Genomic DNA, 121,896 nt, shown 5'->3' with positions numbered 1-121,896 from the left:
ATTCTTCATTCTACATACATTATGAGGCAAAAACAAAATAGTAACGCACAGGCACTAGGGAAACTAACTTTAATCGGATTACTGGCTTGGAAAAATGAACGCGTTAGATTACTCGTTACTGAGGAAAGTAGTCAGATTACAGTAGTAACGCGTTACTGACAACACTAGTTTTGAATAATGTTGGAAAGGCAAAGTCAGTGTTCTGAATGTTTACTTTCCATTCTTTTGCACTAGTAAATGCTATCAGCATTTAACCTCATTGATTATTTGTGGTTAATTATTGTTATTTACATGATTATTTGTACTTTATTAGAGAATTTAAGTGTTCCAAAATAGTTGTGTGAATTAATAAGCGTCAACAAAAATTTCATGGCGAAATTTGTAAAAAAAAAAAAAAATATATATATATATATTATTAGATTAGTCGACTAATCGTAAAACTAGTCAGCTGGCTAATCAGGAGAAAATTAGTCGTTTAGGACAGCCCTAGTGGACTGGAGCATATTTCCTTCACACCCTTCTCACCTTTTTAACCGCTGACCCATGAAGAGGGCCCCTGGATATATTCGCCTTAGGCCCCAAAATTGTCAAGTCCGCTACTGATACTTAGCCCAAAGTTTCGAAACATTGCTTTTATTTAGGAAAAAACTACAATGGATACGCAGCCAGTGCCCGAGGAATCAATATTGAAGTGTATCGTTATGAAATTCCTCTGGTATTATCGATTATTTGGCCCATATATTTGAGAACCCCCTAATCATGGGTCTTGTAATGAGATGAAGATCCAATCCCAGCCTCTACTTCCACACAAGCCTCGTTCAATGACGCAGTGTGTGAGTGACACCAGCCTTCATAAACTCCCGACTCCACACTCCAAAGTCAATCACAAGTCACACACACATAGTGTGAACACAGCAGAAAGGGAGAACATGCTTATGAAGGAGAAGCGGCGCACAGCATCCAGCAGCAGCTGCAGCAGTTTGACGACAGTTGGCCGAGGATGCGTGAGTCCATTCGGTGTGGCTGGCGTTTGTCTCGTCGCTATTCTGGTCCTGGACTCAGTTCCACTTATACACAGTAAGATGGAATTTTAAACCGTAACTTTCCTTCAAAATTTGTGCTTTTACTTACTTTTTTCTATGAAATTTGTTTAGAATGTCTAATTTTATGTATTTGTAAAAATGTTCTTAAAATATTGTCCTTTTTCTGTTATTTTCCAGCTATATTTGTTTACATTTAATATAAACGTGATGCAAATAATTTTGTATTGTAGGCAATTAATTTGCTATACAAAAGTAAACTTTGCATTTATTGCAGTTATTCTGTTAAATTTATTTTTCTAATGAAATTAAATAATTGCCCATTTTCATATACTGTACTGTATTTAGATTTTTTTTTTTTTTTTTTTTTTAACAATTAGGAATTAGTAGTTTAAAAACACAAAAGAATGAGACTTGGTGCAAGATGTTTGATTTGTTATGGAATGTTTTTGAAAGGGAGAACTATAGTAAGATGTTTTAATGAGTCAATCCACTTTACCATTATTTTCATTGTAAACATTTATAATTTTTTTGAAATGTGTGCATTTAAAAACAATCAGATACAGAAACCTTTAATAAATAATGACATGGTCAGTGAGTGATTTTGGGTATGTTATGAAATTTTTGTGAAAGTGGAACACCCTGAAGTGGTTACCAGCCAATCTTAGGGCACATGCAGACAAATAACCATTGACACTAATAATCACACCTATGCGGAATTTAGAGTTATAATCGGGCTACCATGTATATTTTTGGGATGTGGGACCAAAAAACAAAAAAATGATATTAATTACATATACAGTATATAAAACTTTAGGTACTTCACTGTTATTTTATTATAAGCACAACTGGCCTCAGATTGATGGGATTTATAGGAAGTTTATTTATCTTTTGGCTTGATAACACAATCCATTCATTTGCCCAAAACATTCGTTAACTATCCTATAGATTAAACACAAATGGTCATCCATCCATCTCTGATCAAACACATTCTCTCTGGCTCCTCAAATTGCATTGACTGTAGGCTAATTTGCTCAATGCCATGTTTGGATTCAGCAGAATTTTGGCCAATGAAATATCTCCACCCACGATGAGTAAACTAATCCTACGTCAATACAATAAGTGCGCGTGTTCTAAAGAAGAGCTTTTCCGCAACTAATGGACAGCGATGGCAATCATGGATGATAATCTGCAAAACACGGGAGAGCTTTTACACGATCATTACGCATCTTCTCTTAACGTAAATGGCAGGCTGTTTAGTTTCAAGATGTTAACTGTTTGTGGTGTTTTCTCACAAAAGATGCGCCAGTAGAACCTTGGCGAGAGACAGCCGACCAGAGGCAACTTCTGAGCCAGGTAAGCTTGGCCATTTCGAATTCCTGCATTTTTTTCCCTGATTACCTGCTGTTCCGCAGATCGCCGCGGCCTGCTCCTCGTTCTTCTCTGCTGACTTTCAGGTGCTGTTACTGTACAATCAACAATCCAACAGAGAGCACTAGCCACTCATCCGTCCGTCTCAACATCTGCCAGTACATCCTTCCATCCAATCATCTAACCATGCATCCCTGAGCAGTATCCATTTATTTACCGTAACCATAACTGGTCATCCATTCATTCAGTAGAGAACGCTGTCAAAATGTTATCCATACATTGATCCATCCATCAGCCCATCTATCAATCCCTCCATAACAACTATTACCCATTCACCCATTCGTCAGACCATCCATCCATATATCTGTCAATCTGTTAATCAAAAAGTCTGTCCGTCCGTCCGTACATCCATCCATCTGTCCGCCCATCCAGCCATCGAGTAGAGAGAATGATCCAGCCATTCAACAAATCGTTGATCCATCCAACCAATCGTCTGTCATCCATCCATCCATCCGAGTAGAGAATAATCCATCCATCCAACCAGTTGTCTATCATCCATCCATCCATCCATCCATCCATCCATCCATCCATCCATCCATCCATCCATCCATCCATCCATCCATCCACCCATCCACCCATCCATCCATCCATCCATCAAATCGTCTCTCCATCCAACCAATTGTCCATCCATCCATCCATCCATCCATCCATCCATCCATCCATCCATCCATCCATCCATCCATCCATCCATCCATCCATCCATCCATCCATCCATCCATCCATCCAGAGAATGATCCAGCCATTCAACAAATCGTCTATCAATCCAACCAGTTGTTTATCATCCATCCATCGAATGATCCAGCCATTCAACAAATCGTCCATCCATCCATCCATCCATCCATCCATAGAATGATCCAGCCATTCAACAAATCGTCCATCCATCCATCCATCCATCCATCCATCCATCCATCCATCCATCCATCCATCCATCCATCCATCCATCCATCCATCCATCCATCCATCCATAGAATGATCCAGCCATTCAACAAATCGTCTATCAATCCAACCAGTTGTTTATCATCCATCCATAGAATGATCCAGCCATTCAACAAATCGTCTATCCATCCATCCATCCATCCATAGAATGATCCAGCCATTCAACAAATCGTCCATCCATCCATCCATCCATCCATCCATCCATCCATCCATCCATCCATCCATCCATCCATCCATCCATCCATCCATCCATCCATCCATCCATCCATCCATCCATCCATCCATCCATCCATCCATCCATCCATCCATCCATCCAGAGAATGATCCAGCCATTCAACAAATCGTCTATCAATCCAACCAGTTGTTTATCATCCATCCATAGAATGATCCAGCCATTCAACAAATCGTCTATCCATCCATCCATAGAATGATCCATCCATCCATCCATCCATCCATCCATCCATCCATCCATCCATCCATCCATCCATCCATCCATCCATCCATCCATCCATCCATCCATCCATCCATCCATCCATCCATCCGAGTAGAGAATAATCCATCCAGCCAACCAGTTGTCTATCATCCATCCATCCATCCATCCATCCATCCATCCATCCATCCATCCATCCATCCATCCATCCATCCATCCATCCATCCATCCATCCATCCATCCATCCATCCATCCATCCATCCAGAGAATGATCCAGCCATTCAACAAATCGTCTATCCATCCAACCAGTTGTTTATCATCCATCCATCCATCCATAGAATGATCCAGCCATTCAACAAATCGTCCGTCCGTCCGTCCGTCCGTCCGTCCGTCCGTCCGTCCGTCCGTCCGTCCATCCATCCATCCATCCATCCATCCACCCATCCAGAGAATGATCCAGCCATTCAACAAATCGTCTATCCATCTGTCCATCCATCCGTCCGTCCATCCATCCATCCATCGAATAGAAAGCACGATCCAGCCATTCAACCAATCGTCCGTCACCATCCGCCATCGTTTAACTCAACCAACCAATCACTAGCTTTAAACTAGCTTTTAACTTATAATTATTTTCTTTGTTTTGTTCTGTTCACGTTGTCTGCTGTTTCTGTTCCTCCTGTAAAGCGTCTTTGAGCATTGGTAAAAGCGCTCTACAAATAAAATGTATTATTATTATTATTATGTATTACTATCCATTCACTGCTTAGCATGACTGTCCATCCGACCCATCGATTTAATAGTACCTTGTACACTACCTTGTACACTTGGGGCTCTACTTTTGTAGATGGCACGATTATGGTTAAGCATAAATAAATGGCACATCCTGATTATTGCAAGAGTGCAGACATATTTAAATTGCTCAGCGGTTATCACTCCCTAATTTCACATATAAAATTTCATAGAAAAAATATTAAAATGTAATTAAAAAGAAAGATTTTTAATACAAATAAATGTGTTTGATTGGCTGACAAATATTCAGGGTGTACCCCACTTCATGCCCATAGTTAGCTTTGATGGCTCTAGCACCAGTCTAGGAAATGAATGAATAAATGAATAAAAAATTCAATATTATTATTATTTTTTTTAAATACAAAAATGATTAAAAAGGAGGAATTAAAATATATCGTCTATGAAATTTGTTTTTTATTTTAATCCATTTTTAAAGAAGTTTAATTATTAGTTTATTTTTAATTGATTTCCTGTATTTACTTTTATTTCCTATTACTATTATTTTTAAAATATACTTTATTTTAGGATTTGTTTAATTTTAGCTGTTATTTCAATTTCATTTTATATATTTGGTGTTTCTCTATTAATACTTATACATTAATAATTTTGTGTACTTGATGTATTCCTCCAATGCTTTACAGTATGTATATTTGTTAAATGCAATCAGACATCAAGTGATTAATTAAAGGGAATGAGAGGAATCACTTCGACTGACAGCGAATGGATTTGGCACTTCCATGTCCGCAGCAGTGCAAACTGCTCTACTGCACGTCTGCAAAATTATCATCACTGTTCTAAAATACATCCTCAAAATAGAAATCCTCAAAAGTAGAGTCCCAAATCTTGAACAATAATTTCAAAAGCAAAGCAAAGTATCTCATTTTCCAGGCACCCGACGTCTTGGGGGAAATTTGCTTCTTGATGCTCATCCAAAAGTCCAAGGTACAGTCTGCCAAAAAACATACTAAACAGTATATCAAGTTGGAAAAAACAACACCTTTTTTTTCAACTGTTTTTGCTGTCCACAAGGTTGCTTTAACATTGTTTTTGTGTCGACCAGAGCCCCACATTGCATCCCCTCCTGCAACTGGTGCCCAACCTGCACACCCGACTAGAGAGAGGACTTAGAATGCAAGTAAGTACAGAAAAGACAGCATACTGATCCAGACACTTGATACAAAACCTAATACAACCGTTACCTATTATTAACAAAAAACTTATAATAATTTTAAAAATTGGATTTTTGCATTTTTACGTACTTTTGTTTTGCTACAGGCCGAACTGGAGGGACCCGGTGGAATCCAAAGCAGAGGCTACTTCCTTTATCGGGTAAGTCAAAGAAATCCATCCAACAAAAAAAATAATACAGTGATGTTTGTTTTTTTGTAGCCTAGAAATGGAAGAAGAGCAATAGAAAATGAATAGCAGCACTTGAGCACTACCCCACAGCTGCTGCACTGGACTAGACCAACGACTCAACAACATACTTTACTTATATATATATACAATAAAAAGAAAACATTATAATCCTTTGATTAGATTTTATTTTGTGATTTGATATGTATATACATATATAGGATGCCCTTTGCATTAAAAGTGCTATCAGACTTGGTTGTGTTAATTTTTAATGTTGTATTATGCAAAGTGTTTTTTTTTTTTGTTTTTTTTTAAATCAATGAATAAATGCATGCACAGAATGTACCTTTGCCCTTTGAAAACAGGCATAATCATAATGGTACAGTATATTTCAAAATAAAACCATTCAATTTTAATTCTTTATATTTAATGTACTTTTTGTTTTATAAACAAAATTTGCATTCTTTTTGCGCTTTATTTTATATATGATCACCCAAATTTACATGGACGTACCAACTCATGCCTACTTCTACCTCTAAGAACATCATAACCTTTGCCCCAATCTAAAAAAAAAAAAAAAAAAAAAAAAAGAGAAAATACAATACCTGCATGAAATGCGGGTTACCTGATAAAGCTTAAAAATATACTATGCAGATGGATATAATGCATTTCATTTTATGAGCATGCATATCATAATATTGAGAGCGTGTGATACACAGGTACATAGAAAAAATTATTATGAACAGTCATTTTAGGGGGTCATAATATAGAAAATTGCACATTACAATTGAGTTTAAAGTTACAATATCAATTAAAAAAAATGATGTGCTTGTTTAAATTTTGTTTACGGTTTCCCATAATTCTGCTCATCTGTAAAAGTTGAACATACTGGACTCGTCATGTTTGGTGAATTTTTTTTGTTTAGTTAGGCTTGCAACAACATTCAGGTACGACTCAGATAAATTGTTATTAAGATATTTTGTTAATATTTTGAAACATATAGTATCTTTTAATATTTACGGGTATTGTAAAATAATAACCAACATTTCTTATTTATGAAAACTATTAAAATTATACTTATTTTTTAAATATATATATATCAAAAGAGGAATTTATTACTGAAAAAACTATTAATTATCAATAATCTGAATTACCGAATTTTCACGACCATAAGGCGCACCTAAAAGTCAAAAATTTTCTCCAAAATGGGCGGGGCGCCTAATAATGCGGTGCGCCCAATGTGTGTACCGAAGGCGGACGGGAGTGAAAGCAGCATGAGAACCATTAGAGGTGTGAATGGTGCTCGTCATAGGGGGCGGGCCGCCATTAGGTGCAGTGTAAAATTGAGTTACATGCGTTGGGCAAATCAAGTTCTGTTTGAATCAAGACCCCCGAAAATGGCAACTCTGACAAAAAGACACGCTTACGAAGCCCAGTTCAAGCGCCAAGCTATCAGCTAAGCGAAGCAACATGGAAATCGAGCCGCGGCGAGACAATTCAGCATCAAGGAGTCAATGGTTTGCAAGTGGAGAAAGCTGGAAAACGAGCTAAGCAAAGTCAAGAAAACAAAGCTGAGTTTCCACGGAAATAAAGCGAAGTGGCCTCACCTGGAAGACGAACTCGAGGGGTGGATTCACAGCCGGGAGAAGCGTCTCGACAGTCATCATGCGATTGAAGGCACACACGCTGGCGCATGAGATGAAAATTGAACATTTTCGAGGAGGTCCGTCGTGGTGCTTTCGATTCATGAAACGGCGTTATCTTTCCATCCGGACAAGAACTACATTGGCGCAGCAACTTCCACCTGATTACAAGGAAAAGCTGACTATCTTCCGCTCCTACTGCAGCAAAAAGATTGCCGACAAACGTATCCAGCTGAAGCATATCACGAACATGGACGAGGTGCCACTCACTTTCGACGTCCCGGTTAGCGACAGCGGGGAGAAGAAAGGAGCTAGCACGGTAGCGATACGCACAACGGGGCATGAGACGTCATCTTTTACTGTTGTGCTTAGCGGCCATGCTAATGGACAGAAACTGCCACCGCTGGTGATTTTCAAAAGGAAGACGTTGCCGAAAGAAAAGTTTCCTGCCGGAGTCGTCGTGAAAGCCAATCAAAAGGGCTGGATGGACGTAGAGAAAATGAGAGAGTGGCTGAGGGAGGTTTACGTGAAGCGACCGGTGGTTTTTTCCGTGTTTCACCGTCCAAGTCAAGGTGCGTGCGGCGTGGGAGTAATGGATGACGAATGGCGAACACAGTTTTACAAAGACTGGAAGGCAACACCGGGCGAGTTCCGATAACATTTGCGAATGGATTGTGGATGCTTGGGCTAATGTGTCGGCTTGCACTGTTGTTCGAGCTTTCGCCAAAGCCGGCATTATTTCCGAGGAGGAGCCTCATGGCAACGAGACTGACTCGGACAACGAAGAGGGGGAACCTGGCGTGTTTGATGGAGACCTAGCCCAGCTATTCATGTCAGATACAGAAGATGAGGATTTGGATGGCTTTGTGGATTGACAAAAAATGTGAGTACTTATTAAAATTCTTTAATAAAGTACAATCAAACTCAGTTTTGCGTCCACAGCCTTTTTTTTTTTAATACGTTCGTGTGTTTGCTAGCGTGCAAGCTAGCGTGAATGCTACTGTATGTTTTAGCGTGAGTGCATGCATGTACGCCCACGCGCCCAATAATCCGGTGCGCCCTATGTGTGTGTTAAATACAAAAATAGCACACAAGAATTAGTTTAAAACTTTAATACGGTGCGCCGTATGGTCGTGAAAATACGGTATAATAAATATTGAAAATTAATAAAAATAAAAAACCTTCCATGTGTTTTATTTAATTATTTAGACAAAATATATCTACACAAATTAACATAAAATGTCTAAATTTATCATTAAATGAGCGCTGTAATGTCAGGGAAGTCTAAAATTAAAACCACTTGTTCTGACTGCTACGTGTTGCTATAATCCAGCAACTACATTCAAAGCAACACAAAGGCAACAACTACAGCGGTATGAAAAACTATCTGAATCTTTTGTAATTTCTCACATTTCTGCATTAAATCACCATCAAATGTGATCTGATCTTTGTCAAAATCCCACACTTGAAAAAAACAATGCTTTAACTAAAACCACCCAAACATTGATAGGTTTTCATATTTTAATGAGGATAGTATGCAAACAATAACAGAAGAGGGAAAAATAAGTAAGTGAACCGTAACATTAAATATTTTGTGGCCCCCCTTTGGCACCAATAATTCAATCAGACGCTTTCTGTAGCTGCAGATCAGTCTGGCACATCAATCAAGACTAATCTTGGCCCATTCTTCTCTACAAAACTGCTGTAGTTCAGTCAGATTCCTGGGATGTCTGGCAAGAATCGCTGTCTTTAGGTAATGCCACAGCATCTCAATGGGGTTTAAGTCTGGGCTTTGACTTGGCCACTCCAGAATGTGTATTTTGTTCTTCTGAAACCATTCCGAAGTCGATTTACTTCTTTGTTTTGGATCATTGTCTTGTTGGTGTTGGTGTTATACTTTGCAGCATCCATCCTCTTTGTAGCTTCAACTGTCTGACAGACGGCCTCAGGTTTTCCTGCAAAACAGCCTGATAAACTTTTGAATTCATTCTTCCATTAATGATTGCAAGCTGTCCAGGCCCGGAGGAAGCATAACAGCCCCAAATCATGATGCTCCCTCCACCATGCTTCACGGTGGGGATGAGGTGTTGACGTTGATGAGCTGTCCCATTTTTCCTCCACACATGACGTTGTATGTTACTCCCAAACAATTCAACTTTGGTTTCATCAGTCCACAAAATATTTTGCCAAAACGTCTGTGGAGTGTCCGAGTGCGTTTTTGCGAACATGAAACGAGCAACAATGTCTTTTTAGACAGCAGTGGCTTCCTCTGTGGAGTCCTCCCATGAACACCATTCTTGGCCATGGTTTTACATATAGTTGATATGTGCACAGGGATATTGGACTGTGCCAGTAATTACTGTAAGTCTTTAGCAGACACTTTAGGGTTCTTTTTTTTTACCTCTTTGAGTATTCTGCGCTGAACTCTTGGCGTCATCTTTGGTAGCCGGCCACTCCTTGGGAGAGAAGCAACAGTGCCAAACTCTCTCCATTTGTAGACGTCTCTGACTGTCGATTGATGAACATCCGACTTTTAGAGATGGTTTTGTATGCTTTCCCAGCTTTATAGAAATGAACAATCCTTGATCGCAGGTCTTCAGACAGCTTTTTTGACCGAGTCGTGACGCACATCAGACAATGCTTCCCATCAAGACATTTCTTACCAGGTGTGTGTTTTATAGTGGGCAGGGCAGCCTTAACCACTCATCAGTGTTTGGGCACACACCTGACTTTGGTAAAAACTGGTTTCATTTGCTCTTTAAGTCTCCTCAGGCAGAGGGTTCACGTACTTATTGTATTTTTACCCATTCTCTCATTGATTCTCTCATTAAAATATGAAAACCTATAAATGTTTGGCTGGTTTTAGTTTAAGCAGAAAGTGTATTTTCATTTGTGTGATTTTGACAAATTTTTTTCCAAAAGGTTCAGATATTTTCATACCACTGTAGGTACAATTAATGATCGTGTTTCATTATGTTCATTTGTTGCCATCCTTTACAGTTTAAATTGGTTTTGACGATTATTGCCGTCAATGGCAGTGAATTGTTGATAAGGAATCATTGCTGAAACAATTTTGCATTTCTGCATCTTTTGAGTGACACGGTAACTTTATTGGAAGCATTATGGAGAAGCTGTTTGAACACTACACATATGTATACTTTTTTTGGAGCATTAGTGCAAATGTTTTTACTTTACCAGCAGTAGCACACATTGGACATGGTTAAAAAAAGGAGCTCGCCAATAAGAGGCTTGCTATTGTTTTTTTTTTTTTTTTTTTTTTTTAAAAAAAACCCTGTAACACAATTCACAACACATTTGAATACACTTTGGCAAATTTTGTAAATGATTGTCATCAGTGTAATTGTCTTCTTACAACACTGAAAAAAAGAGCATATTCACTCTCATGCGCCATAAAAATAGTACTTGTACCCTCTTTTTCTATATATTTACATTATATATAATACAGATGAGTTTCAATACAGTTTAAATCCCAATTTAGAGTACATTCTTGTCATAAAAATAGGGCAGGCAAGTAGTCCGTGAGCGATTTTGCATAAAACCGAACAAGGTTCCCCAAACTGTATATTATTGGCGTTGTGTCCATTTTTATTAGGTCAGATATTGGGATGTAATTATTGTAATAAATTTCAAAGAAAGCATACACCACTCACAAAATGTTGAATGCTTGTGAAACAGTGACTCGTCGTCCTCGGTTCAAATGGATTGGATGTCTATTACCGTCAGTGGTAGTCAGTGAGTTAAATTTACCTGTAAAAGCGGAAGCATATTCAGGTTAATTAAAAAATGTCACCTGAAAGCCCATTGTTTTGTGACACTCTCAGATTGTAGTGAAACAGTTTGGGAAAACCCTTGCTTAAAGTGACTCAACGTCCAGTGCAAACAGGGATCCTCAAGAGGTTGCAGCAGTTGAGCAGTTAGTTAAGTGTCAGTCCTGTGTTGCTGTTGCTTCTGCTGGTTGGTAGGAGAGGCGAACGCTCCTGCCTGCTGCAACGGAAATGCCCCCGCCGGCAGGATCAGCTGACTTCCTTGAAGCATCCGCAGACCCTTGACAGTTAACACAGATGTTGCGATTACTCAAAATGGTCTTACATGTATGTGTGATACATCATTGGAAAGCTTAAAATCTCAATTTTCTCGCGGTGGAAAATTTTTTAACAGGAGGGCATTTATTTATTTATTTATTTTTTATTTTTTTTAAAAACCTGTCCTGTTCAGCTGTTTGACACAGAGAATGGAAGTCTAAGTGCCCGGATTCTGAACAGTTTTAATGTTTCACATGGAGAGTCTGACATACTCCCATTGTGATCATTCAAAATACCTTTTTATTATGACAAAGCAGCGAACAGGAAGGGATTATGGGGGGACAGAAGAAAAGAAATACAAGAGAAGAAAGAAAAGAAACACATACACAAACAACAACAAGAAATACATTGAACATCTAAACTAGTTACTAATATGCTGGTGCTATCGTCAGCGAGATGTATTTCCGGTTTACACCATGTGGGGGCCAATTGGCCAGTGAAAGAGGAGAATGGGGGTGGGGGTGTCTATAAGACTATAAGCTAAGTGATTGAAAGGGGTAGAGTGTACACAAATCAGTTCTGTGATCTAGAACCCAGTAATCGTGTGAATCTCTTATGAGTGTAAGCCCGTTGGCGACCAACCCTACGCCGCCGCATCGCCAATCCCGGCACCGGAACCCCCAACCCGAGCATGCCCTACCACATCCAGCAGCACGCAAGCCCCACCGGGCGCGCGACAGCCACGCAGACGGGCGGAGAAACCGCGCGGGCGCCAACCCAGGGCCACGGCCCCCACCCAGCCAGCCCGGGGAGGGAGGGCGGGCGTGTTTGGGGGCCATGCGCAGCCCATCCCTCCTCCCGCCGCCCAGCAAAGGAGCCACCGTCCCCCCCCCGGGACCCAGGGTGGTCCCCCGGGCCACCCGCGTGCCCATCAACCGGCCTTCAGGGATGGCAGGAGGGGACGCATCACCAACCCCACGCCTACACCCACCCCCGCCCGCCCACCCGGGCCACGAGCCACAGCCACAGCCACAGCCCCCCAACCGGCACGGCACGCCACGGGACCCCCAGCGGCCCACCAAGCCCCAGGCAAGGCAGGGTCCCCCGCCGGTGCAGGCGACACCCCGCTGATACACCGGCGCCCAACAGGAGGGCATTTAAAAAAACAGCAAAACCCTAACTGGAGGTGAGAGCATGAGAGATCATAATTAAAGACGCCATGATTTTCATGAGATATTATCACGTACTTAACTCTTTTCGATCCAAAAACTCCATGTAGCATGGATCACCGAGTGTCAAGACACAGCTGTGAATGGCAAGAGCCGGATTTTTGGGGGATTTTATGGGTGAAACATGGTAATATAACAAGGGTCGCGAATCAGAAATCGCAGACATCAAGGAGTGGTCGAGATTTTCATTTTCATATATTTACCCTTTTAAACGTTCTTTCAATTTTGCTTTGTTTGGCTCGATTATTTATTTATTATTATTTATTGGGGAAAATAAGACGGTAACGAAAAAATACAATTAAGCGATAATTATGAGGTAGATATCCATGACTTTTTTACAGACGCTAATTTTTTCATTGTGATGTAATTTGTTTAAAAGTTTAAAATATGCGAGTGAATAATTTTTTAAAGTCTTTATTTTTTTTTAAACTAAATATTAGACATCAATTAATGATTCTAAGCTAAAAATGACAGACATTTCGAATACTAAATACGTTTACTTACCTTCTTTTTATGGCAACGTTGAAACAAAAGCGGTTGCCCGACGTCTGTAAACGAGGGTTTCCAGGGTAAAACGGACAAATTAAAAATAGTTTGTGGGCTTAATGCGCCGTGAATGTGCTAGAGCAGCATATAAACATATTGTTCTATCAAAAACAACAGTTCTTTTGGCTTAAAATACTACAGTTTATTTTAAAGAGGGGTGCAAGAGCAGAAACTGTTTTTTCGACCTTGTCTGATTTTTCCGCCATACATACACAGTGATCCCTCGCTACTTTGCGCTTCAAACTTTGCGCCCTCAGACCATCACGGATTTTTTTTCAATTAAAAAATGAATAAATACAGATGAACTGTCCCGACGTAAAATTTGTTTCTACATCAGACGACATGCTTGAAATACGCTGATTTTTGACAGCGCCGCAGTTTCTTTGTTTTGCCGGAAAACGGAGGCACGGCTGATTTTCTTGTGAGATAAATCAATCAGAAATCATTTACTTTGCGCTTTCTCACTTATCACGGCGTGTTTTGGTCCCCATTAACCACGAGATTGTGACTATGTGTATCTGTATTTATTTCTTTATTTTTTTAATTGAAAAAAAAAATCTGCAATGGTCTGAGGCCGTGAAGTAGGTTGGAATTACTATGTGTATATATATTTATCCATACATATATATATTTATCTATACACACACACACACACACACACACACATATATATATATATATATATATATATATAGATATAGATATACAGTGCTGCTCAAAAGTTTGTGAACCCCACAGCGATGGTCAGATTTTTTGTAAAAAAAACTAAAATAACCTTATTAAATGTTAAGTTATACCCAAATCCACAATACTGACATTCCAAATAATGGACTGAAACAAAAGAAATAGTTATATTGTCACTCTTTATTTAACAAAAGTGGTTGATTTAAGAAAAACTCAGATATCATGTGTGCAAAAGTATGTGAACCCCTTCAGTTAATAGGATATTGCGCCTCCTTTTGCAGAGATTACCTCAACCAAACGGTTTCTGTAGTGACTAATCAGCCTCTCACATCTACTTTGGGGGATTTTTGCCCATTCTTCCTTGCAGAACGCAGTCAGTTGAGAGAGGTTTGATGGGCGTCTGGCATGAACTGCTCGCTTCAGGTCCCGCCACAGCATTTCAATGGGATTTAGGTCAGGACTTTGACTGGGCCAGTCCAGAACACGAATCTTCTTCTTTTTCAGCCATTCCTTGGTTGTATTGCTGGAATGCTTTGGATCATTATCATGTTGCATGATCCACCTTCTGCCAAGCTTTAACTTCAAAACAGATGGCGTCAGGTTATGTTCTAGGATTTGACAATATTCCTCAGAATTCATGATTCCCTGGACTATGTGGAGTTGTCCAGGTCCTGAGGATGAAAAGCAAGCCCAGATCTTGACATTCCCACCTCCATGCTTCACTGTTGGGAGAAGGTTCTTTTGGTGGTATGCAGTGTTGACTTTTCGCCAGACATGGCGGTTTTGGTTGTGACCAAACAGTTCAATTTTGCACCTACATCAGTTGATGAAAACTCTTTTTAATTTAGTCTCGACAACACAACTGTTAAAAAAACAAAAAAAAACTACTGAATTGATTGATTAGGAAATCAGGTTGAAATAATAGAAAATTCCAAAATGTTGAGGGGGTTCACAAACTTTTGAGCAGCACTGTAGATATATCTTTATATACTGTATATATAGTGTATAGTGTATATATAGATGTGGTCAAGAAATATATATATATATATATATATATATATATATATATATATATATATATATATACAGTTGTGGTCAAAAGTTTACATACACTTGTGAAGAACATAATGTCATGGCTCTCTTGAGTTTCCAGTTATTTCTACAACTCTGATTTTTCTCTGATAGAGTGATTGGAACAGATACTTCTTTGTCACAAAAGACATTCATGAAGTTTGGTTCTTTTATGACTTTATTATGGGTGAAAATATGGGTGAACAGAAAAAAGTGATCAAATCTGCTGGGTCAAAAATATACATACAGCAGCGCTAATATATGGTAACATGTCCCTTGGCCATTTTCATTTCAATTAGGCACTTTTGGTAGCCATCCACAAGCTTCTGGCAAGCTTCTGGTTGAATCTTTGACCACTCCTCTTCACAGAATTGGTGCAGTTCAGTTAAATTTGATGGCTTTCTGACATGGACCTGTTTCTTCAGCATTGCCCACAAGTTCTCAATGGGTTTAAGTCAGGACTTTGGGAAGGCCATTCGAAAACCTTAATTCTAGCCTGATTTAGCCATTCCATTAACACTTTTGATGTGTGTTTGGGGTAATTGTCCTGTTCGAACACCCAACTGTGCCCAAGACCCAATCTTCGGGCTGATGACGTTAGGTTATCTTGAAGAATTTGAAGGTAATCCTCCTTCTTCATTATCCCATTTACTCTCTGTAAAGCACCTGTTCCATTGGCAGCTAAACAGCCCCACAGCATAATACTACCACCACCGTGCTTGACGGTAGGCATGGTGTACTTGGGGTTAAAGGCCTCACCTTTTCTCCTCCAAACATATTGCTGGGCATTGTGGCCAAACAGCTCGATTTTTGTTTTGTCTGACCACAGAACTTTCCTCCAGAAGGTCTTATCTTTGTCCATGTGATCAGCAGCAAACTTCAGTCGAGCCTTAAGGTGCCGCTTTTGGAGCAAGGGCTTCCTTCTTGTACGGCAGCCTCTCAGTCCATGGAGATGCAAAACACGCTTGACTGTGGACACTGACACCTGTGTTCCAGCAGCTTCTAATTCTTGGCAGATCTGCTTTTTGGTGATTCTCGGTTGAATCTTCACCCTCCTGACCAATTTTCTCTCAGCAGCAGGTGATAGCTTGCGTTTTCTTCCTGATCGTGGCAGTGACAAAACAGTGCCATGCACTTTATACTTACAAACAATTGTTTGCACTGTTGCTCTTGGGACCTGCAGCTGCTTTGAAATGGCTCCAAGTGACTTTCCTGACTTGTTCAAGTCAATGATTCGCTTTTTCAGATCCATGTATGTATATTTTTGACCCAGCAGATTTGATCACTTTTTCTGTTCACCCATAATAAAGTCATAAAAGAACGAAACTTCATGAATGTTTTTTGTGACAAAGAAGTATCTGTTCCAATCACTCTATCGGAGAAAAATCAGAGTTGTAGAAATAACTGGAAACTCAAGAGAGCCATGACATTATGTTCTTCACAAGTGTATGTAAACTTTTGACCACAACTGTTTATATATATATATGTGTATATATATATATATATATATATATATATATATATATATATATATATATATATATATATATATATATTTAATAACAATATATATATGATTGTCACAATTTCTAGATTCATAAAAAAAAAAAATCTATGATTTGAAAAAAAAGTTTTTGTTTTTTGTTAGTATAAGGCCACAAAAACATACTTGAAATTGCTCATTAATACTAATAAAATTGTATGGATAATAAATATGAATAAAAATGATATAATCTAGTGATGTTGTCACTTCGAACACATGATTGGAAATCGGGCCGATCGGGCCATTGTTCAGAGGATCAGAAGCAGGTGAAACGAATTGGGTTTTTATTTTCAAATAATATCTATACTTTTGAATGTTTTAAGGGCTAAAAGGTAACAAAATAATCCAGAAATACAAAGGCATTGCCAAAAGAAACAAAAATATCTATTTTTTATACTGCGCAACACTCCCAGAAAAAGCAGAAGAGAAAGTATGTAACATGTTTGTTTAATCATAGTATATAAGCCGCACTGGACTAAAAGTCAGGTGTATATATAATAAAAGACATGCAGCCCATTAAACTGTAAAAATCTAAAAATAATCCGCCTTGGACTATACTGTAAATTGCAGGGTTCAAAGATGAGGGAAAAAGTAGCGGCTAATAGTTTGCAAATTACGATTATTGAGTAAACTGCAAATTTTCCAGTGGTTTTGTTATTCCTACTAATACATTACTTATCCATTGAATTACTAAGTGAAAAAACACACTGATCACAACTGAAACAATAAATAAACAAAAACCTAGTGCGAAAAGATGCCTTTATCCAATTGTGTACCTGCTGCTCCGGTTGCTGAGTGGGCTGCTGAGCGATGCTAATGGTTTGCGCGGGGGCCGCCTGGGGGGCAAACGCTGTCACCACTTGGCCCATGAACATGGTGGATGGCACCATGACAGCCCCGCATGCCATCTGGCCCGTCACCAACTTAGTGAGTAGCTGGCGGGCGGCCGGAAACCTGCAGCAAGGGACACATTTTTAAATACTGCTCTGTTTTCAACTAAAGCTCAGTTTTGCTTATCACTAGTATTCCATAGTAGGTGACATGTCCTTGAAACACCGTAAACCTTACCTAATTTGGGCGGTACGGTCCTGTGTGAAGGAGGCCAGCGTGGGCGTGTTTGACCCCGTATTGGACGGAAGGCTGCCAGCGATTTGCAGCACGTTGGCACTGTTTTGCTGTGGGATCATCACCGTGTTGTACAGAGATGCTGTTAGTGAAGGCTGCAAAGGGAACCAATGTTGAGATACAAAGTACTTGTGAATAATCAATCACCCACAACAAGGTTATGGTCCATTCCAGATTAGAGTATATTTTATGTCCTACACGTCAAATTTAATAATAATCCACACTACAACTGAATCATATAGATAATCATAAACTACTCAGACACTCGAAGGCGAAGGACGCATCTGCGTCCTATATGGTATACTGGGGATGGGTTTCAATAAGCTTCGGCTTCTCCTGTCAGCCCTTTTCTTTTCAGGTTGAATTTATTGTAAACACATATACAGTGGGGAGAACAAGTATTTGATACACTCACAATGGAAAAACCCATTGGCAGTGTATCAAATACTTGTTCTCCCCACTGTTAATGCTGTATGTTTGTTTGGATTTGTCATGCCTGAAGGGAAAATAAATAAATGAGTAAATATATTTTATGAGTTGATTTGTCCTGAGACCAAATATGTATGTATGTATGTATGTATATATATATATATATATATATATATATATATATATATATATATATATATATATATATATATATATATATATATATATATATATATATATATATATGTATATAAAGATTAGAGAGGCCTGTAATTGTCAACATGGGTAAACCTCAACCATGAGAGACAGAATGTGGAAAAAACCCAAAAATAACATTGTTTGAGTTTTAAATAATTTATTTCCAAATTAGAATGGAAAATAAGTATTTGGTCACCGACAAATAAGTAAGATTTCTGGCTGTCACCTGTTTGAACTCAATATTCGGGCCAATGAAAATGAGGGACTTCCGGCAACAATCTCGAGTTGAGAAAGAGGGCTCTGTGACGTGTACGGAGGAAGGAGTCCTCTTCACTATACAGCCGCACTGTTGTATGAGAAGGACTAAGGATTCAGCTGATTTTGAATATGTTTATTTTTCGCATCACGCCAGCCAAACGGCTGCAGAAAAATCTTGCTGTAGGAGGGAGAGGCGTGTGCGCCTTTTTGGGGTTTCAAAAGGTTCCCATTCACCAGTGGGTATTGGCCAAAACAAGCCCTACTACTGTGGGACCATTGGACTTACGAGGAAGTGAGTAAACATCGTGTTTTGTATGAATATGATGTCAAATACTGTGATCATTTTAATACGTTGGTGGCTTGCATTTTGTGACATGCACCTTGTCCCCTCGGCCGACGACCGGCGGCTTGTCGCACATCCCCCCGCCGGGAGAGCACTACTAGTATACACGGCTTATTCCCCTCTTCATTCAAGTGCCCAGTGTTCTGTCAAATTTTCCGACCGATCAGAAATTGCAACTTTGAGTTAAAAAATAGCCGCGAATACAGCGATTTCAAGGTAAACAGTACAAACTTTCTTAAATAAAGGGCTACTTACGTTTGATCATGGATTGGCATGTAAATGTTCACCGGTCATTGGCCAGTGTAAATTGCTCTCCGCCGGGCGGTTTGCCGATTGGCTGAGACAATCGACAACCCAGTCGTCATGTGAAATGACCTGGGCTAGTTATGTGTGATTTTCCGCTTCGAAGACTTTGAAACATCACTCGGTTCGGGTTAGCATGTCGGCTAGCTGTCACGCCTCTTGGTTTGTTTACATTCTCCGAAGCCGGGGAAGGGAAATGACATAAGCCCGATTTAGGTGGCATAAAATATCGTTCGGGAGGTGCGACAGTAAAGGTGAAGTCGACTCTTTTGACCATTATGGAGTAATTTTGCCATGTCGTCTTGAATACATTGATTTTTATTATTTCATATTCCATTTAGCACAAGACTGTTATTGTCATGACCATGCCATTTGTTTAGCTATTGGGGAAAAATACTTGGATAAAAAAATATTATCCTGTAAAAATATTGGAGTAGAGAGACTGAAACAATGACATTTTGCGGCTCTCTTCGTCGTGTTTTCCTCGTTATGAATAATTCCCCCTCAATGGGCTGCATACTAAATCAGATGAAATTGTGACTCCGCTGACGTTATTTACCTGTTGGGGACGCTAGAGCCCTATTATGGTAGGCATGGCTAACCAGCAGATTAAAAGACCAATTTCTCGTCATCTGCGCTTTGCTAAATTGTTGTATATAGTAGAATCGTCTCAAAATATGATTGTAATTCCCATAATATTCCTATTTAAGAATTCTCGTGTCGTACGCACTTTAAGAAATCATCTGATTAAGACTTTATACATTTGCAGTGTTTACAGGACAGGTTAAAAAGGGAGAAAAAAAAACGTTTCACCACTTGTTCTTCTATTTGCACATACTCCGACAGCCATTTCATCTTAAAAGAATCGTATTTCTTATTTACTTTGGCTTGATGAGTGTAATATCGCTGACCGTTCCTTCTGACATGATAAGGGGTTGGCATTTGGGTTCCACTGCACTGTTGTAAGCTAGCTAACTTGCACGGCGCCTATGAGCAGGGCAGATATGCACAACATGCTATGATTGGCTGTGCAGCGTAAGTGAATTGAACTGTATCGTATTATTGGCTAAATACCTGAATGGGAGCGTCGATTTGGCCTGAACGCATCAATAGGAGCATCAGCGTCGCTGTATCGAACGGACCAATAGGACTCAGGAGTGTCGCGCTGACACATCACTGCGGCGCTGACAGTGACACTGCAATACGTTTCTGTTTAAATTTTATTTTGTGCGCTGCATAGATTGTCTGGTGCGCTGAGTATGTGAAGGAACATTGGTTGCGACGTCTCATCAGTGAAAATGGTAGAGCTACTCTTGTCATCACTGACAAAAAACAATAATAAATCTAATATGTAGAAAAAGAGGAAAAATGTAATGACACCTGTCTAGCACAAAGTAGCGGAGTAAGAGTAGAGCTTTTTCTTCACAAATCTACTCAAGTAAAAGTAAAAAGTATGGCTTAGTAAAACTGCTCTTAGAAGTACATTTTTCTCAAAAAGGTTACTCAAGTAAGTATAACAGAGTACATATAATGTTCCACCTCTGGTAAAGGCTCATTTTCCCAGATTTCTGAACAAAATATCCGGCAATTGTGGAATGACCTATACACTGTCAAAAAAATACTTTCATACCTGCGCCAATGCTGTATTCTGTTGGGGCTGCACAGAATGTTGTTGTTGTAAGGTGGTTTGCAGAGGGCCAGCAGAGAGCATCGGGCTCTGCATGTTGTGGCCGGGGTTTCCCTGCGCCATCTGGGGGGCCACTTGCACTGTGGTCATATTCATGGCTCCTTTCTGCACCAGCATCTGCAGGCTTTGCTCCTGCACCCTCTGCAGTTCCTGCTGGATCTTCCACAGCTCGTCAAGTTGCCGCTGAATGTTGTTCTCGATGGCGTGGGTGCGCTGCTCCAGCTGCTTTTTCATGTTCTGCATGTTGTCCAGCTGGTCGCAGAACTGCAGCGACGAGGCCTGCCGTTCGGAAACACGAACACGAGGGGTCAGAATATTGCAGCCAATCAGAGCTCAAGAGAATGAATGCTTAAAGGCTCATTATTTTTTAAATACAGTGTTGAGAAAGTATAGTAAAGTAATCTATTCTTTCTAAATTTCCTATTTTTGTGCATAGTTTCCTCACTTTAATTATAAAGACCATCAAACAAATGTTAGATAAGTTCAAGTTAGTTTATTTGATTCTGATATTTACATATATTTAAAGATCTTATGCACAAAACTGAGGAAACTATGGAAAAAAAAGAACAGGATTATAATTTTTAACCGGTTCACTCAGATGTGAACGTTTTATCCCCGTATTATCACCACTCCACTGGCTTCCAGTTAATTTTAGAATTGATTTCAAACTTTTACTGTTTGTTTTTGATTTCATTATTGGCAAGGCTCCTTATTTGTTGGGAGATTTTAACCCTTCGTAACTCTGGCACGGCTCTTCGTTCTACCAGCCAACTTCTTCTGCAAGTTCCAAGGTCGAGACTTAAACAGTGGGGTGAGCGATCTTTTGCGGTTGCTGCCCCAAGGTTGTGGAATAGCCTGGCCCCTGGAATCGGCACCATTACCAATCTAGGCCTTTTTAAATCGCAGTTAAAGAGTCATACCCCTTTTTTAGACTCGCCTTTTCTCCAGACTAGGGTAGCCTGGTTATATTTCTAAGAGTTTTAATGTTTTCGGATTGTATCAGTTTTATTTGCGGTTTTGTTTTTTAGCACGATGCATTGTTTTTGTTTTTTCTCAATGTCATTGTATAATATTTCCCTTCCTTTTACCGTATTGGCCTGAATATAAGACGATGTTTTTTGCATTGAAATAAGACTGAAAAAGTGGGAGTCGTCTTATATTCGGGGTCTAGACATTATACCCATTCACGACGCTAGATGGCGCCAGATATCAATTAGGCGAATTCTGAACTTGAGGAGTAACGTTCTGTCATGACGGATCTCAGCTACTCTCAAGTTTAACCAGTTTGCAATATTTTATTGCAATGTTTTCCTTATTCAGATTTGTTTCAAGACTACAGTCACAGTTAGACCTCACTTTGATGGTTAATGCAGTTATTGCAATTTTGTTGTTTTATCACAATAGATTGGTTTATTTACATTTCAAAAACCAGAAGCCATTCATTTACGAATGTGATTGCTCTTTAGTTTACATATTTACATGTTCAGATATTAAGATTTAAATGAGGCAAAATAACATGCTTTTTCTCTCCAATATATTGTTATAATCATTTGTTTCAGATGTACTGTGATTATTTTATGTATAAAAATTAATTTGGTGTTCAAAAGTCTTTTTTCAAACTTGAGTCTTGAAAAAGAGGGGGTCGTCTTATAATCAGGGCCGTCTTATATTCGGGCCAATACGGTATTTATCATAAATTATATCATTGTTGTAAAGCACTTTGAGGACCTTTCGGCCTTTTGTAAAGGCCTATATAAATAAATTTGATTTGAAAAAAATAAGAATTACTTTACAGACATTATAGTTTGATTCCTATCGACTTTAATTTGACCATTCGAATGGATAACAATAAGCTAAATCTTACTTGGGGAACTTCTTGTGGTTGTTGTTGTGGATGGGAAACCAATGATGCCGTCTGTACTGTGCTTTGGGAGCTGACAGACTGATGAACATAATCATAAAAGACAATAATTGTTATCTCTGGTAAAGATTATATTAACTCATTGGCTACCATTGACGCCTTTAAACTTCTGATTCATTTGAACTGGGAGGATTGAGAGTGAATGCGAATGTTTCAGTGCCATTGACGCCGGAGGGACTGGCGTGATCATTTGTTGATAGACTCTCCCAGTCAAAATGGATTGGACATCTAGCGTTGTCAATGGCAGCCAATGAGTTAAAAATATCATAAAGGTAAGATCATGAAAACCTAGACTCAGGTAATTGTATCATTTTGATCCAAACGACATAAAAATAGTATTTTAAGAACCATAATCATTTTTTTCAAAATATGATGATTCCACCAAACCTGACTACCGACTGATGATCTTCTTTGTGATACTGACTGATGACCCGGTGTGCTTTTCGCTCCTTGGAGCTTCACTCGGGACGCTGAACACACAACAAACATAATGAACCCATTTGATGCAACACAATACCCCAAACTCAGCAGAATCTTACTTACAGGAGGCTTCTGACAGAGGCGTGTAGGAAGATTTGCATGAACTGTGAGACGATGGTGACACTGTCCCGCTGTCACCGAAGCGCTCCAGCGCTTCTTTGAGGTTGGAGGCGTTGGGCTGTGATTCCAAGCCAGAGTCATGCGACTGTTGAAACGTAAGAGAGGATGTGTCGGAGGGGGAACAGAGTTCACCTAGATTTGGTGCTCACCTTGTCTGCTGGCGATTCTTTCAGCCCAAACTGTCTCCGCTGTTCTGATCTCACGTCACCGTAGCTGATTGACAATAAAATTATTGATAGGTTAATTGTTGGCAAAATCCCACTTCTACCAAGAAATTGTCAAGGAAATTGAAATGGTCTTTTCAAAGAGATATAACATTTTAACTGATTTTAAGTTAATTAATTTGAAGCCATTTCTTTCTGTACAAAACACTTGGCCAAAATATAGTTTCTCTTTCATCAGTCGGGACCAGTTAGTATCCTTGGTGATAGTGACATCTGGTGGTCGAAACAAAAAAAATTCTGTGTCTGAACTATTTTTTATTTTTTTTTTTAACTGTTTTTGAGGCCATTCGTTGCAATGCCGTTGTAGGCACACCATCCACTCGCCCTCGCTATCCCCTCGGGGGGCCTGTGCTTGACAGTGACGCAAGTGACGTTCGGTTATTCTCGCTACATGATTGGCCGAAGAGTCGAAATGCCCTCCCATAAAATGCCTGTTTAAAAATGAAACGTCGGTCACAACAACGCTTGCACGAACTGTTGGGTTCTTTCTTTTCTATAATCATGGTTGATTTATATGAGGAAATTTTCCACTACTTAAAGACAGGAGAATACAGCATCTCTCCTTAAAATGTCCCAAGGGCCAAAAGGCCCACATTCAAGAGAGACAGATGAGTGCGCACACGTTTGCTCTTTTATATAACTTTTATTTATTTATTTTTTTAACCTGTCCTGTTCAGCTGCTTGACACGGAGAATGGAGATGTGAGGGTCCGATTGATCTGAACAGTTCTAATGTGTCACATAGTAGTATGACATACATCCACTGCGATCATTCAACGTACCTCGTTTATTAAGACAAAGCAGCGAACAGGAAAGGGTTATGGGAGAACAAAAGAAAAGAAGGGGAGAGAGACAGAAAAAGCACAAACAACAACAAGAAATACATTAATCGCCTATGAATATGTTGGAGCTATCGTTAGCTGGTTGTATTTCCGGTTGACATCATGTGGGAGGCCTGGAAAGGGGGGGGGGCGGGCTTCTGAGAGGTAAGTGATTGGAAGTGGTAAATCATCCAAGGTGTCTAGATCTCAGTATTGTGCAAATCTCTTGCAAATGTGAGTATGTTGGCATCCAATTCTATGCGGTCTCTTCGCTAATCCTGATCCTGAGTTTTCCTACTTGAGTGTGTCTAATTTCACCTAGTCATGCGTGAGTCCCATCTAATATGTGATAGTCCCGCAGGCGAATGGAGATGCCGCGTAGGTGCCACCCCAGGGCCCCAGCCCTTCCCCAGCCCATCCTGAAGGGGGGGGGAGTAAGCGAGCCAGCGCAGCCCATCCCCCCTCCCGCAGCTCAGCAATGGGGCCATCACCACCCCTCAGGGATCCAGGGTGGTCCCCCGGGCCTTATAATACTTTAACATTTGTTAAAAATACTCTCTGTGTGTGATATCATCAATCGCTTTACATATGCATTTTTAAATAGGCACTTTTAAGCGAAAGCATTCAAGAACAACCGGTCAATTTTATAAGAGGCATGTTATGGGAGAGCATTTCGACTCTTCGGCCAATCCTATAGCGAGAATAACGAAACATCACTGTCAAGCGCAGGCCCCCCGAGGGGATCGTGAGGGCGAGTGGATAGTCTACCCTCACCGTCACCAGGTGAGGCCCTCTGAAACATTTCTGGAGGTAGGGTTGCCACCTTTCAGAAATAGAAATAAGGGAACCTCCCTTGCGCCCAAAGCCTTACGAGCGAAAAAAAGGAGCATCCCCAAAACTCCTAAAATGCATAGAAATGTATCTTATTTTTAGATGAGAAAACTGTATTGTGCACTATGTGGGCATGGCAATTTCCTTGCAGCAGATTTTTTTTTTTTTTTCTGCAGGTTAGTGAAAACGAAGTTGTGAATATCGTAATTAACATTTGTGTTGTCGGCACTGAATCCGGTCATTGACAAGCCAAGTTTCTTAAGGGAATGTTCCAGGAAAGCTCCAATTCCAGCAGCTGACTCGTCTGCATTATCTATGAAGTCCAGCATTTTGTCGGTGAGCTCAGACTCTGGACTGAAGTACTGGACAGCAAGGGGAAGCATCTTCTTGCTCAATTTATTCGAGGCATCGGTCTGTATGGAGAATGGGATGGGCGACGTTAAGATCTTGAGCACATCACCCACTGCCCTTGGACCCAGGACTTGTTTCAACAGTGCCTCTTGCTTTGTTCTCCCCAAAGTCATTTTCTTCACCATTTTGGAATCACACAAAAATCTTCTGATTGAGCCTGTGTCCACAGTCAGCACTATTGTAGCTCTGGCTGGCTACGTTTTACTGTGTGGTATACCTATGTCACCTCAGCTGCAGTAATTTAGAGGGTAGGAGTGGGATGATGTCAAATTCACTATCAATCAATAAATAGATAGTATATATCCGCAGTAGGACTATTTATTCAGTGTTTATTTGCTGTTAATCTATTAGGAATGATTCCAAATGAGGAGCATTAGTTAGCGTAACAAAATATGATGTTCTTTATGGGTACATAAATTCATTCCATATTGATTGATAATAAACGCATGTTTAAAAAAAAAAAGAAAAGAAAATCAACCTTCCTGAAAATAATCAACCATAGTAGCAACTGAAATAGCCTAGCTATGCTCCTATGTATGATGTATGATGTATGAAGGTAAATATAAATATAGCCTATATGTTATCCATATACAAGAGCATAATAACATACCAAATCAAGCTCAGGGGATGTTTCAGGTACAAACAATAGTGACAAAGGCTCTTCTGGGATCTTATATTCGTTTGTGGAGGTCCCCTGCAGCATGCTGTTTTACACTTCCGTGAGACGCTGCAAAAACTTTCCTGCCTGCCTTGCAGTTCGCTTTATATTCATCATCAGTGACTCTATCGACCCACGGGTTCCCCTCTTCCCACTCCACTGTATTTTTTGGAGACGTTTCCCCTTTTGAGGATGAAGTGGGGTGTTCTGAGCTTCTGCTGCTGAAGAAGACATTTTTGTTTTGAAAACATGCAGGGCGGTGCTCTGAACAGAGCGAGCGAGGTAACAAGGCAACTAACCCGGAAGTGAAGCGCAGTGCAGGGCAGACAGCAGCGGGCAGGCAGATAGCTATCTTGCTGTCTTTATTATCTCCTGCCCTTTTTGTTCATTATTGGTGGCTCAGTGGCCACTCATGAGCGCAGGAGGTGTTTGTTTGTGTGTGACAGACGTGCATGGGCTGGGCGCACCGCCGCCCGCCACTCCCCGCCACCCGAGCCGCGGGTTGCACGGGGTCGCCCCATGGGACAATTGTGAAATACGGAATAAACTCTGTTCCGTATTGGTTCAATATGCAACTTTTAATTCCCAATTACGGAACAATTCCGTATTTCAAGGGACGGGTGGCAAGCCTATCTGGAGGCGACACTGATTTGTAGACCAATTGCTTAAAAAACATAAGCACCGTCCCACCAAGTCTGACCACAATGCGATTACTTGACAAACAAAATGATGAAAACACATTGCAGAAACAGTTTGATAGCATTTCCTGTACCTGACAACCGTGTGAGTGCAAACAATGAACTCTGGCCGGGAGTTCCACTGGTGGTACGTGATGTAGTAATGAGTCTGCAACCAAATCCACTGCTGCCCTTTGGTGAGAAATCTGTAGAAGCAGGATTTTCCTTTGCCGTACTGCATGACTGTAAACACATAAAGGTGAAAACAATAATAGTTGAAGATATAAAACACAACACTGTTCTGAATGTAGGCATACTCACGGTGCTCGTGACATTTAGCTAGCGTGTCCAGGTCATCTACATGGTAGTAGTCATAACCGGATGTACCCAGGACTTCAAACGGTAGGTAACCTATAATAGGCGGAGCTCTGGACACCCCCACATTCAAGAGTTACTTTGCATAGTGCTGAATCAATATCTCATAACAATATTTTCTGTAATATAAAGGCAGGATTGTTGATACAGGTGATCCTAATAAAGTAGTGAAGTGTACCTATGGTCCAAGAAAAGAAACTTCCACTCTAAACTGTGTCTGGAGGTGAACTCTTCATTAGGCTCCTCGACAGTGCACATTTCCTGCAAAGATACAGTACATGATTCCTTTTAACTCATTGGTTGCCATTGATAGCGATAGAAGTCCAATCCATTAGAAATGGGTGGGACTGTCAGCATCAAAGGCAATAATTAATGATTGTTAATGAAGTGAGAATGTATGTTTTACTATACAGACCTAATATTAAGTGTAACAAGTATGTATTTTGTGTGAGTGTGTACCTTGATAAATTTGGGTTTGACAAGCTTGACGGTGGCGATGAGACATAGCTGCTCCTCAAAGGTCGAGTGGAGCGTTTGCTGAATGACGGCCTTTGCGAATCCATTCTGAGGGCATTCAGGTACTAGGGCGTACAAGTCCCAGTTAGGATTCCAAGTTGACAAGTTTGTAATTCCTAGTCACTGGTCTTTACTATTATCATTTTTTAATTTGAAATGGCATTTTTGTTGTCTTCCATTCATGCAAAATGTATTAAAATACTGTAATTACTCACTGGGATTTAATATTATTAAATAATTTTACAATTTGTATTCTTAAAACCCTTTTTCCTCTTTTCTTTCTGTATGTAAAATATATGGGATCGCTGCAATTACAGTTAGTTAAAAATACTAAATTTGATTTTATGAAATAAAAAAAATATGTAATTTTTGTACAGCATTTTAAAATACTTGTTACTCCTCATTTTATATCAGATTTAATAAATGAAATTACCATATATTTAGTATTTTTTATGTTTCTAAAATATGTCATTTTGTACAAAAATTGTTTCATTTTGCTCATTTATTCATTCATGTTTAATACAATCTAGGCAATTACATCATGATTACTAAGACAACAAACATGATTTTATGATGCTAAACTTTTAAAAGCATACTTTTACAATTTTGTTCTTATTCAATCAAAGTACATGGAATCTGTTGTTTCATGTTCTTAGAATTTCACTCTTAAATACAATAATTTTTTATACTAAGTAATACATTGTTATTGTTATTATTATACATAGCTATTTGCTTTTTATTTGATACTCATTAAAAGTCAGTAAAGGCAATTATGCAAGTTACATTTTCTTCATTGTTAAAATAGATATTTTGTCATCAAAAGACGTTTTTGAATGCCATTTTAAAATTAATGGATTTAAAGTGCCTGTGACACGAAAAAGCATGTTTATTTCATAATACACGCGGTATTTTATGCTCCTGAATGATATGGACCGCTTGGATGTGTGTGGAAGCGATCGCTATATTTATTTAGTTTTTTGAATCCCGCGCCAGGAAAATGAGTGACTTCCGGCTTCGGTCTTGCACTGAGGAGGAGGGCGCTGTGACGTGTACGGTAGAAGACGTCCTCTTCACGCTACAGTGTACTGTTGTGTATGAGGACGAAGGATTCAGCGGATTTTGCGGATTAATACGTTTATTTTTCGCATCACGCCAGCCAAACGGCTGCGGAAAAATCATTCTGTATGAGGGAGAGGCGTATGCGCCTTTTTGGAGTTTCAAAAGGTTCCCATTCACCGTGGATATTTACTGTGGGACCATTGGACTTACGATGAAGTGAGTAAACATCTTGTTTTGTATTATGTCAAATACGAATACAGCGATTACAAAGTAAACACTACAAACTTCCTTTAAATGAAGGACTACTTACGTTTGATCATTGATAGGCATGTAAAAAGCTCTCCTAATGCATTAGCAGCAGCACGTTAGCTGCGTTAGCTCCAGCCACCCTCCTCCGGGGAACGAACTGTAAATTGAACTCCGCCGGGTGGTTTGCCGATCCGCTAAGACATTCGACAACCGGGTCGTCATGTCAAATAATCCAGGATAGCTATGTGTGATTTTCCGCTTTGAAGACTTTGAAACATCACTTGGTTCGGGTTAGCATGTCGGCTAGCTGTCACGCCTTCTGGTTTGTTTACATTCTCCGAAGCCAGGGAAGGGAAATGACATATGTCCGATTTAGGTGTCATAAAATATCGTTCGGGAGGTGCGACAGTAAAGGTGAAGTCGACAGTTTTGACCATTATGGAGTAATTTTGCCATGTCGTCCTGAATAAATGCATTTTTATTATTTCTTATTCCATTCAGCACAAGACTGTTATTTGTCATGACCATGCCATTTATTTAGCAATTGGGGAAAATACTTGGATAAAAAGAGTATCCTGTAAAAATATTGAAGTAAAGAGACAGAAACAATGACATTTTGCCGCTCTCTTCGTCACGTTTTCCTCGTTGTGAATAGTTCCCCCTCAATGGGCTGACTGGTCCTTCTCAAGCCATTTATATAGCTATTGGGGAAAAATACTTGGGTAAAAAGAATATCCTGTAAAAATATTGGAGTAGAGAGACTGAAACAATGACATTTTGCGGCTTTCTTCGTCGCGTTTTCCTCGTTCTGAATAATTTCCCCTCAATGGGCTGAATAGTAAAATCGATGAGCCAAGTCTACCGCTGACGTCATCCACCTGTTGGGGACGCTAAAGCCCTATAATGGTAGGCGTGGCTAACCGGCAGATTAAAAGACTGATTTCTCGTCATCTGTGCTTTGCTAAATTGTTGTATATAGTCGAATCGTCTCAAAATATGATTCTAATTCACATAATAATGACATTTTAGACTTTTTTTCTCGTGTCATATGCTCTTTAATGCTGCCATTTGTACATTATTTGGTAGCATTCCGCAGCTAAATAGTGCTCATGTATAAAGTTTTATGAGTATTTGCTGACTTTGTGATATACTGTATAATAGTTGCTCACCATTGTTGACAGACTTGAAGTTTCCAACAAACTTCACATGTTCGTACACGGGCGGCTCTTTGGGGTCCATCGTCCCTCGGAGCATATGGCAACAGAATTCCAGCTGGTTCTTGGCTACAATTAGGGTAAAATAAAAGGACATTATCAAATGTTAGCATAGAAAACACTCGTGACTTGACTCAAATTCAGTAAGTTGAAAAAAATTACTCTTCAAATATTCAGGCGTCAAAGTCTCCTCCTCAGCAACATGCGAGGACAGCAGCTTGTAGACATCCGAGTGCTCCTCCCTGGGCAGGAAGTTCAACAGGTTCTGATCCACGAGATCACACTGGAACACATTGCATGTCTTTTTAATATTAATTCTAGTACATTTAATGCACATTTGGAGAAAAAAAAAACTGACAGGGAGATGCTCCAGCAGCGACGTGACACTCTCTGAGGCGTAGATGATGTTCCCGTCCGTAGTGATGGCAAGGAAGAAGCCGTCCAATGCCTGAGGTCAAGCAGACTCTCAGTTTCCGTTACTTTTATAATTTCTCAACAATTGCCGCCTCACCTCCACCATCAGTCGAGTGAACTCTTCATTGCTGAGAAACGGTGGTTTCCAGTCTTGCCTGATCTCGGTGGACTCTGACTGAGCAGAGATTTCTGAACATGAGAAGGAAAACATTTATTTAAGACTCGACGGGTCACCCAATGTGTAGATTCATTCAAAGGAGGAGGATCATTTTGTAACCTTGTTGTTTCTGCAAGAAGTCAATGCTCTTCTGCAAAATGGTGGATTTGTCCATCTTGCGGGTGTTACCTGGCAACATGGTGCCGAGTTCTTTAATGAGAACGTTGAAGTGATCCCGCCGCTTCTTTTCTGACTTGTTGCGGGATACCCTGCACAGGCATTTGCTTTGGTCAAAACTATCGCTCACATAAACCTTAAAAAAACGACAGAACGGGTTTGTTTTCTCACCGTTTTGCTTTGTCCTTGTCATCGTCGTCCAATCCAAAGATGCTACCATCATCCCTGTAGGTCACCCAAAAAAAGATAAGACTGCAATTCTGGGGAAGTGTACCTCATGTTCCACCGGTCATAAACAAGTTTATTATTATTATTGTTAACAAAAACAAACTTTTCGAAATGAACAAAGCAAGAACTGAAGAAACATTTTAGCTAACTTTATAGTTAACTGACTAAATTGAACTAAAACAAATAAAAAAGCAATAAGTGACACTATTGTTTTCACAAAACTGAAACGTAGTGAAATTAAACTTATCTCTATGTACACACTTTAAAATGACAAATATATAATTTTAAATTGTACTATGTGCTGATTTGTATTTTTTCATTCTATTTGAACGCTACACATTACAAACAGATAACCCAAAGTATGAAAAACTCAAATCAATTCTAAAATAATAAAAAGCTAAACTAAATAAAGCCAATATAAGCTTGGTGCTAGTAGAGAAATGCTTCGATACGGTGTTCATGCGGTGTGTGACTCACTGATCGATACTTGTGGTCATTTTGATCCTTTTCAGGGTTAACATGTCAGATGGGGTCTTTCAATCGCGAGGAAGACATTTGTGAATCAAACTTCAGGAGAGAGAGAGAAAGGAAACCAAATAAGAATTACTCGATGAAAACTGGCAAAAACGAGCCATTCTCACCTTACGGACAGCCGAGCTGGTCCGGCGAGAGGAGAAGTAGGAGAATGGAGGAAGGTGGCATACAGGTGGACGCTGAAACCAGCGTCGTCGCGGATCAGCGCGTCGAGTGCTGTCGAAAGGTTTTGGTGTCGACTCGGAGTGAGAGCTTGACACATGGCAACGACATTGAAATCTACAGGATTAGGAAAAAACAGAGGTGTTTGACATGCCCCAAATCACCTTGTATAATCACGTGATGACCGTATGTTTTTATAAACTATAATTTAAAAGAGAGTTATTTTTGTAATATGAAAAACAGGCTGGAGCTTGACATTGGCTTTTATTTAAATGGGGAACATTAGTTTGTGATGTACAAGTACTGTATAGTCATAGAATGGATACCACCTGTAGTTCAAGGCACCGCTGTAATAATAGCCACTTTATAAAGCAATCATTCAACAATATGTTCTTACTTTGGTTGTCATTTGGAGTTATTCCTGAGGCAAGCGGGCCGTCACACAATGGACTGCCAAATTGTTATTGTTATTAAAAAAAGCCTGCCGGTGCTGGGTCTCTAGCTTAAACATTTGACCCATTTATTTCGTGAACCAATAACCAGCGGTACTTGTTTGGCTTTCGTCTCTGTTTTCCGTTTGGCTTAAATCCCTCCAAAATAACAAAATGTATCAAAATCATGTCCTTCTGCACATTGTTGCATGTAGTTAAGCAAAAAAATTAAAAGCCTTTCACACTATTGAGTAATAGGTACAATGATAAATGAAATAGCTAGTGCAATTTCAATTGTTTTATTGAACAAACTAATCATGTAACAAGCACATACATACACTAGCTCCAAGGCATTGATTCAAATTCTGATTGTATGATACCTTTGAGCAAAAATACTTTTGTATTTCCAGATAGCAGTATGCAATTACATCTTGAAAGGGCGCTATTTTGAAAAATTTGACGAAATATAAGTGCCATAATCAGTTTCAATCAACATAATCAATTGTAGTGCTGCAACGATTAATCGATTTAACTCGAGTATTAGATTGGAAAAAAATATTCGAATTAAATTTTGTCGCTTCGAGTATTCGCTTAATTAAAGTGGCGTTGTAATGGTTTATTTTGAAAGTGTTTGCATTCAGTTTTATCGATTAGGGTGGATACACTGCCCTTTGGTCTGCCTCTTTCCACATGTCTGAACAAATAAGCCAACTGCTCCCAGTTTAGACCTCAAAGTAAGCTAAGTTTTTGTTTGAGCTTAAGTTTTCTATTGCATTCATAATTTAGTTTATAGGTATATTTAACCGTTTTTTTTGTGGGAATATGTGTCTGAAAAATTTGTTAAGAGCATTGTAAAAAAACTTTAGCATTTTACAGCATTTAAGCTAGCGAACTTTTTCTATGTAAGTTAGCCAATTGTTTTTTTCTTGTACATAGATCCTCATTAAAAAAAAAAAAAACGTTTGAGGCTCAGCTAATGTATTTGAATTTTTCATGTTCCTTATCCGATTACTCGATTATTCGAACTAACTAGTCCATCGATTAATCGACTACTAAAATATTCGATAGCTGCAGCCCTAATCAATTGTATAATTTTAATAAGACAGACAACACTTTTATAATGTGCATCTCAACAGAATCTTATTTAAGAATGTGAAAAAACAATGCTAATAATGATTGTTTTTCATGCGACTATATCACTTGAATATGTACCTAATTAATTCCGTTTTGAGTAAAGTTATTATAATGTAAAAAAACCCACAAAAAACTACACATACAAAAAAAATACATTGCACACGTGACCTGGTAAGTGTCCAAAATTTAACATGGATTGTGCAGACAAAAAAGAGGAGACCGGATTCTAGCACAGCCCCAATTGCAGTACATCTCGCACAAACATGCGCGCCATGCCTGCGCTAAACAGAGGCTGCAGTTATGCTGTTGGGTGGAGTTGGCAGTCGCGAGTAAAAAAAAAAAAAAGCGACAAACTCCATAAAACACTTTTAAAGTGCCTGTGACACAAAAAAGCATGTTTATTTCATATTACACGCGGTACTTTATGCTCCTGAATGAAATGGACCACTTGGATGCGTGCGGAAGCAATCGATATATGGCGGAAAACACAGACAAGACTGAAAAAGCAGTTTCTGCTCTTGCACTCCTCTTTAAAGACCAAATGTGAAGTAAGGTTGGCCAACCATGTTTTTGAATAATATCAATGGCTAAACAATTATAAGCATATTTTCGTTTTTTTTTTTTTTTTAACGCAACCCTTCCAGATTCTTTGTTTAACCCATAGCAACGCCCTTGACAACGAAAATGCTTTTCTTCGACAATCTTCGGAAATTATGTCACACCGAGAACAGCGAGGGAAGTCCGCCATACACACAGTATTGTTGCATTGCTTCTCGGTAAGATGCCACGGCGGTGTGTGGCGATGTATTTTTCTAAATCTAAAGAAAAGTTGTATGAGTGGCTGAAGGACAGCAGGGCACGTAAATGGACATCTTTTGTTCGCACTAAGTGAATGAATTTCACGCCATCATCCAGTTGTGTTCTCTGCTACAAAGACTTCGAAGATGCCTGCTTCCTCAACCGGTCTGCTTATGATCAAGGATTTGCAAAAAAGTAAGTGTGATTTTTGGATAGATGACTGATGACTTGTCAAAGCAGAGCTGCCAACTGTTGTGGAACAGTGCTTAATTTGTAAATCATAAGTACATATGACAGCGCAGGGATGACGGCACGTGGACAGGTCCCGGAACATATTGTAATAGCCCGAATAGGGAAATAGAAAGGAGAGGAGTGAATGATGGCTTCCTTCACTTTATTGTGGCAACAGTTAAATAACAAATAACAAAAATAACAGCGGACTGCTGCAACATGCGACCGCCAACTTCGCTCTCACGCTGCACTCTTCTCCTCACTTCCCGCTACGTCACCACCCTGCTGTCCGATGGCCCCTTCATGGGACCGCACACAGTCACGGACATTACATTATGCAGGAAATGGTGCTGAAAGCAAAACGCAAATGCCCACGTGCCATGCCGTTGGACTTTCCTTTTTTTCTTTCTTTTCTTTGTGCTTTTCTGACTTGTTTTGAACCATCTTCCTTCTTTTTGAAAAAAGACAGTAAATGCAACAGTATTTTTGGCATGTTGAAATACCATTTCATCCTGGCTGCTTGCTCCCAAAAAGCCGCTAATTTCAAGTTTTTTTTTTTTTTTAAATGTCAGGAGTGTGATTTGTTGGTCCAGCTTCTCAGTGCACCAACAAATCTCCGACTCTTTCATATGACGTTAATTTTCATAAACTAGTGCAATTCTTGGGATTTGTTGTGTAAATGAATTTATGCATATTAATATTTTATACTGTAATGTCCTAACTGCGTGTAATATTCTGATATGTTTTTCGTGGCATCCTGAAGTGCACGCAACGTTACTCTTCTTCACGTGACGCGGGAGTGTGATAGAGAGGGACAGGCTCTATCTATCGCTCCGCACAGCCTGCCGAGAGCCCCAAGCTGTGTTCGTACTGTTAGCTCCAAGTGTTAATAAAGAAACAAAGTTGTCAGCACGTCATGTGTTCGATACCTAAACCTTTGTCAACAAAAAGCTCATAACAAGACACTATGCACGATCCGTTTAAGAGATTCTGGGACTGGAGAGCTGTGTGTAGTAGGAGGCGAGGGGGAGATGAGCGAGAAGCAAAACTTTGCGGCCGAATGTGGCGGCAGTCCACTATTATTTTGTTTTCTTATTGTTACCACAATAAAGTGGAGAAAGCCATCAACGACTCATCCCCTTCTTTCCCCCCAATGTTTTTATATTATTATTTTATATGCACGAGAGCTGCCGGATTTGCCAAAATGAACATGATGTCTGATTATTATTTTTTTTTAAACAATGTCATCAGATAGACAAAACCATAAAATTATGTGCAAATGCCTGCATCTTCAAATCATGAAAATAATAACAGCCTATATCTTACCAATCTTGTGATCTCGATGGGTCTTGTCTCCATTCCATGTCAGGTAGTCTAGGCACATTGTTTGCATCCTGATTAGCGTCTGGCTAATACATGTTAGGTCCAACATAAAATTCCAACCTCCTCCTCTTCCACCAACTCTTCAAAAACTTGGATCTCCTCCTTCGTGCTCGATCTATTGCTTATATCGCTGTTTGAATAATTGTTTGAAGGGCTTTGTATGGCGGCCGTATGGAGCGCTGCCATCGCTGTTCTCGATGTGACGTATCACTTCCGGGTTCGTCCCCTTTCAGGCTCGAACTTCGGAAACGCGATTATTTTGTCAAATATACAACATATAAATTTTTTTTTCATGCTTTATTTGTTGGACAATGTTTAATTACTGTAATTGTGACCCTATTTGGCATGTTATGAAATTACTTCACATTTGGTCTTTAAAAGAAACTGCTGTGTTTTAAGCCAAAACAACCACATTTGTGTTTGATAGAACAATATGTCTATATGCTGCCATAGCAGCTTCATGGCGCATTAAGCCCCCGAACAATTTTTAATTTGTCCGTTCTACCCTGAAAACCCCTGTTTACAGACGTCGCGCAACCGCTTTTATTTCAACCCAGCCATGAAACGAAGGTAATTATTTATATTTATTATTCAAATTTTTTTTTTTTTTTTTTTTTAAACCTGTCCTGTTCAGCTGTTTGACACGTTTCGATATATTTATCATTCAAAATGTCTCTCGTTTTTAGCTTAGAATCATTCATTGATGTCTCACATTTAATAAAAAAAAAAAAACGACTTTAAAAAATCATTCACTCACATATTTCAAACTTTTAAACAAATTATGTCACAATGAAAAAAATGGCGTCTGTAAAAAAGGCACGGATATCTACCTCATAACTATCGCTTAATTGTATTTTTTTTTGTTACTGTCGCATTTTCTCCGATTTGTTACATGATAAATAATTAATCCAAAAAAAAAAACATTTAAAAGGGTAAATATATGAAAAAGAAAATCTCGACCACTCCTTGATGTCTGCGATTTCTGCGTTGCGACCCTTCTTATATTACCATGTTTCACCCATAAAATCCCCCCAAAATCCAGCTGTGGCCATTCGCAGCTGTGACTTGACACTCAGTGATACATGCTAAATAGAATTTTTGGATCGAAACAAGGTAAGTACGCGATAATATCTCGTTAAAGTCATGGCGTCTGTAATTCTGCTCTCGCGTGCTCTCACCTCCAGATAGGGTTTTGCTGTTTAATAAACATTTAATAAAAAAAAGCCCTCCTGTTCAAAATTTTTCTTCCCCCAGAAAATTGACATTTTAAGCTTTCCAATGATGTACTGTATCCCACATGCATATCGGACAATTTTGAAAGTTGGATAAATTGGGGGTCTCAGAGCGGAACTTCAAGTCACCTGAGTGTTTTCCGCCATATTTATTATTATTTTTTAAATCCCGCACTATGAAAATGAGAAACTTTTGGCATAAGTCTCGGGTTGAGGAAGACAGCGGATGTGACGTCAAGCGGGAGCGCCCGTGCTTGGGCAGCCACTCGCTCTCATCTCCCGTTTTCAATTGTATCGAGACTTCAACCCACCACTTGCCTGGTACACCAGACTCACCGCTGTTCCAGCTATTGAGTCTGGCCACCATTCACTCGGATACAATTTCCAGGGCGGAGCAAGCCACAGCAAACAGACAGCGGAGTGGACCAATCAGCGACGGGCAGACGTGACGTTAGTAAAATGGCGACGGCAGGACGAGGGACCTGCGCGCGGAAGTAAACATACGAAGAGAGCGGAGTTTATTCAACATGGCTAGCGCGAGACAGACTGTTGTCAATGACTCGTGTCGATGTGTTTTTGGTCATTTAAAACTGATTTTACCGTGGACTGGAACATATTCTCGGCTCTGCCGTTCACCATCTGTGTTGTTGAAGAGACGACTTTCGACGCGCAAGAGTGACGTTGCTCGTGAAGAACACGTCACGCAAATAAACGAATCTGATTTGTCGATTGATTTTGTATCTGCTCGAAAAGGCCGTAAATGGGATGGTTTCCAGACTATTTCTCTCAGTGGAGAATAGTCTGGCAGAGCCAGGCAAACCCACCACTACCCTCTTCGCGCGTCCGCCTATGAAGTGCTATACTCGGCTTGGGCGCGGGGAGCCCCCCGCTCTCGTCTCCAGTTCTCGATTGTGTCGAGACTTCCACCCCCCGCTCTATAGTTGGCTTGGGCTCGGGCAGTCACACGCTCCGACGCTGGCCGGTTTGTCCACCGAAAGTGAGCCATTTTCGGCGTTCATTCTCCTGCTGCGTCACCGGTTACGAACACTGCCTGCCTGCCGGGGCCGCAGCAGGGCAACGAAGAGCCGAAACTTGCTCGCTGCCGGGGTCTGGCCGATCGGTGAAGGCAATCACCCCCGTCACCGTGTGTGACATTAGTTGGGGTAGTTTTGCATGATTTTTCGTGTTCGAAAGGCGAGAAAGAGACTTGGAAGACCCGCTCGGTTCGGGTTAGCATGTGGCCTAGCTCTTAGTCTCTGAGTCCCCGCAGCGAAATGACAAGAGCCGGACTGACTCAGGTGGCATAAAATATCATTCTGGAGGTTTAAGAAGTCGGCAGTTTTGACCATTATTCAGTAATTTAGCCCTGTCGTACTGAATACAGGTAAGTGCATTTTTAACATTTCATATTCCATTTAGCACAAGACTGTTATTTGTCATGACCACACAATTTATTTAGCAATTGGGAAATATTACGTAGATACAAAGAATACCCTAAAAATGTTGGAGAGATAAAAACGATGACATTTTGCACCTCATGTTTGTTGTCTCTGTCGTCTTATTCTTGTTCTGAATCTTCCTCCTCCTCCAAATAGGATTCAAACATACAGTATACGGCTGTATGTCACATACTTCCTCTGGATTGACAATATCATTCGAAAAATCCACACTTGAATGAGATTCGCTGAAAAATGCTTCCTCCCTCCTCAATGTTAAATCCGCTGAAATCACTCGTTCTCTAACGTCATCACCTAGATCGGTGGTCTCAAACATGGTCCGCAAAGGCCCGCTGTGGGTTGTGGTTTTTGTTCCTGCCGATCCAGCACAGATAGTTGAACCAATGAGGTTTCTGCTAAAACAAGCAGCACCTGACTGCAATCAACTAGTTGCACTTGTAAAACACCAGATTGGTGAAAAAGTATTGTCATTTGTCTGATTGTAATGAAATCCTGCACCCACAGCGGGCCTTTGAGGACCGGGTTGGACACTACTGACCTAGATGGAGGCGCCAGAGCTAAACGGCAGATTTAAAGACTCATTTGTCATCATCTGCGCTTTGCCAAAATGTTGTATGTAGTCGAATCGTCTCAAAGTATGATTTTAATTCCAATAATAATGCTATTTAGGTTTTTTTATGGTGTCACATGCACTTTATTTATCAAGAGAAATTGCAGAAATTTGCGATTTGCATGCTTTAATACTTTGGGCATCTGCCTTTCAGACCAAGGTAATTTACACTAAGTGTTTTCTGTCCTGTTAACAAAATACATAAAATTTGGTATAATATTATAGAACATTTTGGTATCTTAACAAACTTGTTTCAACAGGCGGCCGTGGCGAAATTGGTAGCTGGAGTTGTCCTGGGACCGAAGTGTCAGCGGTTCAACTCCTGGCTACGACTGCCCACTGTCGAGGTGCCCTTGGGCAAGGTACTGAACCCTAATTTGCCCTTAATGGGTTTATGGCGCCTTGCATTGCAGCAGCACCATTGGTGTGTGAATGTGTGCGTGAAAGGGTAAATGTGTGCTGATGTAAAGCGCTTTGGGCATTGTAACACTGTAGATCAATGCGCTGTATAAGTACTGTACTCTCCATTTACCATTTATGTAAGTTAAAATATCAAAATTCTTAGTAAAACACAATGTGCCATTACTGTTCACAATTATCAACTCGACACTCTCTCACCACCTTTTAAATTCATACACTATCAAAGTCACAGATAGAGCTGCCCCCCCTTTAAAAAAAAAAAAAAAATCTTGGTGTTTACACTGAACAGTGGAAAGCTTTCCTAGCTCCTATTCTATTCTATTCTATTCTATTCTATTCTATTCTATTCTAAGTGGATCAAAACAATAACAGCATTGCACCAGCATATATTGTCATGGTATTGTTACTGTGCTTAATTCATTAACTGCCATTGACGGTGACAGTTGTCCAATCCATTTGAAATTAAACATTTTTAGTCTGATTATACCTGATAATTGATAGAACAATGGTGATGACTTTGTAGTTACTAGTTAGTGTTGGGAGAGTCTTTGCTTTGCCTATCCGCCACCACTAATATTGACAGTGTCACGTGAGGACACATACTGTAGCAGTGTCATCATGACAGTGACTTTAGATATGCAGCGCAATTGGCCCATTCATTCCATGAGACTCGCGTGACTTGGGGTTAGGTTCCTCTTTCCTCCCCGGGGCTGTGCTTATTGTCAACAGTGACTGGTGGCGGCAACAGAAAGGCAGCAGTGGTATGTCATGTGCACTCCAGAAGGAAGGACAACTTCATACCATCAGCCTGGGAAAGCAAAAGCATTTTATAACCAGGAAATAAGAGATTGTGTAACTGTGATGTCAATGCCGCTTCACTGACCCGCTGGCCCAATGACCTAGTTTCATCCTCCTCCGCCTTCCAAACTTAATCACAGCACTGCGTGTATCACCAACCCACTCCTGCTAGCACCACCCTGTCAAATTCATTCCACCTTACAGAGGAAGTCCCTTTCAACACAGGCGAGTCCAGACGCTTGCAGTCACGCTATGCAAAAGGGCTTTCTTAGCAACAGAGCCAAACTAACATCAATGAATGTGTGCGTGTCAAGATGTAGGCCAGTGTTTCTCAAATTTTTTTTTACATAAGAAAAATCACCCCGCACTCTGACAACTATGATGTTAATTGTGAAATGTCTGTGGCCCCCCCCAAAAATCCTTTTTTTTCTCCTCCATATTTTTTGATCATGATTCTTTTCATGATTATTTTACAAACTTGTTTTTTATGCTGTTGATTTTTTAACTTGAGTTTTTATACATTTTTTTATACAGTCTACCATTGGATACTAACAGCATGCTAGCGGGTGCTCAAATAAGAATTTGTATTTTGTATGTGAATGAATGAATGAAGTGTACAATATGTGTAATTTTCTTTGTTATGTGTGTTTAGCTTTACAGTTCATCTCACCTGGAGTGGAATAAACCATCAACATTGGACTATTTTTAATGGACTGTTCAAAATCTGCGAGTCAATTTGAACTAGCAAATTAATGTAGTTGATTAAATATTACATGGCTGATAACTGATCTTTTTTTTTTTCAATCTTAAAATCGCCCAGTCCTTATGTACAGTTGTGGTCAAAAGTTTACATACACTTGTGAAGAACATAATGTCATGGCTCTCTTGAGTTTCCAGTTATTTCTACAACTCTGATTTTTCTCTGATAGAGTGATTGGAACAGATACTTCTTTGTCACAAAAAACATTCATGAAGTTTGGTTCTTTTATGACTTTATTATGGGTGAACAGAAAAAAGTGATCAAATCTGTTGGGTGAAAAATATACATACAGCAGCGCTAATATTTGGTAACATGTCCCTTGGCCATTTTCACTTCAATTAGGCGCTTTTGGTAGCCATCCACAAGCTTCTGGTTGAATCTTTGACCACTCCTCTTGACAGAATTGGTGCAGTTCAGTTAAATTTGATGGCTTTCTGACATGGACTTGTTTCTTCAGCATTGTCCACAAGTTCTAAATGGGGTTTAAGTCAGGACTTTCGGAAGGCCATTCGAAAACCTTAAATCTAGCCTGATTTAGCCATTCCATTACCACTTTTGATGTGTGTTTGGGGTCATTGTCCTGTTGGAACACCCAACTGCGCCCAAGACCCAATCTTCGGGCTGATGACGTTAGGTTATCTTGAAGAATTTGAAGGTAATCCTCCTTCTTCATTATCCCATTTACTCTCTGTAAAGCACCAGTTCCATTGGCAGCTAAACAGCCCCACAGCATAATACTACCACCACCGTGCTTGACGGTAGGCATGGTGTACTTGGGGTTAAAGGCCTCACCTTTTCTCCTCCAAACATATTGCTGGACATTGTGGCCAAACAGCTCGATTTTTGTTTTGTCTGACCACAGAACTTTCCTCCAGAAGGTCTTATCTTTGTCCATGTGATCAGCAGCAAACTTCAGTCGAGCCTTAAGGTGCCGCTTTTGGAGCAAGGGCTTCCTTCTTGCACGTCAGCCTCTCAGTCCATGGAGACGCAAAACACGCTTGCCTGTGGGCACTGACACCTGCAGCTTCTAATTCTTGGCAGATCTGCTTTTTGGTGATTCTCGGTTGAATCGTCACCCTCCTGACCAATTTTCTCTCAGCAGCAGGTGATAGCTTGCGTTTTCTTCCTGATCGTGGCAGTGACAAAACAGTGCCATGCACTTTACACTTACAAACAATTGTTTGCACTGTTGCTCTTGGGACCTGCAGCTGCTTTGAAATGGCTCCAAGTGACTTTCCTGACTTGTAAATGTCAATGATTCGCTTTTTCAGATCCATGTATGTATATTTTTGACCCAGCAGATTTGACCACTTTTTCTGTTAACCCATAAGTCATAAAAGAACCAAACTTCATGAATGTTTTTTGTGACAAAGAAGTATCTGTTCCAATCACTCTATCGGAGAAAAATCAGAGTTGTAGAAATAACTGGAAACTCAAGAGAGCCATGACATTATGTTCTTCACAAGTGTATGTAAACTTTTGACCACAACTGTATATTATTACTGTACATACGCAAAACATTTTGAAGTTCTGAAATCAGAAGCCAAGTAGCACAAATTCTAGCAATATCTTAATGTTTTTTAAAACAGTCAGGATACAATATTCAAGGTTGCTGTCTTTACAAGTCTTAAATGTACTAATATTTATCAAATGTCCTTAAAAAGCATTAAATTTATCTTGCAGTTCAGGTCTTAAAGCAACATGAGGTAAATTTTCAAACTTTATAAAATATTTTCAAAACATTTGTGATAATATGTCGATTGACAACCAGTTGAATGACACCTCTTTTATATCTTGACGGGGTCTGTCTCACTTTCACCGGCACTAAATAACTTTGAGGAGGGTGGCAGGAACCCTGTCACACACACAAAAAAACTACAAATTTGCTGACTGCTTTACGCACTAAATAACTTTAAGGAGGGTGGCAGGAACCATGCAAAAAAAAAAAAAAAAAAAATACAAATGTGCTGACTGTTTTACAGCATACATCACTTCCCCCTTTCCCAATTCATTATAAAGACGGAAGTCGATCGAACGCTTTCGCACGAATGTTGCAAAGATGGCAGAGCAACAAGAGACAAAAAGTTTTGTCGGAGGAGGAAAAAAAAAGAGGCTACCAGGATATACAGAATTAACACTGGCCCGGCTTTCACTCGCTGGTGTGAGGCCACCCCTGGGGTGGGGGGATTGGCGACACTAAGTCACACGGTTGCTAACCATCATAGATTCATTACCTTATTACTATTACTATTCATCCTTCACACAGCCTCTGGAAACAGAAATGTTGTTTAATCCATCTGCAGGCGACCGGGAAATTGATTTTTAATTCATTTATGTTTTTAGGACACTGTTCAGGTGTACGCTGGTTCTCATGCGAAACGCAGCGGTGGTCCTCATGGGAAACGCAGTCTTCCTCAAGGGAAACACTACCGCTTTTCGCCACCGGAATCGCTAAAATCGACCAAACTGAAAAGTTGCAAAGTGTTCCTTTAAACAACTTCACTTGCAAGAAAGTGTGCCTGAGAATTTTTCTGAAATTCTAGGAATTACGGATTCTTTGTGTGAGTCAGGTTGTCTGTGAAATTGCTCTAGAATTGGCATTAAATTACATTCTAAGAGGTTTTAAAAATGTCTTTAAAAGTCATTAATTTCACTTGATGAAACCTGTAGGAACTCTGGTTTTGTCATTTGAGCTTGAAAAATGAAGTCAATGCACATGATTTTTTTTCTATATGCAATATCTGGCCGTAGGACACCTGTGAATTAGTGTATCCCTTGGTATGGAGGCATAGAAACTTATGCTTTCCGCAAATTGTGAAAATTCCTGAGTAATCTACTGTACGCCCAGTTGAAAAAGTTGGTAATCACGTAGCGATGCCACAAGCTGGCAGTGAAACACTATTTTGCTATTAGACAAGATTACGGCTGAAAGACATTCGGCTGCCCCCACATGTTAAAATAATTATAATCTGTTCCTAGGCCATTTTTTTCTGACTTCAGACGTGAGCAAAAATTATAGATACATATCTAGCTGCAATCAATTCACATTGGTTTCATTGAAGTGGAAGGAGAATATCAGTTGGTGGCTGGAACACATCAACTCATTAACTGCTAGCCTAGGCATATTTATAGTCTTAACAGAGCTGTGGTAGTCAATGAACTTTATATCAAAAACACCCATTGACAGCAAATGACTTAATCCATTTTGATTGGGAGGTCTGCCAGCAGATCTGCTAATACATGTAGCAGAATTTTAGTACTGCAAAAATGCAAGAATTTACTGTCTTTTAAATATGAACATGCCGATGTAGGCCACCGAATCTCTGAGGATCTGACTCACTGCGAGGTGGCTATCCAGTGACGCGCCCACCACGCCTGAAGCTGGCAACGGCGCTGAACGGCGGTGTGCCATAGCAACCGTGCTGTGTAAAAATAGACCCTAAATCCAGCACTGTTACCGCGAGTCTTCCCTGAGAGTGATTTTCATGGTTGTCGTCAGGGGCTAGCCCATCACAAGCATGTGCTCCTGTTTTTAGGAGACTTTCACCAAGGAGATTATGTGCTCATCACTGCCATGTGGCTTTAGTTGCTGTTTGTGTGCAACGTCCTGGCTACAGATGCAGTTACAGATAGCTCATGCAGGATTAGAATGTTAATGGATAGGTAAGTAATGTTACTTATAGTTAGTGGTTTAAACTACAGTTTGGGTGACTGTTTTGGTCATGATTCAATTTCATCCCCCAAATCCAGCCAATTTATTAAATAACATTATAGCAGAAGCAACATTAGGAGGGTTGTTAATCTATTTCCTTAGTTTAGGTTTTTAAGTAGTAAACTGCCGAAGTTATTGAGTTGTCAATGTAAAAAAAAAGTTTTAGAGCAGGGCTGGTTCATCTACAACTGTCTATGACAGTCAACGAGTTAAGATGCTTAAATTGCTCCGTCCATTAGATCATCTCATAATATGCTGTGTATGTTGTTGTAATGATTTACTCACTGAAATGTTGAAGCCCTTGCGATTAATATGTATGATAGGTGTATTGACGTCAATGGCACTAAAACATATTCATTGCCAACCTTCCCATTTCAAATGGAATAAGCATCTACCGTTATCAGTAGCAGGCTGGCAGCTAATGAGTTAAAATATCCTCTGGACATGTAATCAAAAAATTGCGCAGTTAAATAAGTCATCAATTAGGTACTTTTATCAAAGACAACTACACATGACACACAGTTAGGTAAACCCGTGTGTCATAGCAACCCCTTGTTGCCATTTTCATCATCTGCGTCATTTGCTGACATCCGAGCCCGGAACATTTGTGATCACTCAAAAAAAGGTCTTCTCTGTCAGAAGGCAGACAGCAGCTTATTGTAGAGTAAATAAAAAACGAGTGAACAATGTCTGATTCCAGCAGGGATGAAAAGAAAAAGGAGCTCAGGTTGGGTATTCTTAAACCCTTCTACCACATTGAGTGGTGGAAATGCTGTAACCCTGTAACAAAAAAGAAAATTGTGATTATATTAAATGGTATTCATTAAAGGTGTGTGAAATTTCCGATTCTTAGATTATTCGCGATTTGGCCGTGGAAGATTCGAGAACGATTCACACCCAAATTCCAATTATTTAAATATGCCAAGTAAAGCGGAACTAAAACACAGTCAGCGCGGTCTTCCGGACGCTATAGGGAACGGGCCAAGACTAAATATCTGCTAGAGATGGGTGATACCAGTGAATTTGGATTCGATCCGATACCAAGTAATACCAAGGCCAAATATTGTGATCCCGATCCAATATCGATACCGGAAGTTCCTATTATATATATATATATATATATATATATATATATATATATATATATATATATATATATATATATATATATATATATATATATATATATGCAGTGTTCTCAGCCATTCTGATGATATCTAATGTACACCTACATCAAGCACTCAAAAACTATTAAGTCTCTTTGTGTCAAATATGCTTTGCAATGGAAAACTGCTGCTTTTAATAACGAGCAAAGCAGTTTCCCTCAAACTCACAAACCAATCCATCAACAACAAACTCTGATTAGTCAGTCTCATTCTTTAACAGTGACCCTTAAATTCATATGCACAGAACATTTCTCTGCTACACGTTGTATTTGATCAAATTTTAATCTACCTAAATTAAATATTTTTTATCTAATTAAAGAACGAATTAATAGTAGCATGTTACCGCCCTCAAATGGTAGATCACTAAAAACAAATCCAATAATCAATAGTCACTTGCCGTTTTTGAATTTTATTTTACTAACACAATTTTCAAACAGATTTTGAAATAAAAAAATAAATAAAAATAAATAAATACATTTTAAAAAACAGATCTTGAAATAATTGAAACAGACCTTTAACAAAATAAAAATAAGTAGCAACAAAACATGAGAAATCAAGCATTTAATTGTTTGTAACATAAAAAAAATATGGAAAAACATTTCATGAAAAAAATAAAAATATGAAACATAAATTCACAAGAAATAATAATAAATGAATAAGAAATAATAAGGTTAAGTAAGAAATCAGGCGTGGAGGGGCGGAGGAAAAGCATGCTGTTCGACACAGGATAGGGACATGAATGGGGGCGGGAGCACACGCCGGTGCACTGCTTATGTGTGTGAACTGCTTACGTGCGTGTAGAATGCGAAAGGGAAAAGTAGTAAAAAAGGTGTGCACAAAAATATACCCCAAAATTGACAAAGAAAATGTAATATATTAATTCCAGATATCGATACTTTTGCTTGGGGATCGATACCTAAAATTTAACGCGCTGGATCGAAATATCGATATTTTGATATCGATCCGCCCATCCCTAATATCTACAACTCACGCTTTCTAGATACAAAACAGCAACAAGCATGGCTGAGCCTGACCTAACTAACCAAATTCTCCGTGAGATCACACCTGCTCCCAAAAATTTAAAAGCAGACGTATGGAATTATTTTCGATTTCGACTAGAAAATCTTGTTTTAGAAAATAGGAGATTTCGATGAATTTTGAAACATAGACTTCAAAACTCTATTGACCTGACACTTCTTTATTCTTTGCGCCTTACCATAGGGGGCTGAGCTTCATTTAGTAATAGTCATTCGAAGACAGCACACGCTCATGTCCAAGCCGGATTTAAGCTTGGATTTTTGAAGGAGTACGTAAGCTATACCGCATACAAACAGAAAGGATTGTCACAGGAGTGATTTGTTCGAGAATTCCAGGTAACTATTATATTTCTCGTATCAGGCATGCATTTTTAAACGTTGTGAAAAAAATCAATGGGAGAAATCAGCCGCTACTGCATTGGCATCATAGCTCGCCATATTTACGTGAAATAAACACGTTTTTGGTTTTTTTTAAAACCAAGAATCGAGTGTTTTACGTCCATATCTATTAAGAATTCGGGGATTTAAACATTTATTCACAAGAATTTAACCCGAAAAGTCCTGCTCATGTCAGGCGGCCCCTCATTCACTAACAGAGTAGCATTGCCCTTTGACATACAGTATTTGCGTAAAATAAACGCTAACTGCACGGTTTCTTTGCTTTTAACCAAGAATCGAGACTGTTTTACGTCCATATCTATGAAGAATTCGGGGATTTAAGCATTTATTCAGAAGAATCTTCACCAGAAAAGCGCTGTTTACGTCAGGTGGCCGCTAGCCTCATTTACAACAACTATATAACTAACTATACAACTGTATAATGACAATGAAGGGATATTCTGTGCTATAATAAGTTCTGATTGCATACAGAATTCACGAATAATCTATTTATAAATTATTTATAATTGATTCTGCATGTTTTCCTCAAGTATTAAGTTTCTGATGTGAAAATTGAGTGATTTATTAGCTGTTGAAAAAAATTTAAGTTGCAATTTTGGGCAAAAACTCATATGTTAAATATTGCTATTGATCCTGAAAATATTGGTGATTATCTCCGCAATTGGTGATTTTTGTGTATCAGTGTAAAATTCGAGAATTTTATAGCAATTTTAAGTTTTGTTATACTAATATAAAAAAATAATTTAATCTGGATTTTATTGCTAAACACACTTGACCTGTCCTGCAAATTGTTGAGGTTTGGATGCAAAAATTATTATTTTTTTCAATTATTTGTTCCTGAGTGTTTACATCTTCATGTTTACGCAATTTGAAAAGCAGAAAAGCACTTTTTTGAGCCATTTGTATTAAAGTAGTATTAATAGATTTCTGCAAAATGCTACAAGTTATTCTGCTGACACACAATGAGGACTTGAGCATTTTATTTCCAGTTTTGAATTGTTAACTTGATACATAGACTTGCTTGATACTGGAATAGCAGCCCGAGGGGATTTTTGTACTGGAACTAATGTGCGAAACATTGAAAGCAGTAAAAGGCGGGCTTATGGGGTTGTGGATCAAGAATTGAACTGTTGCCTCTGAATCGTAATCGCAACTGAATCGTGAGGTGCACTAAAATTCCCACTTCTGGTATATCTTCTGCTGCGTTTTACATGGAAAATGTAGTACAAGACATTGTCAAAATCCCACATTTGCAGCTCATTTTTTTCTATGTACAATATACATTTACCTTCGAATTGCTTATTTGGCAACAGTGACCCTTAGTTGTTTTTTTTTTTTTTTTTTTTTTTTTTTTTATACTTGGGAAGAATAAAGGGTGAGTAACTGAGCGTCTTAAAGATTTTGTTCCCGAAAAAAGTCCACCGAGGCAGAAATCTCATGTGATCTCTCAGAAAGTTGCGCTGATGTAACCTGATTGTTTCCCAAAATGACCAGAGGTGATTGGGTTGTAAAATGTCAGCACCATTTCAAGAACAGGGAAAAAACAGATAGATTAGCAATTGTGCGACAGTAAAATCTCAGAAGCAGGAACATTTCTGGAATAATGTTTTGAGGGATCTTTTGAACTTTTGACACCAAAATTTGTGGAACATAATCCATCATATTTTGTCTTTGTTACATACTACCTCAATTTGCAAACATCTGTGAGACACTCACATAAATGATTCTACTTGTTCACCAATAACAGAACGAGGGAAAGTCTGAGGGATCCTATTTCTATCAACAAATCATTGTGGGGAAAAAATTGTCATGCCCTGGTTCTAGCAGTGATGAATACTCTTATACTACAAGTTAGATGTGGCTTTGATACTTCCACAGAAGGTGGAAAAATGCTGGCTATTGGAACACGGTGAGATTTATTTTCCCCATTTCCACCCTTTTGTTTTCCCTTTCTCATCTAAGGAATCAGGGCGCCTCATGGCAATTCATCAGTTTTTTTTACCCTTTCCTCCTCCCGTATGTGTTGATCTTTTTATGTTCCTGGGTGAGTTAAACAGATATTTGAATTCCTTGTGTGTTTCCAACAGAAAAAAGAAAGAAGATTGACCCAACAGACGAGTGCAAAAAATGCACCCGAATCTTACTATAGTAGAAATTATTAAAACTACTAAACTTAACCTATGCTGGATATCAAAGACAGGTTTCAAACCCAACATTACACTTATCTGCAGGCCTGACAGAACATAGGGGTTATTTATGTCATCTTTTCCTTTTCCAGCCAACAGACAGGAATGTCTACAAGGCCCACAGGAGCAGCAGTGGTGGTAGTGGTAGTAATGGTGATTGGCAGGCACCCGCACCACCATGGCCTTGTGTCTCTGCTGGGAAAGAAACCTGGCCAGGGGGTTTGTACTGGTGCCAAGTGGGTCATTTGGGCTATAAGTAAAGACTAGTGGTATGAGAGTACCCGTGGAAAATCACTGTGGGTATGAGCCAATGCTTAACTTTTCCATAAAGACTTGCTTGTCACCACAGACAGTGAGACACAAGTTGTGTCCAGGTGAGATTTTTCTCATTAATATCACCATTAGCATATTTTAGCAGTAAATACAGTAGTGGGCTCTGTATTTGGTACTTCAGGTCGACTTTATCCACCTTTTGATATCATATTATGTCGACATTACAGACATTGTCAATGGTACACAAAATCACAATAATCTAACAGCATCAAATTATGACATGTCTCAGTTCAAGTAAATTTAATGTTTATCCATTATGGAAAGTTGTTAAATATTCCGGCTCTAAATAAACACAGCTCATTGTAAATATTTTCAGAGCATGTTGAATATGATAAAAATATCTCATCATCAGGAAATGTGATTGAGTCTCCAATAGCCTGCCACGATTGATCGCAAACTAATCAGTTTAAAATTCATCAAATAATAATTTTGGACTATAAGTATGGGATTTTAAAAGAAAACTACCCTATATTTGTTCATACTGTACATAGTATTAGCCAAAATGGACAAGCTGGAGGTCTCCACATTGTATTAATAGATAGTTATACCAAAAGACAAGCAACTCTTTATCCCGTGAAAATCTATAAATTAGCCACACTGGACTATAAAACGGAAGGGTCACAGTGGAGAAAAAAGTAGAGTCTTGGCCATGTCTACACGTAGCAAGGTATTTGGCAAAAAGAACTTTTTCTACGGTTTGGCCTATGATCCACACGCACATCTAAACGAGGGTTGTTAAAAACTCGGCCCATAGTGAAGATGTGCGAATTCTGCGTTTGTGGCGCCATCATGTGGACACTGGTAACCAAAGATTTAACTGTGGAAACATCACCGACTGCAACAAACTTTGTCCCTACGTCACAAATATGACCAATGTTTACACTTGGAGTAAATTGCTTCCATTTATTTACAGACTCGTGCAGCACTTCATACTGAAGAACACATGCGAAGGATGGTGGCATTATGGACTATTTTTTGCGCATTGTTACGAATGTACTTAAATAATGAATGAATGCGGATAGCTGTGGAAGCTGGTGCTGACGTAATATTTTTTCCTGACGTAACTGGGCAGGATCCTCGGTTTAAAAAAAAAAAAAACCTGCTAGGTGTAGACATGGCCTTACAGTCCGAAAATTTCAGTAATTGATTTTTTTTTTTTTTTAACTTAAAATTTGCCCAATTTCTCTTCTTTGAGGCTCTCAAATATAAATATTTTCTGATTTCTGTAGTGTTCAATGAAATTGTGGGTGTAAAGTTAGGGTTACGTTGTTATCTTTTTAATTCACCAAGTTCAGATATTTGCAAATATGCGCTTAGCTTTTGAAAATAATGAAACAGTTACATAGTTATATTGTGTTCATTGTCCAGCATTTTTCAGCACATACTTTTAGGTTCCAAAACACATTTACAGCTGAAGTGTTAAATCAACAGTAAAATAACATTGAATAGCATGATTTACATACAGCATGAGCCAATTAGTCGACTGATGGCGAACTGGTGAGTCTAAAACCAAAATAATTGTTTGTGGAAGCCCTACTCCATTGTTTCATGCAACAAATAGAAATAACACAGCCGCACATGCAAGCTACAGTGGGGCAAATAAGCATTTAGTCAACCACCAATTGTGCAAGTTCTCCTACTTGAAAAGATTAGAGAGGCCTGTAAATGTCAACATGGGTAAACCTCAACCATGAGAGACAGAATGTGGAGAAAAAAAAGGAAAATCACATTGTTTGATTTTTAAAGAATTTATTTCCAAATTAGAGTGGAAAATAAGTATTTGGTCACCTACAAACAAGCAAGATTTCTGTCTGTTAAAGAGGTCTAACTTCTTCTAACGAGGTCTAACAAGGCTCCACTCGTTACCTGTATTAATGGCGCCTGTTTTAACTCATAATCGGTATAAAAGACACCTGTCCACAATCTCAGTCAGTCACACTCCAAACTCCACTATGGCCAAGACCAAAGAGCTGTCGAAGGACACCAGAGACAAAATTGTAGACCTGCACCAGGTTGGGAAGACAGAATCTGCAATAGGTAAAACGCTTGGTGTAAAGAAATCAACTGTGGGAGCAATTATTAGAAAATGGAAGACATACAAGACCACTGATAATCTCTCTCAATCTGGGGCTCCATGCAAGATCTCACCCCGTGGCGTCAAAATGATAACAAGAACGGTGAGCAAAAATCACAGAACCACACGGGGGGACCTAGAGAATGACCTACAGAGAGCTGGGACCACAGTAACAAAGGCTACTATCGGTAACACAATGCGTCGCCTGGGACTCAAATCCTGCACTGCCAGGCGTGTCCCCCTGCTGAAGCCAGTACACGTCCAGGCCCGTCTGCGGTTCGCTAGAGAGCATTTGGATGATCCAGAAGAGGACTGGAAGACTGTTATGCTCAGATGAAACCAAAATAGAACTTTTTGGTAGAAACACAGGTTCTCGTGTTTGGAGGAGAAAGAATACTGAATTGCATCCGAAGAACACCATACCCACTGTGAAGCATGGGGGTGGAAATATCATGCTTTGGGGCTGTTTTTCTGCAAAGGGACCAGGACGACTGATCTGTGTAAAAGAAAGAATGAATGGGGCCATGTATCGAGAGATTTTGAGTGAAAATCTCCTTCCATCAGCAAGGGCATTGAAGATGAGATGTGGCTGGGTCTTTCAGCATGACAATGATCCCAAACACACAGCCAGGGCAACAAAGGAGTGGCTTCGTAAGAAGCATTTCAAGGTCCTGGAGTTGCCCAGCCAGTCTCCAGATCTCAACCCCATAGAAAATCTGTGGAGGGAGTTGAAAGTCTGTGTTGCCCAACGACAGCCCCAAACCATCACTGCTCTAGAGGAGATCTGCATGGAGGAATGGGCCAAAATACCAGCAACAGTGTGTGAAAAGCTTGAGAAGAGTTACAGAAAACGTTTGGCCTCCGTTATTGCCAACAAAGGATACATAACAAAGTATTGAGATGAACTTTTGGTATTGATCAAATACTTATTTTCCACAATGATTTGCAAATAGGTTCTTTAAAACCAAACAGTGTGATTTTCTGTTGTTTTTTTCCACATTCTGTCTCTTATGGTTGAGTTTTACCCATGTTGACAATTACAGGCCTCTCTAATATTTTCAAATGGGAGAACTTGCACAATTAGTGGTTGACTAAATACTTATTTGCCCCACTGTACATACAGCATGAGCCAATTAGTCGACTGATGGCGAACTGGTGAGTCTACAACCAAAATAATTGTTTGTGGAAGCCTTACTCCATTGTTTCATGCAACAACTAGCAACAACACAGCTGCACATGCAAGCTATATACTTGAACACATTTCAAATAGCTCATTCCTTCAAGATCAGGGGTTTAGTCAAGTCAAGTTACTGCATTGATGTGCCAATTTAGAAGGACTTACCTTTGACCTCCTCACGTCGTAAAAGCTTAGTCCGACGGTCCAGGTCTCGGTTGATCAAGTCTCTGATCAAAAGACAGGAAAGGCGACATTTAACCGAGGTGAGAACCTCATTCTGGTGAATCAGAACTTCTAGGTTACCATCAGCAGGAGTTCAACATGAGAACGCACAGACACCAACATGTAACCACACATATCCTGCTAGTTCATTCACAAGCAAACTTCCCATCAGCTGGCACTTCCAAGAAAGGTAAACACGAGCATCTGTTCTTAGAGCAGTATGAATGGAACCTGCTTGTTATTTAGCATGATCTTAAAACAACCCCTGCTAAGCTACAGAGCATTCCTAAAATAGCTGCAAATCCTGACCAGATTCTTGTGCTTTTGCAATCACTGAAAAGTTTTACTTGACGGTTAAAGCACAAGACAACACCTAGAAAAAATGCCATTCATATAAAAGGCAATTGCTCAAACTATTGAAGTATGCAAATTTGGAGTTTCTTGGACCTATGATAATGGATAAAAATAATGCTTAATTAAACAAAAAGAGGATGGACACTGCCATTGTGTGACATCAGTTATACCCACACACATACACAGGGGGTGATGTGAAACCAAACAATGGGCCTTGCATTTCTGTCCTGGGCAGCACACCTTGTGTGAGTGTGTATATATACACATACAGGGTTTGGACAAAATAATGGGAACACCTCAAAAACTCACCAAAACCTAATTTAATAATGTGTAGGTCCGCCTTTTGCAGCAATTACAGCCTCAATTATACGTGGTATTGTTTCATACAACTTGTGAATTGTTTCCAAAGCAATTCTAAGCCATTCTTCACGTAGAAAACCCTCTAACTCTTTTAGAAACGATGGAGGTGGAAATTGATGTCTTAATTGAATCTCTAAAACTGACCACAATTGCTCAATAATGTTGAGGTCTGGGGAATGTGCCGCCCTTATGAGATGCTCAACTTCATTAGAATGTTCCTCGTGGCATTCTTTAACAATTATGTTCAATGATTATGATGCCAAAATGTTAGGTGTTTCCATTATTTTGTCCAACCCATATATATACATACACATTAGTGCTCTTAGTTTAACTCGTTACTGAATGGACAAGAAGCAGGAGCGCCGTGATTTGTAACTTTTTTGTAAAATATTTTCTTGTAACTGAAGCAACTCTAGCCTCATGTATCACATACAGTACCTGTCAACCTTGACCGATGGCCTGAGTCCACCTCTGCACATACACACAAATAGGCACGCATACATGGGCATGTGATAATGGTTATTAATGACATTTAATAAGAGAGGGTGGGTAATTTGGCATTGGCATACTCAAATTTGATTGGCTAAAATAGTACTGTATTGATGAATGGCCGCCCCAATGTCGGGCAGCCACTTCCTTTTAATACCGGCTTTTATTTACGTTTTTTTCTCCATTATTAGGGATCAGGAAAAAACAATTCTGTATTTTTTTCAATTAATTATCATTAATCATGATTCTTTCTGCTGGGATGCAAGTGATAAAGGTTTTGTCTTTTCCTTTAAGTTATCATTTTTTAAAACTAAAACATACAGTGGGGCAAATAAGTATTTAGTCAACCACTAACTGTGCAAGTTCTCCCACTTGAAAATATTAGAGAGGCCTGTAATTGTCAACATGGTTAAACCTCAACCATGAGAGACAGAATGAGGAAAAAAAACTGAAATCACATTGTTTGATTTTTAAATAATTTATTTGCAAATCATTGTGGAAAATAAGTATTTGGTCAATACCAAAAGTTCATCTCAGTACTTTGTTATGTACCCTTTGTTGGCAATAACGGAGGCCAAACGTTTTCTGTAACTCTTCACAAGCTTTTCACACAATGTTGCTGGTATCTTGGCACATTCCTCCTTGCAGATCTCGTCCAGAGCAGTGATGTTTTGGGGCTGTCGTTGGGCAACATGGACTTTCAACTCCCTCCGCAGATTTTCTATGGGGTTGAGACCTGGAGACTGGCAAGGCCACTCCAGGACCTTGAAATGCGTCTTGCGAAGCCACTTCTTTTTTGCCCTGGCTGTGTGTTTGGGATCATTGACATGCTGAAAGACCCAGCCACGTCTCATCTTCAATGCCCTTGCTGATGGAAGGAGATTTTCACTCAAAATCTCTCGATACATGGCCCCATTCATTCTTTCCTTTACACAGATCAGTCGTCCTGGTCCCTTTGCTAAAAAAACAGCCCCAAAGCATGATGTTTCCCCCCCCATGCTTCACAGTGGGTATGGTGCAATTCAGTATTTGTTTTCCTCCAAAGAAGACAACCTGTGTTTCCACCAAAAAGTTCTATTTTGGTTTCATGTGACCATAACACATTCTCCCAGTCCTCTTCTGGATCATCCAAATGCTCTCTAGCGAACCGCAGACGGGCCTGGACGTGTACTTCCTTTAGCAGGGGGACACGTCTGGCAGTGCAGGATTTGAGTCCCTGGTGGCGCATTGTGTTACTGATAGTAGTCTTTGTTACTGTGGTCCCAGCTCTCTGTAGGTCATTCACTAGGTCTCCCCGTGTGGTTCTGGGATTTTTGCTCCCCGTTCTTGTTATCATTTTGACGCCATGGGGTGAGGAGGGAGTTGAAAGTCTGTGTTACCCAACGACAGCCCCAAAACATCACTGCTCTAGAGGAGATCTGCATGGAGGAATGGGCCAAAATACCAGCAACAGTGTGTGAAAAGCTTGTGAAGAGTTACACAAAACGTTTGGCCTCCGTTATTGCCAACAAACGGTACATAACAAAGTATTGAGATGAACTTTTGGTATTGACCAAATACTTATTTTCCACCATAATTTGCAAATAAATTATTTAAAAATCAAACAATGTGATTTCTGTTCCCCCCCCCCCTCATTCTGTCTCTCATGGTTGAGGTTTACCCATGTTGACAATTACAGGGCGCTCTAATATTTTCAAGTTGAAGAACTTGCAAAATTAGTGGTTGACTAAATACTTATTTGCCCCACTGGACTTGTTTGCCTGAATCTGCATGTAGGTCATTTTTCCCTGTTCATGCACAATGAAAAAGACACAATACTGGCTGGCTGCAAGGTAGAATGTTGAAGCAGGTGTATCGCTTAAATTGTCTAAAAATAGAAGCATGTCCATGTAACCTGAGACAGCAGGTGGCTTTTTTGTCTTCAAATCCATGTGGAGAAAAAAAAGAGAGTAGGAGTTATTTGCAAAAACTGCTGTCACTTGTGTTAAGACACAGGAGTCGATTTAATAATTATTGGAAATCTATTTGAACAAACCAGGAATTTGCAAAACTGAAGGTAGTTCATCCGCAGAACAGTGATTTTGATACTGACTGTTGAATTTTGTGGCACCTGAAACTATTAAACAACTCAGAAGAATTGCTTTTCTATGGCAAAATAATGTATTTACAGATATACTGTATTGTACAACTATGACCGGCTCAAACGGAATATCAACTGCTTTAGTTCACTGCCATCCAGCCAATTTAGTTCTGATCAAAACTGTTGCTAAGGCAACAGGTCACAGACACAATACATCACGTGATAGAAATCAGAGCTGATCACGTCATTTTCAGAAGATCTGAATTGGGTAAAAAAAAAAATCTTTATTTTAAATGTATTTATTCATTTTTAAGTATTAACTCCTTGGCTGCCATTGACAGTGATAGTAGTCCAATCCATTTGATTGGGAGGGCTGACAGCAATTGATCAATCACTGCAAGCACTCCAGTCAAATTGGATTGTACATTTATTACTCCCAATGGAAGTGAAACATGATCACTTAAAGTGCTTGTGACACGAAAAAGCATGTTTATTTCATAATACACGCGGTATTTTATGCTCCTGAATGATATGGACCGCTTGGATGTGTGTGGAAGCGATCGCTATATTTATTTAGTTTTTTGAATCCCGCGCCAGGAAAATGAGTGACTTCCGGCTTCGGTCTCGCATTGAGGAGGAGGGCGCTGTGACGTGTACGGTAGAAGACGTCCTCTTCACGCTACAGTTACTGTTGTGTATGAGGACGAAGGATTCAGCTGATTTTGCGGATTAATACTTTTATTTTTTGCATCACGCCAGCCAAACGGCTGCAGAAAAATCATTCTGTATGCGGGAGAGGCGTATGCGCCTTTTTGGAGTTTCAAAAGGTTCCCATTCACCGTGGATATTTACTGTGGGACCATTGGACTTACGAGGAAGTGAGTAAACATCTTGTTTTGTATTATGTCAAATACGAATACAGTGATTACAAAGTAAACACTATAAAATTCCTTTAAATAAAGGACTACTTACGTTTGATCATTGATAGGCATGTAAAAAGCTATCCTCACGCTCATTAGCAGTTAGCTGTTAGCACGTTAGCTACACAACAATTCCAGCCACCCTCCTCCAGGGAACGAACTGTAAATTGCTCTCCGCCGGGCGGTTTGCCGATCCGCAAAGAAACTCGACAACCGGGTCGTCATGTCAAATAATCCAGGCTAGTTATGTGTGATTTTCCACTTCGAAGACTTTGAAACATCCCTCGGTTCGGGTTAGCATGTCGGCTAGCTGTCACTCCTTCTGGTCTGTTTACATTCTCCGAAGCCGGGGAAGGGAAATGACATATGTCCGATTTAGGTGTCATAAAATATCGTTCGGCAGGTGTGACAGTAAAGGTAAAGTCGACTGTTTTGACCATTATGGAGTAATTTTGCCATGTCGTCTTGAATAAATGGATTTTTATTATTTTATATTCCATTTAGCACAAGTTATTTGTCATGACCATGCCATTTATTTAGCAATTGGGGAAAGTACTTGGGTAAAAAGAATATCCTGTAAAAATATTGAAGTAAAGAGACAGAAACAATGACATTTTGCCGCTCTCTTCGTCGCGTTTTCCTCGTTGTGAATAGTTCCCCCTCGACGGGCTGACTGGTCCTTCTCAAGCCATTTATATAGCTATTGGGGAAAAATACTTGGATAAAAAGAATATCCTGTAAAAATATTGAAGTAAAGAGACAGAAACAATGACATTTTGCCGCTCTCTTCGTCGCGTTTTCCTCATTGTGAATAGTTCCCCCTCGACGGGCTGACTGGTCCTTCTCAAGCAATTTATATAGCTATTGGGGAAAATACTTGGATAAAAAGAATATCCTGTAAAAATATTGGGAGTAGAGAGACTGAAACAATGACATTTTGCAGCTCTCTTCGTCTCGTTTTCCTCGTTCTGAACAATTCCCCCTCAATGGGCTGAATAGTAAAACCGATGAGCCTAGTCTACCGCTGACGTCATCCACCTGTTGGGGACGCTAAAGCCCTATAATTGTAGGCGTGGCTAACCGGCAGATTAAAAGACTAATTTCTCGTCATCTGCGCTTTGCTAAATTGTTGTATATGGTCGAATCGTCTCAAAATATGATTCTAATTCACATAATAATGCCATTTAAGACTTTTTTTCTGGTGTCGTATGCTCTTTAATGCCAGCCTTCCGAGTTGAAATTGATTTGTTGTCTGCGACTGTCAAAGCCAGCGAGTGAGTAAAGGGCTACAAGCAACAAAATAATCCACTGGTTTAAGGATATTTACAACCAATATATCTACTGTATATACATTACATTTTATACTATGTATTTTACACTACTGAAACCAGCTTGTGCAAAAAAGTGAAAGCAAATAAGTCAAGAAAATCCCAATTAAGTGGCTCAATTTATTACACTGATTGAAGATCAATATTTTTTATACAGGCTATTTTTTGTAAAAAAAAAAAAAAAAAAATATATATATATATATATATATATATTTTTTTTTAAACATAATTTGCACCCTTATTTTGTTTACTATTTTAAAAAAGAATATTTAGATGTGCTATTTTCCTTTCTAAATACCTTTCCGAGGCATTGGGTTGGGACTCGGTATTGGCAAGTCCTGAAAATGAGGTGACTTGGACCCGCATCTAAAAATATATGCGATCGGGACATCCCTAGTTTACACTGTTGACGTCTTGTTAATCACATTTAAAACGAGGCGCTACAATATGTAAAAAGATATTGCAGAGTAAATCTGCCAGCTGTTTATCCATGCAAGTGCAGCATCCAGTTGACACGCTGCCAAACACAAAGAGGCGAGACAGAATTGGATCTTTGATCTCATGAGGTGCAGTCTTATGGCAAAACACGAGGTCATTTGATGATATTTCAAGAAAACAAAAGACTGAATGGCTTCTATTGGAAGATCTGTAGCATGTGCAACTTTCTCAACAATCATAAGGCTTCATAGCCCGAGGTGAATGCTACTCACACTGGGAATGTTTAGAATGAATAGGTTAGTTCATAGGATTTATTCATGGCGCACATGAACCACACAAGTCCACAAGAAGTGCATGAGAATCCTCCAAACTATCATTACCAATATAAAGCTGCTTGTGATGTCTGTCATACCACAAAGCCAGACATGTTGCATGCAGCATTATGACATGCTTTCCGCTTGTTTTTTAAGTGCTTGACATTTTACCAACTTGACCAAAGTGAAGTCACCCTTTTTCTACCAAAGAAATACGTAAAGGATTAAATATGTTCTTGTTGTCCCATATTAATGAAGTGACTTGGAACAATTTGATCATGTTACTAAATTTAATTATGCCTTTTCCAGAAGTGATTTTCTTCCTGTTTGTTGTTTGATACAAGCTCTATTGGTTGCTTGAACATTGACTTGCCATCAATCTTAGGGCACATATATGAAAAACATTCACACCAATTTATAATTTATGGTCTTCTGTGAAGCTGAAGTGCATGTTTGGGATTCTAAGAGGAAGCCAGAGTACCCAGAGAAAAGCAATGCCAACATGACACAGGAATACTTTAAGAGCGATAATAAGAACATAAACCTCAGACATGTGTGGCTAACCATTATTGCACCAGAGTGCCACTTTCACTTTCTATGTATTAAAACGGCATTTTACAAGCGGCAAAAACATATATCAAATGTTAAATAAAAATCCAAATGATCACAATGACAAAATTTAGAACAGGGGACACAAACTCTGGTCTTCGTGACATCGATATATAAATTTAAATTATTCTAAAGACTCCATTCAATGACAATAAATAAAGATTCCATATGCCTAAATGATAAACGATACACCGTTTTTTAAAAATCCAGATTTCAACTAGGTTCGATTTTTTTGTAGAATGTTTGGGAAATGAAATAGTGAGCACTAAATTTTAAAATTGTGCAACAAAAATACGTTAAATAGCAATCTATTGATGCAGCTTGTAATTTAATGGCGACCCTTCAAAAGTAGTATCCTTACGTGACCTCTCAGCGTGAAGCTCCTCAGCCGAACAACTTCACCCCCACGTAGCCGGCTAGGAAGGGACACCGGCCGGCATCTGTGACTGACGAATCACCGCGAGGCTAACGGCAGCTAGCCCACATGCTAACCACCTAACACCGGTATATTTTTCAGCAGTTTAGCCCAAAAACATCCCAATTCTGGGGTGTCACTGCTTACCATTACTTTTGATGAGACCTTTCCTGGGTACCACTCGTACGGCGTTAAGAAGATGAAACTCCAAGTTTTCTAGTGCCGGTAAAATGGAAGAGTTTAAAAAGAGCGACGCGACAATCTCCAGAGAAGCAAGTTAGCTTAGCTACCGCCGCGTTAGATAAGAAAGTGGGTCAACGGGCCTTTGGCGAGAGCCCAAGCCCAACAAGACGACGCTGTTCCGGCTGTAGTTGTGATGCAGACATGGACCGGAGCAAAGCGTCTGGCGCTATTCCACTTATCCTCCAAGGACTGTCAGTCAGTCCACCCCTAACCGGTTTGGTGGTGCTCATTACTGGCAGTCGGGGACGACGCTGCCTGGTTGAATAGAAACGGCAATACGCTGCGGGGAGATGCCACGCATAAACCCGGAGGAGAAGCCATGGCGGGCACATTGGTTGGATCACCTGGAATAGGTGCCATGGATGGTTAAAAAATGTGTGACCACATTTTTCCCAGAGAACACGTAAAAAGGCGCAAAGGAGCCACAAAAAATATTTTTTCAATGAATTATGTAAATGTTACTTTTTGGCGAGAACGCCATTACAACATTTAAAAAGTACTGTATATACATGGGCTTTAAACATAATTTATTACACTCACAACTAAAATGAATTTATGTGCAAATTGTTGCATTCATAATTAGCTTGACTGTTACGCCATCTGCTGTCCATTTACTGTGTTTGATAAGCTTTTCTTATTTTTAAAACTACGTTGAAAGAATTCCAATATTGTATGTGATACTTCCCAAAGCAATAAGTCTCACGCTCACATTTTACAAGTGAATTAATTCGACAGCATTTCATGTTGTCACTTCTTAAGCACTTACAAATCATTTCTAACTGGGAATCTGGAATAATACTCTTATCAGGTCAGTGTCAAATTTCCCAACTCACATTTTCTTCTTCGTTTATTGAGCAATTAAACTTTAAAAGGCTTTCAATTCAACTCTTAAATCATTTTTACGGTATACTACATATTTCACAACTGACAAATATAAAAAAAATATTTCCTGGCCACTGCTTCCTTAAACATCTTTTGGAAAGCACATGAAACTACTAAATAAATAGATTGTGGAGTGACAGCGACCAAAGATTTGCGCCCAGATACAGCAGTAAAAAAAAAAAAAAAAAAAAGCTCGATTAAACAAATGAAACTGATTACCTGTAAAATCACCCAAAAAGCTACTGATGTGCCACATTTTGAATTACACGTTTTGAATAAAAATCAACACCAAAAAAAGCTGTGAGGAAAAGACTGCAAATCTTCAAGTTCAGTAACATCCCTGTCGCGTTGCACTTCATCTCCTATAAATCCATGGGTAACTGAGAATCAGGGACGGTACAATCTCTACAGCGACTAACGGATACAGTATGTACACTCAAAACAGTCCTTTGGCGCTCTTTACAGTCCAGCGTCAGGCTTAATGAAGAGGGCGGAGAAGGCAAAAGCCAGGAAGACGATTCCACCAATGATTGTGACTAAAAGAAAAAGCAGTGACATTTGATTCAGCGTGCTGCCATTGTTTGGAATAATTCAATAATTTCACACAAATGTTGTCTAACCTGTTCTGACGGATATTTTCTGGGCAATCATCCTGCCTCCAATCACAGCCAAGCCCGTACACAAGCCATGTCCCAGTGTGCCTCCCACAGCCACGCCAAAAGGATCCTAGTTTGGGTTTCAGATGGAATTTTCACAATTTAAAACAGTTCCTTAGCTGTAGCTATGGGAGTATTTGTATACAATCCATTAAAAAGTAAAGCACTGAGTCACGTGACAAACCTCTCGTGCAGCAAGGATGATAGTGGTGAGCTGGGAGCGGTCGCCCCACTCAGCGAGAAAGGTGAGGGTGAGCGCCTGGATGAAAATGGGCGAGATGATGCTGTGCCACCTGGATGATGGCGGCGATGGGGAGCCGGTCCCAGCCTCCAAGTCTGGCGTGCCATTGGCCATTTTGGAACGTTGCAGCTGAGCGGACAAAAAAAGTTGCATCAGTCTTGCATAGCTTATTAAAAATTATAGACAAAAAAAAAAAAAAAAAAAAAAAAAAAGAAATTCGCATCATAAATTGATATTCTTAGGGAAGGAATGAGTTAAAAGGCTACACTGAATAACGTAGTAGCTCTTAATGCAGTCCCCAATTAGGTTAACTAATTCATTAGCTCCCAATGAACCATTAACATTCGCTGTCAGCCCTTCTGGTTAAAATGGATTGGTCATCCATTCCATGTTATTTGTTTTCTCACCTCTTCATCCTTCTTCTTGATTTCAGCCTGGACTTCCTCCAGCTCCTCCTGGCCTTCGTCAGGACTCATTTTTAAGCCCTCGCGGAGCATGCGCACACCAAAAATGGCAAAGAGGCCAGTGGACACATAGTAAGTGTAAATTCTGGGGATGATAGTAGTGGCGTAGCCGAAGAGCACTGTGGCGGGATGTCAAGGCACAGTAAACCTCTATTTAAGTATCAAAGGATAAACTGACGTACCCAAGATAAGTTTGACATTCAACTATTTACGGTAAATCTCACCTGACAAGCATGTCATGAGCCCCAGGGCCAGCATTGCACCAGCTAACACTGTGAGCCGGTTGTACCGCATGGCCATGATGGCGGCGATGAAGAAGGTCTTGTCGCCCAGCTCGGACACGATGATGACAGAAATGGAGGCCACAAAGGCGTGGATGAATCCCAGGTTGCCTTTGCCAGGGTCATCCTCCTTGACAGCGTGCCGCAAGGGATGGAGACTGGCTGCTTTCTGGTAAGAAATATTAACATGAAAAGTCACCTTGGACGTAAACAGCTGATTGGATTTCAAAGAAATACACCAGGTGTTTGCTTGAATAATAAACCAAACCTCTCCATAACTTTACTGGCAACAAAGGCCAATTGCTGTAGCCAAACCAATACTTTCATCAGACAGGGCTGTGATTGCAGCAGTGTTTTTCAATCAATGTGCCGCGGCATACTAGTGTGCTGTGAGAGATCGTCAGGTGTGCCGTGACAAATTATCCAATATCGCATTTGTACTTTTTTTACGTCGTCGGGCGGAGTTGCAGTAGGAAGGAAGGAGGCGGTAAAAAGTTGCGGTCGTGTGCAGATGAGCGAGGTATTGCTCTTGTCACATTCAATAAATGCTTGGATTTCTAGCCATTAGCTACCTTGCTGTCCGCGACAATGTGGACCCTAGCATGTCTACTGTACATCTACTTGATTAGACTCGTCAAGAGTCAATATTCAAGAAAGTGTCTTTTCCTTTCTATCCATATGTGACAACAGTCAGTCCTCCCCGTGTTTTATTCCAACACATTGTCAAGCGCAGCAAAGTGGCTGACGGCTAGAAATCTGAGCAGTCGTTGAACGTGACACGAGCAGCTATCCTAAAGGTTATCCCGATACAAAACACCCGTCGCTTCAAAACAAGTGGATGGACTATTTTGTTCGCCTTTGTGGAAACACAGAGAAACAGGAAACTTTTTTGAGAAAAGCTACAAAGGTAAATGAGAAAGGCCCCAAAGCCAGTTAGCTTGTTGCTACATCCAAAGTCCCACATTGTGGCAGAGACCTTAATACTACCTGCCTGCAAAGCTACTGTGAGCGAGCTGCTCGGCCCTGATGCGGTTCAAGACATTGCTAAAGTCCCCCTATCTGATAATTCTGAGCTTTTCAGGCCTAACTGTTTCATAAAAATAAAATCGACAGAGCTGTTGATGAAGCTTCCTGCCAGGATATCAGCTTTGGGTTCATCCAAACAGGCTCTTTTCACACTAAGTAAGTATATATTATTTTATGAATAAATATACTGTACAGAAAGTAATTTTGGAGCATTTTGGTTTGTGGTGTGCCGCGAGATTTTTGCCAATGTAAAAACGTGCCGTGACTCAGAAAAGGTTGAAAAACACTGGATTATTGCACAAAAAAAAAAAAAAAAAAAAAAAGTTTAGAATATTCACTGTAAAAAAAAAAAACATAGCAGAACATGAAAAGTGAAATAGGTTGACTTTCAAGTTTTGATGGAAAAAATGTTAAGTTTATTTTCAAGCAAAAGCCTTATTAACTTATGTGAACTCAAAATTCTAATAACACTGGATTTAGGTACTAATACCCATTAACACACACACCACGGTCTTCATAAGTCGATTTGTGTGAATGTGCGTGTGTATAACTGACATAAAAAATGGCTGAGTCCAGATTTTTTTGTGTTTAAACATTTTGTTCATTATTGGAGGTCTAAGAAATTTGCATTTTGCACATTGAAGTACTTTGAGTAACAATCTTTGATATGAATGTCTTTTATACAAAGTGTTGTCTTGCACGTTTAACTTTTTTTTTTTTTTTTTTTTTTTACAGTGTAGCAGAGGAGTAGTTCCCCCAAAAGTGTAATATCCTTCGAAACACTACTTTCTTCACAACACTGATTGCATCACTTTCCTGACGGGCATGTCAATTAATCTATGGACTAGTTAGTTCGAATAATGGAGTAAGGAACATAAAAAATAAGGAATAAGGAACATGAAAAATTAAAATACCTAAGCTGAGCCTCAAACGGTATTAAAAAATATTTAAAAATGAGGATCTATGTACAACAAAATAACAATTGGCTAACCTACATAGAAAAAGTCCGCTAGCTTAAATGCTATGTTATTTTTTTACAGTGCTTTTAAAAAAATGGTTCAGACACATATTCCCATAAAAAAACGGCTGAATATACCTATAAACAGGGGTGCACATAATTTTTTTGCCCAGGTTCTCAGAGGAGGACCTGTATGGAGGTAGATTTGTGTCTTTATTATTCAATCAAAAAAAAAGTTGCTTCGATCAAATAAAAAGTTGCTTCAATCAAAATATATACTTTCAATCGAAGAAAACGTCACTTCAATCAAAAAAAATGTGTTTGAATGCAAAAATAAATTTGAAACTCAAAAAAATATATTTGAAAACTATTTTTCTTTGATTGAATTTTATTTTTTTGATCAAAGTCAAGTTTTTTTTAATTGAAACACCATTTTTGATTGAAGTCATGTAATTTTCCGTTTGGACCACATTTTGGCTAGGACATTTGTGTCTTTATTATTCAATCAAAAAATAAATTGCTTCAAACAAAAAAATATATATTTTCAAAAGAAAAATCACTTCAAATTTTAAAAAAAAATCAATCGTAGAAAAAAAGGTTTGAATGTGAAAAAATATTTGAGACTCAGAAATTCGCATTTGAACACTTTATTTTTCATTCAAACTGTTTTCTTTGATTGAAGCAATCCTTTTTGTTTGAGCCATATTAGGGGTAGGACATTTGTGTCAAAATCATTCAATCTCAATAAAAGTTGCTTTAATCAAAAAACTTTTTAATCACAGAAAAAAATCATTTGCAAAAACTTTTTTTTTTTTTTTAAATATATTTTTTATTTGAAATATATATATATTTTTTTATTGAAGTGTCACTTTTTTTGAAAAGCAAAAATTTTAAACTTATTTTTTTCAAAGTGGAAAAAGTTTTGAACACACTTTTTTTTTTTTGAAGTGGAAAAAGTTTTGAAGGCACTTTTTTTCGATTGAATCATTTTGACACAAAGATTCTCCTTCAACATAGTTCCGGTGTGTTTGATTGGCAGGTAGCTGAGCCAATGACATAAAAGTATGAAGCAAGCATAATGGCCACCAGGGCTCCATCCAGCCATCGGAGTCTGTTGGATTCTAAGCCGAATATAGGGCACCGGTACGGGCGTGTGACATCGGCATTTCACTGGAGTACGGTGCCCTGTTGCTTAATGTGATTTAACACGGCGAACTTCACCCGCTGCCCTGACGTGACGGTTGGCAATTGGTTCCAACCGGAGTGTCCGCGACGCGCCGGTACGGGAGTGGTCGGCGAGTGGCCCGACACTAGCCTGCCCAGTAAGCGAGTGGACTACCGGCGAGTCGCCGGCTTCCACGCCGGCAGCCCCATCGCTTCAGCTTTGAATGAGTGCCGTGTCATTCGCGGGGCGTCCACTCGACAGCCGGCCTCCGCGCCTGGGGGGTGATATCGGGGTCCGACCAGTGTGCCACGACAGGGCACCGTACCGTTGCGGGTACTCCGGTGAAATGCCGATGTCACACGCCCGTACCGGTGCCCTATATTCGGCTTAGACTCCAACAGACTCCGATGGCTGGATGGAGCCCTGGTGGCCATTATGCTTGCTTCATACTTTTATGTCATTGGCTCAGCTACCTGCCAATCAAACACACCGGAACTAGCGTTGAAGGAGAATCTTTGTGTCAAAATGATTCAATCGAAAAAAAGTGCCTTCAAAACTTTTTCCACTTTGAAAAAAATAAGTTTAAAACTTTTTGCTTTTCAAAAAAAGTGACACTTCAAAAAAAAAAAAAAAAAAAAAAAATTCAAATAAAAAATATATTAAAAAAAAAAAAAGTTTTTGCAAATGATTTTTTTCTTTGATTAAAAATAGTTTTTTGATTAAAGCAACTTTTATTGCGATTGAATGATTTTGACACAAATGTCCTACCCCTAATGTGGCTCAAACACAAAAAGGATTGCTTCAATCAAAGAAAACAGTTTGAATGAAAAATAAAGTGTTCAAATGCGAATTTCTGAGTCTCAAATATTTTTTCACATTCAAACCTTTTTTTCTACGATTGATTTAAAAAAAAAATTTGATTGAAGTGATTTTTCTTTTGAAAATATATATTTTTTTGTTTGAAGCAATTTATTTTTTGATTGAATAATAAAGACACAAATGTCCTAGCCAAAATGTGGTCCAAACGGAAAATTACATGACTTCAATCAAAAATGGTGTTTCAATTAAAAAAAACTTGACTTTGATCAAAAAAATAAAATTCAATCAAAGAAAAATAGTTTTCAAATATATTTTTTTGAGTTTCAAATTTATTTTTGCATTCAAACACATTTTTTTTTTATTGAAGTGACGTTTTCTTCGATTGAAAGTATATATTTTGATTGAAGCAACTTTTTATTTGATCGAAGCAACTTTTTTTTGGATTGAATAATAAAGACACAAATCTACCTCCATAGACCTGGAGATGAGACTTGGTCCTCATTGAGCTTGAGAGCCGATCCGCCTGATGCGATAAATTTATGACAAACTTTACTTGGAGCCAATTAACTTTAATTATATTAACAATTAATGCTTGATTAACATCAACTGGCACAACAAAATTGCCATTACTTTGAAGTGAAATGTACAGAAATAAAAAGCACCAATTCAGAATAAAGGGCATTATGCGGCTCCCACATGAACTCCAAGCCTTTTTAAAAGTGGGATGTCCTCCTCATAAGACCTCATTGAACGTGCATGTTTAGCTTCGTAAAATGCGAGCAAAAACACGTTTGTCAGTGTATGTCGCCGTTCATTATCTTTATTCCGCCACTTGTCCATAGGGCGAGTGGGGTCCTGTTTGACATCGATAGTTTGCTTAATTGCCACATGCTCTCTGTTTTTTTCGTGCTTGTCAAAGTTTGGATGGCTGAAATTCTTTGACCCTACATAAAATGCGCTGCTCTTGTCGGCGACATTGGGATTCTCATGGCACATTTTGTATCGCATTTCCGTGCGAGCATCATTTGCTTCTAGCCACGGTACCTCCTATAGCCACTTTTCAGCAAAAGTCCTTTTTTTCGGTAGCTCCAGTGACGTCTCTGTCGTCTGTCTGTCTTTTGACGGGGGTGGGGGAACACGGAAGTCATTACTCAGTGTGGCCTGCCTCTTTGACATTTTGAGAAGTTATTTTCTCGTGTCCGCCGCAAATACAGTGGTCAGCCATCGGTACGCAAAAGCGTATGGAAGCCGTTGAGGGCCAGCGCGTTTGTCTACGTCCAGTACGCATGCGGACCACTTATGTGCACCCCTGCCTATAAACTAAATTATGAATGCATTAAAAAACATGAGCTCCAACAAAAACTTAGCTTACGTTGGTCTTAACAGGGAGCAGTTGGATTTAGCAATGTGAAGAGGCAGACCAGAGGGCAGTGTATCCACCCTAATCAGTAAAACTATATGCAAACCTTTTCAAAGTAAACCATTACAACGCCACTTTAACTAAACGAATACTCGTAGCAACAAAATTCGAATATTTTTTCTAATCGAATACTCGAGTTAATCGATTAATCGTTGCAGCACTAATGTCAGGTTTATGGAGTTGAATTCGAGAGCACGTGATACCCTTGTGAAGATAAAGCGGAAGAGAAGATAGGTGAATGAATACTCTGTAGCACGGGTGCCCAAGTCCGGCCCTCGAGAGCCCCTATCCAGCTTGTTTTCCGTGTATCCCTCCTAATCACACCTAAATCAAATGATGAGCTCATCAGCAAGTTCTGCAGGAGCATGAAGGAGAGAGTCATGGAAAACAAGCTGGATATGGGCTCTCCAGGACCGGACTTGGGCACCCCTGCTGTTTAGGGACCTATGGTATCAGTTTCGTGTGTACAATTACCACGACACGTGATCTACAACATATTTTAATTCTTTGTAAAAATTACACAGGCATATACACACGCGGAGTGTGGTACCAACACTGGCTTGCCCATTATCCAAATGGTGAACTGGTCCCTTCTTTGTATGACACGTCTCAGTTAGCAAGTAGCGGCTAACTCAAATGCTAAAGTCGGAAACGTCGCCTGACACGTTTTCATTGGCGATAATTTAACAATGATTTGAGATAAGAAGTTACCTCGACGGGAGCTTCTTCCTTGATGACAACTGGTTCCTCAGGAATTGCTGCGACTGCGACCAGCAACACGAAGAAGATCGAAGCGCTGAGTGGGAGAAAGAAGCTCCCAACTGCTCGTCCAGCTCCTCTGCCAATCCACAGAGGCATTCTTGTTCGTATTCTTGTTCGTATTCTTGTTTTATGGCTTCTTAGCCGGCCGTCCGGGTCACTTTCAACTTCCCGCGAGTCACTAGAGCCCGCCGGTACCAGAGAAGAAAATCCACTTCATTTTAGCCGTCGGTTTTTTGATATTATAAACAGACAGTTGTTTGAACTGTGAACTCCGGAGGAAGTTGTTCTCTGCTACCGCATGGAAGTCTAACGGCCCCCGTGATTGGTCAGTCTAAAAATGACGTTGCATGAGGTTGTCTAATTAGGATATCAACCCTGTGATTGGATGGTCTCAAACGTCAATCGTAAAACATAGCCATTGAAACCCTTGCAGTTTTCCTGTTTGGAAGTTTTAAAATAGAAATTTACTTGGTTACCCATTTCAAAATTGGATACAGATATTATATCCATATTATTACAAACCGCTCTCACAATGAAAAACACTGCCAAATCTTACTGCACATAAAACAAATACTGTACCAGTGTTTACAGTGTTTTTATTATTAAAAATATACATTTCTTTGAAATATGTACATTATAACATATCACATGAGCAGAACACTTGTAAACAGCAATCATAAAATAATTAAAACTAGGGTTGTTCCGATCATGTTTTTTTGCTCCCGACCCGATCCCGATCGTTTTAGTTTGAGTATCTGCCGATCCCGATATTTCCCGATCCGATTGCTTTTTTCTGCTCCCGATTCAATTCCAATCATTTCCGATAATTTTTCCCGATCATATACATTTTGGCAATGCATTAAGAAAAAAATGAATAAAACTTGGACGAATATATACATTCAACATACAGTAAATAAGTACTGTATTTGTTTATTATGACAATAAATCCTCAAGATGGCATTTACATTATTAACATTCTTTGGGAGAGGGATCCACGGATAGACAGACTGGTGACTTTGTATATTGTGACTAAATATTGCCATCTAGTGTATTTGTTGAGCTTTCAGTAAATGATACTGCAGCCATTCAACCCAAATGCATGATGGGAAGTGGACCCATGACTGTGTGTAGTGCTACCAACAGATAAAATCTCTGCGTTGGGAAAGAAAATAATGTCTTAACACAAAAATCAGTCGCTACCTTGCTTCCCCACATTGCTTTCCATGATATTTCTAATCGTGGGGAGAGGGGTTGTCAGGCTTTAGCCAATTAAAAAAAGGCTTCAAAGGCTGCCATAATTCACTCTTCTCATTTTACGTTGCCTTTTATCTTTCTGTATAGGTAAAACGGTGCCATTACAGATTGAGCGCGACAATGCATGAGTGGGTCGTGCAGCACATGCATTAATTGCGTTAAATATTTAAACGTGATACATTTTTTAAAAAATTAAGTACCGCCGTTATAGGAATAAATTTGATAACCCTACCTTAAGCCTAAACTAAAGACTCTGGATGAGTGTAACATATTATGTCAGTAACGTTAAATACAATTACAAAACGATTTAATTAAAATAAATATATATATTAAAAAAAGGCATGGCCGATATTTTTTTTGCCGATTCCGATACTTTGAAAATGACGTGATCGGACCCGATCGATCGGGATGCCGATCGATCGGAACATCTCTAATTAAAACAATATCCAGTGTTTCTAAATTTATTGTCTCATATGAGAATATTTAGTCGCCGAATACTACGAATACGAGCACATCACAAGTGACACGACCAAACACTGCAAGGATGTAGGCAAGCATGTCCAAAGTCCGGCCCGGGGGCCAAATGCGGCCCGTGGTCAAATTTCATCCGGCCCCCAGCATAAAATCGATAACGTCTGGCCTGCACACAGACTGAATAAATTGGTCAGCAGTACTGCTGCCAGCATATGAAGTAGCTTACACGCTAAATGCTGCTCCTCATTTACCCACTAAAAGGCAGCAGCACTGTAAGCAACATTACCCCGTGTGACCCTCTACTTCCAATTTTTTAAAATGGCGACAATCAACAAAAAAAGTTTACTGTGACGGCCGATGCTTCAAGCATAGGTGGAAATTGGACTATTTCTTCACTAAAATACGCAACAACTGTGTCTGCCTCATTTGCAGAGACAGTCACTGTTTTTAAAGACTTCAATGTGAGGCGATATTACCAAACAAGACACGCGGACATGTACGACAAGATTTCAGGGAAGATACGCAGCGAGAAATTGAAGCAACTTGAAGCTAGTTTAATTTCACAGCAGCAGTATTTCGCAAGAGCCGAGAGTCAAAAGAGAACGGCACAAAGGCTAGTTGCGAGATTGTTGAAATTATTAATTAAAATTTTTTTTAAAGCAAATGTGACACACAGAATGGTTTGCTAAAATGTGCTTAAATATATTGTTCTACGTAAAGGACGTCAGCCAAGGTCGCCCCCCTACATTTTTACCACACCAAATCTGGCCCCCTTTGCAAAAAGTTTGGACACCCCTGATGTAGGCTGACTAACTGCACGTACAATAAGCAAATGCTACGCATTGTGAACATATGACAGAAACTATGTCGCATTTTCGTTTCGTCTCGTCAGATGAATACTGGTAATCTTTTCGTTATGTTAGTCTTCCAAAACACGTTTTTAGCTCGTCATGTCATCATCATGAAAAATATGTTCGTCAATGACATGTTTTCGTTATCATCAGTATTGACCAAAACAACAATGGTTAGATGTGACATGAGGCAAGTCTTTATCAGCTGATTTTGACTACAGATGAGATTACTTAATATACTTCTGCCTTGGAGAACCATTTGAAACGTCAGGTTAAAAAATACCTATCTGTTTAAAGAAAACCAATTAGCTTTTTAGCTAAAAGTATAGGCACAATGAACCTCTTTCCATGGATTGTCATAATTGGATACAAAGTCCAAAATAAATACATAAAAATATACTCACCAGCTGCCACTATCAAATCACAAATGGTATAAATGCTTTTCTGCTCGCCGGGTAGGAAGGATATTTGGCGATGTAGTGGTCGTGAGACAGCAGCGCAGCCAGCGCCTGGTTGAAAAATACATAAAGGACCACAAGCCACCAGGTAAGCGAAAGACCACCAGCCACCAAACTTAGCGAGACATAGACAAGCAGCTCAGCCAAGTAGTGAGGGCATGAGACCAGCTCAAAGCAGCCGCCCTTTGGCATTCGATGAGCCAATGTCTCGACCCTTCCTAAAACAAAACATAAGAATTACATTTAATATTCAATTAGCAGTTGGCAATCCTGTACAGGGGACCTATCTGAAGGATTAACTTATTCACTGCCAACTTTATAGAGTATTTGCTGTGGTGGTTTATAATATTTATATTATTATTAATATATTATATTTAAAAACATCCAGCAATAGATGTCCAAATCATTTTGCCTGGGATACCTGGCAGCATTTCTCGACTTCAATGGCAGCCAGAGGTGACAGAATAATATGGTCTCAACTAAAAATTATTGATGCTTGTGGTATTTTGGGGAAAAAAAACAAAAAAACAATCGAATACATTGTAACAGCAGATCTGAGTTTGGGGGAAAGATGCACAAAATGTCTCAAAGCAACAAAATGGTCAATAATTTAGTTTCTTTGATTTTTTTGGACAACCAACACATAGTTGAAGAACTGGAGTGGTTAGTTTTCTTAAGGTCAGCAGCAACAGCAACTTGACTCGGTGTTCAGAGTGTCCTGTGTCTGCTGGTTGCTAAAATTCCAGCATGAAAAAGATGTACAGAGGCCATAAAGTCTACAGAGCCCTGTTTGAATGACATGTTTTGGAGATTTAAAGGAACAGGCGAAAGTTCCACGAAGGTAAAAGATTTCCAGTGAAAAGGGAGAACAGCGTAAAGCATTTACAAACTTTTCCCACCACTAATGTATTCTGTAAATTGCGCTACTAAACTAAGAAAAGAGTCAATTGTTCTCGAGCTGGTTGCACCAGGTTTTCCCCTTAGTTCTTTGTTAGCCTGGTGGACCAACAAACAAGTATAAAAAGTGGACATATTTTAACCGCATTTTATCCTTTTATTTTATATCTTTTTTCTTCTTTCTAACCGCATTTGGCAATAAGGCTGAAAGCTAAACGGCAACATCTTATGGTCGATGTGAGTACAAACATGTCCACTTCTCTGCCATTGCACATTGTAATTTTGTTTATATTTCAAGTCTGCACCTTTATGGAAGGCGATACATTTAAATATTCTTAATAAATGTCTTAAAATAACACATAATAGTGGACTTTTCAAAATTTCTGTTAACTTACCACTTTCATTTTTATTTCTTACACAAAACATGTTGGGCTACTGGTGAACTTCTTTACCACCAAGCTTTGTAGTCTGGGGTGTGGTTTTGAAAATACACTATAGTTAGTTTTTGAGGAAAGAGGTGAGTGGTGATTCAAGTCATATATGTTACAAGCATGGTCACAAAACAAATTTATACATGAAGGGACAATTTTTAAAGTAGACAACCTAACCTCCCCCACACTATTGAATAGACTAATAAACAATATCAATGTTTAACAAATGCTGTGCCCTCTCAAGCGGAAAACAACATCACCTGATTTTCCAGTGCGAAGTCCAGCTAGAAGCACCATGGACTGATGCTGCAGCACAGATGCCACAATAAAAAGTGCAATCCCAGCTATGTGAAACCACTCCAGTTGGAATAATAGAGGCCCACTTGCTAAAAATCACAAAAGATCGCACAACATGAACATCAATCATCCATCGGGATACCTCAAGGAGTGTCTGTTTGACCTTTTGTCTGGCGGTCCGAGCAAAGCACTGTCAGCCCCAGCAAGAGGTAGTATGCCAGGCCGAAGAGGTACTGCAACAGGTGGATGACGCCATCAGAGAAGACGCTGATGAATAGACACTCCACAAGCCTCCGGAGGGAGTGTGACCACAGCAGCAGCTGCAGCAGCACAGTGCTGATAGGTGGAGCTAAATTACGAGACACATTAATACTTAGTATAAGAACTACTTAAGAATACAAAGGACACAATTTAATGTCCAAAATGGATGTAAAGCGAAAGAAATCACTACAATCTAATTAGTGTTGTACAGTATATCGACAAAATGATATAAATCTTCCTAACTTTCATGTCTAGTGTCATTAATGCCATAAATAAACCTGTAACTGCAATGCACATTTTAGGCAGCAGATGATGCCCAATTTGCGCTGACTTGCTACACTGATGGAATGCCATATTAGTACAAACAATAAGCCTCAAGAGGTCCCTAAAACACTCTAAAGTTAGCCAATTGGATCAGCCTGCCAAACGTAAATGAGTAATGCATGCAAAGCAATTGAAAACATGAACGCATATAATCTACACAGAATACAGAGTACAGACAACGCAATTTGTTCCAATAACAATATCAAATATTATTGATATTATCCCAACTTAGTATAAAGCAGTCTTAAAGTTAAGACCACTGATTAGAAATATTAGTAAAAATATCTTGAACTTCTAAAAATATCTTTACATTTGAGCAAACAAATGTATGCTACTGCGCTGCTTCTGTTTACACTTAACGGTTTTTGGTTGCAGCACTACTTGATACATTTAACATTTGTGGCAGGTCAATTGAAAAATAGAGCAGGGGAAAAATCTATACTTTTTCACCAAGTTATCAAAAATTTATTATATCGTGGACTATTGACATTTTGATAGTTAAAAAAAATATCATTTCTAGAACTAGATGTAGATATATTTTTTTAATCAAAAGAATTTTCGTCATCCAAAAATAAATTGCAGACCCCAAAAGCCCCCAAAAATCGAAGTATTTGATCAGCCTACCTTTGTGTTCTGTGTGTAATGAACCAGATAGCATATTTATGAAGCCTGTCAGCCAAGTCGGATATAAATGATGTCGTAGAGTCACGTTCAGGCTGAAAGCCAACAGCAGACCATTCCACACGAGCGACGTGGCGTAGAAGTGCCAGAACCACCTAAATAATGAAATAAAATTGCTTTAACAACATTGTTATTACAGTATCCGTACCCCAGGCAAGACATCTAGCATAAGATAGTTTCTGTACAGTAACCAGTACCAAAACACAAATCCAACAAAAAGTTTTACCTCTTTGGGACGTCAAATGCGCAAAGCCACTCGTCACGTTTGAGATTCTGTTTGGTTTTTCCGTATCTAACCAAATCCTGGAACAACACGTTTAGACGACACGTTTGGTATTTTTGGGGTAAACGCTTAGCTAACTTGTGTACCAAAAGCGCCGCGAAAAAGGAAAAAGACAAAAATAGCCAAACGAAATCTATCAAACAGACTTCAAAAGCGCTCCAACTCATTTTTAAAACGCCGTGGTGTTTTGTGTAACACCGAAAACGACCCGTCTAACAACAGATATGCATAAAAGGTCTGAGGCGAACATGGTTTGTTAAATCGTAAGGGCACGGAAATGTTTTATTAAAAAAAAAACACAAAAAAAAAAACACAAAAAAAAAAAAAACGGTTGTATGAATTTTATTTGTATATTTTTTTCCAACTTGGAAACGAAAAGGCAGTTTTTTAAATTTTATTTTTATTTTTTTTAAAATTGAACAATAGACATATATATATATATATATATATATATATATATATATATATACAAATTAGGGCTGTCAAAATTATCATTTTAATTTCGTAATTAAAACGTAATTAATTTTAAAAAATTAATCACGTTAAAATATTTGACACATTTAACGCACATGCCCTCTCAAACGGATTAAAATGACAGCACAGTGTAATGTCCACTTGTTACTTGTGTTTTTTGGCATCTTGTCGCCCTCTGCTGGCGCTTGGGTGCGACTGATTTTATGGGTTTCAGCACGATGAGCATTGTGTAATTATTGACATCAACAATGGCGAGCTAGTAGTTTATATTTTGATTGAAAATTTTACAAATTTTATCAAAACGAAAACATTATGAGGGGTTTTAAAATAAAATTTCTATAACCTGTACTAACATTTATCTTTTCAAAACTTAATGTCTTTCTATCCATAGATCGCTTTATCAGAATGTTAATGTTAAAGCCATCTTGTTGATTTATTGTTATAATAAACAAATACAGTACTTATGTACCGTATGTTGAATGTATATATCCGTCTTGTCTTATCTTTCTATTCCAACGATAATTTACAGAAAAATATGGCATATTTTATTGATGGTTTGAATTGCGATTAATTACGATTAATTTTTAAGCTGTAATTAGCTCGATTAAAATTTTTAATCGTTTGACAGCCCTCATACAAACATACAAATAACAGCAATACAGAAAAATCAGTTCACATAAAATACAGTAGTAAATAAATTAATAAATAAATTACAGTAGGCCCTTACAGTAATAATTGTTTTCCCTTTTAATTCAACCTTTTTTTTTGTTTTGTTTGAAATAAAATATATTTTTGAAGATCAGTCCAAAACTTTGCACTAATGGGGCAACCGTAAAAGAAAACAGTTAAATTTTCTGGCTCAATCTTGCAGAATGTGCATTTGTTGTCAACATCCTTAAAACGGGACAGGTACACGAGATCAGGCAGTTACAGACAAAAATTATGCTATTGTGACAAACAGTGAAACACACCCAGAGTGAAGACAAAACCTAAACCAAAAGAAGAAAAATAAACACAAAATAAAAGTAAAATTCCCTCTTTCTATATCCTTTTCAACAGCCCTGTGTCCTTGAGGAACTCCATTAGTTGTTTTCGAATTTTGCCGTCTTTACCTTTAGAACGTATTCCATCCTAAACCTAAATGCCTCTTTTGCCTGTTCCAGCACTGTTTTCAACCGATTCCTCTGCTCCTCATATTTCCCACACACCATTAACACGTGTTCAACTGTTTCATGATCCCACAGTGTTCACATTTCCCATCTTTGTGTCTTCCTATCCTATGCATCGAATCATTCAGCCTCGTGTGCCCTATTCTTAGTTGACTTATTACACCAATCAATTTCGACAGCAGCTGTTTGCACTTGGATGTCCCCAATCCAATCACGTGATCGGAAATTGGGACTGACCACGTTATTTTCAGAGGATCGGAATCGGGTGAAAAAGATCGGGTTTTAAAAATCAGATTCATTTTCATTTTTAAGTATTAACTTATTGGCTGCTGGAATATTCTGATTGAATGTTTTCAGTGGCACTCTGAAGTGCATGCAACAGTGATGTTGTTTTGTCATTTGACGCGGGAGTGAGACATCTATGCCTGAGAGCCATAAATTCTGAAAGTGGTGTTAACTCCGTGTGTTAAAAAAAAAGTCAGCACGTCGTGTGTTCGATATCTTTGCCAGCAAAACGCACAAAACAAGAGCTGCCATTGACATGGGGGGGGGGGGGTGGCTGCGATCCCAGTCAAATTTGATCGGATGTCTATCATTGTCAATAGTAATGATAGGGATGTCCTCATTGCATATTTTTGTACCCGGGTCAGAGTCACCTGATTTTGAGAATCTGCGATACCGAGTCCCGATCCGATACCAAAAAAAAGTTTTTTTTCGCCCTATTTCCTTATTGGGCGGAAAACACAGACAAGGCTGAAAAGGCAGTTTCTGCTCTTGCACCCCTCTTTAAAATAAACTGCTGTATTTTAAGCCGAAAGAACTGTTGCGTTTGATAGAACAATATGTCTATTTGCTGCCATAGCAGTTTCATGGCGCATTAAGCCCTCAAACTATTTTTAGTTTGTCCGTTTTACCCTGGAGACCCCCGTTTACAAACACCTCGCAACCGCTTTTGTTTCAACCCAGCCATAAAAAGAAGGTAATTATATTTATTATTCGAAATGTCTATCATTTATATTATTGTAGTATTATAGTTTGAAAAAAAAAAACACATTAACAAAACTATTCACTCGCATATTTTAAACTTTTAAACAAATTACGTCACAATGAAAAAAATAGTGTCTGTAAATAAGTAACGGATATCTACCTCACAACTATCGCTTAATTTTATTTTATTTTTGTTACTGTTGCATTTACCCCACAATTTTAGATGATAATCGATCCAAACAAAGAAAAAAAAAAAAAAAAAACCTTTAAAAGGATAAATATTTGAAAAAGAAAATCTCGACCACTCCTTGTTGTCTGTGACTTCTGCATCGCGACCATTGTTATATTACCGTGTTTCACCCATAAAATCCCCGCAATCCTGTTCAAAAATTTTCTTGCCCAAGAAAATAAAGATTTTAAGCTTTCCAATGATGTATCACACATGCGTTTCTTTTTTAATACCATTGTATTTCTGGATTATTTTGTTACTTTTAGTCCTTAATAATATAATAGTCCTTAATAATAATAATAATATAATATATATATATATATATATACATATATGTTTAGATATCTTTATATATTTTTAAATTAAAAAAACCTGGACCTTTTTACACGATTCCGATCCGATGACAGCCCATAACATTTGTTTAACCTGTTTGCCAGAAGGGGATCGACTCAGACCACCGTAGTTTACTGATTCAGACCCTAGTGAGGATAAGCAGTGCAGAGAATGGATGCACTGGCCTTCATGTGTCAGTCATTGCATTTCCGTTTTGCTGATGACCTTGTATTTCTCTATAACTACATTTTGTAAGGGCGCAAGCCTTTGAGATTCTGGGATTCCAGGATGCCTCTTGGAGAAGCGCAACATCCTGTCTGAGGAAGTGTGGACTGTTTCCTGTTTCCCACCTCTCTCTCATGCCGAGCCAGTGTCCTCTTCTTGTTGACAATGCCAAGCAGTACCCTCACTGGGCCCCCACGCCCGAATGTTGTGGAAATAGTTGGCACTAACAATGGTGCATTTTTCACATAACAACCCCACAAAGTGATGTGCGGTGCTGTTAAAACACCCAGAACTTTTAAAAGCAAACACACTTGGTATAAGAGTGTGATGCAAGAGCTCAATGTAAAAGGGGAAGGCAGGAGTCTCTGTATGAAAAGAAACGTGGGATAACCTACCGGTAATACTTTCGTCTAGCTCTGAAAAGCAAAGCGGGATAAGGGTTGGACTTATCTATTTTACGGGATCTCCCTATGAAAGTCAAATATTTTGTGGCTCTGTGTGAAAGGCTGTGCTGGATATAAATTACTTTCCAACCATTTCCTCTGTTAGTCCAGCAAGTGGAGGTGTCCACTCAGTTTGGGATGCTCCTCCCAGTTCTGCCCAGCTCAGTGCACTTTACCTCTGCCCCTCTCAGAAGCAAATTCACCTCCATGGGGACCTGCTGCTGAGCACTAGTCGCTCTTCAGCACCCCCGGTTCGATGGATCGGCGTTGAACGGATTATTTTACTTCTTTCAATTTATTCCGGAAATCTGTTTGTGGAATAATGGCTTGGATGTTTTTGATTTTAATTTTTAGTCTGGAACTTTGTTACATTGCTGGTAAGGTCATTAATCATTATTAGAGAGTGTTTAAATGGGATTTAGTCTAGATTCCATTTGTTTTAAAATCTAAAACAGGGTACATTAAAGTCCTATTGTGTTCTCCGTGACGTTTTTTTTCCATACAATGTCTGTTGGCGGGTCAGTCCGTATCCTCAGAAACAGGAACCCCACCTAGGCCAAGCAGGGCCCGGGCCTATTGAGCCTGACTCCACCCACCTTTCCCGGCTTCCTGTTTTGACACAGCACCTCCATTTTGGTGCTGCACTGGAAAAACACAAATTTGGAGTTAAAACTTGTGGGTTAAAGGATTAATTTAAGTAATCGTCTTTAATAAACTATCGGTGAAAGTATTATTTATTTTATTAATTATAACAAAGCAAGTTTTCAGAGACTACAAGTGGCATATAATGACTCTCTGAGAATCTTGTTGAAAAGGCCCAGATGGACCAGTGCTTCAAATATGTTTGTAGCAGCTCGGGTGAATACCCTCCAGTCTGTTTTAAGGGTACTCATGTTTAATTGTATTAGTCGTCTGAATGGTTCAAAAAATGTGATTGTGTTGGGTCTGACTAAAATTTTGTACAACGTTACACACTACTTGTCACGGTTATTGAAGCACTGGTATATGTGCCTTTTAAAAGTGGGTCGCTGGAGACCCAGTGTTGTGTTCCTAAGTCCACTTGTTATTGTTTTATTATTTTTATTATTGTGTTTTTATCGCTTGCTTGTGTTGTGTTGTTGTGATTTGGGCATTGAGTCTGTAAATAAAATCTATCTATCTATCTATCTATTAGGGGAACAATAAAATGATGAATTAAAACCTTGATCGAGGCCGTTTAGATGCATTCTTTCGACCTGGGGTGAACCATTTGGAGAAGTTCCTGTACTGTTAAGGCATGATCTGTACAGGCATGCTTGAATGAGTTTGGTGCCCTACCTGCTCCTAACTTTGACTCATTTGGGTGAATTCCCTAGTTGGGTTTCATCACAATCCCTGGAATTTACCCAATGTGTCCATTTCACAACAATGTAGCATTTTTTGGGGTTTAATTTCCAATGTGAGTCCTTGAGACTTTTTTGTGGGTTTTGAGACGCTCCCAATTCAATGTCAGTTGGTATCGGTAACACTGGTTTCGAAGGACCGTTTTTTTCCCCAAATTTTCCCAATGATGCTACAAGTGAGAAATGGCTCATTGAAATAAAAATGGCTGACTTCCTGTTGGATTTTTCGCATGGGTCTTTGAGACATTTTGTGCATCCTGTTACGACATAACTCAACAAAGTTATGTATTGACTTGAGTAACTGGTGTTGGGGGGCTTATTTTTTCAAAAGCTCTACCAAGTGGGAAATAGTTGATTTCAACCAAAACAGAAGCAACAGCCTACTTAACCTACTGAAGACTTTTTTCCCCGTGTTCTGTTGTAATGGACATGTCCGCCCAATTTCGAGTCAGTCATTGAAATTGGTGTCCCAGCTTTTTCCAAGAGGCACTAATGAGCAAAAAAAAAAAAACCTGATTCAGACCAAAATGGCTAATATTCTGTTAATTTTGTACATAGGTCATTAGGATTTTTTTCTTGCATCATCATGATATGTTTCATGGTTTTGAATAGATTGTTTAAATTGACAATTTAAGTGGCATATCTAGATGCATTATAGGTGTTTGCCTTCAAGAGCCCTAAAATATACACTGTTCCCAAGGGATACATGAGTTTGTAAAATTTGCGCAGTATCAGGCATGTTAAGGATCCTAAAAGAATAATTATTTCATTCATCCATGTTTAATTAGCCGGCAATGACTGCCTGCATTAAACCAGAATTGCCAACTTGCTTTTCAATTCAAGACTAGTCTTCATAATTTTGCAAAAAAACCCCCAAACATTTTCATCTATTCTTATTGTCTATTAAGTCCTCAAGACAAGTCAAATCAATCCTTTGGTGTTTTTTCACCACATTGATAGCAGCTATCAAAAAGATAATTGACTGAATATAATTTTTGTCTTATTTTGAAGGATTATGTTGAATTCAAATTAACCTAAGTGTTAGTCCTATAGACTATAGTCCTAGTTCACTGCTATTTTTTAAATTAAAAAAGCAAACCGTTGTACTGAAGTAATCTGAGTTTATCCCTTTCAAGCTATCGAGCCGCGCTTCACTTCTGAGCCGCCAACGCTGAGTGTCACTGGCGTCCACAGGATGAACAAATCGGACAATTTAGAGCTCACATGCAGGTAATTTATGTCCCCTAGTGTAACTCTATGAAATGACGCCCCATGAAACCGAATATGTCTTCCGCAGTGGTCGTCAATACCTGCGATGGATCACCCCTCTCACCAGTGCTCGCTTTTCAATCAGCGACTGTCGCGGATCGGGACTCTTTTGCATGGAGCTGAAGATCACCAACGCCACCGTAAACGAGACGGGACAATACAGGTGTTTGTACCGCGATCTCAAAACTGAAGGTAGCAAGACATCAGCGTCAGTTCACGTGTTTGTTCGAGGTAAGTTGTGCAGTTCAGGATGGACTGTACTTGACTGGACCGATTAAGCGAAGCTGTTTGTGGTTGCAGATGACAAGGTGCCGTTTGTCCCGTCTGGGAAGGATTACGAGGTGGTGTTCATCCGGGAAGGCGAACGGGTGGTTATCCCATGTCGAGGGTCTCTGGAAAACCTCAACGTAACACTTCATACCGTAAGAAATATACAGTAGTTTATTTGGTTCTCTTACATTTGCTTGACATGTACGTATACTCAATTAGATTTTGAAAGTACACTACCATTCACCATGCAAATAAACTCTTCGGTTACTTGCAAGAAAATGTAATTAAGGAGAATTTCAGTTTTATTTCCTTGTCTATTCCCTGTTCAAACACTATGATCCTGTGTCTGTCAGGAGTATCCAAACAAGGAGTTCCATCCTGACGGGAAAGACTCCTTGTGGGATGCAAAAACCGGCTTTACCATCCCCAGTCATCTGATCAGCTACGCTGGCCTAGTCTCTTGTCAGACCCGCATCGGCGACGAGACATTCAAGTCTCCCCTCTACGTGGTGGCAGTCGTTGGTGAGAAAAAAAACCCTCTGAAGTCTCGGGAGAACAATGGAAGCAATGAGCCTGCTGACTGCCCGTGTGCACACCCCACCCTCTTCCTTCCGCAGGATACAAGATCTACGATTTAACCCTGACCCCGACACAAGTCAGGCTATCCGTCGGGGAGCGTCTGAAGCTGATTTGTATTGCGTTCACGGAACTCAATGTGGGCATCGAGTTCAACTGGACGCACGCTGGACTGCCTTTGGTCAGATCCTCTGACACACATGCTTTCTGTACTGTTATGAGTGTAATGAATTACTTTGGATAATCGGATATTACCCTCGGTGAAGACTCCACATAGCTGAGACTAAATAGGATATAGCTGTTATGATGCCACACAGCTGTTGTTAATTGCTGGACTGGCTCTATGAAGAAGACAGAAGCTACTAGTCCTTCTAAAAAAATTAGCATATTGTGATAAAGTTCAATATTTTCTGTAATGTAATGATAAACATTAGACTTTCATATATTTCAGATTCATTACACACAACTGAAGTAGTTCAAGCCTTTTACTTTGTATAAAAAACATTATATATACAATATACATTTCCATTTATTTTGTATAAAAAAACAAAAGGCTTGACCTACTTCAGTTGTGTGTAATGAATCTAACATATATGAAAGTCTAATGTTTATCAGTACATTACAGAAAATAATGAACTTTATCACAATATGCAAATTTTTTGAGAAGGACCAATATATGTTTTCATTACCTTTTTTGCGGAATATAAGCAATATTTAAAACATTTTGGCAAAGCATAATGGCGATAAAAGCGCGTTTCCAGGTAAAGCTTACTTTTAGTGGTCCCTAACTGTCGACCATTCACATGGATTCTCTTTCATTGGAACGACGTACCACCCGGCCTTAAAATATTGATCTCTCATACTAGCCCCTTACCCTTGCCTTTACACTAAACTTAACCAAAAAATCCCACCTCACCAAGCCCTAAACCTTTAACCCTTTACCCTTACCCCTTGGCTAACCGTAACCAGAATTCCTAGACCCAGTTAGGGACAACTAAAAGTAAGCTTTCCCCGTTTCCAAAGTAGGCTGTTAAAAGATAAAAAATAAAAAACAAAAAGTCAGTTGATTTTGTTAAATCTCATCCCGCAACATGCCTAGAAAATCTTCAAAGTTCATCTCAAATCTCTTTATTGCAACGTCCCTTGCTTCTTCTTCCTCAAAACACTGAAGACGACATGCTTCAATGACGTGACATCATAGTTGCTGTCTCCATTAGATGACGTCATCGAGTACGGATTGTATCATTTCTATAAATATAAAAAAACTCATCCGGGCTAGCGTCGATGGAATTTCTGATTGGAGGGGCGATCATGTAAACAGAGGATCTAGGCTCTAGGAAGTTGCACTTAGAGACGTGAGAAGAAACCTCAGCCTGCTCTTCTCGCCATATGTACCAGGCCATGTTTAAAGTCCGAGAAAATAAAGAAGACTCCGTCTGACGGCACCTCCTGTGTCGGATAAATTCGAAAATGTTTCCATTGAGCTCTTTCGATATATTTTAATATTAAAACGTCTGAAAACTGTCATGAAAACGTAAAAACATTTTGGTGATATTTGTGTGGTTTTTGAAATTTGGGTGTTTCCATTACCAGTTTTAATTGCGAAAATTTTAGTTTCCCGCATTACTAGGGGTAATGGAAATGCAGCTAGGTGTCTTTGATTTGAATAAATCAGGTTTTCACACCTTTCTCTGACTGTGAGTAAGAAAAAACATTTTGAGTGGATGGCTGAATCCATATTTAAATAATAGAAACACCTTCTATTTCCACATCCTTTCAACTTTCATAGAACTATCAAATTTTAGTGTCATTATTACATTTTAGGACACATTTTACAGTTGTTTTTTTGTTGTTGTTGTGCTTGAGTAAATTTGTTGTTAGTTTGCCCGCAGATGATAATATACCTAAGAAATCTTTGGTTTATTCTTTTGGGAAACCTAACATTGCTGCTATGTGAGACACTACCAAAGGCTCATAGTAACTCAAAATACTCCATGTGTCTTTCCTTCAGATAACAGGTAACAGTTCAAGGGCGGCTAACATGACGGCGCACAAGAAGAAGCTCTGGGACTCATTGGAGTTGTCCAACACGCTAACGGTGGATAACGTGACAGTGGAGCACACTGGTGAATACACCTGCACCGCCTCCAGTGGCGCTATGGAGAAGAGCGCTTCGGCCTTCCTCAAGGTCCATGGTACGTTTGTTCAAAATAAAATCAAACCAAAAAGATCCCTGCGCTGAATTTGAGACCATTTCCAGAGAAGCCGTTTATTGACATGAAGGAGCCGTGGAATGATGTATGGGAGGTGAATGTGGGAGGTTTGTTTCCCACCTCCATACCTGTCAAGTACTCAGCATATCCCGAACCAAGCTTTAAATGGTAAGTCACCTTTCTAGTCAATCAAAAATTGTCTTACTAAACAAAATTAATAAAACGTATTAAGCATTTATGAGGTCAATACTAGTATTGTACCATTACCGATACTAATACGACACAAGGACGCTGGCATCGGTATAGATTTTGTTTCCAAATGCGATGAATTAAACAGGAGTAGAAGAACACAATAAAGAAGTCTGTACTGTCCGTAACACGGTGCTAACTGGATATCTTTTCAATGTAACAGGTAGTAACCAGACTGAATAAAAACCAAGATCTCGGTGCCTTTCAACACTTGCTTGTTTTGTTGTAAAATACATTTGTAACATCAGTGATGCTAGTCCGTGGAATCGGTACAGTATTGGCATCGGGCGATACCGCACAGCTAAGTATGATCATCGGTATCATGTGACAAAAAATGTTATTGGAACCATACTGCTCGATAAAGAGGAACCTCTAAAGTGGTCCAATTCACAATTCAACTTGGCCAAATAAGCCTAAACGATAACAATAAATAGAAAACATTTAGAAATAGAAAATTATTATTATTTTTTTTTTACAAAGAGACATCCTCAAGGCTAAGGATGTGTGTCACTACAGGTTAAAAAATGGTCTTCCCCTGAAGGAAGACCACCGGATTAAGCCAAGAAGTGACGCCATCATTTTCAACGGCGTTACCGAAACGGATGCGGGCAACTATACCATCATCCTCAGCAACAAGATAAAAGACGAGCAGAGATCTTTCCAGCTTCTGGTTAATGGCACGTTTCCTTATAACCTTCAGAGAAAATTGATGGTATTGTTTGTAGCGGCGTCCGTAATTGTAGTTTTCTCACTTACCAGTTCCTCCTCATATCATCGAGAAGGAAGTGGCGGTCGACACTGATGTTTTCCTGTATGGCAGCAGTCCCATGCTGCGATGCACTGCTCGAGGCTTCCCCACGCCCACGCACATCCAGTGGCAGTGGATGCCCATGGCTGACTGTCCAGAAGCCTTCCTGTGAGTTTACCAACTTGCTTTCTTGACTTGAAGCACAGATACTTCCCACCGTTGGGAACGGGAATAATCAAAACACAGGTGGAGACAATGACCAGATACGAGTCGACGGTCCTGCCGTGCTCATTTGGAGTTGATCACCGGTTATCAGATACAAAGCGATTTCACAACAGTCTGGAGAAGAGAGCAGGTGGAGACTTCTTATCTGTCATCCACATATCCCGCAGCTTCCTCGATGTCCCACACAATGTTTCCTGTTGTGTTCTTTTTCAGTCTTCCTTGAGTTGCCGATTGAACTGAAACAGCGTATTCTGCTCAAAATGCAACCTAGCAAAACAAGGAAATCGAATGAAATCAAACGGAAGCAGCACTTGGTTGTTGTCTTTTTTTCAGGCATAAAGCTGTGATTTGTTTTTTCATGGGTTGACAAAGCGGGCCAAGGAAACAAACACATTTTGTGGACCCTTTGTTTTTTGGTCAGTTTAGAGAGACTTTGTTTTTTTTTTGTCTAGTTTGTTTTTCTGTTTCTTTTCTAGTTTAGTTTTCTAGTTTGATCCAAGGTCCGTAACATTTTTATCAGTTATTGTCATTATTTTTTTTGCTCACTGTTAATGTTTTGTCAGTTTTCCTCCAGATATATTTTTTCTCAGATTTTTGTATTTTGCAAGGGTTTGAATTTCATGAATATTTGCAAAACATTGTTTTAATTCTTTTCGCTCTTTTTTTTGTCAGATTTCCATCCATTTTTGTCATTCTTCTGTTTGCTTTTCTTGTTGTTTTAATTAACTTTTGGGAATACTGTATAAAAACTTTTTGGCAATATTTCATAAGCTTTGCTCCGATTTGTTTGTTTTTCCAAGTTTTATACTTCTTTTTAACATCGGCACTTTTAAGGTTTTACAAGTTTTTACTGTCTTTCAAGAAACAAATTTTCAGATTGTTCATTTTTTTGTATTTTTTGCGCTAAGTGAATTATTTGTCTGGCATAATGCAAATTTGTACATGACTCAGAAAACACTGTAGTCCATCTCTAGCCTATGCTAATGAAGAGGTGATGCCAAAACTTCAGTATATTTTAAGGAAAAACACATATAAGCTGTTTATAGAAATCAATATATAACATTAAAAAATGAGCAAGGTTATGTTTTGATCAGATGGTTGCTTCAGAGTTGTTTTTACTGGTTGAAGTTACAATAAGGCAATCTTAATTCTATTTGTCAGTTTTTTGTGCTGATTTTCTTCAAGTTTGTATAAGTTTTTTGTTGTGATGTCTCACCTGCTCCCACTTGTTTCACTACACAGGCCTGAACTGTTGCACTCTGAGGAACAAATAGCGTACTGCAAGGCTTGGCGCGACATCCACAATGGCACTGCACACAACCCCGTGGAACGGATTTCCACTGATGTTGATCATGCCCAGAAGGTGCAGTCAGTTTTCCCCTTTTACACCCCCGAGGTTTGGGCTGAGAGTAATAAAAAACAAAATCACATGTCATTCTATTTCTGTGGTGCGTGGTCCAACGAATGATCAATTATATTATGTTATTAGTTAGTAAGAAAAAAGGGTTAAGCGAAATGAAACAAAGCCAAACTTTAAAAGTTGCATAATGGTTCTTACAGGAAACTAACTTCACAGTACAGGTAGTCCCTGGGTTACGAACGAGTTCCGTTCCTGTACTGGCGACGTAACCCAAATTTCTGCGTAAGTTGGAATTAACCCTTTAAGTACCCCTAAATATCCCTTAAATATCAAAATAACTATCCAAAATCATATAAAATACGTCACTGAACTGTCCGCGCCAAGACATTGGAGCTAAGTCCTGGCTAGACAGCGAGCTAAGCTCTGAAATGACGATGTCTGACATCCGTATTTTTTGCTGACATTATTAAGCTGCTCATGACATCAACACTTGCAGAATTTAACCAAAATAAAAATGAAATTAAATTGGTTTTATCTTCAATAGCAACAATTTAAATTTGCCTTTATAACTAGCTGCAGATACAGCAGTAAAAATCCACACAAACGATTAGCATCTATCAGTTAGCGTACGCACATCATCAAAAACAATCACATCAACTCGCCCCAAGTATTCGACTACAATTGAAAACACAATAGTAACAAACAGTACAAAAGCTGTTATATACAGGTGTTGCCTCTTTGGATGCTTCACAAGCAACAAATGTGTGTGGAGGCTTCCAGGCTTTCCCCTGTCTCTCTTGGCTGCATGACTTCTTTGTCGGAACAAAACAAATGCTCTTTTCCTCATGTGTGCGCATGCCTGCTCGCTCTTCTTCGTGTGTGCAAACTGCAAATACCTTCTTCTTCGTGTGTACATGTGCTCTTACACGCGTGCCCTTAGTACTACCTGCGCTATGAGTCCTGCGCCAAGATATAAGCAGCATATATTATTATTAAAAAATATTAAGAAAACAAAACAAAACAACAACAACAAAAAAAACGAGACTTTGTATTGTCGAAATCATGTATGTCGGGTACGTTCAAACCTGGTGACTACCTGTACTGAGATGAAACTTGGGCCAGGAAAAAGACTTTAGTTTTTTTTTTTCTAGAAAATGGTGAGCTCGCTGAAATTTCAGAAAGCCGAAGTTCACGCTCTCTACCGATGCACGGCTGCAAACAAAATCGGAAAGGATTCCCGTGTCATTTTCTTCCACGTGACACGTGAGTTTGCTTTACCAAGTTTTGACAGTTTTTTTTCTTCCAAATTCCGATCTATTTTGAAAATAAGATTTTGCAGAGCTAAAAATGAATTTGTACACACATCATGTGCTTCTGCAGGCGGTTTGGAGCTGAGTGTGTCGCCGTCCGTACCCCTGGAGGAAGGACGTGTAGCTCTGTGGTGCAAGGCGGACGGGCTGATCTATGGCAACCTGGCCTGGTACCACGTGACCAACGTGTCCGGTTGGGAGCGGGCGGCAGGCGTGCAGCCGTGCCGTTCATTGGTGCTGCCGTCGAAACCGCTGTTGCGGCACGTTACGTCAGAAGGGGATCGCGGCACCAATGTGAGCTTAGAGCTGCTTCTGCCTAATGCTTCCCGCCAGGACGAGGGTCTTTACGCTTGCCAGGTAGAGAACATCAAGACCCGAGAGAGGACCTGCCTGCTGCGCTACCTGTCGCTCAGAGGTAGAATGACAGTTTGTGACTTATTTTTTCTACCATTTTTTTTTAAATTTGGGGATCTTCAAATATTTCTAATGTAAAGTTAAACCAGACATGATCTGTGATTCCAGAGATATTTTAAGTAGATTAAGAAAAGTAAAAAAAAAAAATGTAAAAAAGACATTGTGACAAAAACGGATGAAGCAAACAACTGAGCAAACAAAAAATGAACAACAATTGCTAAAAAATGCAAAAATCTGTCAACTAATGAATAACAAAAATGTGACCAAAGTGGATTAAAAATGATCAACAATAACAAAAAAGTACTAAACTAAAACAAGTTTTAATAACATGCTCTGACATGCTTTTCCAAAACTGGAAAAACAAGAGGGGAAAGCAGACAATACCGTATTCACCAAAATCGGACAAAAATCGAGCAAAACAAAAGAAAATCTATTTGAAGAGAAAAAAGCTGTAGAAAAAAATCTGACAATGCAAAAATCTAGCAAAGAAAAAAAAACTAACAAAAACAGAGAAAATTGATTAAAAAAAAAAAAAAAAGACAAATGACAAAAACTCCCAGAAAAATTCCAAAACTTAAATACAACATTACAAAACTCTCCAAAAACTGCATAAAACAAATCCCACAAAAATAGGAGCCAAATCCAAAAATTTTGACACAAATCTGATGAAATTACAATTCTGAAAACAAATGACAAAAAAATGAAAATCATAAAACCTTTGAAAATTTAGTCAAAATGTTTGCCAAAAAATACATTAAAAAAGAAAAAACTCCACAATTTAGAAAAAAATCTGAATTTGCTGGCAAAATAAGACACAACCTCACAATATCGGGCACATCCAGCGTACCTTTATTATATTTTATAAATTATATAATAGTAAATATAAATAATAGGCTGCTGTTCATTTCAAAATACAATCAGAATATTGCTGCCTTCTTTTGTGCTCAATCAAAGCTTGCGTGAAATATTTGGAGGCCTTGTGCTGCTAGACATCTGTCTTCAATTGAGTGGAGAGACATTTTCTGGTGGCTGTCTGTATTGTATTGTCAATGTTTTTTAGGTCTGGAGGCTCCAAGAATCTTAAACAATCTTACCGACCAAAAAGTCAATGTGAGCACCACTGTCACGCTGTTGTGTGACGCTACCGGCACCCCTGACCCAAAGGTGGTGTGGACCAAAAACAACCACACGGTGGTGGAAGGCTCGGGTAAGATGCGCTGGTTTGGAGTCACCTAAGCATTTTTTTTAAAAACTCTTTTTCACTTCACGTCCACAATGTCTTTTTAGGCGTGATCCTGAGCCGGCGCAGTCACGTGCTGACCATCCAGCGCGTAAAGCAGGATGACGGTGGCTTATACAGCTGCTCTGCTTGCAACAGCCACGGGTGCGACACCTCGCAAGCCTTCTTGACTACTGAAGGTCAGGATGGAATTGACTTTCTCTTGTTGGTGTCAATCAGATTTGCAAAATTATCCTCTCATTGGTTGGTCAGAGCAAAACTATTTCCACTAGCAAAAGTGATTATGATTCATTTCATGTAAATTTTGAATAGTGTTTTTTGTCATGGAATTCTATGTGTTCTCTTCTCTGTCTATATTCTTTGTGATCTAGTAAAAAAAAAAAAAAAAAAAAAAAAAAAAAAGCCAAAAACAAACTTGGCAAAAATGACAAATATTTTCAGGCAAAAATATCTAATAGAAAAATAGGACAAAATTGAGGTTAAAAAATGCTCACAATTATGTCCAAAGAACAAAATGTCAAAATCAGACCAATAAATTTGAACATCAGGGTATACAACAGAAAATAAGACAAAACAAAATTGAGACAAAAAAAAATCCCCAATAGCTGGCCACACTGGACAAAAAAATGAGAATAATAAATGTTAATCTGCGCAAAAACCTTGACAAAAAAACAGTTGATGAAGGGCTGAAAATGAAGGACTTGTGATTACATAATAAAGGTGATCTTTCAATAAATTAGAAAGAACTTTGCCTGGTTCCTGTAGCAATGGCCACAACCAAGCACGAAAAAAAAAAAACCTTCCTCCTTATCTGGCCAGGATGCACACTCCCACCTAGTTGGATGACTGTGCCATTAAGTGTCTGAATAAAGCAAACAGATTCTGGGGATTTATAATATGATGATGTACAGGGTAATATATTTAATACAATTTTCTGTGAAGCCTGTGTCAAAGGGTATTCGGCACCCTCAACGATTCTGAACAGAACTCACGATGTACCGTACATAGAAAATGAAGGAATAAAAATGTGGACGGATATATGGAAAAAAACTCGACAAATGACATATATTTTCAAGCAAAAATATCTAATAGGAAAAGAGGACAAAATCAAGTTCAAAAGATATGCTCACAGATATGTAAAACAATGGACAAAACCAAGAAAAAATCCAAACGACAAAATGTCAATATCAGACCAATAAAAAAAAATCCCAAATAGATGGCAACACTGGACAAAAAAATGATTTTTGAACATTGTCAAAAAACAAACAAAGACTGTGCCAAAATCTGCAAAAAAACAAAAAAACAAACAAACAAACAAAAAAAATTATGCTAGAGAAAAAGAAAACCTAAATTGGGAAATAATCCAACAATTTTTTTTTTTTTTTTTAAACAAAAATCACACAAAACCTGTTAAGAAATACAACAAAAACCTTTTGAAAATGGAAAAAAATGATAAAAACTACAAAAAAAAAAAAAAAAAAAACACACAAATTGGGCAGAAATTTGACAAAATATTCCCAAAGAAAATTAAAAAACAAATGGAAATATGACCCTTCCAAATAACAAAAACTACCAAAACTGCATTGTTGACATATACTATTACTGCTATACAGTCAAGCTATTTATATCCATACTCAGCTACAGGATGAAATTTTTATCTCCAGCATTCCCAAATGTGATGCAGCATTTCCTGTTTGCTTGTCAACCCTCCTGGCTAAACTATCTCATTTATATTTAACCTCAAGGCAAACTTTTTGATATCAAAGATGTCAAAGGAGAACAAACTTCCTGATGACGGGAAGCCGGCCCCGTTTGTGCACATCCTCCATCCCAAACAATGGAAGGACTCTGGACAAAGAAGGGTGCTGGCCTCCAAAGTCGACCACTGTGAGACACACAAACAAAGCAGTCTACGTGACGCGGGGCTCGCCAGTAGAATGCGGACCCGCTTAAAATGAGGGCGCCGCTGCTAACGAGATAGACACCACAAATTAGCACGCGCGCACCAGAGAGAGAAAAGAGACCTCGTTTGAAACGATAGACACCTCTTTGTTTGACTGACTTTGGCTGCTGAAAATGTTCTGACCTCACGAAATATTTACAACGCACTACCCAAGGGCGTAGGTTTTGTCTCAACATTGGTCGAGACGATATAACAGCGTAACCTGCATGGACACTTTTGCTGGGGACAGGACATTAATAAGACCAAACAGATTGGGTGAACGGGTGTCAGGGCTACATTTCTCAATAATATGAATGTAATTAATTGAAAGACGAAAAGATTAATGCATAATAAATCTGTATTGACTTATACTAACTTTTATGTGTATTGGATCAGGTGATATACCATGCGATTCAAACTTCCATTTCAAAAACTACTAAAGAAACATTTTGAAAACTTCCAGAATAAATGTCTGGATTTTATTAGCAAATGTAATGTCAATGTTTGAACATAATTTAGATTATATTAACGTACACAATAAACAGTACAAACTTGTTAATAATCTCCTAACTATCCAGGAATGCAAAAAAAAAAAAAAAAAAGTTTTTTTCTTAGGACTACTCAACATTGTTTTTCTAAATAAACACATTAAATATAACTGAAAGGACTTCTTTGTCAGGGAATTACAAAAATAAATAAAAATGGAGCCTTCCTTCGGGTAAAACACTACTGCTTTTGTCCACAAGCACAGCGAAACTCAACAAAAAATGAACGCTCCTTTGGGCTGTTTTCAGACCACATAAATATAATACAATTAAAAATTGACTGACACACACAGACTTGGGACCTCTCTCTAAGCAGCTTCTTGCTCACATTTTTCTGGTTCCAAAGTTTCCAGCATCGTTCATTACATTTCTCACAGTTTAATTCACGTTAACTGTCGAAAACACATACAGCAGGACACCACTCTCGAGGCAGCTTCCTGCTTGAGTTTTGCAAGTTAGCAAATTTACACAATTTAATGTTATGCTAACTCTGATGTAGGTCATGCTTTCAGTCGCAAAATTAGTGGTGTGTTCCCCATCTCCATAACATTGACGTCTTTCTACATTACTTACAGCGGCTGCTGCTGCCGTTTATGCCTGAAAAAAACAAACAAACAAACATCTAATATCTCTCCTCTTCGAAGGGGATGGAGTAGGCGGCATGACATTGTTTTGTCGGGGCTGTGCGTGTGTGTGTGGGGTGGGGGGCCAATCAACTGTGCATTTGAGGAAAAAAAAATGGAACGGCACTTTCAGCAAGTGAAAAGGGGATATGTAAGTCTAAACATACAGTACTTAATAATAGTAGGGTCAATTCTATCCTTACAAAATACAGTATGTGAAGACAATCTAAATTACCTGTTTAACGGAACTTATTATATAATGCAAATAAGGCTGCTTAAAAATTGGTGGGGACAACTTAAGCATCCTGAAAAGTTGGTGGTGTTATGTCCCTACCGTCCCTATGCAAACAGACGCCCTTGGCACTACCCAAAACCAACGTTGAGTCTATCCCTTCGTTTTCTATCTGTCCATCCCATCGTGAGTTCTATTCAGAATCGTTGAGGGTGCCGAATACCCTTTGTCACAGGCATCACAGAAAATTGTATTGAATATATTACCCTGTACATCATCGTATTATAAATCCCAAGAATCTGTTTGCTTTATTCAGACACTTAATGGCACAGTCATCCAACTAAGTGGGAGGGCGCATCTTGGCCAAGACGAAGAATGACATTGTTTTTTGTTGTTGTTTTTTTTGTGCTTGGTCACGAAATCACCTTAAATTCAGAAAAACAGGATATCAATCAGACACAAATAATTGTTTATGTCTTGATCACTAGGCGTCACCATCATTACAGGAACCAGGCAAAGTTCTTCCTAATTTATTGAAAGAACACCTTTATGGGATAATCACAAGTCCTCCATTTTTCCCCTTCATCAACTGTTTTTTGTCAGGGTTTTTGTGCAGATTGCTATGGATTCTTCCGAGTTTTCTTTATTCCCCCAGTATTTTATTTTTTTTTCTGTGTCATATATATATACTGGACTGTCTCAGAAAATTAGAATACACAATATTCTAATTTTTTGAGACAGTCCTGTGTATATATACAGGACTGTCTCAGGAAATTAGAATACACAATATTCTAATTTCCTGACTGTCTCAGGAAATTAGAATATTGTGTATTCTAATTTCCTGAGACAGTCCTGACTCTAATTTCCTGACTGTCTCAGGAAATTAGAATATTGTGTATTCTAATTTCCTGAGACAGTCCTGTATATATTCTGGGGGGGTGGGGTGGGGGGTATTTTTGTGTACAAATTTTTGTCAGATTTTTGCAGGATTCTTGTTTTCTCTTAGTTTTTATACGTTTTCTCTCTTAGTTTTTATACGTTTTCCTAATTTGTCATAATTTTCTCATATTTTGATAGATTTGCCATGCTAGTTTGAGGTTTTTCTCTGACCAATCAATCATATCAAAGGTTGACCAAGCAATGAGTGACGACACTAAATATCTGATGAATGATGAACTAAATATCTATAACATTTTATTACTGTATGAATGTGTTTATTGATTAAAAAAAATATCTCTCATGAGGATTTTTTAAAATTAGATAATAATAATAATTAATTAATTTTTATTATTATTATTTTTCTAATTACCAAAAAGTCACTGGCTCTATGCGCGTGTAGACTATGTGAAAAAATATCAGCGTGGAACCTAACCATTGACACAGTGAAAGCAACTGACAAAATAATTGTTCAAATGTCTTTGAAGAAACTTGACATTTTACCAAATCTGGATGGGTAGGATTAAATTCACTAATAAAAGCTACCAGAAATGAAACATACAGTATATTTCATAACTACACAACTTTTAGAGAGTTTCTTACATTTTCTATTGTATCTTCAGCACTTTTGTGGCGCGATTATGCTCATTACAGGTGCAGAGGAAAAGACCAACGTGGAGCTAATTGTTCCTATCGGCTCGGTGGTCATCGCCATGTTTTTCTGGCTTCTGATCGTTTTTGTCATCCGCGGGAGAAAAAGAGTAAGCATTTCCAGCTCTCACCCATCCAGTATACTGTATTTGAGATTGTTTCAATTGTGAGGGTGAGAGACAATCCTGAATGATGTTCTGGGTGGCCCCTCGTATTCTCGGCCCACACACATGGTGGACATGCTTGAATACAACACTCACACACACGTATAACACAAGTATGACTGATTAGAAGTGACTGCTGCCTTTCGTGTCCTGAAACAACAAGGTCACTTTCTGTTGTGTAAGTCACGTACACCCACTGGGCCCCTTTTAAGCGGCGAGAGCTTCACTGTAAGCACGTCACACTGTGACACAGTCATGCAAATGACGCTCTGTTTCAGCCCAACGGAGGAGAGCTGAAGACGGGTTACCTCTCCATGATCCTCGACTCAGAGGACGTGCCTATGGACGAGCAGTGTGAGAGGCTCACTTATGACGCTAACAAGTGGGAGTTCCCTCGGGACAGGCTGAAGCTAGGTACATGAATTCACGTGACTTCAATTTGAAGATGCTTATCATTTAACTGAGGATTGTCATACTCATCTTTGTTGAGGGCCACATTGTAGTTTCCTTTGGAGGGCCATTAAATTCGACAACTGTTTATCGACTATTCGACAACGAATACATTTTTTAATTAATCAAAAGCTTATATGCTAGTTGATTTTTTAGAGACATTATTCACCCAAAAATGGTCTGAGTCCTCTTTTTGAAACTCCTAATAACAAATATTCTGTATATATTTTGTATATACAGTATCTGTATACAACCGTCTTTCATTGAGAACTACTCACATTTTAGTTAAATTTAAATTTCAAAAAGTTGATGCACTTGATTTGCTTTTGCGGACCACACGAAATGACGTGGTAGGCCAAATTTGGCTCCTGGGCTTTGAGTTTGACACTTTTGATTTCACTCTGTGAAAACTGGGAGGTCTGGCAGTGAAAGATCATGTTTGAGTGCATGTGTAATACGGATAAATATTTTGAAAAAAGTATAAGAGAATATACAGTACATGCTACATGACTATAAGTAGTAGGACAAATCATCACAACTTTACATGACGTCCTCGTCAAACCGCTCAACAGGAAGTCCGCAAATGCCTACTCCAGGGGTCCCCAAACTATTCCACATCGGCCACAGTGAGTGCTGGATTTCTTTCCAACAAAACAGGACGGCACCAATCTGGTGTCTTACAAGTGTAATCAGTTGATTGTAGTCAGGTGCTGCCAGTTTTAGCAGAAACCTCATTGGTTAACCGGTCTGTGCTCGATCGGTAGGAACAAAAACCAGTACCCACAGAGGCCCTTGAGGACCGGTTTGGACACCCTTGGCCTAATTTGAGAGTTTGTTCTAAGAAACGATGACTGAAGGCTCCTTAACTCATTAATTGCCATTAACAGCAATAGACACCCAGTCCATTGACTGGGAAAGCTGGCTCTAGCAATCATTTGCTCACAGCCTCTCCCAGTCAAAATGGATTTCACGTCCAGCCCCGTTAATGGCAGCCAATGAGTTAATGGTTACTAATTCTTTTACTTTTAAAAAAAACAGGAAGTCATACTTTCCAGTAGAATATAAATCCAACACAACAACGGTTGTCAACCATGTTTTCTGTTGATTTATAAGTTCTGAGTGTCATTTTATAGTATTTAAAGGAACTAAAATCAAACAAGCATAATTGAAGATGTGATATACATTTCAAGGCGATCCGCTGGGACGAGGTGCATTTGGTCAGGTCGTTGAAGCTGCTGCTTTTGGCATTGAAAAAGTTGCCACCTGCACCACTGTTGCGGTCAAGATGCTTAAAGGTGAGTTTTAAACCATATGGATGGTATGTACAAAGGTGGATACAAGTCTAATGTTGGAACAATAATGTATGGCAGAGGGTGCCACGTCCAGCGAGTACCGAGCTTTAATGTCAGAACTAAAAATCCTCATCCACATCGGACATCACCTCAATGTAGTCAATCTACTGGGAGCCTGTACCAAGACTGGCGGTAAGTGGGTGGGGTAGTCACTGTTAATAACATTTATACCTGTTATACCTTCAAGCAATTCCACTCACTGAGTCAGTATGTATGATTTCTCTCTTTGTGTTTTTGGTTTCTGCATCATTCACTCCTTACCATGCTGTGTAATTACACCATCATTACAGCAAAGCTAGTTTCACCTAGCAACTATAAATATGGTGTGCTTGTCTATCTATTGTAAAAGAAGGCTCAAGGACATATGACCAAAAAGACACAACTAATTGACCATTCATTATTAAACATCCTAATATGGAAACCCAAAAGTGAATTGGTCATAATGAAAAATCTAGACCCCAATGCTAGCTTCACCAAAACACATTAAACTTGGGAGGGATGTCTATGGTAACTAGAATTACAAAAAAAAAAAAGCTCATGAACCCATGCCCCATAAGACACAGGAAGTGGGCTTTTGAGTTTGAATGACCCAAAAATGGACTCCTAAAATTGTCTTGGTCTTGCTTTAAAATTCATATCCTTAAATTGGTTTTAAAAAATGAACATTAAAAATTGGAAGACATGTCTATTATAACTAGACCTACAAGAATAAGGCTCATCATGCCTTTCCCAAAAAGACACTGGAAGTCAGCCATTTTGGTTTAAGGGGACAATTTTAATCTTTATCTTTATTTCTCTGAGATAGAAATTTATATCGATGTATTTATGTTCGATAATAGGTCATGGAGCAGCAGAAATGTACTCAACATACAAAACCTACCCAACTTTCCTTTTTAAACTGGAGTTCTGTTTTTATCTATTGTTTTAGTCTGAATATGTTGTTTGCTTGTTTCTCTGTTTCAACTATTTCAACTCATTGCGCAACTGTAAAACCTCTCTACAAATGAAAAATCATATAATAATACACAGAAATAATCATTTTCTGCGCTAAATGGAGACCGCTACCCCTGCGAAATCTGTGAAGTAGATTAATTATAAATATAATTAAGAAATTATATGAATTAGTAATTATATTAAAACATTTTTTTTGTTGTTCAATGTATTTATTCAGATTTAACAGCATTGGCAAGAGATACAAATAAGACATTTTTTTTACCCACCCCCCACCCCCCCAAAGTACTGTATAATCAAAACAAAACCCTTATATGTATATTTATATTTTTATAAATGGCTTTTAAGCACTGCAAGGTAATAATTATGAAATAAATGAGATGTATGTAAAGGAAAACAATGATTTATACTTGTATACATGCATATATCTTTACATTTTAAAATATAATAACACATTAGACTCCAGCGGCTCCTTCCTTGACTGACAAAGATAATGGTGATGGTGAAAATAAACACCTGTGCACTTCGATGAAGATGACGACACATTGCACAGGTGTCAAGGGAGCCTACAGTACAGTACAGTTAGCGTTGAAAGTGATCCTGAGTCTTTATGACATTCTTAGTGGTAGTTGCACCTGAACCCTCCCAAATTGCCCCCGATCCCCTCGAAATGGCTGAAACACACACTTCCGGTGATCGGATGGAATCGATCTCGGCAGCCGATGACACGGGAGAGTTGACTTTCATTCAGAACTGTCGTTGGATTTGTCCCGCCACCCTCCCTTCCCCAGTTATTCTCGCTTGACGCGCGGGCCTCATTGTGCATGTGGACTCCAATGTGCGCTCGGCGCTTTTGGACTCCACATTCAAAATCGGTGCACCTCTCGGCGAGGGGTTCCTCGGAACTGTCTTTTGACGCCGGAAATGCCGAGTCCCGAGTCTCTACTCCTTCCTAGCCAGTTATGTTGGATAAAAAACAAATACAATGGCTGAAAACCAACCAGTACCTCAAAAATCTGCAAATAACTGAAAACGCAAATTTTGCGCGAATTGGCAAGAGATCTATGCATTATTAATATTATTATTAAAATAACTCAATCCCTGACACTCAAATTTCTTTCATCGCCTTTTTAGGCCCTCTCATGGTCATTGTGGAGTACTGCAAACACGGAAACCTATCTAGCTACCTGAAAAGCAAGCGCGGAGAGTACAGTCCATACAAGGTAGATGAATCAAATATGGCATAATATAGCAACTCGATATTCATTCTTGTCCATCTGCGGTCCTCAGCGAAAGAGAACTGACAGCCGGAGGTGGACATCCACGGTAGACGACGTAACCGAAGGAGATCTCGGCTTGGGGAAGATTGCGCAGCTGGACATTTGCACAGGGACGGCCGACAGAGCTTCAGGCCACTCGAATCCTCAGGACGGTATGCAAATTCAGTCTGACCTTCTCTCGAATCTGGGTTTCTCTTCCCTTAATGCCCACTGTCCATTGCAGAGAGCACAGACGAAGACCACCTAACTATGGAAGACCTGATATCCTATAGTTTTCAGGTGGCCAAAGGAATGGAGTTCCTCTCCTCTCGCAAGGTAAGCACAGTCCAAGATCGAGATGCCTGCCCACATCAAAGCTAACTGAAAATTGCAATTTCAGTGCATCCACAGAGATCTTGCTGCAAGGAACATTCTGCTCTCTGAGAACAACGTGGTAAAGATCTGCGACTTTGGTCTGGCCAGGGACGTCTACAAGGACCCCGACTATGTCCGCAAGGGAGATGTTAGTCTCAAACCTCAAATAGTGGCTAATTACAGTGACTTTCCACAAATGAATTTGTCAAATCTCCACATAACTAAGGATTAGATTTGACATCTTTGTGGTTTCCCTGTAGGCACGTCTTCCTTTGAAGTGGATGGCTCCAGAAACCATCTTCGACCGGGTGTACACAACCCAGAGTGATGTCTGGTCCTTTGGGGTCCTACTCTGGGAGATATTCTCACTGGGTAAACACAAGGTTATTCTTGTACAAACTGTATGATTAATAACTTCATGTGTGGTTTCCAGGAGCATCTCCTTATCCTGGTGTCTGCATTGATGAAACCTTCTGCCGAAGGCTTAAAGAAGGCACCAGGATGCGTCCACCGGAGTATGCCACTTCGGAAATGTGAGTCACAAGGATGTTATTATTGGCAGCTCACATTTATTGACATGCTAAGACCACCCCTCCCAAATCTAATTGCCTTGGCAGATATCAGACCATGCTTGATTGCTGGTTGGACCGTCCCACGGACAGGCCGACATTCGCTGAACTGGTTGAGCATCTAGGCAACCTGTTGCAGGCCAGCGTTCGTCAGGTATTCATGTTTGCCATAATGATGATTTAGCAGGATGAAATATTTATACTGTATTATCCCCAGTGTTTGTTAATAACGGTGTTAGAATATAACGGTGTTACTAACGGCGTTATTTTTTTCAGTAGTGAGTAATCTAATTAATTACTTTTCTCATCTTGGCAACGCCGTTACCGTTACTGAGCCGGGAAAGGTGTGCGTTATTATGTGTTACTGTGTTGGTTGAATGACACGAGAAAAGTCTGAGAGAGAAGGACTCACGGAGACGAGAGAGCAGAGCAGGAGTGGGGAGGAGGCAAGGGAGTTGTGACGGTGTTTCAAACGCGATGCTAGGTGGCTCTAATATTACCTGACTGTAGCCGATAGCCTACAAACTACGCCCACATGATGTTACGGTAGATATCACATAATATAGAACTAGATGCAAATAACAGACACGGAGGATTAACAACATGTATGTAAGAACTAGATGCGTTAGTAAACAGTCGCCATCTTAAAGTAGTAGACCTCTCAGAAAGGCTCTGTGGTAGAGAAACTTCCTAGCGAACCTAACTGTTTTTATTTACTTAAATCTATCTTTGAATGGTGAAACAGTTTTAAAACTTACACATGTCGAAAGTAGACAGGAGTGAACTAATGCAATAACGGGAGCAATTTTAACAACTTTACGGTTGATTCACAACATTAAATGACTTCCACACATAGCAAAGGTTACTATCTAGTTATCACAATATCCGCAATACCCCTGTGTCTAGTTAAGTTTAGGGTAAAGAATTGGACTAGGGCCACTTGTCTCAAAAAACCTTAAAACTTCACTTTGTGTGACCTTTTTTTCTTCTTTTTTTTGAGAAAAAAAAACCATGAAAATTATCACCAGTTACTTTGCCAAGTAACTAATTACTCTTACACTCAGGTAACTGAGTTACTAACGCCATTACTTTTTGGGAGAAGTAATTTGTAACTGTAACTAATTACTTTCTTAAAGTAAGATTAGCAACACTGATTATCCCTCTTGGTTGTCCATCACTATAAATGGCACTGAATGAGTTGGAGAAATAATTCAATATTTTTGCTCTTTATATTATTTGTGAATGATAATAATAGGTGTGAAAATTTGTTGTAAAATTACAATGAAAAGGATGAAGTAGCAATATGTATAACGAAAACATTATTGATTGTAGTACAATTTTTTTAAAATTGTGATTTTACACAAATGTTACATTATTATTAACCCCTTTAGACCTGAGCATGCGTTCACATCTCTAAATAAATAAATACACTGAATTTAGTTGCAATTGCCACTTCTGGGAGATGATTGGACGAAACTTTCAAATCATTAGGTTTAGCACAGCCTCTTTGCTATTTTGGGCTCTTTGAAAATGGCTGAGACAAAACGCAACTTAAAAAAGGTTGTGATAAACGGCAAGTCGTTTAGGTGGATATCAATCACAGACTCCAGTCCAATAGAAAACAGCACAATAAAACAAACTGATCAAAGTAGGGCAACTGGAGAAGCATGAAGATGAAGGCACACAGAGCGGTAAGCAAGGCAATCGTCTGACAAAGCAGAGACACACAGGTGTCCCTAAATACAGTGCGCGCAAAGACGGTGTACTCCTTAATGCGTCATAAAGAACTGAGAATACAAACATGTCATAAAGAAGAGCGGAGAACAAAACCATGACAAAGGCAAACGTAAGTGCTCATTTCTCATCAGAAACAATTGTAACATAACATTAATATTGAAAAATAACCAATAATAGCATTAAACATCCCCGACCAAAAAAATGCACTTTATTCTGGTATTTGAGTAGAGTAAAAGTCAGATTTTTTTGAAAGATTTTTTTTTTTTTTTTGCTCAGCAGAAAAAAAGGTGGTCTAAAGTGGTTAATTAGTGAATTTTATGACCCCCAGTTACATGAAAAATACCTCATAATAAGTAAAAATAATAGCTTGAATTGATTTTTCAATGAAATTGGAAAATACCTCACACAATTCACAGTGAATAATACTGTCAGGAAAATGTCCCAGTAACTATAAAATCTTACGAATTGTCCACATAAAAATTTACTGTATGTTACTCCCCCCAAAATATCATATTAATTTTTACAGTACAGAATAATATAAAATAAATATTTCAAACTTTAAATGCATTTTAAATACCTATTACTCACAATGTAATGTAATGAATTGTGACTTTGTATTTTGTGCCAAATATTACAGTTGAAAGAAATAGTAATAGTATGACAGCTAAGTTAATTTTCAAAGCTGTCTTCCAATGTTGTACAATAATTATTATTGTAATGTTATTACTAAAACAAATCATATTGGCAATCCATGACTTGTGTTGTTTCCTATTTTGTTTTGTTTTTAACTGTGTCTGGCAGCACGGTGGATGGATGGTTAGCACATCCACCTGACAGTTCTGAGATCAAGCGTTCAATCCCAGGCTGTGTGAAGTTTGCATGTTCTCCCCGTGCCTGCGTGGGTTTTCTCTGGGGTGCTCTGTTTTCCTCCCACGCCTGAAAAACATGCATGGTAGGATGATTGGTCATTCCAAATGAGCGTGAGCGTTTGTGTTTCCTTGTACGATTGGCTGGAAACCGATTCAGGGTGTATCTCGCCTACTGCCCATAGTTAGCTGGAATAGGCTTCGCACCCACGTTACCCTCCTGATGATAAGCAGGTGGGAAAATCAATAAATGATTTAGCTGTGTCTTGCTGATTTTAATATTTTATTTACTTTTAAAAAAAAAAAAAATCTATTTCTTAATTGATTGTTTTTAATTGTTTCTTGTTGATTTGAATGTGATGTAAAGCACACTGAATTACCTTGTGCTATACAAATAAATTTGCCTTGCCTGTAAAATTATAGCGGCAGCTATCGATCTACTCAGCAAAACAAATTTTAAAGTAACTAAATAGTGAAATATACTGCATATGAATAATGTTTTCAACCAAAATATCATAAAAAAAAGTGAATTGAGTACAAATCAATCATAACATAACAATCCAAACATAAATCCAAATATGACTTCTGAGAAAAGTCAGTAATTTCCTGGTTTAACATACATATGATGTTCTCACCTCTAGGATGGTAAGGACTACATCCCGCTGACAGCAGGAGGTGACACAATGGGAGTTCCAGGTTACACTACACCTCAGAGCAGAGAAGCCCTGGATGCGCAGCCACACTACGACAACGCTGTGTCTTTCGGGTATAAGTCATGTCTCCTAGAAGTGTTCCATTGCTCAAGTCCACTTATGTTCAGAAGTGTCTTTGGTGTCCAGGCAAGGTGAAACGTGCAGCCGGAGGCTCAGCGTGAAGACGTTTGACGATGTTCCTGTGGAGCATAACAGTGTCATGGTCAGCGTCACTGATACATTGAAAGATTGATTTAATGACAAAAGTGATTTCCATACACAGAAGTTGTAAATTTACTGGAATTAAGGTTTAATATCGATAAATAAATTTAATATCAATTTGCAAGAAAAAGCAGCTGTTAAAATTAACAAATAGAAATAAATCGTGACACGGCTAGAAAAAGTTGTAATGAAAAATGTTTTTTTTTTTTTTTTTTTTTTTAGAATTAAGTCAATATCAAAAGAAATGAAGTTTTAAAACAAAAAGTGACAAGAAAAACATTTTAAAATGAAGAGGATAAACTTGCAATTCACAGAAAACTTATATTCATAAATATATATAATATATAATAAGTGTCAAATTTTATAATTAAAACTAGTTTTAGATATTAAGAAAAAAAAATCTAATAATAATATGACAAGGAAAGTTTTGGGAATAGAGTTGGAGTTATTTGAGGAACAAGTCGTAACATTATAGAAAAATTAAAAATGCTACGAGAAATAAATTGTAATCTTACAGCAAATCACGATGTTACCTAATTGTAGCAATATAATGAGAATAACTTCATAAAACTAAAAATAACATTGCAAAGGCACATAAAAATGCGCTTAATGTTACAAAAATAGTATACATATTATAAAAGTTGCTGTAACGAGAATTAAGTACGTAGCGATGTTTAAAAAACAGTTTGGAAGTTAAATGTAAAAATGTCTCACGTAACCACGATAATGTTGTTTTTTAGTTCAGTCATTGAATCTATCGCCGTCAATGGCACAGATGTTTATTATTATTATTAGGGCTGTCAAACGATTAAAATTTTTAATCGAGTTAATTACATCTTAAAAATTAATTAATCGTAATTAATCGCAGTTAATCGCAATTCAAACCATCTATAAAATATGCCATATTTTTCTGTAAATTATATATATATTCTGTAAAATAAATTGTTGGAATGGAAAGATGACACAAGATGGATATATACATTCAACATACAGTACATAAGGACTGTAGTGGGCATTTCACTCTACTGTCATTTAAATCTGTCTATGCTGTCCTCACTCCGAAGCGTCTTTTTCCAAAGCTAGACAGCTAGTGAACGACGCCTTAATAATTAGACTTCTTCCTTTTTCATCTGATTTATTAATAAAATGGCCTCAAACCATTGTCCTCTTTAGACCGTCGTAAAACTACAAAATAAAAGTACACAAGCATTGCATTAGCAACAACGTTAGCTTAGCACGCTATACAGGTTCACTAAACATAAACAAAAAGCGTCTCATACAAAAAATATAACATTTCACTTACTAACATAATATGTACATTCTTTACAACAACCATACTTACGGACAAATCTTGTCCAACGATCATATAAGCACAACATTATCAGCCCGAGACGTCGTGCAGCCATAATGAACTGGCAAGAAAACAATAAACCATGTCGCAAAGCGACCACAAGAGTTCGCTGTTGGACAGCACAAAAAGCCTTGCTGTAAAACTTACCAAAAGGGAGAATACTTTCTGAGCGGGACATGTGCGTTAATTGCGTCAAATATTAAACGCGAAAATAACGCGATAATTTTGACAGCCCTAATTATTATTAATATTTTTTAAATTTATAAATACTTTTGTGCTAATATAACAAAAATAGATAATAAAAAAGTTGCTTTAACGAGAATTGTGATTTTAGGAGAAATAATGTTCGGAAATTAAATGTAAAATGTCTCACGTGACCACAATAATAATATGACTTTTTAATTCAATCATTTACTCTTTTGCCGTCTGTGGCTCAAATGTTTTTTTTTTTTAATACTTAAAACATTTTGCAATATCGTAAGAAAAGTTATGAAATTTCAAAGTAATATTTTTTTTTTTTTTTTTTTTAAAGCAATTTTGTCATAAATGCAGCAAAACACTACATGAACACTTTTGTTTTTTTTAAATCATTGATATAGGAAGGTCACATAGATAGTTCAGCCGACGAGGCAAAAGGTTTGAATCCTCAGCTCCTCACGACACACAACTTTAGGTGAGTCGGCCAATCAATGTCATTGTCGCTCTTTAAAAAATTCCTCTTCCACCCAAACATTTTCACAAAACGTCATTTTGTTTCCTGCCAATCAGCCAACTTCTGCGCTGCAAGAGCAAAGAATCCCTGGCTTCCGGCTCTTCCAACCAGACAAGCGGCTACCAGTCCGGCTACCACTCGGATGACGCTGACACACCCGTTTATGCTAACGAGGAGGCCATCGTCAAGCACGCCATGCTGCTAAAAAAGCAGAAACCTCCCCCCATCCACAAATTCGGCATGGAGATCCGCTACAGCACGCCGCCAGTCTGACCTGCTGAACCCTCGTGCTTGTACAATGTTTTTGTGGAACAATTAGTAGAGCTGTCGTTGTTGTGGATGGCATCGTAAATCAACCGAGGAAAAAATGAAGGTTGAATGACGAGAGGGTGTAAATTAGCCCGGCTATCGTGTTTGCTCAGCGAGCTAACGAGAGGACTCGCTTCCTGCGTCGCAGGAAACACTGTCGGAAATTTTTAGATCGTGACGTCAGTGCACCGAATTCTTTTGTTTGTTTGGGATTGGAGACAGTTCTCTTTTTTGTGTACAGTTGCAGTTACAGTTTTTGTACCCATGTTACCGTATATATGCAAATCAGATAATTATAACTAGTTTTATAAAACAAACTGATTGGGATTTTTCCACTAATAAAGTATTTGACATTAAAAAAAAAATCTTTCAAGTTCAGTTTTTCGCAGGAATTCTGCTTCAAACAAAATAGCTGACTCCCTTTTGAATTTCTATTGAAAAGCATTAGGACAGGCTAAGTTGAGAGGATTTTCACTTTTAAAGTGAGGATTGTGACTTTTTTCCTCAAGTCAGAATTCTGACTTTATTCTCAGAATTCAGAATTTAAAGTGAAAATGATCACTTTAACCATTTCGTTCATGAATTATTTTTGTTTTGTTTTTTTAATCTCTTCCAAGCCACTCATTTAACTTATTGGCCACCATTGACGGCACTCAAACATGAGCAGTCACAACTAGAGCTGTCCCGATCGATCGACATCCCGATTGATCTGGTCCGATCACGTCATTTTCAAAGTATCGGAATCGGCATAAAAATATCGGCCCTGCCTTTTTTTTAATATATGTATATTTTAATTAAATCGTTTTCTAATTGTATTTAACGTTACAAACATAATATGTTAAACTAATCCAGTCTTTAGTTTAGGCTTAAGGTAGGGTTATCAAATTTATCCCGATAACGGCGGTAATTAATTTTTAAAAAATCACGTTAAAATATTTAACGCAATTAATGCATGCGCTGCACGACCCACTCACGCATTGTCGCGCTCAATCTGTAATGGCGTCTTTTTACCTATATAGAGAGATAAAAGGCAGCGTATGATGAGTAGAGTGAATTTTGGCAGCCTTTGGAGCCTTTTTTTAATTGGCTAAAGCCTTACAATCCCTCTCCCTACGATTAGAAATATCATGGGAAGCAATGTGGGGAAGCTAGGTAGCAATTGATCTTTTTCATAACACCTTAAGTTATTTCCCAACGCAGAGAAGATATATCAATTGGTAACACTACGCACAGTCAGGGTTCCACTTCCCATCATGCATTTGGCCATGGCTACAGTATCATTTACTGAAAGCTCAACAAATACACTAGATGGCAATATTTAGTCACAATATACAAAGTCACAAGTCTTTCTATCCGTGGATCCCTCTCATAGAAAGAATGTTAATAATGTAAATGCCATCTTGAGGATTTATTGTCATAATAAACAAATACAGTACTTATGTACTGTATGTTGAATGTATATATTCGTCCGAGTTTTATTCATTTTTTTCTTAATGCATTGCCAAAATGTATATGATCGGGAAAAAATATTGGGAATGATTAGAATTGAATCAGGAGCAAAAAAAAGCAATCGGATCGGGAAATATCGGGATCGGCAGATACTCAAACTAAAACGATCGGGATCAGATCGGGAGAAAAAAACATGATCGGAACAACCCTATTCACAACCATTAATTACAAAAAAAAAAAAAAAAAAAAAATCAAATTTAGATTGCTACTTGGGCTGTAACCACTGTATTTCTGTTTTTATGTAAATCAAGTCTTTATGCTTGCAATAATATTTTGGCTTGCTAGGATTACTCTTTCAAAAGAGCATTAAATGTAAATTTTCTGAGGGTTTCCTCAATCTATGCAGAAGGGATGAAATGTGAAAGCGCAAACTTTCATTTCATAAAAGCAATATTTGCATTTAGAAATAAAATACCTGAGCTTAGCCTCAAACGATATAAAAAAACAAAAACAAAAAACAAGGATCTAAGTCCAACAAAAGAACAATTGGCAGACTTGCATAGAAAAAGTCTACTAGCTTAAATGCTATAAAATGCTAACTTTTTTTTTTGCAAAGCTTTTAACAAATCGTTCAAATGCATATTCGCACAAAAAACTGCTAGATTTACTTCTAAACTAAATAACAAATGCATAAACAAACACTAGCTCAAAGAAAAACATACCTAATGTTGGTCTTAACAGAGAACAGCTGGATTCAGCCATATTAGACGAATTATGGCATATTGACTGTTGCCATGAGAGGGCAGTGTATCCATCCAAATCAATAAAACTAAATGCAAAAAACCTCCAAAACATTACTACGTCACTCTAATTAAAACAAATCCTCGAAGCAGCAAAACTTGATTCGAAGCTTTTTTTCTAATCGAATTACTCGAGTTAATGGATTAATCGTTTTACCACAAATTAACATTCATAAATGTGTTTATAATTGTATAAATATAACATAAAAATACAATAATGATTAATTAAAAAAAAGAATAACACTAATTGCTAAAATTATAGTTTATATTTTTAAACGACTAAAAATAGTCATGTGCCCTTTAAAGGTCTTAGGTGTTTTTACAACATTCATATAGCAAAAAACAACTTTTCAATAGCTGTCCATGAAAGGGTTAAAGTCAAAATACTGACTTGAAAGTGATAATTCTGACTTTCTGAGAAAAAAGCCAGAATTCTGAATCACACTTTAAAGTGAGAACTCTGACTTTAATAAAGTCCTTCTATCATATCAGGAGGTACTTTAATGAATTTGATCGATTTCACTTCACTGAGTCAAAACCCGTAGTCCTTTTGTCTGTAAAATGAACCAAAAAAGCGCAAAACACAATTTTAATCCCGTTTCACTGTTGGCCAGGAAGCCAGTGTCAGTAACTGGAACAGAGTGGGCCAGCCGTAAAGTGTTCTGTTTTTTTGAACAAAACATTATACTGAAGACTGCTTTGACCAAGTGAAAAATGATTTGCTGCCAATGGAGAGTTGTTAACAATGGCAATGAGCAAAACAAGACGGCATTATGGGATCCACGGATCGAAAGACTTGTAGTTCTTAAAAGATAAACTTTATTATGAGTTAAAGTAATTTGATATTAAAACCCCTCTTGATGTTTTCGTTTTTATACAATTTGTAAAATAGTTAGTACGTCACCATTTTTGTTGTCGTCGCAGGACAGTGACGTCACTGGCTTAAGCTGCTGGGCTTCCAGAGTATGACTCTAGTGACATAAATATGTAATCTGTTCAACCCTTTCAATTTGAGCCCGAACGGAACATTAATGAGCATGGCAGCACTGTCAATATTTCACAAATCGAGCAGCAACAGCAAAATGAACAGGAAAGACGGGATGAGACGAGAGTAGGAAAAAAAATGAGCAAACAGACAGAACATATAAAGACGCCTTAAGAAAATACCTAAATGTAGTAATATCAAATAACGGTGGTTTAAATACGCTACGTAACTAATGCGGTCCACAAAAAAAAAACAGTATGAGAGGGAAACATGCAAAAGTATTTTGAGGAAATGAAAAGGTAATACAAAACTCAATAAAAACACAAATATTAACTACTCGCCGCTTTTAACCGATGTGCGCATGTGTTGGACGTCTCGCCGCGTAGAGGGAATTGCAGCGCACCGGTATTGTTCGTCTAGTGACAGTGACAAACTACGTTATCACCCCGAGTGTCCATTGCGCACATAAAACAATGCGCCCTCCGTAGGTCAATACGTGTACTAAATATTATAGACTTTTAAATCAATAGCAATATTTTATGTATTTCTAATAATATATTTTATTAAAAAAGAACAATTGTGGCTTATTAATTTTTTTATTTTACATTGAGTCCTATTGCATCTGCCAGAATCTACGTCATCGGTTTCAGTGAGGCAGAGGCAACTTCAATAGTTATGGATCTGTGTGAGTCTTGATAATTGATTTTTGAATACTCGTGACAAAATTCAATCAATCACAATCTAATTAGTGTGAAAAACATGATAGTGAGACTTTAAAGAGAGAATTGTGAGAATAAAATCAGAATTCTCACTTTGCCAGCCGTTCTTTTCCCCCTTCCACTGGCCCTAATCCTCTTTTGAAATTTTAGGCATGTACTGGTATACTTGAGACACACATCCACCAAATTTAATCTCAATGGATGAAATTGATGCATATTGACGCCCAATGCCACGGGAAGTGAGTGTTAAACTTTTTCAACAAAGCCGTCCTGGAAGAATGAATGAGTGTTGACGTCAACGCACAATGTCTAAGTGGGTGACGAAGGACAACGGCGCGTGGGAACGCTCAACTAACATGTTTTGTCTGTCATCTTAGACAGCAGACAATGCTAAAAACAGAATGTTTTAGTATAATAAGAGGCAGTCAGGGACATAAATCAGGGTTGCCTCTCACACACAAACTCTTACTGTACGAAGACGACGTTTTCAAGCTTTGCCACAATTGAGTGTTTACGCTGCAGAATGGTAATCACAAGAGAAAGGAAAATGTTATTTGTTAAACTTTAGTTTTACCTTTACCTTTGTGTGTGACCCTGTAAATATACATTAATTACTGGCTCAATTTTCACCATCAAGTGATTTTATTGATGTTGATAGGCAAAGAAAACAATCAGGAATTGGAGAAATGGTGATGTCGGGAAGAGCAAGATAGGCAAAGCGAGTCAAGCTGCCATGGACAGTTGACATGCAGGAATGTACCGAGTCGCTGATGAACTGACACTGAATACTCTACGGCCGTGCCCTAAATGCACAGTTGACAACTGTCATGTCTTTGTTCTCATTTGTTCTTTGTGACATGTTTTGTGACGCATTAAGGTGAACGCTGTATTTGTGACGCATGAGTGTGATGGAATATGCTGACAATTAGTGGAGAAGGGCCAGGCACATGACAGAAGCCCCCTCTCAATGGAGGGTAACAGAAGTCCCAAGAACCGAGCCACCAAGCAGGGAGGCGGAGGGGGAACATTAGGAGGGTTAATACTCGTACGACCGTCTGAGTCCATGGCCTCATCCTCAGAGGATATCGGCTCACTCTCCTCCTCGCCGGTGTAGGATTGTAGGATGGTGTAGGATGTTTAAGGGGATTTTATTGCTATACATAGTACGTACGTATCGTATCAGTGCTAGGCTGGTTGTGTTAAAAAACAAACAAAAATAAAAAACGAAACAAAAAATAAAAACAAGTCACTTGAGAAGGAAAACTTCCCTCTACGGTGCAAAAGATTTCATCCCATGGAGAGAATTAATACTAAAATAAAATAAAATAAAATAAAATAAAATAAAATAAAATAAAATAAAATAAAATAAAATAAAAATAGGTTTCATCAATAATGGTGCCATTATGTAGATAAAAATGAAAGAAAAAAGAAAATGTAGCAAAATAGAAAAAAAAATCTTTAATGTTAGTGCAACAATATATGGCAGAAAACACTCAGGTGACTTGAAGTTCCGCTCTGAGACCCCCAATTTGACCAAATTTCAAAATTGTCCTATATGCGTGTGTGATACATCATTGGAAAGCTTAAAATCTGTATTTTCTGGGAGTAGAAAAATTTTGAACAGGGGGGCATTTAAAAAAAAACCCAAAAAACAGCAAAACCCTAACTGGAGGCGAGAGCACGCGAGAGCAGAATTAAAGACGGCATGATTTTTAACGAGATATTATCGCATACTTACCTTCTCTCGATCCAAAAACTCCATGAAGCATGTATCATCGAGTGTCAAGACACAGATGTGAATGGCCACAGCCGGATTTGTTGGGGATTTTATAGGTAAAACATGGTAAAATAAAAAGGGTCGTGATGCAGAAATCGCAGACATCAAGGAGTGGTCGAGATGTTCTCTTTCATATACTGTATTTACCCTTTTAAGCATTTTTTCCAATTTTTCTTTGTTTGGATCGATTATTTATCATCTAACATACTGGGGAAAATGCGACAGTAACAAAAAAATACAGTTAATCGATAGTTATGAGGTAGATATCCGTGACTTTTTTACAGGCGCCATTTCTTTCATTGTGACGTAATTTGTTTAAAAGTTTAAAATACGCGATTGGATAGTTTTTTAAAGTCTAATTAAAAGTCTAATCTAATTAATGATTCTAAGCTAAAAATGACATTTTGATGAATAAATATAGTTACTTACCTTCTTTTTATGGCTGGGTTGAAACAAAAGCAGGTGCGCGACGTCTGTAAACAGGGGTTTCCAGGGTAAAATGGACAAATTAAAAATAGTTTGGGGGCTTAATGCGCCATGAATCTGCTATGGCAGCATATAGACATATTGTCCTATCAAACACAACAGTTCTTTTGGCCTAAAATTCAGCAGTTAATTCAAAAAGGAGTGCAAGAGCAGAAACTGCTTTTTTGGTCTTCTCTGTGTTTTCCACCATATATATTTTAATCGTTAGCATTATAACCACAGTATGATAATAATAGGAGGACCCAATGCAGTAAATCCCAGGAAAAGCATCTGAAGCCTGAGTTCAGAAGAGTGCAGTCCTAGGAAAAGCTAAGATACTGCGTAGAATCCTCAAAATCCCAAGCTTCTGGTAGAGGACCCGAGCTTGAGGATGACACAAGTACCACCGGGGTGAAAGGCACATTTTAATTTTATTTATTTATTTTTTTAAATGCATACATACATACATACATACATACATACATACATACATACATACATACATACATACATACATACATACATACATACATACATACGTATGTATATCCTAATATCCTATGTATATGTGTTTAAATTCTCTTTTTATGTTCATACATTTGCATACATGTTCATACATTTGCATACATTGCAATTACAAATGCTTTGGTAGTAATATCTTCATTTATTTGGCTTGCAATGAAAAAACACAAAAGAGAATGGGGGAAAAAATCATTATCATTTTACACAAAACTCCAAAAATGGGTCAAACAAAAGTATTGGCACCCTTTGAAAAATCATGTGATGCTTCTCTAATTTGTGTAATTAACAGCATCTGTTACTTACCTGTGGCACATAACAGGTGGCAATAACTAAATCACACTTGGAGCCAGTTAAAATGGATTAAAGTTGTCTCAACCTCTGTCCTGTGTCCTTGTGTGTACCACATTGAGCATGGAGAAAAAAACAGAAGACCAAATAACTGTCTGAGGACTTGAAAAGCAAAATTGTGAGGAGGCATTGGTAATCTCAAGGCTACAAGTCACTCTCTAAAGTCCTGAATGTTCCTGTGTCTACCATGCGCAGTGTCATCAATAAGTGTAAAACCCATGGCACTGTGGCTAACCTTCCTAGATGTGGACAGAAAAGAAAAATTGACGAGAGATTTCAACGAAAGACAGTGGGGATAGTGGATAAAGAACCTCAACTAACATCCAAACAAGTTCAAGCTGTCCTACAGGCTGAGGGTACAACAGTGTCAACCCTTACTATCCGTTGGCGTCTGAATGAAAAGGGACTCTATGGTAGGATACCCAGGAAGACCCCTCTTCTGACCGAGAGAAATAAAAAAGCCAGGCTGGAGTTTGGCAAAACTTACCTGAGAAAGCCAAAACGTTTTGGAAGAATGTTCTCTGGTCAGATGAGACAAAAGAAGAGCTTTATGGGAAAAGGCATGAACATAGACTTTACAAGAAAAAAACCGAGGCCTTCAAAGAAAAGAACACGGTCTCCACAGTCAAACATGGCGGAGGTTCCCTGATGTTTTGGGGTTGCTTTGCTACCTCTGGCACTGGACTGATTGACCATGTGCATGGCATTATGAAGTCTGAAGACTACCAACAAATTTTGCAGCATAAAGTAGGGCCCAGTGTGAGAAAGCTGGGTCCCCCTCAGAGGTCATGGTTCTTCCTGCAGGACACACACTTCCACCAAAATACACTTCAAAAAGCACTAGAAAATGATTTGAGAGAAAGCACTGGAAACTTCTAATGTGGCCAGCAATGAGTCCAGACCTGAATCCCATAGAACACCTGTGGAGAGATCAGAAAATGGCAGTTTGGAGAAGGCACGCTTAGAGTCTCAGAGACGTGGAGCAGTTGGCCAAAGAAGAACGGTCTAAAATTCCAGCAGAGCATTGTAAGAAACTCATCGATGGATTCCGGAAGCGATTGTTCGCAGTTATTTTTTCTAAAGATTGTGCTACCAAGTATTTGACTGAGGGTGCCAATAGTTTTGTCCGGCCCATTTTTGGAGTATTGTGTAAAATGATAATGATTTGATTTTTTTTTTGGTCATTCTCTTTAGTGTTTTTTAATTGCAAGCAAAATGAATGAAGACATTACTACCAAAGCATTTGTAATTGCAATCATTTTCTGGAAGAAAGTGAGCATTATCTATTATCACCCAGAATTTCAGGGGTGCCAATACGTTTGACCAGCAGTGTACAAACATTTTATTATTATGTTAAATAAAATATTGTTTTTAATTTTCTGATGTGGATTATCTGGTAGAATATACTTTCAAGTGCTAACCAGAAACGATGTTCTAGTAAGAGGTGCAACGACCCTCTAAATCCAACAGATAGCGCTGTGGTAAAACAAACAAGTCAGACTTTTCACCTCTAAAGTAGTGATTACAAATGTGGAGAAACAAAATTAATGGGTTTACTGGTGTGTAGTTTTAAAACTGGCAGTTCTTCACAGTTCTCCTTGCCCTTTATTTACTTTAATGGGTTTCCAAGGGAACTGGATTCATTCATACAACTGAGCCATAAAACCAATGAATTTGTCTCCTCGGTAACTCAAAGTATGGTACTGGTAAACAACCAGCATGTTAGTATAATTACAGGTAATTTTGCTGGGGAAGGTTCAGGTATTTTGTTGAATATGGGCACCGCCCCGGATCATGCAGTTCACCATCCCTCTGCTTTTTCTACTCACCTGCCTAATCACATCACTGACATATCTGCACGCATAGATAGGTCTATACGCACACCTGCAGCTGTCAGACATCTTGTTAAGCCGTCAGACGGCATGCCAACTACTCACAAATAACAAATCGGGGTACTGGAAACGGAATGTCTCAACGTGTCAGCTCACAAATAACCTAATCCTGGAAAAAAATGAGCTGTCTGTCAATGCCAGTAAAGAGGCAGCCAACATGTACATGCCCACACACATGAAACCTCACTCATGCATTGTTAGTTTAATGGCATCATTTTCTAAGTCATGTGAACTTTGAAAAAGATTTGAGTCAGATATGCTTGACAGGCATGCTCCAGACAGGCCCCCGGCAGCATAATCTCCGAATGTCGTGTAAAGGCCGCTAGCACAAGCCTGTCAGTCAGTCAATCGGGCAAAATCAGTTGACATTCATTAGCAAACATGTTAGAGATTACACCAGCGCACACAGATTTGCAGAAATTTACACAGTTAATCTGATTTGTTTGTTTTGCTCTTCTCATTTTTTGGCTTTGGTCCAAATTCGGTGTTTTGACGACTACCAGCAAATTTGCTATCTAGGCTTCTGTCCTTTATCTGGTTGGAGACGCAGAATGGTAGATTTAAACCAAGGGCGTAGGTTTGGTCTCACCATTGGTAGGGACGATATAGCAGCATCAACTTCACGAACACTTTTTGCTGGGGACGGGACATTAATAAAACCAGATTATTGAACAGGGGTCAGGGCTACATTTCTCACAAATATGACATAAGACATGATGATCAATGCAAAATAAATCTGTATTGACTCATACTAACTTTCATGCGCATTGGTTCAGGTGAAAACGGTCAATTCAGTTCTTTGTTTTCATTTGAAGTGCTAGTCCCTTTATTGAAAAAACTGGAAACTATCCAATAATGGGTCCACTTTTGGGGGACATTGAGCACCCCAAGAAAGTATTGTAACATAAAAGTGATTTGGGAAAAAAAAATCAATGAAATAAAAAATTAGATGTCCAAGGACCGATGTACATCTGAGCCATACTAGACTACTCCAAGACTTTAAATAAAGGGACTTGCACTCTGAAGCCACCGTGTTGCATTACCGTTATGCACAAAATGAAAATAATGATCCAAATGAGGGATGGCTAGCATGACTTCTTTGTTCCTTGCAGAGGCTGGATTGACGGCAGCCGTTTTGCAGGTTAGCAAGTTCACACGGTTTAATGTTATGCCAACTCTGATGCAGGTCTGATTTTCAGTAGCAAAATTAGTGGTGTGTTCCCCACCTCCACAACATTGACGTCTTTTTACAATACTTACATTGGCTGCTGCTGGCTGAAAAAAAATTCTAAAATCCCTCCTCTTTTGAGGGGGCGGAGGAGGCGGCATGTTGTCAGCATGGATCTGTCGGGGTTGTGTGAGTGTGCGTGTGTGTCTGTGTGGCGGGGGTGTGTGTGTGTAATGCGTCTAAATTTTTATCATATTATATAAATATGATTATTATTATTATTATATAACTGAATTCATTATGTAATGCAAAGGTTGCTAAAGTTGGTGGGGACAATTTGAACATCCTGAAAAGTTGATAGTGTTATGTCCCCACAGTCCCTATGCAAACTTACACCCTTGATTGAAAAGCCTCTTAATGCCGTCCAATTCTGTCTCTCTTATTTTTTTCCTGAAAAATTTCAATTCACTCCTATTGATTTTGAACAAGCACCTGTAAAAAAATCTTCATCGGCAGCCCCACGCAAAAACAATCTTTTTTAAAATTTAAACCAAAAAGTCATTAATACAAATACAACGTTTACCTGTTAGCATCATGAACATTTCAACATATTACTATCAAAATTATGAAGTTTCTTATGTGTTCACGTTTTGATAATATGGGCATTATTTGTAACCAAAACTTTTCACGAAATCCCTTTGACATTTAACTAGGACCCCGAAATTTAACATGTATTTTTTTGACGGATTTCAACTGTTCCAACTTCATCTCCAACTTATCAGACTCCAACAATAACAACAACAAAAAACAAAAACATTGGCCGTCACTTTTTTTTTCTTCTGGAACACAAAATCCTATAAATGCCCAAACCTAACAGAGAGTGACACAATATCAATGGGAAGTGATCGGAATTGCCACAAAATCAACAGGAAATTACTAATTGATTTTTTTTCTTTTATCCCAGACAATTGTTTTAGGTTGTTGATACTACCTGACATGTTTCGGCGACTACTTCCGCCTTCATCAGAGTGGCACTGATGTTGGTGTGATGTGTCTTTATCAGCTGATGGATGAAGGCGTGACTCACCTGTCAGATCTGACAGGCGAGTCATGCCCTCTGCTGACCATTCACACTCTTCCAGAATGCTGGTCCAGGTAGTAAAGAACATATAAACCCCCTTGCCCCTGTGATAGTCCTCGGGCCTGGGATAAAAGAGAAAATTTCAACTAATCTATAAGTGTAGACGAAATGAACTCAATACAACTAACAGGAAGTGATGTTCTAATTTTCTAAAGCCTCAAAAATTAACATGAAGTGACTTCGAACCAGGAAATTACTCGAGATCAGCTGAAAGTGACCCAGAACAACAGGGAGCAACCTATGAAAGTTTACCAACTAGCATAGAAGCATTTCCGGAATCCCAGGCAAACTCTCCAGAACTTGAATTTTTTGGTATTATAAAAACCAAACATAGAAAAGCAACAACAACACAAAACAATTCAAAATATTGACATACAATAAAGTATAAACCAAAATGTTTATTTTACAAAGTATATTTACAGCTGTATGCAAGTTGTAACAGTAAAAACATTCAGAGTTCCTAGGTAAACTGTGGAGAAAAATACTTGACATTCTCGAGAAAAAAAAAAAAAAAAAAAAAAAAACTGCAATTTTTGAGTCAGCTTACCGATTTTATTAAAAAAACAAAAAACAACAAAAAAAATCAAATTCACCAAAAATATATTTTCAGATTCACACCAATGTAATATGAATAGGAATATACATGCTACATGACTACAAGTAGCATTACTAGTAGTCATAACTTTACAATATCTGTTCTTGACAAATATCCATTGACAAAAGAAAGGTCGTGTAAGGGGTACACGCAGGTCCGCATGTGTGAAGCGGTGCTTGGAAAACCTTCTCTCCGATGCCTTCATGCGGGTAAGCTAGCGGCTGAGCCATTGGCTCGAGCTTATGGCTCAGCGGTTAGTGTCTTTACCTGTCAAGCGGCGCGTTTCACACCGGTTGATGATGAAGCTTTTTTATTTCAAGCACGCACAAAAAAACAAAAAACAAACCATAGAATAAAATCCAACAAAAATAATTGCACTTGAAGGGGAGTGGGAAGAAGAAAAAACTTATTTTATCCCACCCCTGATCTCATTGTCCAGCATCCTTACTTCGTGGGATACTCCTGTCCACACAGTCAAAACGAAGAAAAAAACAAAAACAGACAAAAACAACTAAACCAACAGACAACCAACTAAAGTTGGCTCATTAAAAATAATTTCAATATTTACACCAATTGACAAAAACAGTAACACACATTGTCAGCAAATGTCATTATACTGTGACCAGACTGTATTTTTATACAACGATTTAAATTTTGGGATATTTTGACACTGCTTGAAATAGGAGTGGGAACCTCTTGGTACCTCACGATACGATACGATTTGCGATACAAAGCTCATGATAACGATGGTCTGACGATATGGCGATACAACGATTATCGATACATTGGTAAGCAAATCATTCTAGGATATTCTACAAACAACTAATAAACAGAAAAAAACAAGCTTCTGCTGTGGATTAGAATGAGTTCATCACTTGTAGACGTCCAATCCATTAGAAGTGGGAGGGTGGCAGCGAATGAACATTCGTTCATTCGCTGCCATCCCCCCCACTTCAAACGGATTGAACGTCTATGGCCGGTAGTGGCAGACAATGCCAGGCACAGATGTAATTTCGGGTCATTTAAGGTCATTTTCCTGTTGATTTTCAGTTACTTCCTGTTGATTTTGGGGTATTTTATGGGTCTCTTCCTGTTTATTTTGAGTTACAGAACAGAAAGTGACTTGGGAATCACCCAAATGAATAGGCAGTGACTCAAACTCAACAGAAAATGACCTATATATGCCCTAAAATGAACAGCAAGTGACCTGTAAATGCCCTGAAAATCAGACAGAATGACTGTGAATGCTCTGGTTTCGAATGAACAAACGTTCCCAGTCTAAATGGATTGGGCGTCAAGCACTGAGACACTATTATGATGGAAGATTTTGGTAGCAACTTGTTCCTTCATTTTTATTTTTATTTTAGACACTGACACCTTTTTAAAACGATATCTCGATTCTTGGCAGGAGGGTATCGATAACCTTTTGGGACAAAAGTATCACAATATATCACCATTTTGATATTTTGTCACACCCCTAGCTTGAAATGATTATCTAAATTATTCCAGAGTTTTACTCCACATACAGACACATGAAAACGTTTGCAAGTAGTTCGAAATCTTGGTAACATAAAATTTCCAGAGCCTCGCAGACTATGGATATTCTCACGAACCTTAAATAGGTTTTGTATATTATGTGGCAGTAATTTATTTTTTGCTTTAAATAACATTATAACTGTATGATAGTTGACAAGATCTTTGATTTTTAATAGTTTTGAATGAGCAAATAAACGATGGGTGTAATCGACAAATCTGACCTTATGTGTGATTCGTACAGCACGTTTCTGCAATGTGACTAATGAATTGATGGTAGATTTGTAAGTGTTTTCCCACACTTCAATACAATACGTGAAATATGGGAGCATTAGGGAACAGTACAAAGTACGGAGTGCACTGTTATCAAGATATGATTTCACTTTGTTGATTAGTGACAGGCTTTTGGAGATCTTGGTTTTGACGTGCAGTGGCGCCACCAGGCCACCCCGCTTGCCAGTATATCGTCAAACAGCCTACAATGGCGCCATTTACTTATATACAGAGATAAGAGGCAGAGTGGAGTAGATACAAGCATTCATTTGGGCCGTGCTTTTAATTGGCAAAAGCTTTGTCATCTCTCCCACAGCAACTATAAATATTGTGGGTAGCGATGTGGGGAAGAATGACAGGAGTTGATCTTTTTCTTATCACCCTGTAGTGTACCCAACACAGAGAAGATATAACATTTGCAGCCACCACACACAGTCATGGTTGCACAACTTCCCATCATGCATTTGGGCAGAACAGTTAAGTCGCTACAGTATCATTTACTGAAAGCTCAACAAATACACTAGATGGCAATATTTAGTCACAATATACAAACTCACATTTATCCTTTAGGAATTACAAGTCTTTCTATCCGTGGATCCCTTTCACAGAAAGAATGTTAATAAAGTTAATGCCATCTTGTGGATTTATTGTTATAATAAACAAATTCAGTACTTATGTACAGTATGCTGAATGTATATATCCATCTTGTCTTATCTTTCCATTCCAACAATAATTTACAGAAAAATATGGCTTATTTTAGAGATGGTTTGAATTGCGATTAATTACGATTAATTAATTTTTAAGCTGTGATTAACTCGATTAAAAATTTTATTCGTTTGACAGCCCTAGTTAAATGTACACCTTATGCC

The 121,896-nt window shown here is 38.7% G+C and overlaps 5 protein-coding genes and 1 long non-coding RNA gene across 7 annotated transcripts; 2 read left to right on the top strand and 4 right to left on the bottom strand.

Annotated features, from left to right (window-relative positions):
* The first annotated feature begins 899 nt into the window (after positions 1 to 899).
* On the top strand, positions 900 to 6,139 carry nmu (neuromedin U). Its single transcript, XM_057841853.1, has 7 exons — positions 900 to 1,077; positions 2,341 to 2,396; positions 2,456 to 2,497; positions 5,515 to 5,568; positions 5,687 to 5,761; positions 5,902 to 5,955; positions 6,016 to 6,139. Exons 1-7 carry the CDS (start codon positions 930 to 932, stop codon positions 6,049 to 6,051), a joined length of 465 nt encoding a protein of 154 aa, XP_057697836.1. The 5' UTR covers positions 900 to 929; the 3' UTR covers positions 6,052 to 6,139.
* Positions 6,140 to 7,647: 1,508 nt separating this feature from the next.
* Positions 7,648 to 62,084, bottom strand: clocka (clock circadian regulator a). 2 transcript variants are annotated; one of them, XM_057840611.1, is made up of 22 exons: positions 61,326 to 62,084; positions 53,815 to 53,876; positions 32,257 to 32,428; positions 32,093 to 32,182; positions 31,559 to 31,612; positions 31,331 to 31,479; positions 31,151 to 31,242; positions 30,998 to 31,087; positions 30,802 to 30,922; positions 30,595 to 30,708; positions 28,061 to 28,182; positions 27,780 to 27,862; positions 27,548 to 27,654; positions 27,322 to 27,469; positions 23,755 to 23,818; positions 23,549 to 23,690; positions 23,393 to 23,475; positions 22,949 to 23,026; positions 21,028 to 21,363; positions 17,810 to 17,961; positions 17,518 to 17,695; positions 7,648 to 11,690 (listed from the first exon to the last, which is right to left on the bottom strand). In XM_057840611.1, exons 4-22 carry the CDS (start codon positions 32,134 to 32,136, stop codon positions 11,565 to 11,567), a joined length of 2,283 nt encoding a protein of 760 aa, XP_057696594.1. In that variant the 5' UTR covers positions 32,137 to 32,182; positions 32,257 to 32,428; positions 53,815 to 53,876; positions 61,326 to 62,084; the 3' UTR covers positions 7,648 to 11,564. The 2 variants fall into 2 exon arrangements, with proteins under 2 accessions (XP_057696594.1, XP_057696595.1); XM_057840612.1 differs by lacking the exon at positions 53,815 to 53,876.
* A 152-nt stretch (positions 62,085 to 62,236) lies between these two features.
* On the bottom strand, positions 62,237 to 70,402 carry tmem165 (transmembrane protein 165). The gene is made up of 6 exons (XM_057840615.1): positions 70,045 to 70,402; positions 63,889 to 64,114; positions 63,608 to 63,783; positions 63,144 to 63,329; positions 62,924 to 63,029; positions 62,237 to 62,839 (listed from the first exon to the last, which is right to left on the bottom strand). Exons 1-6 carry the CDS (start codon positions 70,189 to 70,191, stop codon positions 62,763 to 62,765), a joined length of 918 nt encoding a protein of 305 aa, XP_057696598.1. The 5' UTR covers positions 70,192 to 70,402; the 3' UTR covers positions 62,237 to 62,762.
* A 184-nt stretch (positions 70,403 to 70,586) lies between these two features.
* srd5a3 (steroid 5 alpha-reductase 3) lies at positions 70,587 to 76,493 on the bottom strand. Its single transcript, XM_057840613.1, has 5 exons — positions 76,250 to 76,493; positions 75,967 to 76,118; positions 74,921 to 75,106; positions 74,721 to 74,846; positions 70,587 to 73,350 (listed from the first exon to the last, which is right to left on the bottom strand). Exons 1-5 carry the CDS (start codon positions 76,471 to 76,473, stop codon positions 73,091 to 73,093), a joined length of 948 nt encoding a protein of 315 aa, XP_057696596.1. The 5' UTR covers positions 76,474 to 76,493; the 3' UTR covers positions 70,587 to 73,090.
* Positions 76,494 to 80,369: 3,876 nt separating this feature from the next.
* kdr (kinase insert domain receptor (a type III receptor tyrosine kinase)) lies at positions 80,370 to 108,134 on the top strand. The gene is made up of 30 exons (XM_057841775.1): positions 80,370 to 80,543; positions 82,685 to 82,778; positions 82,846 to 83,048; positions 83,118 to 83,239; positions 83,441 to 83,609; positions 83,705 to 83,844; positions 85,675 to 85,858; positions 85,924 to 86,044; positions 86,642 to 86,802; positions 86,885 to 87,041; positions 88,341 to 88,461; positions 89,610 to 89,721; positions 89,839 to 90,183; positions 91,243 to 91,389; positions 91,470 to 91,601; positions 96,355 to 96,461; positions 96,794 to 96,929; positions 98,156 to 98,260; positions 98,336 to 98,449; positions 100,403 to 100,491; positions 100,559 to 100,700; positions 100,772 to 100,863; positions 100,928 to 101,050; positions 101,163 to 101,274; positions 101,336 to 101,435; positions 101,520 to 101,625; positions 104,716 to 104,840; positions 104,914 to 104,989; positions 106,939 to 107,012; positions 107,108 to 108,134. Exons 1-30 carry the CDS (start codon positions 80,489 to 80,491, stop codon positions 107,322 to 107,324), a joined length of 3,981 nt encoding a protein of 1,326 aa, XP_057697758.1. The 5' UTR covers positions 80,370 to 80,488; the 3' UTR covers positions 107,325 to 108,134.
* Positions 102,473 to 104,988, bottom strand: LOC130919234 (uncharacterized). The gene is made up of 2 exons (XR_009063912.1): positions 104,710 to 104,988; positions 102,473 to 104,144 (listed from the first exon to the last, which is right to left on the bottom strand). It is a non-coding gene; the product is annotated as an uncharacterized LOC130919234 (long non-coding RNA).
* Positions 108,135 to 121,896: the final 13,762 nt, after the last annotated feature.

This window comes from Corythoichthys intestinalis, chromosome 7 (genome assembly GCF_030265065.1).
Source record: "Corythoichthys intestinalis isolate RoL2023-P3 chromosome 7, ASM3026506v1, whole genome shotgun sequence".
Taxonomy (NCBI): Eukaryota; Metazoa; Chordata; class Actinopteri; order Syngnathiformes; family Syngnathidae; genus Corythoichthys; species Corythoichthys intestinalis.
Note: the sequence above shows the minus strand (reverse complement) of the source record. Positions and strands in the feature narration are given on the sequence as shown.

Excerpts from the sequence above, each read along its gene's own strand:
- nmu (XM_057841853.1), top strand. The coding sequence starts at position 930 with ATGCTTATGAAGGAGAAGCGGCGCACAGCATCCAGCAGCAGCTGCAGC. Across the intron at positions 5,762-5,901 it reads AGAGAGGACTTAGAATGCAA|GCCGAACTGGAGGGACCCGG; the intron begins GTAAGTACAGAA and ends GTTTTGCTACAG. Across the intron at positions 5,956-6,015 it reads GAGGCTACTTCCTTTATCGG|CCTAGAAATGGAAGAAGAGC; the intron begins GTAAGTCAAAGA and ends GTTTTTTTGTAG.
- clocka (XM_057840611.1), bottom strand. The coding sequence starts at position 32,136 with ATGTTAACCCTGAAAAGGATCAAAATGACCACAAGTATCGATCA. Across the intron at positions 27,863-28,060 it reads TCAAACCCAAATTTATCAAG|GAAATGTGCACTGTCGAGGA; the intron begins GTACACACTCAC and ends GTATCTTTGCAG. Across the intron at positions 17,696-17,809 it reads GACCGTACCGCCCAAATTAG|GTTTCCGGCCGCCCGCCAGC; the intron begins GTAAGGTTTACG and ends CCCTTGCTGCAG.
- tmem165 (XM_057840615.1), bottom strand. The coding sequence starts at position 70,191 with ATGCCTCTGTGGATTGGCAGAGGAGCTGGACGAGCAGTTGGGAGCTTC. Across the intron at positions 63,784-63,888 it reads GCTCATGACATGCTTGTCAG|TGCTCTTCGGCTACGCCACT; the intron begins GTGAGATTTACC and ends ATCCCGCCACAG. Across the intron at positions 63,030-63,143 it reads TCATCCTTGCTGCACGAGAG|GATCCTTTTGGCGTGGCTGT; the intron begins GTTTGTCACGTG and ends AACCCAAACTAG.
- srd5a3 (XM_057840613.1), bottom strand. The coding sequence starts at position 76,473 with ATGAGTTGGAGCGCTTTTGAAGTCTGTTTGATAGATTTCGTTTGGCTA. Across the intron at positions 75,107-75,966 it reads ATTACACACAGAACACAAAG|CTCCACCTATCAGCACTGTG; the intron begins GTAGGCTGATCA and ends CTCGTAATTTAG. Across the intron at positions 73,351-74,720 it reads ACTTCGCACTGGAAAATCAG|GAAGGGTCGAGACATTGGCT; the intron begins GTGATGTTGTTT and ends GTTTTGTTTTAG.
- kdr (XM_057841775.1), top strand. The coding sequence starts at position 80,489 with ATGGCTTGGATGTTTTTGATTTTAATTTTTAGTCTGGAACTTTGTTAC. Across the intron at positions 101,436-101,519 it reads GAGTATGCCACTTCGGAAAT|ATATCAGACCATGCTTGATT; the intron begins GTGAGTCACAAG and ends TTGCCTTGGCAG. Across the intron at positions 101,626-104,715 it reads TGCAGGCCAGCGTTCGTCAG|GATGGTAAGGACTACATCCC; the intron begins GTATTCATGTTT and ends TCTCACCTCTAG.